General features: G+C 31.2%; 6 protein-coding genes and 7 pseudogenes across 11 annotated transcripts; 6 read left to right on the top strand and 7 right to left on the bottom strand.

Annotated features, from left to right (window-relative positions):
* The first annotated feature begins 44,012 nt into the window (after window positions 1-44,012).
* On the top strand, window positions 44,013-45,105 carry LOC111276514 (hevamine-A-like; annotated as a pseudogene).
* A 1,488-nt stretch (window positions 45,106-46,593) lies between these two features.
* Window positions 46,594-51,943, top strand: LOC111276224 (disease resistance protein RPV1-like; annotated as a pseudogene).
* Window positions 51,936-67,972, top strand: LOC149511675 (TMV resistance protein N-like; annotated as a pseudogene).
* Window positions 67,973-68,751: 779 nt separating this feature from the next.
* LOC149511674 (pectate lyase pseudogene) lies at window positions 68,752-70,227 on the bottom strand (annotated as a pseudogene). The gene has a single exon (XR_016333816.1). The product of XR_016333816.1 is annotated as a pectate lyase pseudogene (transcript).
* Window positions 70,228-73,747: 3,520 nt separating this feature from the next.
* On the bottom strand, window positions 73,748-77,283 carry LOC111276226 (uncharacterized; annotated as a pseudogene).
* Window positions 77,284-78,077: 794 nt separating this feature from the next.
* On the bottom strand, window positions 78,078-81,339 carry LOC111276227 (uncharacterized). The gene has a single exon (XM_022862003.2). The coding sequence runs from the start codon at window positions 81,182-81,184 to the stop codon at window positions 78,332-78,334; it is 2,853 nt and encodes a 950-aa protein (XP_022717738.2). The 5' UTR covers window positions 81,185-81,339; the 3' UTR covers window positions 78,078-78,331.
* A 1,111-nt stretch (window positions 81,340-82,450) lies between these two features.
* On the bottom strand, window positions 82,451-84,740 carry LOC111276228 (uncharacterized). The gene is made up of 4 exons (XM_089754376.1): window positions 84,615-84,740; window positions 84,380-84,500; window positions 83,973-84,170; window positions 82,451-83,835 (listed from the first exon to the last, which is right to left on the bottom strand). Exons 1-4 carry the CDS (start codon window positions 84,738-84,740, stop codon window positions 82,451-82,453), a joined length of 1,830 nt encoding a protein of 609 aa, XP_089610502.1.
* A 307-nt stretch (window positions 84,741-85,047) lies between these two features.
* Window positions 85,048-89,700, top strand: LOC149511673 (uncharacterized). The gene is made up of 3 exons (XM_089754375.1): window positions 85,048-85,865; window positions 86,005-86,174; window positions 89,063-89,700. The coding sequence occupies exons 1-3, from the start codon at window positions 85,048-85,050 to the stop codon at window positions 89,698-89,700; spliced, it is 1,626 nt and encodes a 541-aa protein (XP_089610501.1).
* Window positions 89,701-93,221: 3,521 nt separating this feature from the next.
* LOC111276229 (uncharacterized) lies at window positions 93,222-96,029 on the bottom strand. Its single transcript, XM_089754373.1, has one exon. The coding sequence runs from the start codon at window positions 96,027-96,029 to the stop codon at window positions 93,222-93,224; it is 2,808 nt and encodes a 935-aa protein (XP_089610499.1).
* An 8,660-nt stretch (window positions 96,030-104,689) lies between these two features.
* On the bottom strand, window positions 104,690-110,018 carry LOC111275836 (putative ubiquitin-conjugating enzyme E2 26). Of its 3 annotated transcripts, XM_022861381.2 has the most exons (9): window positions 109,848-110,018; window positions 109,583-109,685; window positions 107,730-107,870; window positions 107,085-107,612; window positions 106,650-106,979; window positions 106,482-106,545; window positions 106,105-106,244; window positions 105,687-105,998; window positions 104,690-105,507 (listed from the first exon to the last, which is right to left on the bottom strand). In XM_022861381.2, exons 1-9 carry the CDS (start codon window positions 109,928-109,930, stop codon window positions 105,214-105,216), a joined length of 1,995 nt encoding a protein of 664 aa, XP_022717116.1. In that variant the 5' UTR covers window positions 109,931-110,018; the 3' UTR covers window positions 104,690-105,213. The 3 variants fall into 3 exon arrangements, with proteins under 3 accessions (XP_022717116.1, XP_022717115.2, XP_022717117.2); XM_022861380.2 differs by having other exon boundaries at window positions 106,650-107,612; XM_022861382.2 differs by lacking the exon at window positions 109,848-110,018 and adding an exon at window positions 109,762-109,809 and having other exon boundaries at window positions 106,650-107,612.
* Window positions 110,019-134,332: 24,314 nt separating this feature from the next.
* Window positions 134,333-135,469, top strand: LOC111275838 (metallothionein-like protein type 3; annotated as a pseudogene). The gene is made up of 3 exons (XR_002688405.2): window positions 134,333-134,592; window positions 134,870-134,908; window positions 135,195-135,469. The product of XR_002688405.2 is annotated as a metallothionein-like protein type 3 (transcript).
* A 4,441-nt stretch (window positions 135,470-139,910) lies between these two features.
* On the top strand, window positions 139,911-141,090 carry LOC149511672 (uncharacterized). The gene is made up of 3 exons (XM_089754127.1): window positions 139,911-140,202; window positions 140,480-140,518; window positions 140,805-141,090. The coding sequence occupies exons 1-3, from the start codon at window positions 140,039-140,041 to the stop codon at window positions 140,905-140,907; spliced, it is 306 nt and encodes a 101-aa protein (XP_089610253.1). The 5' UTR covers window positions 139,911-140,038; the 3' UTR covers window positions 140,908-141,090.
* A 117-nt stretch (window positions 141,091-141,207) lies between these two features.
* LOC149511671 (cytochrome c oxidase copper chaperone 1 pseudogene) lies at window positions 141,208-142,286 on the bottom strand (annotated as a pseudogene). The gene is made up of 2 exons (XR_016333502.1): window positions 141,770-142,286; window positions 141,208-141,634 (listed from the first exon to the last, which is right to left on the bottom strand). The product of XR_016333502.1 is annotated as a cytochrome c oxidase copper chaperone 1 pseudogene (transcript).
* Window positions 142,287-144,179: the final 1,893 nt, after the last annotated feature.

Below are 144,179 nucleotides of genomic sequence, written 5' to 3'. Positions count from 1 at the left end.
TAAAATTAGAAAGGATGCATTTTCATTCATTTCCTTTAATACTTTCATTTTATTTCCCATTTTTTCTACACATTTTGCCAACATATCCTATTTCATTCAATTTCAGGTCCTTAAATGAATAGGAAAATAATCATGATAATGATCAAGGCGTTAATTTTAAAAAATCAATTAATACTGATGCACTTGATAATGAAGATGATTCTGAAGAATATGCTATTCCTCCAGACCTAATGAGATTAATTGAGAAAGAAAGTAGACCAATTGAGCCTCATCAAGAGATAATCGAATTGGTGAATTTGAGAGATGAAGAGAATAAGAAAGAGGTTAAAATTGACACATCACTCTCGTTGACAGATAAATAATGATTGAAAAATCTACTTCAAGAATTTGTAGATGTGTTTACTTGGTCTTATCAGGATATACCTGGGCTCAGTACAAAAATAGTAGAGCATAAACTGCTTTTAAAGATAGAATGTAAACCAATCTAATAGAAATTGAGGCGTATGAAATCTGAAATATTATTAAAGATCAAAATGAGGTGATGAAGTAGTTTGATGTAGGTTTCTTACAAGTAACCAAATATCCAGAATGGGTAGCCAACATTGTACCAGTTCCTAAGAAAGAAGAAAATGTGTGAATGTGCATAGATTATCGTGATGTAAATAAGGCTAGCCCAAAAGATAACTTTTTTTTTACCTCATATTGACATACTGGTGGATAATACGATCAAGCATTTGGTGTTCTCTTTTATGGATGGGTTTTCGGGATATAACCAGATAAAGATGGCTAAAGATGACATGGAAAAGACCACTTTCATGACCATGTGGGGAACCTTTTGCTATGAAGTCATGCCCTTTAGGTTAAAAAATACTTGGCCAACATACCAAAGAGTCATGGTAACACTTTTTTATGACATGATACACAAAAAGATTGAGGTGTATGTAGATGATATGATTGCAAAATCTCGAGAAGGTGAAGATCATATCACCAATCTCAGAAAGCTATTTGAGAGATTAAGAAAATTTTAACTCAAGCTAAACCCAGCCAAATACACCTATAAGATAAGGTCAGAAAAGTTGCTAGGCTTCATACTCAATGAAAAAAGGATTGAAGTTGATTCAGATAAGATATAAGGCATTCAAAATTTGTCACCTCCGAGTACACCAAAAGAAGTTTAAGGTTTTTTAAGAAGATTGAATTACATTTCTCGGTTCATTTTTCAGCTTACCTACAAATGTGATCCCATATTTAAGCTTCTTCGTAAGAATAATCCTGGAGAATGAAATGAGAAATGCCAAGTGGCTTTTGATAAAATTAAGCAATACTCATCAAATCCTTCAGTGTTGGTGCCATCTGTTCCAAGAATATCCTTAATTTTATACTTAACAGTGTATAAGAATTCAATGGGACATGTGCTAGGGCAGTAAGATAGTCTAGCCGAAAGGAGAGAACTATTTACTATCTGAGTAAAAAGTTCACAAAATATGAATCAAAGTATTTTTCATTAGAGAAGATGTGTTGTGCATTAACATGGACTGCCAAAAGACTCAAACAGTATATGCTCCATCATACCACATGGCTCATAGCAAAACTAGATCCAATTAAATACATCTTCGATAAGCTTTTTTTAATTTGAAAGAATTGCTAGATGACAAGTAATGCTCTCGGAATATGATATTATATATATAAACCAAAAGGTAATAAAAAAGAGTGTTATAGCTGAGTTCCTTGCAGATCGTGCTACTGAAGAATATGAACCAATGAGATTGAAGTTTCTCGATGAAAATTTGATGATTGTTTCCTAATTAGAGAATGGAGAGCATGAAAAAATATGCTAGAAGATGTATTTTGATGAAGCTGCCAATGCCTTAGGATATGGAATTGGGGCAATTTTAATTTCTCCTAAAGAACAATATCATCCCATAACAGCGAGGTTAAATTTCAATTGCACAAATAACATCGCTAAATATGAGGCATGTGTCATGGGTTTACAAGATGCTATAGACAGAAGAGTTAGAGTATTAAAGCTATTTGGAGACTCAGCTCTAGTTATTTATCAACTAAAAGGGGAATGGGAGACGAGAGACTAAAAACTCATTCCATATCATAAGTATATTTTAGAGTTGATAAAGTAATTTGAAGATATCTAATTTGATCATTTATCTCGAGAGAAGAATTTAATTACTGATGCCTTGGCTACTCTGGTTGTAATGATTTGAATTAGTGATAATACTAATATTCAGCCTATCATGTTAGATGTCAAAGATATGCCAACTCACTGCTCTAATGTAAAAGAGGAAGAGGATGAAAAACCTTGGTATTATGATATCTTACAGGATATTAAGGATCAACAATACCCAGTTCAAGCAACGAAGAATAATAAAAGAGTCATCTGAAGATTAGTTATGAGCTTTTTCCTGGATGGAGATATTCTGTACAAAAAAAGCCATGATCAAGTATTGTTGAGGTGTGTAAGTAAGGCAGAGGCAAAAAAAATTATTGAAGAGGTGTATGATGGAATATATAGGGCACATGCTAATAGACATATGATGGTAAAATAGATTATAAGAGTAGGGTATTATTGGTTAACAATGGAGAATGATTGCATTGACTATGCTCGTAAATGTCACAAATGCTAGATCTACGCTGATAAGATCTATGCTCTGCCATCTGCTTTACATGTTTTGGCACCACCTTGGCCATTCTCAATGTAGGGCATGGATGTCATTGGTCCTATTACCCTAGAGGCTTCTAATGGTCATAGGTTTATTTTTGTAATGATAGATTACTTCACAAAATAAGTAGAGGCAGCATCATATGCAAATGTAACATGATCTATGGTTTACAAGTTCATAAAGAGAGAGATCATCTGTAGATATTAACTTCTAGAGAGAATCATTTCAGACAATGCTAAGAATATAAATAGTAAGATGATGCAAGAAATATGTGTCCAATACAAGATCAAGCATCATAACTCAGCACCATATCGTCCGAAAATGAATAGGGCAATTAAGACAGCTAACAAGAATATCAAAAGAATTTTTGAGAAGATGACTGAGACTTATAAAGATTAGCATGAAAAGTTACCATTTGCACTATATGCATATCGAACATCAGTGCGCACCTTTACTGAGGTAACCTCATTTTTTTTGGTTTATGGGATGGAAGTTATACTGCTAGTGAAAGTGGAGATCTCGTCTTTGAGAGTTCTAAAAGAAGTTGAATTAGAAGAGGCTGAATGGATTCGAAAGCACTATGAACAGTTAAATTTCATTGAAGAAAAGAGATTGACAGTGTTATGCCATGATCAGCTATATCAAAGTCGAATTATGAGGGCTCATGAAAAAAAAGGTCAGACCTCATTATTTCCAAGAGGAAGAGTTGGTCTTAAAAGGAATTCTTTAAAACCAGCATGATAATAAAGGAAAATGGACTTCGAATTAAGAAAGGCCATATGTGGTGAAACAGGCTTTCTCGGGTAGAGCATTGATACTGGCTGAGATGGATGGAAATGATTTACCCCATCTTGTAAATTATGATACTGTGAAAAAATATTATGCTTGAAAAAAAAGAAAAAAAATTGAAAAAGAAAAAAAAAGAAAAATGTGAAAAAAAATGCTGATGACTTAAGGCGAAAACCCCAAAAGAGCGGTTTGAGTCAAAAGGGGGTTTATCTAAGTTGAAAACCTGAAAAAGTAGCTTAGATAAGGAGCATACATCATCAAATTTAAAAATTCATTAGCATGGAAGCTAGTATATTCTGAGGAGCTCTAAGTTGTTTAGTGCATCAGATGATTGAGTTTTTAGAAGAACTTTAAGATGTGTTATCATGATTGTTCGATTATTCATTTTTTTGGGCATTGTCTCCCCATACCTATCTTTGTATTTCCTTTTTGGCCAAAGTTTGCTAACTTTTTTGTTAATAAAAGACATTCTTTTTCATTTTTCATGTGCCTCTTCTATTGATTATTTCCTAACCATTCTTATTCTTTTCTTATTAATACCTTGCAATGGAAGAAATGTGTGAATACATTCTTACTTTTTGATATTGGAATAATGATTGATAAATAAATAATAAACATGAAAGATTTTTACATTACATTGAAAAGGTCAGGAGTGATAAAGGCAAATTCAAGATGTTCAGTTCTTATTAAGGACATTGAATTCGGGAAGGGGATTTCTTACAGAAAGAATGTAAAAATTAAATGCAAAAGATGATTAAGAGTTATGTTGATTTGGTCTTTGAAGGACAAAGGGTTTGAGGCCTAAGAAAAGAGCTTGAGAAATTTGAGTATCGTAACTAAATGAGAATTAATTAGCTAGCATTTGCATACCATGCATTGAATTTTGCACTCATGGCATTTCACATAGCATATACTACATTCAAGAAAGCATAGTACATAAGAAGCAAAGGTATTCTCAGATCCCATATAGAGAAGGCAGATAAGAAGACTTTTTAATTTTCCAATTCTCGTTCGAGAAAAAGATTGTGAGGTAAGTCCCTAATCCTTAGAAAAGGATATCTCTTGGCATGAGGATTGATTTGAAAGACCTTTGGGCATAATCTCTTGAAATTTCTTCAAACATAATCTGAGTTTTGACTCCTTTGGACATGATTGTCGATGAGCCATTTTATTTTCTCAAAGTTCGTTGCCTCTATTTAGAGGAGCTATTTATTTTCAAAGTTCGTTGCTTCTATTCAAAGGAGCCATTTATTTTCTCAAAGTTTGTTGCCTCTATTCAGAGGAACCATTTGGTTTCTCAAAGTTCGTTGCCTCTTCTCAAAGTTCGTTGCCTCTATTTAGAGGAGCCATTTATTTTCTCAAAGTTTTGTTGCCTCTATTTAGAGGAGCTTTGCTTATTTTCTTTTCAAAAAAAAAGTGTTGAGTTGAGTATGGAGGGGGTGCCTATGTTTTTGCACAATTCTTGTTTTACAGAAAATGTGCAAAGAAGGGCAGCTGTAAACACCCTAATTTGTCCGGGCCCAGGCCTAGGCCTATCGAGCCTGGTTTAACAAAGGCTAGGCCTAAGCCTATTGGGCTTAGCTCAAATCTGTTTTAGTAAGAATAGACTGGCCTAGTTTTATTTTATTTTATTTTGTTTAACCTTTTTTTAATTAAATTATTATTTTTAGTTGATTTTATTTTATTTTATTATTTTTTTTGTTTCCTTGTTCAAAATGGAGTCTTAATTTTATATATGATTTTTTTATTTTATTCTTTTTCGCTTCCTTTTAGAATAAGGGCTGGTAGAGTTGAACTGGGATTCAAGGATTGAATCCCAATCAAATAGGGAATAGGAATTGATCAAAAATTGTTTTTGATCGATGCCTATAAATATAGGCTTACACAGAAACAATAGACACGAATCAGAAGGGAAACACAGGCGTAACTGAGAGAAAAGGTGTTAGGCAAATTTTAGAAAATTTAAGATTTTTTTTATTTTTGGGCATTTTTTTTCTAGAAAAATTTTTGGAATTTCTAGATTCCAGTTAAATTTTTTCGACAAAATTTGCATTTTTCGATGATATTTTTTAGTTTTCGGTGTCTTTTTCCAAAATTCGATGAAAATTCAATCGGATTCTGGGTTCTATTCTAGAAAGAGGCGAAAGAAAAAGAGAGACGAGAAAGAAGGAAGAAGGGAAATTTGAAGGAAAAAATCGGGTTATTGGCTTTTATATTAGGGTAAAACGACATCGTTTTCGCTTTAGTAACCACCTAGGATCCGCGCGTTTTTGCTTGGTTCAACCCGACCTGATTGCAACCCGATTCGTTGACCCACGTTTTAGCTGATCTATTCCAGCGTAGCCGAGCTAAGCCGAATTTTCGAGCCACCTTTTTTTATCCTAAACCGAGCCATTTTCTAGCCTAAGCCAAGCCAATTTTAATTTTTTTTGTATTTTCTTATTTATTTATTTATTTCTCAATTTTTTTATATAAAAATAAAAATAATATAAAATATAAAATTTTAGAATTAAATACAAATTATCCATTGATGGAATTTATAAAAATTTTAAATGGTAAATTTTTATAAAATTCTTAGGTGAGAAATTTTATCTAGATTTGTCCCAAATGGTGGAATAATTTAGATGAAATTTCAATACAAAAAAAAATTGTATTCTTTTCCAAATAAAAATTTGGATTGAAAATATTTGATAATTACCCAAGGATGAGATTCTTAGAAATTTTAAATGGCAAATTTCTAAGAAATCTTTAGGTGAGAAATTTTCTCTAAATTTAGCCCACATTGTGGAATAATTTAGATGAAAATTTTCAATAAAACTAATTGTCATATTATTTTCTTTTCAAAGAAAAATAAAAAGAATTTCTAAACAGGCCCAAATGGTGAAAAATTTTAGAAATTCAAAAAAAATTTGTAATTTGGCCCAAATGGTGGAATAATTAGATATATTTTTTGAAAATAAATAAATAAATAATTAAACATTTTTCCAACAACGAAGCCTCTTCAGGAAATCAAATTGGATTCTTGAATACTCTTGAGGTGAGAAAATATTTTTTTAAGAATTCTACCAGATTGATAGAGGAATCTTATAAATTATTTCTAATATTTCAACATAAAATTTGAAGCCATTAGACTCAAGACTTTAGGATAAATTCGAAATAATATGGTACCATCATTCGAAAGGGCATGTAGGGGTGCTATAACCTTTTCCATATGTAATCGACTCTTGAACTCTGTTCTAGTTAGTAAACTTAAACCTATTCTTTTAGGGACCCTTAGCCAAGCTTAAAAGTTCCTTGAGAGGATAGATTTACCATTTTTTTTATTGAATAAGTTCATGGTAAGTTTATCCTAGCCTTCAAAATGAAAGTTTTGACTTCATTTCTATTAGTAACCAAGATTCAATCATAGGCAACTTCTAGTATAAAAAAATTATCAATGATTGACAATTAATTTATCATTTATTTACTACTAAGTTATCAAAGATTTACTATTAAATTATCAATGATATTTACTTCTAATTTATGAATGATTTACCATTAAGTTATAAAATATTTATCATTAAGTTGTGAATGATTTCTATTAAATTATTGGTGATTTACCACTAAATTATTGACTTTATTATAAAGTTATAATTAATTTACTATTAATTTACCAATAATTCACTAAAAAGTTATCAATGATTAATTGATATACTGTTAAATTATCATTGATTTACAATTAAATTATTAGTAATTTACTATTATATTATTAGTGATTTATTGCTAAGTTATTAATTTACTATTAAATTATCAATAATTTATTATTACATTTTTATATATCTACTATTAGGGTATCATTGATTTACTACTTAATTTTTTATTATTTACTATAGAATTATCACTAATTTACAACTAAATTATCTATGATTCATGATCAAGTTATTATTGATATATATTAAATTATATGTAATTTTTATTAAGTTATTACTAATTAACTATTATGTCATAAATTATTTACTTCTAAGTTATACTAATTTACTTTTAAGTTTTCAATGGTTAACTACTAAATTATCAATTATTTACTATTAATTTATCATTGATTTACTATCAATTAATTATATTAAATTGAAATTGATTTACTATTAAATTATTACTAATTTACTATTAAATTATCATTGATTTATTACTAAATAATTAATAATCAACTACTAAATTATCAGTTATTTTTTGTTAAGTTATTCTTAATTTAGTATTATGTTATTATACATTGACAACTATATTATAATTGATTTACCATTAAGTTATTATCATATATTATTATATTATTATTGATTTACTAAAAAGTTATCAATTATTTATTACTAAACTATCGTTCATTTATTATTAAGTTATCATTAATTTCCTATTAAATTATTGATGATTATTATTATATTATACTGATTAATTACTAAGTTATTAATTATCTACTACTATGATATCATTGATTTATGTATATCCAAAACAAAAATAATGACAATATATACTAAATGATGTAATTTGTAAGATAGAGAAAAGAAAGAATAAAAAGTTCAAGTTTAAATGATTTGAATAGTATGAGTAAATGCTCGTAATTTACTCCATAGCTTAACATATAATAATAAGTTAAATCATAACTTTTTATACTAATATAAGTATTAAAACTAAATTAAATATATATATATATACAATATATATTAGGTCAATACTTTAAAGATTTTCTTCAAATTTTTTAGTTCATGGAAAATAATAGGTATTAGGATAAGCATTATTAATGATTTGATTAAATTATTAGTGTATATATTCTCATACTTGTTAGCGAAATAAATTTATATAAAAGATTGAAAGTTTTGAAGTGTTCTATAATCAATAGAAGTAATAAGTTTTAGCTTATGTTTCTATTTTTAAGTATACAATTTTAAGTAAAAATTTTGTTATATATATGATAAAAGTAATATGAACTTATTTATTAAATAAAATTTATAAAAATTAAATAGACAATAATTTAAAAAAATATTAGATTCATAATAATTACTTTCGCATACTTCATAATTTTTTTTTTTACTAAACGAAAACATGATATATTTTTAATTGTTGCTTCATTCTAACTACCACCATTCAAAATAACTTTTTTGATATTTTGATGCCAATCAACTTCTCTATTTAAAAAGACTAAAGGATATTTCATATTCTTCATAAAAATTTTCTTCTACAAAATGAAAAGATAGTATATTTTTAATTGTTACTTCACTCTTATTACCATCATTCAAATGGCTTTTTTGATATTTTGATATCAATTAACTTTTTCATTTGGAAAGAGTAAAAATATTATAAAGGATCATAACAACCAAAATAATATTTAACTCTATGCTATCTTCATGAATGAGTTTGAACTATGATATGATCTATTTCAAATGAAATGTTTGAATTGTCTTCTTTAACCTATATAGCGGTAACTTGATTAATCAATGAACAGTTATAAACTCATTAATTTAAATTAACATTGTTATAATACGAATTTCAAAATCCTCAAAAAAAGAAATTTCCTTTAATCTCTGTGAAACTTGGGCACAAAGATTTTTTTTCTAAAATTATCATCTATAATAACTCTATCACTTTTGTACTTAAAATTTTATTACGTTGTGTTCTTATTTTATTTTGAAATTTATTATAGGTGTCATAAAAGTATAGTTAAAATGGCATGGATTAATAAACTCAAACTTAAAATAATTCAAAATTCAAATTAAATATAAATAAAATTTTTACTTATTTTAAAATTTAATTTAATTAAAAAAAATATAATACACATTATTATAAAAATAAACTAACTTAACTCAATTTCAATTGATTTTAAAACATTAACAACTTAATAATTATTTAAAATCCAAAATGATTGAATATAATCAAAGTCTGAATTGAGATAATAACCCCATTAAAATCCAATATTAATGATTCATCTTCTGTAACAATTTTAAATTTTTTTTATTTAAGCTTCTTTTCCCTTCATCTTTAATGTTTTATTTTTATTATCCTTATGGTTGAATTAGTTAATTAATTTTAAAAGAATTTCTAAAGTGAAATTGATATTATAAGTAATTCAATATACTTATTTTTTATTTAAATTAGGACGATCTAAATTCACCTTTTTAAATAAAGATAAGCATGCACTAATTATTGAGTTAAATGGACTCGGATGTATAAATGAATTATTGAACACACTATGAATAGAAGTAGATGATAAAACTTAATTTAACTTAATTGGTAGTTGATCCTAAGTCTAAAATCTAACTTGAAATTATAAAAAGTCAAAATTAAAAATAATTGAAATACTAAATACACAATTAAATAAAGATTTATCAAATAAATTTTGAAAATGAATTCCTTTAAATCACTTTTAAATTTAGTTAAATTATAATTTATAATAATTTTTTATTTTAGATGTAAAGTGATAATTAATTTCATAAATTTCATTTCTTTTGAATAAATATTACCTAATATGATAACCTAAAATTTTTTTATATAATAGTTAATATTCCTCAACTAATATAAAAGAGATAATGAGCATATATGTTTCATCAAATAGAAAAAGTTTCATATTAATCATAAAAAAGTTTTATATTAATCGTAAAAAAAATTTTGAAATAAATGTATTTGTATATTTTTTATTGAAACATCATATAACACTAACATTTTTTGTCATATAAAGATGATAGAGTTATACATAATTAATTAATTTTTCATTTTATTTTTTGGCTTAAAATAACCTTCTATTGGTGCTTTTATTAATTGAATATAATTGTATGTTCTATCAACTAAAAGCTTAATTTTTCTTTTATTTTAAAATTTTTATTATACATAAATTTTTATTATATAAAATATTAAAATACATAATTTTAAAAAATAAAATAAAATAAAATCTTATGTTGAAAGAATTCATAAAAAACAATAAATTTTATTTTCATTTGATAATTTTTTACTAGGAATAATTTACGTTAAATCATTCAACCACTTGGATTATTTGATGTGAAAAATAATTTTACCTATAAATAATAAAAAAAGGTCATTTAAATTAAATTTTCTAAAAAATTTACTAATGACATTTTGATCAATTACTTTTAAGATTTTTTAAATTAAAATTTTATTAAGAGTATTTTAATCAATCACTTTTAGTTTTTTTTTTAGTATAATTATAAAAAGAAAGAGTCTAATAATTAAAAAATTTATAAAAAAATTTAATAAGGATATTTTAGGCAATCACTTTTAATACTTTTAGAATTAAAATTTTAAATAATTTAATTTTACATAAACTCTATTTTTAATTTTAGTTGATTTAAATTAAATTTAAATAAATTAATAAAAATTATATATATTTAAGGATAAATTTGTTAATTTAAAAATTTATAGAGATATTTAGGTCGTTCATTGTTAATAGTTTTGGAGTTCACACTTTTATATACAGATAGATAGATGATATATAAATGATCATGTTGATTAACAATAAACAAACTATAACTAAACAAATTTAAATAAATAAATATTAAATAAATATAACGAATTCAAACAAATATAAATACATATTAAAATAAGATTAAAATAAAGAATAAAAATATAATTTTGTTATTATTATAAACGAAAAATAAATGAACAAGTTTTAAATAAATCTTAATTGAGCTTGTTCATGAATTTTAACAAACCAAACGGATCTTTGTTCATATTTGATTTATTTAATAAATGAACATAAAATATTAATCAAGATTTTTTATTAAGTTTAATAAATGAATATAAATAAACAAAAATCAAATATGTTTATAACCGATTTATTGAAAACTCAATTCTTTTACTATCTTACCTAATGTGGTTTACAGGCTTTTAAATTGTAAATAAAAATAGCATTTTAAACTGTGTTGCTACTTTATAAATTTCAATTCTTTTGATTTTGAGTTTTGAATCTGTTACTCATGTTCGGTACTTGTGCTGCATTAATTTAAACAGTATTAACAATATTTACAATTTCTAATTAGTTAAAGTTAATTTTAAAAAATGGCAAGTTCATATATAGTATGTAGTTCTTGTCAGGATTGTTTCATTTACCAAAAAAATTAAGCAGGCAAACAACTCGTAAAATATCCTGCCTGTTAGTGATGTATCAAGATAGGAGATAAAAGTTAAACAAAGAAATAAATTAACAAAATCAATGCTATATGTTTGGAAAAATGAATTTGAGAAAGTGCATTTGGATTTTATTTGTTATATAAATTGTGAAAATGAAATATACATAATATTTATAAATTAGTTAAGATTCAATAAGGTTATATATTTAAAAAGTATATATAAGTGAACTTCAAATTCACGAATATTATTTCAAATTCACCAACAAATAGGCATTCACCAAATATTGTATATATTGCCAAAATGAATGTTTTGTAAAGTGTTTTTCTTTAAAAAAAAAAAAAATGTTTAAATTATGACAATTGCTGGATTGTCACCGCAAAAACACCATCGCTGGATTGTGCATTGGCATTATATACAAAAAAGTTAGCACAAAGCCAAAATACTCAACTTCACACCATTGATAGAACGCTTGGATTCATCTCAATTTGAAGCAAATTTTCAACTCCAAATCGGAAACTCACTACCACTGAATGCCTAAAAACTTTTGGCTCAGCAGTTCAACTATTTTACTATAATTAGTTTTGTTTCAATTCCACATACTAAATGTCTTCAACTGAACATTTCCCCTTTTCCTAATTAATAACTGGATGTTGTTGTAGTTTGTAACAAAAAACAAGAAAACCCTTACACAATTTACATTTGTTAGAACTCTAATTTGCCACCTTGTCAAAAAATAAATCCTTAATAAATGTTAGTTATTTTTTGAGGAAGAAGGGAAAAAAAGAAAAAAAAAAAAAAAAAACAAGGGACACCAACAACGTAACTTGTTAGTTGAGTATTAAACTCTTAATTTTAATAATCAAGTATTGTTATTTATTAAAACCAAGTTATATCACTACAAAATAGAGATTTTTAGTGAGGATTACAACTCTTACTAAAAGTCTATATAATCCTCAATTTTTTTAGCGAGAGTCAATGTGACTGTCACATGTTTTTGCCGTAAATTTTTTTTGTTAATTATATATGTTGAGAGATAAAATTAAACTCTCACTATATCTATCATTTAGTGAAGATTAAAAAACCCTCACTAAATATAAATAGTTAGTGAAAGTTAATTTCCGTTGTCACTAAAATTAAAACTTATAATGAATATTAATTTTGATTCTCATTATATCTTTTGTATTTAATGAATGCTTTTATTAACCTTCACTTAAAGTTTTTACCTTTAGTAAAGGCTTGCATTGATCCTCATTTAAAATTACTTTTATTGAGAGTTGTGACCTTCACTATAGCACTTTATATCATTTAATGAAAAAATTTAAGATTTTCACGAAAAATATTTATTTATGTATTTTTTTCATTTTTTAATGGACACACGTATATATAGTTTATATTTGTAATGCTTACTCCAAACAAAACATAAATAAATAATATCTGTCCAAAAAATTATTGCATAAAACCAAATAAGCATCGCACGTTCAAATTCCAAATAATATACAAATATATCCTGAATATATCAATTCTTTTTAATTACTCTATAGTTTTTTATCTAAAAAACTTCGACATTTTAGCAAAACAATCAAGCAATACAAAGTCAAAATCAACAGAAATCCCTTCCTGTCCCAAATGTTCCACTGCCACCTGCAGTGCTAGCCTCACTTTGCAGCATGTGAAGGCCTGTGCTTCCACCTGAGCTCATGCCAAGCTGACTGTGCAAACCTTCTTGTTGTTTTTGCTGCAGGAATGAAAATAGTTGCTGAGCATACAACATGGAAGGATCGTGTAGCCATAAGTGATTGTGGCGTCATCTGTTGAGCTTGTTGGTGCTGTATGTAGTGTCCTCCTGGCTAGACAGGTTAGCAAGACAACACCTTAACCTACAAAATGGAATGTTACTTTCTTTAACAAAGGAACTTGATGCAATTAGAGGAATAGAGAAGACCGTCGAGGCAAACCTTGTCAGAAGTTGAAATGCAACTGTTATTTTTCATAATGATTTGAATGATAACCATTGCCATGGCTTTATTTGTTCCAACATCAAGGTGGTCCATCACAAGTGGATAATTACAAAATTTCAGAGTTGTAATTTTATCATTGTGTTTCTCCAATGCAGCACTCAAAAGTGCAACCACTTGTTTTATCATCTGGCTACCTTTAAGCTTTGGTATAATAAAGAGCTTCTTAACACAGGCTCCCTGTTATAAAAGATGAATGATAAGGGACAATCAATATTACTGTGATACATTCTCCAATGCCATAATAGCATGGCCAAAGTTACAGCAATAAAGGAGATTTTCTAGATAGAGTCCCCAGATTAAACATACCAGTACTTGATCCACATAACCAAGCCGATTAGGAAGAACACGAAGAGTAAAGACATACAAAGTTATAGCTCCAACAGCAGGCATGTCAACCTGCGCTTCTATGATCTGCCATGAATCATATCCAATCAGCTAGCAGAAATCGTCTCATGATTCCAAACTAAACTCATAAAGAATGGAGAAATTTGTTTACTGGAAGGGAAAACGAAAAAAGAGGTAAGATAGGGGTCATTATCTACAACACTGGAGGTTGTAGAGTAAGGTGCCATCTCAAAGCATTCACTTACATCTGCACTTGAAGCAGCATAATTTGATAGTAAGTCCATTAATTGAAACAAAACTGTCCTGATGTCAACTATTGGCTGTGATAAAAGAAGAAAAATGGATTTGTTGAGCATCGTGACCAAAACATAGAAAGGCCGTAACCTTTGATAAGCCATTTACATCCTTTTTATGGTCAAATACTATATACAATTTAAAGTGGCATTTTGACTTTTAGCAAAAGCACACCCACCATTTGTTTTTTTTTTTAAATTAGTCCAATCAAAAAATGAACTTTCCAAAGTTGTTACATATTCGTGCAAGGTCTTTAATTGTCTAGCAAAATCATAGATAGCAAGTGGGTAATAAGACATGACTTATCATTAATCTCCAAAAGAACTTCAGTAATAACCAAATTACTAAGTTACACTCATAGCTACAAATTCTACTTGCTGAGATGTAAAATCTTAGTGTTTCAAGCTGTAGACACCCTAATTGGTCCGGGCCCAAGCTATTGAGCTTGATTCAATAGGGTGTGGACCTAGCCCATTGGGCCTAGCTCAATGGGATATAAAATTCAGGCCCAATTGTTAATTTTTTATGGGCTTTATTTTATTTTATTTTTATTTTTCTTTTCGTTTTAGGAGATAATGATTAAAAAAATGAAAAAAAAAAAAGGTTCTACTGTGGATGGGACTAGTGGCAGAATCATGGTTGAACTAAATTTCTAAGGGATAAGGTAGAAATCCAATCAAATGGGGACTTAGAGTTAATTAGGAACTCTCCTAATTCATTCTATAAATAGTCGTACTGATTAGTGGCAGAGGACACGAAAAATACAAATAAATAGAAGCAAAAAATCAAAAACAGGAAGCAATCAGAAGGTTTTTTGAAGATTTTTGGGTTTAAGAGAAAAAAAGGAATTTTTTGAAGAAGTCTGGAAAATCCCTAAATTCTAACTAAAATTCCCAGTTTTCGGTGAATTTTCTGGTGATTTTTTTTGTATTGGTTGAATTTCTCGACGAGGGTTTCCAGAATAATGAATATTCCAACACTGGTTGAATTTCCTGGTGACTGTCCAATGAACCAATCCAAATTTTGATGACCTTTTCCAAAATCCGATGGAGATTCAACTAGAGTTCATCCAGTTCTAGAAAGAGAGAGAGAAAAATAAAGGGAAGAAAGAGAAGGGGAAGGGGAGATATAAGGCAGAAAGCTTAAACTTGGGCTTTTATAGCCTTACTAAAATGACGTCATTTTTTCTTTCAAAAAAACCCAGGATCTATATGTTTTCCATTCAGGCCAACCCAACCCAATCACAACCTGCTTAGCTGACCCTTGATCCAGCCAACACTTCAGCTGAGCTGAGTTGAGCTGTGTTCCCTGAGCTGCGTTCCCCGAGCCCTCGTTTGTGCCTATAGCTGAGCCGATTTAGTTGCTCCAACCGAGTCGTTTCTATTTTTTTATATTTTTTATTTAGTATTTTATTTATTGTTTTTTTAGTATTTTTGCATGATTAAATTTAGAAGAAAATAAGAAAAAAATAAAAAAAAAATTTGGGAATAAATATTAATTATCCAATGATGGAATTTATAGAAATTTCAAATGATAAATCTCTATAAAATTCCTAGGTGAGAAATTTTATCTAAATTTATCCCACGTAGTGGAGTGATTTAGATAAAATTTTAATATAATTAATATTTATTTTCAAACAAAAATAAAATAAAATTCTGGTTGAAAATATTTGATAATTATCCAATGATGAGATTTTTAGAAATTTTAAATGGTAAATTTCTAAGAATCTCTAGGTGTGAAATTTTTTTAAATTTATCCCAAATTATGGAATAATTTAAATAAAATTTCAATAAAAATAATTATCATATTATTTTTTTTCCAAAAGAAAAGAAATAAAGAGAATTTCTAAATAGGCCCAAATGGTGGAAAATTTAAAAATTAAAAGAAGAAAAAATATTTCTTATTTGGCCCAAATGGTGAAATAATTAGATATATTTTCAAAACAAAAAAAAATAATATTTCCTACAATAGAGCCTTTTCAAGAAATCAAATGGGATTCTTGAATACTATTAAGATGAGGTAGCCAATCACACCTAGATAAAAAAAAATTGGTGGTGACTTTATTTGTTAAATCTAGCTATAGATTTATGATCTATATGTTATGGTAGTTTGACGACTCCATTAGGGATCACCGTAGAGAGTCAAGCCATAATTTTGGAATTGATCCTATTCTTTGGTCTAATGATTTTAAATTATGATGATTTGTGTTATTTGTTCACTAACATTTTTTTGTCTTGTATTTTATTTTTAGGGTAAGAAACCTATATGTTCCTTCACACACACTATCACATGCATTTGCATTACATAAGCTCTATACCTAGACTCTGTCCCTCTTAGGAGGGAGTAAAGTACCTACACCATCATGAGATGATAATCTCTATAATGACTAGCGAAATACTCCCAGTTAAATTGAATCTTTTCTGTTGGTAACTTGTGATAGGTAAGGATTGGAATACCTTATTAGTCTGTGATAGATGATGATGTAAGGAACAATTTGAGAACCTTTAGTGGTCAAAATGGCCTAACCATGCATATAGTTCACTCCTAAGAGGTCAGCTCTAAGATAGAGCTCTTCCTACCCGGTGATAGATGTAACCTGAAATTAGGACACAATAAGGAACAGTTTGTGATCTAACCATTTTGTTTGTTTGATTTTGTGCACCTGCATCATTTTCATATCATTTCATTCTATACATCATTTTCCTATTATCATATCATTTCATTTTATGCATCATTATCATTTCATTCTATGCATCATTTTCATGCTCATGATTTAACAATATTTGTCACATCTCATACTTATATCTATGAAAATGCACATTTTATCCATGCATCAACATACCATGCATAAAGCATAGCATAGCATAGCATTTCTTATCATAATTATGGTACTCAAGGTTCAAAGATAGCTCCACCAAGCAACCTCACTCATCAATACAACACAAGGGCTCGAGCCTGACAAATAGAGCAAGAAAATTCTAATTGTCTCGAGAGGATAGAGAAAGCCCAAGAGAAGCTTGAAAGGGAATTAAATAGGATTCTAAAGGCCTTGAATAAGTTAAACAAGGAAAAGGAAATAGAAAAAAGTATTAGCCAACAAGACCATCCAACATAAGAGGTGGATGACCCACTGTACCTTCTTAGTTTTAGGCATATCAAGCCTAACCCGTACAAGGTCCACCATCCTAGCAGTTCACATATCCTATAAGGTACACATACCCTAGAATGCCATCAATTTCAAACCACCATAATACCAGAGCTACATAAATCCTATCTTTACTGAGATGGTAGTAGAACTAATATTAGTCCCTAATTTAGATGATCCAAAAAAGAAAAGAAAAGCTAAGGCCTAAAGAGAAAGGGACTTTAAAAACCTCAAAAGTCAAATAGAAGATAAATTTGTTAGAGGAAAAGTTATGAGCAGTGGAATGAGTTAGATTTTATGGTTCAGTGAATGCTATTGGGCTTTGTTTAGTCTCAGATATGATTATTTCTTCAAAGTTCAAGGTGCTAAAGTTCGAAAAGTATGATGGTACAAAGTGCCTAAAGACCCATATTACCATGTACAGTCAAAAAATGGCTACCCATGCTCATATGAGAAATTGTTGAAGCATGTGTTCTAAGACAGCCTTATTGGCTCTATTGCTAGGTGGTATGTCCAGATAGATAGGACTCGTATTCGTTCTTAGGGTGATATAGCCTATGACTTTATCAGTCAATACCGACATATCATAGACTTAGCCACTAATCGCCTTTCCTTGCAGAATACAGAAAAAAAAGTGATTGAATCATTTAAAAAATACACCCAGAGGTGGAGAGACATGGCTACTCAGGTGTAACCTCTTTTGACTTAGAAAGAAACTACAATGTTGTTTGTTAGCACCCTGAAATCTCCTTATTATAAAAAGATGATAGGAAATGCAACAAAGAATTCGCTGACATGGTAATCTCAGGTGAAATCATTGAGAAGCCATTAAAAATGGTAAGTTGAAATGAGGGAAAACTAAGAAAGTGTCAGAAAAGAAAGAGATCGAAGCTTAAGCTATGAGCTTTGATAGACATTCAAAGCATATCAACCTTATCCACAAGGTTACTCTACATACTATCTTACTGTGAATAATACTTTATCCTACCCAGACCAGCCCATACCACAACCATCTTATTCATCCACATACCAACCTATTTTTAATCCTCAAGCTCTCATATACATCTTAACATTCAACCTCTCACAAGACCTCAAATTCATTCTATTAGCCCAGCAAGTGGTTCATGAAAGTAGTGAATTACTCGAGAAAAACTCGTATTTGATGCAATCCCCATAACTTATAAGAAGTTATACTGAGAACTCTATAATAGCCACTTGATTACCCCTAGCCTTGTGGAGCCATTCAAGCCACCCTATCCTAGGTAGTATAATCCTACAGCTCACTGTGACAACCACTATAGAATTGTTGGCCATTCTACTAAAAATTACATTGCTCTAAAGCATAAAGTGCAAGATTGATCAAGGATGAAATGATAACTTTTGATCAAAGAGGAGCAACAACACCTAATGTTAGTGGCAATCCATTGGCTAGTCATAATTTCAATGCTCTGAGTGAGAATCAAGAACACATTAATCCGAAAAGGCTTGGAGAGTTACAATGAATCAGGAAGCAAGATATCAATAAAACTCTTCCACCTGATTGTACAAGGACATAATTTTGGAGAAGGATGTTAAGGCTTAGTGGAAGTTTATTATTTTAGGATTTCTTTCATAGTAATGTTAGGATTTCATTTATTATCATTTTAATAAAAGGTAAGTTAATGTATTTCATTACATTTTCTCTTTTATTCAACCATGGTTTCATGCTTTGTTACCTTTTATAACTTTTCATTCCCATTTTAAATGATGAATGTTTAGACAATAATAACAATAAGTCTGAGAGTTAACTTTGAGAACTTATTCACATTGATCTGAAGATACTATTTGAACAAAAAAAAACCAGCTTCTAGCAGATATGGAGTAGATATATCTTAAAAATGTGCAAAGATCCATGAGTTTATTTTTGTTCAATAAATGATGTTCAAGGAAAGCATTCGTATTTGAGGTAAAAATGCCCATATTTCTTTTACTGATCGAAAAACCATTCATTGCTACTCCTTTGAGCCTATTATGATTTCTTTTTCTACAAGAACCCTGACCAAAGATCACCTCCTACATTGGAAGGCAATTTTTGAAAAAAAAAAAAGAGCCCAAAGATCACAAAAGGGTCTCAAGTAAAAAGAAAAAAGAAAGAAAAACAAAACAAAAGAAAAAAAAAGAGAACAAAAAAATGAATACCACACATGATTTAGGGCAAAGTAATGAAAGTTCTTTTGTGAGGAATAAGATGAAAAAAAGAAAAATGGTGAGATGATGTGGAATAGGGCAATACACTAAATTGTATCAAATGACGAATGATCCTTTAGTTTTGAACTCTTTAAACACATATTTTGAGCCTATTGTATCCATTTCTTTCATGACCCCTCACCATGGCTTACATTACAACCTTTAAAAGTCCATTTTGATCAAATTGTAAATGCTCGAATTGAATGATCATATGTTGGGCAAGGGCATGCTTATGATGAAACGATAGAATCATGCTTTGCTCGAATTGAATGATTATATGTTGGGCAAAAGTATGTTTATGATGAAATGATAGAATCATGCTTTGCTCGAATTGAATGATTATATGTTGGGCTAAGGCATGCTTATGATGGAACGACAGAATCATGCTATGTCGCTTTAAAAATTGATATGAAAGATGGGTGAAAGAATGAAGGAAAAAAAATAAAAAATGGAAAAAAAAGAAAAAATAGTGAAAAAGAGAAAGAAAAAGAAAAAAATAAAAGAAAAAAAAGAAAAAAAAAGAAAGAAAAATAGGAAAAAATGGAAAGGAGAGAAAAAGAATACTCAAATCGAAAACCCAAAAGGATGATTTTGGTAGGCAAATCTCAGAGCTGAGAGTTGATAAACGGTTTATATGGATGAGAGATCAAAGACATCTAAAGATCTTTCAAAGCTAGGGCAAAGTTTGATGAGCTCAAAATGATTTCAACAATCGATCGAATGAGCTTTTGAAAAAGAATCATAGATTAATGTTTAGAATTATTTGAATATTCATTGTTTGGATATTACTATTCCATTTGTTCCATTCATCCCAATGACATGCATCCAACTTATTTTTTTCCATTTGTCCTCATTGATTACCTTTTTTCCAATTCACCTTGTGCTTCCTTATTGTTGCATCCCCAGAACAAATCGAAGAAAAGTATGATTGCATTGTATTTATCATGATTTGAAATGATAATGAATGAATGACAATATGCTTAAAAGATTCTTACATTCCTTTGAAAAGAAATCCAATATGATAGAAAAAAATTGATAGTGCAAAAACCTAAAAAAGGATGATTTGAGAAGACACATGGTGTGACCAAATGATGAATATAGTGATGGATTAATCAACAAAAAGAAGAGAGGGAAAAATTTGAAAAAAATGGTATAACCAAGTGATAAATATAGGGATGAATTGATCGACATAACCTGTGAGTTGTGATTAAGTGATAAAGATAATATGGATCAGAGGGTAGAATTCATTCTGAAATGGTTAGGGCTAAGAAACCTATGAGTGGTAACCCAGTGATAGAGGACGAAGCTTGTTTTGGAATTGTTAGTACTGAAAAGTCTATGAATGGTGATCAAGTTATGAAAATAATGAGGACCAGTTGATGAAACTTATTCTAAAGTGTTGAAAAGCTAAACAAGGAGAAAACATAAGATGGTGGAGTCATGAAGACCATATCACCACATTTAATTGGAATTTCATAACATTGACATTCGCATTACATACATTACATCAGCATGGTTGTTTGGAGAATATTTGAACCTTTGGTTTGGCTATGCATTTGCATTATGCAGTAAACATTTAAATCATGGTTGAGAATATGGTATTATGAGAATCTAGATTGTTGTATTTGCATCATTGATCATGACATTCATTCCATACAAAATTTTGAGTCACCTGAAAGAGAAATTATGAATCTTTAAATGAGAATTTTTGAATTTCAAATGAGAATCTTTGAATTTCAAAAAAAAATCTTTAAGTTTTAGGTTTCAAATGAGAATCTTTGAGATGTAACACTCTAAGATTTATTGAATGAGAACCTTTGAAACCAAATGGGAAGCTCTGAACTTTTGGATGAGAATCTCCAAAATTCGAACAATAAAACTTTAAGTTTTTTTTATGTGAACCTCAAATTTGTCAAATGTGAATCTTTGAACTCAAATGAAAAGCTTTGAACTTTTGGATGTTAATCTCTAAAATTCAAATGAGAATCTTTAAATGTTGGATGTGAGTCTTGCAATTTGCAAATAAAAATCTTGAAATCTTGCAAATTTGAATTCTTATGAAACTAAAATTTTAAGAATCAAATTTCAATAAATTCTTGTGAAACTGAAAGGTTCTTATGAATATGAACCTTTGAATTTTGAACTCAAATTGTAAATCTTTGAGTTTTCATTACAAATTTCAACAAATTTCATCAAACACAATCTATGATTCATCTGGACATGAATGTCGAGGAGCATTTATTTTTCAAAGTTATGGTGCTTCTATTTAGATAAGCATTTATGCCTCTGTTTAAAGGAGCAATTTATTTTTCAAAGTTGTAGTGCTTCTGTTTAGAGGAGCATTTATTTTTCTAAAGTCATTGAACCTCTGTTTAGAGGAGTTTCATTTATTTTTTCCAAAAAAAAAAAACCCAAAAAAAAATGAAAAAGGATGAATTTGTTGGGATAATCATAACCCACGTTCTAGCTAACACCTCTACCGAGCCGAGCCAAGTCACATTCCCTAAGCCACGTTCCCCAAGCCATCATTTGTGCTTGTAGCAAAGCCTATTTAGTCACTCTAGCTAAACCGTTTCTATTTTTTTGATATTTTTAATTTAGTATTTTATTTATGTGTTTTTTTAAATATTTTTACATGATTAAATTTATAGAAAAATAAGAAAACAAATAAAAAATAAAAAAATTTTGGAATAAATATTAATTATCCAATGATGAAATTTATAAAAATTTCAAATGGTAAATCTCTATAAAATTCATAGGTGAGAAATTTTATTTAAATTTGTCTAAAGTTTTAATAACAATAATTAATATTTATTTCAAACAAAAATAAATAAATAAAATTTTGGTTGAAAATATTTGATAATTATCCAAGGATGAGATTTTTAGAAATTTCAAATGGTAAATTTCTAAGAAATCTCTAGGTAAGAAATTTCTTTAAATTTGCTTCAAATGATGGAATAATTTAAATGAAATTTTAATAAAAATAATTGTCATATTATTTTCTTTAAAAAAAATAAAGAGAATTTCTAAATAAGCCCAAATAGTGAAAAATTTAGAAATTCAAAAAAGGAAAAATATTTCTAATTTGGCCTAAATGGTGGAATAATTAGATATATTTTCAAAACTAAAAAAAAAAAAAATCTTTCTAACAACAGAGCCTCTTCAAGAAATCAAATGAGATTCTTAAATACTCTTAAAGTGAGAAAGTATTTTTAAGAGTTCTATCAGATTGATGGAAGAATCTTATAAATTAATTTCAATATTTAACATAAAAACTTGAAACCATTAAAACGAAAAACATTAGGATAAATTTAAAATAATATGGTACCATCCTTTGGATGGGCATTTGGGGGTGCTATAACTTTCCCCATATGTAATCAAACTCTCAAACTCCGTTCTAGTTTATAGACCTAAACCTATACTTTTAAGGACCTTTAGTCAAGCTTAGGAGTTTCTTAAAAGAATAGATTCCTTAGATGGCCAATCACACCTAGATAAAAAAGATTGGGACGACTCCATTTGTTAAGTTTAGCTATAAATTTATAGATCTATATGTTATGATACAAGCCGATCTATTGAAAAAGCTTCACTGCAGCCAAGCCTTTGAAATAACATTTTTCCACTTGAGAAGTGACATCAGTAACTCCATTAGGCAACCTAGTTCTTTTCATTAATGATTAGTGCTCTGCTTCGTACAAGGATTGAAGGAATAACCAAAATGTTCAGAGCCAACATGCAATAAGTTTTAGAAAAAAAAACTAGAATATGTAAATACTCAATGTTTCATAGAATATAATTTAAGTAAAATACTCAATGTTTTATAGTATATAATTCAAATAAAATAGGCAGTGATTCTAAGAATTGTACACAAAAGGATGATATCAATAAGGTTTCAAATAACAGTTGTATAACGAAATAGAGACCGTAAAATTATGGTAGTGTCACCACCCACCACCGTTATTGGGAAAAATACAGCTAAGAAATTGAATCACACTTAAAATGGTGCGTAACGGCCACTAGAAAATGATGTAACAAAAAATAGTAGCAATAACGGACCATTATTGCCACTATACCCATTTTCTTTGTCACTGGTTCAAATTAAACAAAAAAAAACTTCAATCAACAATAATCCTAACTCAATCCACAAATTACTCAAATTCAAATCAACCTCAAGTTTTGAATCAACAATCAAAATCAAGTAAGGTAAGAAAAAGTTAAACTACTTTTTGTTTTTTTTTTGCAAAATTTTTGTAAAATAATGTTGATCTTTGCGATAATCTAAGAGAGATGAGATCGAGATACTTCGTAGGTAATGACATTAATAAGGGTATGTGAGAGAGAGTGATAAATGTAGAAAAAAAAAGGCAGAGAAGAAGAAAACACAAAGAAGAGTTGAAGATCAGACGAGGGTTTCTGCTTTGGGGGATATTTTGGGGGAAAGGGCTGTCTACACTAAAGGGACGCATAGGTGGGGTGGGTTTTTATTTATTTAAGTTTGTAATTAATTTTATTAAAATATAAGTTTAAAATTTTGTAATTTTTGAAATTATATATATATGGATTTTAGATGAAAATTTTTAATAAATTTTTTTGTATAAGTTAGATAAAAATAATTAAAATTAAATATTATAATTTGATTTTGTTATTTATTAATTTATAATTTTGTATTTGAAATTTAATAATTTTTTTATTATTTGGGCATTTATATTGTTGTCAATTATTTTATTATAAGGTTAATTCTTATTAATTTATAACTATAGTTGATGGAATTTGAAATTATTATATTTTTCAAGTTTGTAATTTTATTAAATATGGATTGTAGATACCCAATTTGGTCCAAGCCCGGATTAATTAGCCTTGGTCCAAATGGGTAAGCCCATTTGAATTTTTATTTTTATTTATTTATTATTATTATATATTATTTTTATTATTTATCTATTAATATATTTATTTATTTATTAATTATCTATTAGTATATATATATTTTTATCTATTTTTTTTACTTTATCTTTTTCTTGATCAATTTTCGGTTGAGATTAGGATAAAAAAAATTAGAATGTATTCTGCCGTGAATTTGGGGGCTGACAGAGTTTGGATTAGATCTAAAGATTGAATCCAAATCCTAAAGGGAATTTGGATTAATCAGAAACTATTCTGATCAATTCCTATAAATAAATCCATAAATTACATAAAAAAAAACAAACAGAAAGAAAACTGAGAGAAAATAGAAGCAAAAGTTTGAAGGCAACTCTAGAATTTTTAGGAAAATTTTTTAAGATTTTGGCATTTTTTTTCTAGAAAATTTTTGGAAATATTCCAGAATTCGGTGAATTTTTCGGTGGCATTTGAATTTTTTGATGAGTTTTTTGGCCAACTTTGAAGTTTTCGGTAGAACATTCAACCAAAATATGGTTTCTTTTAGAGAGAAGGAGGAGAAAAAAGAAGAGGAGAAAGAGAGGGAAGGAAGCCATATGCGAAAAAGTAGAAGTTGGAGCCTTTTATACCCTTAGAAAACGACGTCGTTTTGGCCTTACTATTCCTAGAAGATCCATGCGTTTTGCCATTGGGTGACTCGACCCTAGCACCAACCCGCATTTGACCCAAGTGCCAACTAACCCCTGGAGCCGAGCCGCCTACTCCCAAGCCGTGTTTTCGAGTCGTTTTTCTTCCTTAAGCCAAGCCGATTCTAGCAGCTCAAGCTGAGCCACGTTAAGGTTTTATTTATATTATTTATTTATTATATTATTATTATTTATTTATTTATTTATTATTATTATTACTATTATTATTATTCCTTAATTTTTATTTTTATTTTATTATTATGTTTCTTTTTTATGATTTTCCTAAAATAAAAATAAAAATATCTATATTTTTAGGGAGAAGTTGAAACTATCAATTTTCCTTAAAAATAAAATTTTTTTTTATTTTTAAGGGAAAGTTGAAAGTATCAATTTTCCTTGAAAATAATTTTTTTAAAAAATATTTCTAAGGGAAAGTTGAAAGTACCAATTTCCCTGAAAATAAAAAATATTTTAAAAAATTATTTTTAGGGAAAGTTGAAAGTATCAATTTTTCTTAAAATTAAAATTTCAAAAAAAATATTTTTAGGAAAAGTTGAAAGTGTCAATTTTCCTTGAAATTAAAAATTAAAAAAATATTTTTGAGGAAAAGTTGGAAGTACTAATATTCCTTAAAAATAAAAATTATCAAGAAAAAAAATTTAAGGAAAAGTTGAAAGTATCAATTTTTCTCAAAATAAAAAATTTCTAAATGCTTTAAGAAAAAGTTGAAAGTAGCAATTTTCCTTGTACAAAAGCAAATGAGTTTTTTTGAAAAGAAAAAAATTTATATCTAAAATTGAGTTTTCTTTTTCTTTTTCCTTTCTTTTCTTGAAATTTTTTTAATGTTAAATAATCTGACGATAAAGGCTCTGTAAATGAAACAGTAGTTTTCTTGCATACTCTTCAGGTAAGAGGATTTTCTTAATTTTTTGTCAAAAGTATTGGAGTTAATCAAGAATAATTTTCAATAATTAATTACTTGGTAAAAATTTTAAGGCTTATTGGATAACACGAATTTAAGCTAGTACCATCTTTCAATAGGCATTGTGAAGGTGCTATAACCTTAATCACACATAGCCGAACTCCCAAACCTTATTTTGATTAGTAGACCTAAACTTATTCTTTTAGGGACCCTTAGTCAAGCTTAGGTGTTCCTTAAAAGGATAGATTCCTTAGGTGGCCAATCGCACCTAAACAAAAAAGATTGGTGGCTACTCCTTAAGCTAATGTCTAGCAATAGATCCCCAGATCTAAACATTATGACAGCTTGGTGACCCCACTGGTTACAAACCGAGAGTCAGGCCAGCAAATAAATTTGTGTTATCCAAAAGCCTAATAAAATTAAACCTTTTGTATAAATTTTTTTTTATCCATGAAAATTTATTTACTTAGCATAACATGAGCTCTATACTCAAGCTCTATCCCTCTAGGAGGGAGTAAAGTATCTATTGCTTTCGTGAGGTTTTAATGCCTCCGTAGTGGCTAGCAAAATACTCTCACTCAAATTGAACCGTTTTCGCTTGTAACTTGTAATTGGTGAGGATTGGGGTGCCTTACTAGTCTGTAATAAATGATGATATAAGGAGCAATTTGGGAACCTTTAAACTTTAAACCTTGAACCATATATAATGGAGCTTAGAAGTGCCTAACCTATAGATAGAGCCATCTCCTTCCCTTTAGAATTGACCAAAAGTATATGATTCATTTTTATTGTGTGTGACGTTTTAATTTATTTAGTTATTTATTTGTTTATTTCTCTTTATGTGATATACTGACCTCTTCTCTTATTCATGTTTGCATGATTCATACTCATATCATAAATTTGCATAAAAAACATTTGCCTAAAAGACGATCTTCAACAAGTTTTTCATGGACTCCATAAAATGACTAGTTTGCTCTTCGTCTGTATTAGCTCCTTGTGAGTCACCTAATGAAGTAAAGGTCCAGTTAGAAAAGACTCAACTAAAAAACGAGGATTGTCTACTGATTAGCTATGATTCCACTTTGACTCAAGAAACATCTATCCTTCTCAAACAAAATACTCTATAAAATTTGGTTGACATATGGAAGAAGATGAACCCAGTTAGATAAAAGGAGTTTTGTCAGAGGCATGGAAATATAGCACACCTCTTTACAGTAAATGTCGACAATCAACTAATTAGAGCTGCAATACAATGCTGGGATCTTGCATACAAGTGTTTCATCTTCAATGAAGTTGATATGACATCCACCATTAAAGAATATTCGACTTTGTTAGGTTTGCACCTCAAAGCTCCTGACAAGATATTTGTCAAAAAACACAAATCAAGATTTTGTAAGAATTTAGCCCATCTCATGGGGATAGACAAAGAGATTATGGATTCTCATATCAAGAAGAAACAAAAATAGGTTTACTTACCTTGGAGGTTCTTTCATAATTTTTTAGTGCAATATGCCGATGAAGAAAGGGGGTTAGACATATTTACCTTAGCCATATACGGAATGACGATATTTCCAAAGGTTCTAGGTTATATTGAAATAGCAATGGTTGATTTCTTTGAAAGTATGATCAATGGCTGCAATCATTCAACAGTAATATTAGCAGAGACTATTAGATCTCTGAGCTACTGTCGTCAGAATGGAAGGCGTTTTATAGGCTGCATATAGTTATTATACCTATGGATGAAAAGCCATTTCGAATGGAAAAAATGTGCTTTCTCAAAGCTTTATGTCTGTAACTGAGCTTCGATCAAGGAATTCTGCGAAAGTGGATGGTAAAAAAAAAGTCTAAAAAAGAATGGGTAGCTTTCTTACAAAAACTAACAAGTGCCAAAGTAAGATGGTTAGTCCTATGGATGAATCATGAACCTGTGCTATATCAATGTGGAGATAACATTGTGGTCCCACTTTTAGGTTTATGGGAAGCAACAAGTTATGCGCTGCTTCTAGTGAGAAGGTAGTTTGGGGCAGAATAGTTCATTCTCATGTGCATGAGCTTCATTAATTAGATTTTTCTTACTGTGAGCCAAAAGAATTTCAAAGGATGAATGAGATGATTAAGGCATGGAAAAACCCTTGTATAATGAGTCCTGGACCGTTCACTGATAAAGTCACTCAGGGGTACTTAGTATAGAGAGTAAGATAAAGATAAAAAATGGTATTCACTTATGAAAGCTTTTAACCACCAATAGGAGAAATGCTCAAAGAAACACTATTAGAATTAGAACTTGCAAAGAAAGAATTTGAGGTCGAAAAGGATAGGTTAAAGCAAGAGATTCAAAAGCTTCGAGAGGAAAAGGATCAATGGAAAGATAGAACTAAAAAGCATGAAGTCAAAGTTTGCAAGATTGCTAGAAAACGTGACACAGCTATCCAAGACTTATCAGAATTACACCATGAACATAAGAGGTTATGTGTAAGGGTACAAGCCAAAGAGATAACAATTGTTGAGCTGACTAAAGAAAATGTGCAATTGAGCCAGAATATGCTGAATTGGAAGAAGAAAGTACCTAAATATAGACAGAGAATAACATGTTGAATAGCTACTTAAGCAGGTTGAGACAGAAGTTAAATGAACAAGAAGACCATATTGTCATATTGGTTAGAGAGCATAGAGAGTTATCATACCAAGTCTAGTGTGGTAAAAGAGAAAACTTAGGAAGACAGAAGTACATTGAACACCTAACAACGTAAATTTGCAAAAGGGTATGCAACGCAAAAAAGATGGTAAAAGAGGCAAAGGCATTAAAATAAGTGGTGGCCCCAGTAGAAGAACATGGGCAACACCTGTTGAACTTCATTGAGAAAGCAAGAGACCAGTATGAGCAAATCAAATGATTTTATGGTTATAACTCTAGGATGATAAATTCTATGTAAACGAAAGTTCTTGAAAATAAATGAAATCTTTTGGTTGAATACTGTCTTAAGGCAAATATAGTTTTCATATATGCATTTTCATCCATTGCATTCACATTCAATACATTTAACAAAGTAACCATAAGATAATCATATAAACTTGCTAATTTTAAGATATGGTATTCAAGGTTCAAAGATAGCTCCACCCAGCAGAAACCCCACTCATCAATACAACACAAGAGCCAAAGCTAGACAAATGGAGCAAGAAAACTCTTATCAACTTGAAAAGATAGAAAAAGTCCAAGAAAAGCTTGAAATTGAGTTGAGTAAGATTCTGGATGCTCTTAACAAATTAAATAAAGGAAAAAAGGTTGAAAAAAATACAAGTCAACAGGGTCCACCATCATAAGAAGTGGCTGACCCTCTATATCCTCCAGGTTTTGTTCCATAACAAGCCCAGCCCATATAGGATATACAACCACGCAATTCACATATCTTGTATACCCTAAAATGCATCAGCTTTAAACCCTGGGCATTACCATAGTTATGTGAATCCTATCTTTACTGAAAAGGCAGTAGAGCCAATCCAAGTTCCTGATCTTGATGACTTGAAAGAAAAAGAGAAAGAAAAGGTAAAGGTGGTGGAATATCAAGAAGATTCAAAGATTAGTATGCTTGAGCTATAAAAGGAATTGGGTTTTATGATTCTGTTAATGCTACTGGGCTATGTTTAGTCCTAGATGTGGTTATTCCACCCAAGTTCAAAGTACCAAAATTTAAGAAACATGATGGTACAAAGTGTCCAAAAACTCATATCACTATGTACTGTCGAAAGATGGTAGCCCATGCCCATAATGAAAAACTATTAATGCATATTTTTTAAGATAGTCATATAGGCTCTGCTGCTAAGTGGTATGTCCAGCTAGATAGAACTCGCATCCATTCTTAAAGCGACATGGCCCATGACTTCATCAATCAATACCGACATATCATGGATTTAGCTTATAATCATTTGTCTTTACAAAATATGGAGAAAAAGACAAAATGAGTCCTTTAAGGAATATGCCCAGAGGTGGAGGGATGTAGCTTCTCAAGTACAACCACCTTTAACTAAAAAGGAAACTACAGTGTTATTTGTCAGCACTATGAAATCTCCTTTTATGAAAAAATGATAAGGAATGCAACCAAGAATTTCAACCTCATGATGATTTTAGGAGAAATTATTGAGAATGCCATCAAGAATGGCAACATAGAAGGAAGGGAAACATTCACTAAAAGAGCCCCGAGGAAAAAAAAGACTGAAGTTCACGATGTGAGCTTTGATAGGCAACAATTCAATGATTACCAACCCTACCCACCACAAAGATACCCTTCATATTATCTTACTATGAATAACATTTTCCTTTACCTATATCAACCATTCCCACAGTCATCTAATCCTCAAACCTATAAACTCTTTTTTAGGCCCCAAAATACCACATACAGTCCTAACACTCAACCTACCTTAAGACCTCAGACTCGTCCAACTAGCCCAATGAGTGGATCACAGGAGCAACGAACTACTCATGAAAAACTTGTATTTGATCCAATCCCTATGACCTATACAGAGTTATATCGTGAGCTCTACAATAGTCATTTAATAGTTTCTAGCAAACTAGAGCCACTCAATTCACCTTACCTTAAGTGGTATGTCCTACAGCCCATTATGACTATCATTATGGGATTGCTGGTCATTCCACTGAAAATTACACTACCTTGAAACACAAAGTGCAATGGCTAATTAAAGATAGAATGATTAGCTTCGATACAGGAGGGGTAACTGCACCAAATGTTAGTGGCAACCCTTGACCTAATCATAATGTGAGTGCTCTGAGTGAAGAATAGGAGTGTCATTTGAAGAGAAAAATGACAGATATTAAGACACCTCTTATTCAGCTGTTTGATTCTTTATGGAGAGCTAACATGATACAACCAGTGAGTTTGCACAGTTATCATAGAGCATATATAGCAGTCACTAGTTGTAAATATCATAGTAAGGTAATTGGTCAATCTGTTAAAACTTGTGAGCAGTTTCACCAAGAGATAAAAAAGCTCTTGGATTCACACCAGATGAAAGTCTATGAAGAGGGAGAAGACTCAAAAAGTGTGAAAGTATCCATGACTGATAAGCTTGTAAAGTTTTTTCCAAAGCCAGAGACGATTCACTGTGGGAACAAGCCAAAGTCAGTCATAGATAAACTTATTCCCAAGTCGATAAGTTTTAAAGTTCTGACGCCATTCCCATATAAGGATGATAAAGCTGTACCTTGAAAATATGGCTATGATATAGTAGTTCAGGGGTAAGAAGAGAATGCCTTTAAAACTGATGACTCTAATATAATTAGTATAGGAGTTATTACCTGAAGTGAAAGATGCTACACCCCAAAAATATTAGAGAAGGCTAAAAAGAAGAAAGCTAAGGTGGGTGAAGAGTGGAATAACCCCGAAATGAACCTGAAAAGGATTGTCCGAAGTCAGTGTCAGAAAAAAAGGCATGTGAATGTTTAAAGCTTGTAAAACATAGTGAATATTCAATTGTTGAACAGTTGAACAAAATACCAACAAGAATCTTATTACTATCATTGCTGTTAAACTTAGAAGCACATCGAAATACCTTGTTAAAAGTATTAAACTAGGCATATATGGCACATAATGTATCTATTGAATATGTGAACCACCTGACTAGAAATTTAATCATGCCAAATTATATTTCATTCAGTGATGATGAGATTCCCCCAAATGGAATGAGAGGTGCGAAGGCTTTGCATATCATAGTCAAATGCAAGAGCCATATCATAGCCAAGGTTCTTATTGATAATGGCTCTGCTATCAATGTCATGCCTATATCAACTTTGGTAAGGCTACCTATCGATTGCTCCCATATGAAGGATAGTTAAATGGTCATGCGAGCTTTTGATGGGACTAGAAAAAAAGTCTTAGAAGATATCGAAATGCCTTTACAAATTGGGTCATGCACTTTTAATGTGAAGTTTCAAATGATGAATATCTCTTCATCTTACAACTATATGTTAGGAAGGTCATAGATTCACATGGTAGGTGCCATGCCCTCCTTTTACCCTACACTAAAAAATCAAGTTTAATGTAGAAGGTCGATTGGTAATGGTATTTGGAGAGGAAGATATGCTAGTGACTCAGCTATTGAATGCTCCATATGTAAAAATTATTGAGGACGCAATGGAATGCACTTATCAGTCTTTCAAGTTAGTCAACTCTGTAGGTAAAAGTTAACCTTTTCAAAGATAGTGATATGCCAAGTTATCAATAAGGGCTGGTATCCAGGAGTAGGGCTAGGTAAGAACTTATAGGGAATAAGAAAACCTCCAACAATGGTGGACAATAGTAAAAGGCTAGGCATAGGTTATAAAGTAGAATGATGAGAGATCAGGAGGAGACCAACAGGAAAAACAACAAGACTAATGATCATTCCACACTTGTACGAGACTTTTAGGCCTAGAAGATTCATATACTCAAATGCAGAAGAAATTTGTGAACAAAATATGAAAGAGGTGTTCACTTAGTTAACCATCAATGCTATTAAAGATGAAAAGGGGTTTGAACAAGAAAAGTGGGTCCGCTCTTATCTGTCAAATTATGAGCTGAATAATTGGAGTAACATTAAGATGCCCGATACCTTTGAGACTAATGCAATGTAATTATACATCCCAATAGCTATTGCCCAATGCATTGGGGTGATTTTTCTTATTTGGGCCATTTATCTTTTATTATTTTAATAAAGATTAAGAATGATGCATTTTCATTCATTTCTTCTTATGCCGTCATTATTGCCATTTTTTTATTTTCCAAACACATCTTACCAACATATCCCATTTCATTCAATTTCAGGTCTTTAAATGAATGAGAAGATAATCATGATAATGATTAAGAGGTTAATTTTGAGAATTCAATTAACACTGATGAATTTGACAATGAAGATGATTCTAAAGAGTATATTATACCTCCAGACCTAATGAGATTGACTGAGTAAGAAAGTAAGCCAATTGAGCCTCATCAAGAGATAATTGACTTGGTGATTAGGAGATGAAGAGAATAAGAAAGAGGTCAGAATTGACACTTCACTTTTGTCAGAGGATAGGCAATGTTTGAAATATCTACTTCAAAAATTCATAAATGTGTTTGCTTGGTCTTACCAGGATATGTCAGGGCTAAATACAGAGATAGTAAAGCATAGATTGCCTTTGAAGTCAAAATGTAAGCCAGTTTAACAGAAACTGAGGTGAATGAAGCCTGAAATGCTACTAAAGATTAAAGAAGAGGTGAAAAAGTAATTTGATGTAAGTTTCTTGCTAGTGGTTAAGTATCCAGAGTGGGTAGCCAATATAGTACCAGTTTTTAAGAAAGATGAAAATGTGTGAATATGTATAAACTATCATGATTTGGATAGAGCTAGCCCAAAAGATAACTTTTCTTTACCTCATATCGACACACTGGTAGATAACACGGTAAAGCATTCAATGTTCTCTTTTCTGGATGGGTTCTTAGGGTATAATCAGATAAAAATTACTACAGATGATATAAAAAAGACCACTTTCATGACCATGTAAGGAACCTTTCATTATAAGGTCATGCCCTTTGGGTTAAAGAATGCTGGAGTAACATACCAGAGAGCTATGGTGATGTTATTTCATGACATGATGCACAAGGAGATTGAGGTCTATATAAATGATATGATTGCAAAACCTCGAGAGGACGAAGATCATGTCACAAATCTCAGAAAACCATTTAAGAGATTGAAAAAATTCCAACTCAAGTTGAATCTAGCTAAATGCACCTTTGAAACAAAAGTCAGGAAAGTTGCTAGGCTTTGTGGTTAGTGAAAAAGAATTGAAGTTGATCCAGATAAAATATGAACCATTCAAAGTTTATCACCTCCGAGTACACCAAAAGAAGTTTGAGGTTTTCTGAAAAGGTTAAACTACATTTCGCGGTTCATATCTCAGCTTACATATAAATACGATCTCATTTTTAAGCTTCTCTGTAAGAATAATCTTGGAGAATAAAACGAAGAATGCCAAGTGACTTTTGATAAAATTAAGCAATACTTGTCAAATCCTCCAGTGTTGGTACCACCTGTTCCATGAAAACCCTTAATTTTATACCTGACAGTGTATAAAAATTTAATGGGATGTGTGCTGGGGCAGCAAAATGAATATGATCGAAAAAAGAGAGCTATTTATTATTTGGATAAAAAATTCACAGAATATGAGTTCAAGTATTCTTTTTTGAAAAAAATGTGTTGTGGATTAGCTTGGACTGCTAAAAGACTTAGACAATATATGCTTTGTCATACCACTTGGTTTATAGCAGAACTGGATCTAATTAAATACATTTTCGAGAAGCTTTCTTTGCCTGGGAGAATTGTTAAGTGGTAAGTGATGCTCTTAGAATATGATATCATATATGTAAGCCAAAAAGAAATAAAAGAGAGTAATATAGCTAAATTTCTTGTAGATCGTGCTGCTAAAAAATATGAACTAATGAGATTGGAGTTCTCCGATGAAGATTTGATGACTGTTTTCCAATTAAAAAAGGGGGAGCATAAAAGAAAGTGTTGGAAGATGTATTTTGATGGAGCTACCAATGCCTTGAGACATGAGATTAGGGCAATTTTGATTTCTCCAGAAGAACAATACTACCTTATAACAGCGAGGTTAAATTTCAATTGCACAAATAACGTCACTGAATATGAGACATGTGTTATAGGTTTACAAGCTGCTATAGATAGAAAAGTTAAAGGATTAAAAGTGTTTGGAGACTCGATTCTAGTTATATATCAATTGAAAGGAGAATATGAAATGAGAGATTCAAAACTCATTCCATATCATAAGTATATTTTAGAGTTAATAAAATAGTTTGAAGATGTACAGTTTGATCATTTACCTCGAAAGAAGAATTTAATAGCTGATGCCTTGACAACTCTAGCTATAATGATCCGAATTAATGATAATACTAACATTCAGCCTATCAAGTTAGATGTCAAAGATATGCCAGCTCACTACTCTAATGTAAGAGAAGAGAAAAATGAGAATCCCTGGTATAATGATATCTTATAGTACATTAAAAACTAGCAATACCCAGTCCAAGCAACGGAGAATGATAAAAGGGTCATCCGAAGATTAGCTATAAATTTTTTTCTTGGATGGGGATGTTCTGTACATAAAAAGCCATGATCAGGTATTGTTAAGATGCGTAAGTAAAGCTGAGGCAAGAAAAATCATTAAAGAAGTGCATGATAGAATATGTGGGCCCATGCCAATGGACATATGATGGCAAAACAAATCATAAGAGCATAGTACTATTGGTTGACAATGGAAAGTGATTGCATTGACTATACTCACAAATGTCATAAATGCCAGATCTATGCTGACAAGATCCATACTCTACCATCTACTTTACATGTTTTGGCACCACCCTGGCAATTCTTGATGTGAAGCATGGATGCATTGGTCCTATTACCCCAAAGGCATCTAATGGGCATAGATTTATTTTCGTGATGATAAATTACTTCACGAAATGGGTTGAGGCAGTATCATATGCAAATGTAACACGATCTGTGGTTTGTAAGTTCATAAAAAAAGATATTATTTACAGATATAGACTTTCAAAAAGAATTATTTTAGATAATGCCAAGAATCTGAATAGCAAGATAATGCAAGAAATATGTGCTCAATATAAGATCAAGTATCATAACTCAACATCATACCGTCCAAAAATGAATGGGGCAATTGAGGCAGCTAATAAAAATATAAAAAGAATTCTTGAGAAGATGATCGAAACCTATAAAGATTGGCATGAGAAGTTACCATTTGCATTGTATGCATATCGAATGTTAGTGCGCACCTCTACTGGGGTAACTCCATTTTCTTTAGTTTATGGGATGGAAACTATATTGCCAATAGAAGTAGAGATCTCATCCTTAAGGGTTTTGAAAGAAGTTGAATTGAAAGATGCTGAATGGGTTCGAGAGTGCTATGAACAGCTGAATTTAATTGAAGAAAAGAGATTGACTACATTGTGTCATAGTCAGCTATATCAAAGAAGAATGATGAGGGCTCATGATAAAAAAGTTTGACCCCATTGCTTTCAAGAATGAAAGTTGGTCTTAAAAAAAATTCTCTCAAATCAATATGATAATAGAGAAAAATGGACTCCAAATTGGGAAGGGTCATATGTGGTGAAATGAGCTTTCTCAGGTGGAGCGTTGATATTGACTGAGATGGATGGAAATGATTTATCCCATCTTATAAATTCTGATGTTGTGAAGAAGTGCTAAGCTTGAAAAAAATAAAAAAAATTTAAAAAAAGATGACCCAAGGCGAAAACCCCAAAATGGCGGTTTGAGTCATAGGGGATTTATCTAAGTTGAAATCCTGAAAAGGTAGCTTAGATAAGGGGAACACAGCATCAATTCTAAAAATTCATTGGCATGAAGGCTAGCAAATTTTGAAAAGCTCTAAGTTATTAAGTACATTGGGTGGTTGAGTTTTTCAAAAAGGACTTCGAGATATGTTATCATGATTATCCAATTGTTCATTTTTAGGCATTGTCTCCCTATACCCATTTTTGTAATTCTTTCTTGGCCAGAGTTTGCCTTCATTTTCGTTAATAAAAAATATTTTACTTCATTCTCTATATTTTTCTTTATCCCTTCTATTGATTATTTCCTAATCATTTGATTATTTCCTAATCATTCTTATTCTTTTCTCCTTCATACCTTGCAATGGAAGAGATGTGTGAATGCATTCTTACTTTTTAAGATTGAAATAATGATTGATAAATAAATAATAACATGAAAGATTTCTACATTACATTGGAAAGGTCAAGAGTGATAAGGGAAAATTTGAGATGTTCAGTTCCTAATAAGGACATTTAATTTGGAAACGGATTTCTTGTAGAAAGAATGTGAGAATTAAATGAAAGAGATGATTAAAAGTTATGCTGACTTGGTCTTTGAAGAACAAAGGGTTCGAGGCCCAAGAAAAAGCTTGAAAAACTTGAGTACCACAATTGAATAAGAATTAATTAGCCAGCATTTGCATAGCATGCATCGAATTTCACATGCATTACATTTTGCATAGCATACACTCCATTCAAAAAAGTATAGTGCATAAATTCAAGGAGTAAGGGTATACTAGGATCCCACATGAAGAAGACAGATGTGAAGACTTTTTGATTTTCCAATTCTCATTTGAGAAAAAGCTTATGAGGTAAGTTTCTAACCCTTAGAAAAAGATATCTCTTGGTATCAGGATCGATTTATAAGACCTTTAGGCATGATCTCTTGAAATTCCTTTAAACACGATCTTCGACTCCTCTAGACATGATTGTCAAGGAGCAATTTGCCTTCAAAGGTTGTGGTGCCTCTTTGTAGAGGAGTAATTTATTTTCCTTAAAGTTCAGTTGCCTCTATTTAAAGGAGCCATTTATTTTCTCAAAAGTTCTATTGCATCTGCTTAGAAGAGCAACTTATTTTAAAAGTTGTTGAGCCTCTATTTAAAGGAGTTTTATTTATTTTAAAGTCGTTGAGCCTCTGTTTAGAAAAGCTTTATTTATTTTTTTCAAAGTCGTTGAGTCTTTAATTAGAGGAGCTTTGTTTATTTTTTCAAAGTCGTTGAGCCTCTATTTAGAAGAACTTTGTTCATGTTTCTCAAAGGCATTAAGCCTCTACTTAAAAGAGCTTTCATCAAAATTTTAACACAAAAAAAACAAAAAAAAGAAAAAAGGGTCAAGTGGAGTCTTGAATGGTTGTCTACGTCTTTGCACAATTCTTGTTTCACAAAAAATGTGCAAAGAAGGGCAGCTTTAGACACCTAATTTGGTCCAAGCCCAAATTAATCGGGCCTGATCCAAATGGCTAAGCCCATTTACATTTTTATTTTTATTTATTATTATTATTATTATATATTGTTTTTATTATTTATCTATTAATATATTTATTTATTTATTTATTATCTATTAGTATATATATTTTTATCTTTTTTTTTACTTTATCTTTTTTTTATTAATTTTTGGTTGGGATTAGGAACAGAAAAAATTGGAATGCATTCTGTCGTGAATTTAGAGGTTGGTAGAGTTGGGATTAGATCCAAAGATTGAATCTAAATCCCAGAGGGAATTGGGATTAATCAGAAACTCTTCTGATCAATCTCTATAAATAGGTCCATAGATTACACAGAAAAAAGCACACAGAAAGAAAACGGAGAGAAAACAGAAGCAAAAGTTCGAAGGCAGCTCTAGAATTTAGAAAATTTTTTTAAGATTTCGGCATTTTTTTCTGGAAAATTTCTAGAAATTTTCCAAAATTCGGTGAATTTTTGGTGGCATTTGAATTTTTCGACAAGTTTTTCGGCCAACTTTGAAGTTTCCAACATCTTTTTTTAGATTTCAGTAGAACATTCAATTGGAATTTGGGTTCTTTTAAAGAGAAGGAAGAGAAAAAAGAAAAGGAAAGAGAGAGGGAAGGAAGCCATCTATGAAAAAATAGAAGTTGGAACCTTTTATACCCTCAGAAAATGACATCGTTTTGATCTTATTATTCCCAAAGGATCTGTACATTTTGTCATCGGGTGACCTGACCCGAGCGCCAACCAGCTTTTGACCCACGTTTGGCCTGAGTGCCAGCTGACCCCTAGAGCCGAGCCGAGCAGAGCCACGCACTCCCAAGTTACATTTTCGAGCCATTTTTCTTTCCCAAGCCGAGCCGCGTTAAGGTTTTTATTTATTTATTTATTTTATTATTATTATTTATTATTATTCTTTAATTTTATTTTATTTTATTATTTTATTATTTTTATGATTTTCCTAAAAAAAATAAAAATATATATATTTAGGGAGAAGTTGAAAGTATCAATTTTCCTTGAAAATAAAAAGGTTTAAAAAATATTTTGGGGAAAAAGTTGAAAGTATCAATTTTCCTTGAAATTAAAAATTTCAGAAAAAATAGTTTTGAGGAAAAGTTGAAAGTACCAATTTTCCTTAAAAATAAAAATTATCAAGAAAAAAACATTTTAAGAAAAAGTTGAAAATATCAATTTTTCTTCTACAAAAGCAAATGAGTTTTTTTGAAAAGAAAATGATTTATATCTAAAATTGAGTTTTCATTTTCTTTTTCCTTTCTTTTCTTGAAATTTTTTTAAAGTTAAATAATCTGACGATGAAGCCTCTGTAAGTGAAACAATAGTTTTCTTGCATACTCTTGAGGTAAGGGGATTTTCTTAATTTTTTATCAAAAGTATTGGAGTTAATTAAGAATAATTTTCAATTGGTAAAATTTTTAAGGCTTATTGGATAACACGAATTTAAGCTAGTACCATCTTTCGATGGGTATTGTAAGGGTGCTATTGTCACGGACCTAAGAAAGAGTCCTGAATCCCACATCGAACATAATAGGAGGGTCACTGGGGTATAAAAGGGTTCACACCACCTTCGCCTTGTGAGGCGCCTTTTGTAGGACAAAACCGTGAGGCTAGGGGGGCCAGAACGGACAATACTTCACAAGGGTGTGAACCGTGACAGGTAGGCTGATCTAGGACGCCGGAAGGGTAAATGCCCGGGTCTCAAAGCCATGCGGGTTCGGAGCTTAAGTCTCGACCCATGACAAGTGGTATCAGAGCCAGCCCTAAACCGTTCGATCCACGCCGAGCGCCTCGAGGGAGGTAGGCAGGGTGGCCAGCCTTCGTGACAAGGGCATCACAAGGTTGGGTGCGGGAGAATGTCACGAACCTAAGGAAGAGTCCTAAATCCCACATCAAACATAATAGGAGGGTCACTAGGGTATAAAAGGGTTCACACCACCTCCGCCTTGTGAGGCGTCTTTTGTAGGACAAAACCGTGAGGCCAGGGGGGCCAGAGCGAACAATACCTCACAAGGGTGTGAATCGTGGCAGGTAGGCTGATCTGGGACACCGAAAGGGTGAATGCCCGGGTCCCGGAGCCACGCAGATTCGGAGCTTAAATCTCGACCCGTGACACTATAACCTTTCTTACACGTAGCCGAACTCCCGAACCATGTTTTGGTTAGTAGACTTGAACCTATTCTTTTAGGGACCCTTAGTCAAACTTAGGTGTTCCTTGAAATGATAGATTCCTTAGGTGGCTAATCGCACCTAAACAAAAAATATTGGTCGCGACTCCTTAAACTAATGTCTACCGATAGATCCCCAGATCTAAACGTTATGACATGGATGCTTGGTATTTAATGTATTATGTTTAGTTAATATTTTGATTCGTTTAGAATTAATTTTGAATATGAACTTGACTTAAGTAAAAATTCTGTTGCTAAACCAAATGTAAATGCTTTATTATAATCTAAATAAAATTGTGAATAATTTTTTTTAAAAATAAAGAACATAAAGTGTCATAAATTGTTTTAAAAAAATAAAATAAGAGTTTTTATAATTATAATTATAATTATTACAATTTATAACAAATTGTGCAAAATTAAAAAAAATGACGATCATGATAACTACAATGATCACAATGATCTCTGTTATATCCGAAAACGCGATAACGCGATGTGACCGAAAATGTAATCGCGACCGCTATTTAAATCCCTAGATATCAATGCAAAAGTTGCAAAAAAATACACAATTAAACAAAATCAAAATACATAGTAGAAATTAGGGAAGTTATAGAAAGAAGCTTCCATCCAAAATCAAGTTATAAAAGATAATCCAATTTACCTAGTTAACAGTATCCTTAAGTCTCACATTTGTGTTTTTCAAATCCAAGGTTGCTTTATCTACCTAGAAAATATCAAAACAGTGTCAATATTCATTTTTTAATATGCAGAAACTTTTAAATAAAAAAAAGAGAATGTTTCAATCTTTTCTTTTTACCTTACATAGACCGAACATCAATAACTACTTAGTAATTTTCGAATTAAAAAAAGTAGACAATGCAACTAATAGATAGAAAGTGTTTTTCCTATGTAAATTGCCGGGTTGCTTGCAATTGATATAATTTATTGTGAATTTACTAGTCCCTTCTCTTTTTTTTTTTTTCTCAAAGATTATATGGTTAACCATTAAAAAGCTTCATATATGATTAACAATTTTCAAAATGTTATAAGCAAACTAATAGAAAAATTGTCCATGTCCATGACCAGCAAAAAAGTATAACAAGATGTAGATAAAGTAGAAAATCACCTTCTCATCTATTTCATCCATTAGTGGCATCTATCTTGGATCAAATTAAATATAGTTTTCCTTATAGCAAAACAAAATGCAAGAAAATACAATATGAATGTTCCTTGTCATGAATTGTGCTGATCTAAGCATTGTTTGTAAATAGAAGAATATATGGATAAGGCATGATATATATGTAAAGATCTAAATCCAAATTTGTGAGGTGTCTTTTATGGGACAAAATTATAAGATTTTTGAGTCAAAGTAGATAATACATCACGGGTTAGGTGCGGGTCTCCACAAATGGTATCAGAGTTATCACCAGTTGGCAGGAACTAATGTTACATCATAGAAGTCACTAAGTGTTACACGGTGGGGAGTCGCCTCTAAAATCCTAATGTTTTGTGTAATCTTGATTCTGTGGTTGGACTTGGTGGCAAGTTTTAAACTTGTAAGGGACCTTTTGAGGAACAAAATCATAAGATCTTTAGGTCAAAGCAAACAATACTTCGTAGGTTAAGTGCGAGTCTCCACATTGCTAAGGGCTAAAAAATTGTAATGTATGGCAATATACCAGGAAAAAGAGCTAGAAAACTTACATTTTTTAGGACAAAGTGATCATACCAGTTTGAACAAAGGCTATATATTTTCTGGCCCGAAATCAAATGTCTGAGCTATATGCTCCAAATGCTCAACAGCTATTTGCTTGAAAGTAATGAAACTTAAAACTCAACTGCTAAAAACTAACTAGAAATAAGTACACAATACGGATAACCATGGTGTGGCCCTAACAAATAAAATCACTTTAACATATATTACAAGAATAAGAGATTATTAATGGTGTTCAAGAATTTAAATGTGGGTGATTGGCATGATGACTAATTATGAGATGGAAAATTCATTGCCTTTTGCCATCCTGGAGCATGAAATTCATTGCCGGAAAGCCCTTTTGTTGCATATGTGAGAGGGGAAACCCAAAATGCCCACCTCAACCAGCTTGGCATGGATGCTTCAACCAATTGAATATGATTAAATCATCCTTTTTTCTTACTAAGGAATCCTGGAAAGAAAATGAAGTGGAAATGAGAAGAACATTACATTATGGGATGATGAAGCCGCAAAAAATCAATTCTAAGAAAAGTACAAGAGTACCAACTGCTACAGAACAATCCATAGTTTGGAAGACGGAGGCCAAGAAACGAAACATGGATGCCGATGTTATTTGCGCAGCAAAATACATAAGGCACTGGGGGAAGGACCTGAAGAAAAAAAGGACAAGAAAAGAAACCCAACATAAATTCTTTCAGGTATACTATATTAGATAAAACTAAATGCCTTTGAAACTCATCTCCAAACTTCAGGGCTGTATCCCATGACATAATAGGTAATAGATGTCCAAACCAGTGATTGAATAAATGAAATAGGAATCCTTAAAACAATAGCTGGAATTGCATAAGCCCAAGTTGGGTAAAAGCACAACATTTTCTGTTTAGAAAATTGAGAGTTTTGAAACAGTTGTATGCACCTCAGGAAATTCATCAACTATAAGTGTCAAAAGTGCGTAAAACATTGCTCCCAAGTAGTAATTTGCATGAAAGACATCAATATTCATCTCACTCCTAAGAAACATTGTCATTGTCAACAATGCAATGATGACAAGCTGCCAAGAAAAAAGAAAAGAATGGATATTATGTTTCTTTTTAACTAGTATGTTCAGTGTCTCCAATTCATGTTTCCAAAGCAAAGCAGATATCATGAAACAATAAAAGATAAAGTGCAAGTCCTAACCTGAATTAATTTCAATATGTACAAAAATGAGTTCCTGCTCATGAGCATGCTCTAAAGATCTCCGATTTGGAAACAAAATACTCATTAAAGGAAATAGCATTCTTATGGCATTGAGATTTATTATAAGGTTGTAGGAGATGCTTGTCTACCTTTTTACCCTAAGAAGATGCTCTAAATTTCATGAAGAACATATCAGCAGAAATACTATATATAGTATTTATTTAGTTCCTGTTGCTTATAGGCCTCATATATATATGATCGGTTTTGCATTTAATTTCGTCAAATTATGTCATGGGTCCATATATTTGTGAAAATTTGGAATTCCGTCCCTATATTGTCACTCATAAAAATTTAGTTATTATACTATTTTAATTTGATAATTTTAGTTCAATTACTAATTCAGTTAATTTTTGTCATTAAAAACATTAACATGTTAGATGAATAACATTAATTATTAAATTATATAAATGATTTCTATACTGATACGAAATTTAAAATTTAGTCATTATACTCACCTGAAACTTAAAATTTACTCTTTATACTTGTACAAAATTTAAAATTTAGTCACTTTAATATAAAAAATATTTTGAATTTTTTGAGAATTTTTTTAAAAAATATTAGATTTTAAAACATTTTAGTCCCTCTAATATAAAAATAATTTTGAAATGTATTAGTTTTTATAATAGACAATTAATTATTATTAATATCATATTAATAATATTATTATTATCATTTATATTAATCAATTATAATATTAATAATTTAAATTAATATTATCAGAGTTAACCTAATGTGTAATGTGTTAGGAATTACATATGCTTAGGCTATTGTGCTTCTAGCTTTTGTCCTCTTTCCTTAATGAGTCATGTATAATGGTCGTCACTCATAAGAAACAAGCATTCCAAGGAAAAGAAACAATAATAAGCTACCAAAGTAGCAAACAATGCTTAAAAAACAAATCATTTCATGCATATTTGAGCATTCACTCAAAGATTTGAAAATATATTTAGTTTCTGATAAACCATCTGCGTTAATCTACATCCATCAAATTTAGTCCAGACACTATTGGAACCAAGCAACGGCATCTATTCTCCAGGAAGACAGAACCTACCGTTATCACCTATAAAAGGGATGCTTTTGTGAATACTAAGCACCATAAACAATTCAAACACTAGCAAACGAGAAAAGAAAGATGGCAATTAAGTCCGCAATCTCACTTACATTCACAAGCTTGGTGATAATGATGCTAGTTGCGGGTACGGATACCGGTGGCATTGCAATCTACTGGGGTCAGAATGGAAATGAGGGCACATTGGCAGAGACGTGTGACACAGGCAACTATGACTCTGAGATCATAGCTTTGCTTCCAACATTCGGCAAGGGTCAGACACCCATGATCAACCTTGCTGGTCATTGCGATCCTTATAGCAATGGATGTTCTAGTTTAAGCTCTGACATTAAATCATGTCAAGCAAAAAGAATTAAAGTAATGCTTTCGCTTGGAGGAGGAGCAGGGAGCTATTAACTTGCCTCATCCAAGGATGCTAGACAGGTTGCGACCTATTTGTGGAACAATTACTTGGAGGGACGATCCTCCTCTCGTCCTCTAGGTGACGCTGTCTTGGATGGAATTGATTTTGACATTGAAGGAGGAACAAACCAACATTGTGATGATCTTGCAAGGTACCTTTCCAGGTACAGCAAACGCGCCAAGAAAGTATACTTGACAGCGGCTCCTCGGTGTCCATTCCCTGATTTTTGGGTTGGGTGTGCTCTTAAGACTGGCCTTTTTGACTATGTTTGGGTATAATTTGACAACAACCCTCAATGCCAATACACAGCCGGGGATATTACAAACCTAGAAGATGCATGGAAATAATGGACAACTGATGTTCCTGCTACCAAAATTTTCTTAGGACTTCCGGCATCACCTGAGGCAGTTGCCGGTAGCTTTATCCCTGTATCCGATCTTACTTCTCAAGTACTTCCTGCCATCAAAGGTTCTGCCGAGTATGGAGGCGTGATGCTGTGGTCTAAGAACTATGATGATCAAAGTGGATACAGTTCTGCCATTAAAAATGATGTCTAGAAGAGTTTGTCTCTCTGTTCTATTTGTATTAATGACTTTTGTTTAACCATGTTTTAGTGCAATGGAAGTATCTGTTGCATATGTTTAAACTTTATACTCTCTTATTATCTCACTTTTAAGATTTTATCTATAAGACCTCATATCAGAGTGGTGAATTTCTCATATAATTAAACTCTACACAATAATACGAACATGGGTACAAAATAATTAAAACATCACAGCTTACAGCTTACAAAAGAAAAGAAGAAATGACATTATATATGTGAAGTATAAATCCCACATTAACCAAAGAAATATTTATTACTATATTTATAAAAACTTACATTGAACGTCCATATTGCCCTCCAAGTCTAGACGCATCGCTTGTGATCAAAGGGGGCATGAATGGCTTAATTACATTGAAAAATGTGATCCTTAACCCCAGCATGTTGCTCAGCCTTGGGCCAGTAGAGCACCCCATTCTCCACGAATGGGTAGCCGATCTAAAAAATTCGGAGAATTCACTCTCAACAAGCTGGCGTGGATCTATCCTAGCCTCCATGGTTAGGTAGCAAACCTTTTTTTTCCCGGCTTTTTTGTTTTACATTACAATCAAAGCTTGTATAAGTTACAGACCTGGATCTTAGCATTCATGCTGGCTGCAGATATTTTAAATAGTGATATTCAGCAAGTTGCGGTTTAAATTTTTTGTATTTCTTTTTTTTATTCTGTTTGCGATACCAAAAAACATAAAAAAAACTGCCCTGTCATGTTATGTTTCCAGAACATTATTAACTATTTGCTTAGGATTGCGTTATCTTGGATGAACTTGGGTACTCATTAAGCAGGTAGATTTTTGTTTGCCAAGCAGTAATAGATTTCAGATCAGAACATTCGATCTGGCTGCGCCTTCAGTTCCGCTACAACAAAAAGATCTATGTCACCAATCACCACAATTTCATGTGAAACTCAACTACTATTCCTTCAAGTTTGACTGGAAGTTGTGTCGCTGAAGTCACCAAATGTTCATGAAAACACTAGATAACCGTTTGGATTCCATCACACTTTGATACGTTGTGGCATACCATTAATTGAATCAAATATTAATTTTAATAAAACTAAATTAGTGTAAATATTTTATTAAATTTTTTTAATTACAATTACAATAATTTTTTAATCACAATTATAATAAATTTTATTATTATTTTTAATATTATCATAATTAATCATATCATTTATCCAAATGTAACTTAATATTGCTGTAACGTTGAGTTTCAGTTGCAATATAATAAAAATAAAAGCAAAACAACAATATTAGAAAACATAAAATCTGAAATAAAATCAAGTTGACAGTACACACGATTTGTATGGTCAGTTGGGCCGGTGGATGAGAAAAAGATTTTAGATAACGACATGACATGACGGTAGAAATCTCTTTCCACTGGTCATGAGGCGTTAATTTCTTTGGAGAACGCCCTACTCCCCACTCTTTTTTTTCACTCTTTCTATTATTTTTATTATTTTGTTAAACAGTAGTCAACGCGGCCGAAACTCCTTCAGCTTCTCGGATCTTCCTGGATTTATAGCCAATCTATGACTCAAAATTACACCACTACACGCTTTTAAAAAAAAAGTTGAGAAATGTCGAGAAAAATTGTTGTGAAATATTTATTTCGTTCCTTGGAAATTGATCTGCTGTTCTCTTACTTAATATTTCTTTACTATTTCCAGTTTCTCTGTGGGTATTGGGCTATTTTCTGATAGAAGAAAAAAGAACTATTTCAAACACCAGATTGAGATATCTTCCTCTTCCTCCTCCTCCTTATGTTGTCGTTATCATCTTCATCATCTTCTTCTATTTCTCGACATAAATATGATGTTTTCTTAAGCTTTAGAGGTAAAGATACCTGCAAAAACTTCACTGATCCTCTATATGCTGCTTTAAAAAGAAATGGAATCGTCACTTTCAGGGATGATCCAAAGCTTGAGGCTGGACAGGAGATCGCACCCGAACTGTTTAAAGTGATTCAAGAATCATGGTGTTCAGTAATTGTTTTTTCAGAAACGTATGCCTTTTCAGGTTGGTGCTTGGAAGAGCTCGCTGAGATTGTCAAATAGAAAAACGAGAAGGGACATAAAATTTTCCCAATTTTCTATGATGTGGATCCATCTGATTAGAGAAAACAGACAGGGAAAGTTGAAGAACCCTTTGTCAAACATGAAGAGAGATACAAGGAAAACAAAGACAAGACCCAAAGGCGGAGAATTGCTTTAACTGAAGTGGCTAATGACAAAGGATGGCATTTAAATAACAGGTAACTCATTCTTTTCTTCTCTACTTTCTATGAATACAAGCCCTGTTATATTTTTGCCCTGTGTTTGCTCCCAATTTCTATTATAAAAAAACAAAAGGAGCTTAAAAATATGTTAGGATCATCCTAAGAGTGAGTTCTTAGGGGCTCACTAAAACAATGCTGTCTCATAATTTAATCAAGGTTTTAGTTAATGAGAATGGATTTGGATGATTTTAATATATTTTAAGAAAAAATATTTAATCAATGTTGAGTTTTTAGAAGTTAATTAAGAGACACAACAACTTTAATGTATATTAAAAAAAATTACTTAAAAAATAAAATATGTTGTCGTTTTTAACCTATTTGTACAATGGACAAAACTTATATAAAGTTTTATACGTGAAGTTTGTAAAATTCTTTGTTAGAAATGATTAAATAAAAATTTTAATAAAAAATTTAAATCGATAAATTAATAAAATTTAATTTGAAGATCAATAATGTATAAAAAATTATTAAAAATATTTTTTATAATTTAAATTTGATTGATATTATTTAACTATAAAAATTTTATCAATATTTTTACAAAAAATATCTATTTAATAAATATATCAAAATTTATTCAAATTTTGCATGGTTGATTTATGTGATCAAATTTATCGATTTTGATTTTTTATTTTTGATTTTAATTTTTATTTATTCATCTTTAATAAAAAATTTCATTAACTTCACTTATAGAACTTCGTATGAGTCTTTTCCTTTTTAGAGTTTAAAAAACAACTTATAATTTAAACTCTAAAATAAAATCATAAATACTTGTAACCTGAAAGACATTAGTATTGTATTTCGACTACTAATAAATAAGTGCAGTGATAAACGTAAAATCTTTAACGTTATCATAAATTTGTTGGATAAAAGATTATGCCTTTATATTTTGACGCCTTAGTTTCTTTGCTCATTTAACATCGCAGTAATTTTCATTAGCTGTTAATTTCTCAATTAGCAAACTATTTGTCTTTTTTTTTTTTTTTGTGGTTATAGGCATGAATCAGAATTTATTGGAGACATTGTTAAAAAGATATTAGCAAAATTTTGTCAAACATATTCAATTTTTTTGATGAATTGATTGGAGTTAATTCACGTTTGAAAGAGTTACATTCGAAGATGGACATTAGGGAAGACAATGTTCGCATCATAGGGATCTGTGGCAAGGGTGGCATTGGTAAAACGACTCTAGCAAGAGTTGCTTATACCCAAATGTTACCTCATTTTGAAAGTAAAAGCTTTCTTGCCGACGTTCGAGAAGTTTCAGAGAAATGTGGACTAGTTTCTTTATAGAAACAACTTCTTTCTCAGAACTTATTGGAAGAAGGTTTCAATTTATTCAATGTTCATGAAGAGTTGCCATGATTAGTCATAGGCTATGTCACAAAAAGGTTCTTGTTGTAGTTGACGATGTTGATAACATACAATACTTAAAATGCTTGGTTGGAAGGCGTAATTGGCTCAGATTAGAGAGCAGAATCATTATAACAACTAGAGATGAACATTTACTGCGATCCTATGGAATTGATGATTTGTATAAGCTGACAGCATTGAATGCCAATGAAGCACTTCGTCTCTTAAGTTTGAAAGCTTTCAATAGTAATACAATGTCAAAAAATGATGATTTCGTTGAGCTTTCTAGACATGTTATAAAATATGCTGACGGCCTTCCATTAGCTCTTGAAGTTTTGGGTTCTTTTTTGTGTGGAAGAGATACAGCTCAATGGAGAAGTGCAATTGAAAGACTTAAAAGAGATTCTTATAAAGAAATTCTCTACAAGCTTCAAATAAGCTTTGATGGATTAGATGAAATGGAAAAGAATATATTTCTAGATATAGCATGCATCTTCAATAAGGAGGAGAAAGATTTTGTCATAAAAGTATTGGATGGTTGTGAGTTATTCCTGGATACTGGAATAGATGTTCTCATTAAGAAGTCTCTTGTAACAGTTGATAAAGATAACAAATTGTGGATGCATGACTTGCTACAGGAGATGGGAAGAAAAATTGTTAGGTAAAAATCTCTGGATGAACCTGGAAAACGTTGTAGATTGTGGGTGGAAAGAGATGTCTATCATGTGCTAACAAAAAACACTTTTCATTCCATAACAATTTGCGTAATATTTTTTTATTTATTTAGATATTATGCTCAACATGTTCAGTTACTATTATGACATTAATCCTAAATTTCATATATTAATTAGGTAAATCCACGAATTAACCATTAACTTATTTTAAGTCACTATACTTTTGTTTTATGAAATCACCCCCACATTACTCTTTGTGTTGAATTATCTTATAAGGTTTATACATTTTGTTTAGTTAAGAAATAGAAATGATACGAAAGGCAAATGGCTGTTAAAAACAATGATCTGCCTAAACAATGAGAAATATATAAATAAATATATATATCAAGAAAACTCTTCCCAACCATTAGATTTAATTAAAGTTTTATTTTAAAAGTTTCAAGTTAGAATCTAAAGAGAGAATAAGCAGCATTTGTAAGATATAACATGATCATATCATTTATAACAAAAACTGAAGAAAAAACTATTGACATGGCAATTAAATTTTTGTGACACGGCATTAGAAAAGGGAAAATAAAAATACTAGTAAAAAATGACATGATTGGTTCTATTTATATTTCTCAAAACAAGATATAATAATAATTTATATTTTTAATATATATAATATATTATATTTATAAAGTGTCATTTTAAATATTTTGAGTAAGACCAGCATTTTTGTTCACTATATTTTTTAAGTGTTTCATTTAAAATATATCTTTTTGTTGATTACAAATATTAATAAGACTTATAGGATGTGTATAAATAAGCATTTAGTTTCATGGAATCACTTTCATTTAAAATTTTTTTATTCATTATCTTTCAACCAACGGACTATAATAATGTTAAACCTAAGAATGATAATCATAAATGTAAGGTTTCACAAATTTTATCATATACGTAAATGTAAGGTTTCACAAATTTTATCATATAATTTACACCATTCAATATTTTGTGTCCTCTAATCCTTTTTTTTTTACCTTTTTTTATTTTTTGTATCTATGGAAACGAGTTTTATCATATAACTTATAACATTTATTTTGTGTCCTCTTATGTTCTTTTTTTATTTTTAGGCTATGGAAATGATTGAAGGCATGTTCATCGACAATAAAAGGTGAAAAAACATACAAACACATGTATCTATGTATATTTATATTGTTGTTGTTATTATTGACTCGTGATAGCTAGAACATAATATTTTGGCACAGGTTACACTCTTTTGCTCTTTTCTTTTTTTAACATGGGAAAATCCATCGGATGTGAAATAAATATAATAGTTCTCTCTCCTTTCATGTATGTCATCCTCTCATTCCAACTATTAGAACCAAACTAGTCAAATTGAAGAGGAGTCATATGTAATCATTAAATAACTAATGAAATTTAAAGCATAACCATTAAAAAATTAAAATCAGGTGGTTGAAAAATTGATTGTATTAATTTTTTAAAAAAAGTTACTTGATGTTTTTGTTATTTACTTTTTGTTATTTGCCTTTTGTTTCTTGTTTGTTATTTATTTTTTGTTTTTTTTATCTTTTTATTATTTAGACTTAAATATAAAAAGGTCCTTTAACAAAAATTAAATAATAATCCAAACTCTTATTGTTTTATTTCAATCAATAGAGCCTTTAAACATTTATTTTCATCCAACTGAGCTCTTAAACATCTATTCTGATTGAATCCTTAAATATCTATTTTTCACCCAAGTGAGCTTTTAATTGGATGGAAATTGTTATTGGCAGTTAACCAATTTTCATCTAATAAAAGTTGAATTGGTGAAATAAATGTTTGAAGATTTAATTGATTGTAATAAAAAGATAGGGGCTTTGATGATTATTTAATTTTAGTTCAAGAGCTTTTTTATACTTATGCCTATTATTTTATTGTGAAAAAACAACAAATGCTTTCATGTTTATTTTTTCAATGTTGCATGTGTGCAATTTATCAATAAAACACATTAGTCTTTCAAAAAATGATGGATAGATATATGTGTTGGTGACTATTAATTCCAGTTTTTTCGGTGTTGAATGCTTTGTATATTTGGAAGCTCATTTTTGTTTTACCCTTGGTTGGAAAGGAACCAAAATCACTGACATTAAGTGCTAATGCCTTCTTGAAGATGAAAAAGTTGAGATTGCTGAAAGTCTTCTATCTCCCGAATTCTTATGATCTCAAGTACCTTTCCAATGAGTTACGGCTTTTTGAGTGGCATGGATATCTTTTAAAATCCTTGCCTTCAAGCTTCCAACCGGACAGCCTGGTTGCACTTCTTGTACCATATAGCCGCATTCTACAACTATGGAAGGGAAAAATAGTAAGAATTACTTTATTTGATGTTTTTCTTTTTTCTTATTTTGAGATGAATTATCAATAATCTGAATAAGATATGACTTGTCTTGTGTTTCCTGTTTTCTCTCTGTAATTTATTATTGTTTTCATGTGCCATTATATAAGTTGAAATTGGTCAACCTCAAAGGCTCCCAAAACCTGATCAAGACACGGGACTTAACAATGGCCCCAAATCTCGAACGTTTGATTTTGGAAGGTTGTACCAGAATTATAGATGTTCATCCATCCATAGGAGTTCTAAAGAAGCTTAAACTTTTGACTTTAAGAGACTGCAAAAGTCTTAGAAGTCTTCCAACCAAAATTGGAATGAAATCTCTTGAATCATTAATTCTTTCAGGCTACTCAAATCTTCAAAGGTTCCTAGAAATTGATGGGGAAATGGAATGTTTGAAGGAACTTTATTTAGATGGAACAGGAATTGAAGAACTTCCCTCTTCAATTGGACAATTGACACTACAGGGATTTTGGTTTTTAACGATGTTTTTTTTCTCGTTTAGCGGCGTTTATTAACGTCACTATAAGGTTGCAACATTTGCGAAAAAACACCTCAATATTAGCATCGTTTATATAAAAAGCACCATCATTTTAACGGCGTTTTATCTTTGAGACGCCGTTACTTTAGAGGCATTTGAATCTGAAAATGGCTCAATATTAACGGCGTTTGTATCTTTTAGTCGTCGCTATTTCAGTTACATTTTTATGAGAAAAATGTTGTTTCATTAACGGCATTTATAACAGAAAACGCCTTTACTTTAGAGGTGTTTAAATCTGAAAATGCCTCAATATTTACGACGTTCGTATCTTTTGGGCGCCGTTAATTCAGTTGCATTGTTATGAGAAAAACGCCGTTGCTTTAGTGGCTTTTCTATAAAAAAAATGCCACCTAACTAGTGGCGTTTGCTAGAAATAACACCGCTACTTATAGTGGCATTTTATGTTACAAACATCACTAAATTATTCATTTAGCGGCATTGCCTAATGCAAACACCGCCATTATGTAAAAATGTTTTTTTTTTAGTTTCTTATAATAAATTTTATTTTCAGTAAAGAGCTTAAATTCAAAAACTGAAATTAATATTAACTTCATTCACATTTAAATATACATCTAATTAATACAAAGTTTAATAATTAGTATAATAACATTCAAATATGATAAATACATTAACTAAATAAAAAATTAAAATGTATGAAATGGATTATTACATACATTTTGCTAGCTACCAATTGATGAAGAAAATTTTTCACCTTGGTTACTAGCGTGCTCAGCAACCTACTAAATAATACCATACAATTTTTAACACTTCATTGTATGCTTATTTTTTATTTAAAAATTTTAATATTTACTAAATATAATACATGAGTTGATGGAGCAGCAAGATCATTTCCTGAAATTGTTGTTGCACAAAATTCATAAGATGATCGAATCAATCATGCAGCTGTTGAAATTTTGCACGCTCTACCTCCATTCTAGCACGTTCTTCTTTAATTTTGGCAAGCTCATGTTCTCTTTCTTCTGTCATTTGTTGAAAACGTTATTGCATAGTTTGCAACTCCCCTCTTAATATTGAAATGTCTCGCGAAGACTGACTTGCTGAGAGTGTAAATTACGGAGAGTTATGTCTATAATAGGCAGATGGCCTCAGACCCAATCCAAGGCCTCGGACCCGTTCATACCTTTCTTTTCCAGCAACTTCTATGAATATTCGATTTTCATTTCTTGCATGTTGAAAGAACCTTCAGATGCTACTTTCTCCTGTGAATTTGTCATATACAACTATCAAGTTTAATGATTAATTATTATATGTTAAAAAGAGTTAATTTTTACTTTATGTTAAAATAGATGATACAAATTATCACAATTTCTTGTGTTCGACATTCATGTAAGATTCATCTTTTTTTTGTGTGTGTTATGCGAAAAAGTTTCACACGTCTAATTGTACCGCCTATCTCATTCTCCTATACAAAAATATATGTTATTTGATAAGATACATATCAATCGTAACTTATTTATGCATATTAATCCTGTCAATCAAGTATCAAAATTTTGAATAACTTTAATCTCCTTTTATTTATATTTTGGCCCTGTAACAACACAATAGTCTTAAATATACGCAAAGGATAAAAGCATTTTGGGCTTTTACATATATCGATCATGGAAACCAAATTCAATTATTTTCTCTCAGTTTAATATGAAGGATTGAAGCCATTCAATATGTTGAAAGGCATCCAAAATTTTATTTGTATATTTGCCTTTTATATGCAAAAATATTCCCAAACATCCATAACTGACAACTTTTTTTCCCATATCAACCATAGAAACCAATCAATCGGACAAGCTTAATATCAAGTATTGAAGTTATCAAAAGTGTTAAAATACAACAATAACAACAACTAGATAATAAAGGCGTAAATATACGTAAATAGTAACTTTTCATACATATCATCTGTGTAACTAAGTTTAAAATTTTCGATAAGTTTAATATCATGTATCGAAACAATCAAATCTATTAAAACATAACAATAAATGTTAATTTCCATATTTACCTTTTAATGGCAGAAAAAGTTCATTTATTGGAATAAGTTAATTATCATAAACTTACGATTTCTTTTTGCTTTCTTGCAAAACTTTTTGATCCACTTGTGTGGCTATATTTTTGTTGCTTTCTGCTACCAATCTCAATCTGTTCTCTTTCCTGTCATAAAAAATAATTACGTATATGATAAAAATACAAATATTACCAACTGAAACCATCAAACACTTTCATCATTTAATTTTATTATACAAAGTTATAAACTAGTACCTCTCCTTTTCTTTAGAACTAAAATCTAACCAGTTGTTCATAGTACCATCTAATCACATTACAAGGTAGATTTTGCATCATCGCCTCTACAGTAGTATTTCGATCGAAATATTTATTCTTCAAACTATGCTTATAATCTTTCATTTCTTTCCCAATGACTTAAGCACAAATGAAGTTGGTATTTGAAGTACAAATCTTGACTGTAATAATACAATAAAAAAGTTTCAATAAGTAAACAAAATGTAAAATAAAAATTTTGAATATATCTAATTAATTATACTAATATTTCAATAAAGTCTAACCATCGGCCTTAACTTCTTTTGGAATATTATGCCATGTTTCATAATGAATAGGCAATTTCATTCCATTACGGGCTAGCATGCCTAGAAATCTAGCCAATAGTTGGGCTTCTTCACCAATTGGTTGCCTATCAGAGTTTATAGACACTACAATACGTTAGTTAGGAGATAGAGCAAACAATTCCTTCAAAGTTGTCCGACCTCTGGTCCTCCATTAACCATTATTATCAACTGCAACAAATATAAAATATATTTGTAAAATCATAATACTTTTATCATTATACTCGAATTATAAAATTGGAGTATATCATACTTGCATTCAAATTTAAAGCATAATCAATTTATGGGGTACTATCTAAACCTAGACATCCTGTATTGCCAGATCCAATATCAATTGAAGGGTTAGAAGTGACAGAGTTAGATCCAATAGTACGTTCATTTACCTCTAAAAGATTCAGTCCATAGCCAATATCTACAGGTGTCACAGACGGTTCTAAACTAATATCTCTGATATGTTTTCTTTTCAACCTACTTCTCCGTATTGTAGCTTACTTACATCATAAAAGCGAATGTAGAAAAAATGTTAGTTTAGAAGATATATAAAGACATAAACAATTTAAGAAATCAAAACCTATGACATATAAAAAACATTTCGATTTAATTAAATCAAAATATAATGTATGATTTAAAAGAAAATAATTATACAATAGCGAATGTGACATTATTTACATACTATTATTTACTACATTATATCTTAAACACTCGAATTATAGGTGCATGGAATCATAGTTCGTAAATGTCTTTAGTAACATCTTCGCAGACCCACTGAGCATAAGTACTGGAGATATTCTATCCAAGTTTTGTTCAGCAAAAAGATAACATTCAGTTCCATGTTCAACATCATTTTTGGTATCTAACCCCATATCAAATAAGTCTCTAGGTGTGTTTCGCAAAAGAACAAACCAACCCAATTCTTTTATATCTTCAGAGTAAAATATTTTTTTGACTTGAGATAAAAATACATAAAGTTCATCGATGAGTTGTTGTCCAGTGTGAATTAATCGAGAAAAATTCACAAGTGTAAATCTGTACTGATCTTTCTTAAGACCCCTCACACTATTCACATCTGCCTAATCACACCGAAATAAGATAACTTTTCACTTGCCACAATAATCCAACTCAATGATGTCATTAATCATGCCATAATAGTCAATGTTTCCCTCTAAAGGGTTTGTGTCCCTAGCACTAGCATAGCTAGTAGTTGATAAAGTTACAACAACTTCTGAATTTTTTGTACTTCTAAATCTCTCACAGAATTTTGTGTGAAATCTAAATCCATTGATGATGAAACCTTTGTATCATTTCACAATCCAGTTCAGATCGTATGAAAGACACTTCACCTCTTCACTAACAAGCCTTCCACTCTAAACCTATAAAATTGAAATAAATATATATATGTTATTAATGTTATAATCACCATAAGCATTCTATGTAGATAAAAAATAATAGGAAGTATGGCATTACTTACAGTTGCTCCTAACCATTCATGAAAGTTTTCAGCGAACAACTTATCAACCTCTCGAAGGTTTGATTGTCGATAACGTGCAAGATCTCTCAAACTATTTCTATACTCACTATAAAGCATCATGATAAAGTATTAACACTAAAAAAAAAACACAATAAATTATGCCTAATGTAATGAATAATTTCCTTGCTAAACAACTTACATACGAAACGATTCAATTGAGTCATGATGAATAAGAACATATCGATGTGCATGTGCCCAATATTTATCATCTAACTCCACCAATTCAGCTTTGCCTATGGGTTATCCAAAACTTTAAAAAAGATAATTGTAGGTCGAGTATGTATGCTGCATACCAACATTTCTCGAAGGTCTATTAAATCTCATTTCAACATCTTCCAAATAATGAGAACAAAATGTCATACACTCTTCTGCTAAATATCCTTTAGCAATAGAACCTTCTGAATAGCGTTTGTTATAACAATAAGACTTTAACCTCCCCAAAAACCTATAGCATAAAACATTAGTCATATGTTATTTTAAGTAGATTGGCTTGATAATTAATAAAATCGTAATTAATCTATTAACAAATAATACATTTCAATAGGATACATCAATCGATAATAAATCGACCCTCCGATCTTTGCTTCATATGAAAGGTGGATAACCAAATGCATCATAATAGTGAAAAAGTTTGAAGGAAAGATCTTCTCTAAATGGCATAAAGTAATCGTGGCTCAATCTTGAACTTTGTCAAGCTCTTCCACATTCATACATTTTTGACATAGAGATTTAAATATGTTACTTAATTCAATTACCACAGAAGTCACTTGCTTTGACATTGATGAGCGTAAAGCAATTGAAAGTAATTCTTACATCAAAATGTGATAATCATGTGACTTCAATGAAGAAAGTTTTCGCTCTTTCATATTCACACATCTTTATATATTTGACGCATAGCCATCTGAAACTTTGACATTTTTCAAAACCTTACAAAACACATCTTTTTCGACTTTAGAAATCTCAAAACAAGCAGCAGGCAATCGATATTTGTCATTAGGAAGCAATATCGGATGAAAGTTTAGGTGAATCCTCATATCAGCTAGGTCAAACCTACTCTTTAAGTCATCTTTGGATCTTCTATTCATATTGAGAATTGTCCCGATAAAATTTTTACAAACATTCTTCTCTATGTGCATCAAATCAAGGTTATGGCGTAATAAATTATATTCTTAACAAGGTAACTCACAAAATGTACTTTTTTTTCCACAACTCATACTTATTAGGGTCATCTACTTTATCATCCTCTTCATTACTTTGAACATCAAGAAAACCAACTTTTGTATGGCTATCACCAACTTACGTAATATAAGGCCAGATACCTTCAAAGATGTCCCTCACTTTTTTTCTTGATGGAGTCATTTTTTCATATGTGAAATTAATATCTTTTCACTTTAACAAGATATTAGACCCACTAATGGGTAAAGGCGATCTCTTTAACTTTTTAATTCCATTAAAGAGATATTTTTTTAATCTAAATCGATGATTATCATCTAACCATCGATGATGTCCTATATAACAGAACTTCCTATCATTATGTAACCACATCGAACATGTCTATGCAACACAACATGGATAAGCAAAATGAACCTTTGTACTCAAACCAGATAAATTTGCATATGCAAAAAAATCGTTGATAGTCCATAATAAAGCAGCATGCAATTGAAGTTCTTTATTTTTGATGCATCATAGGTCTCAACTCTTTCCCATGATTGCTTTAACTCTTTAATAAAAGGTTATAAGTAGATGTCTATATCATTACTCGAACTTTTTTCTTCAAAAATTATCATAGACAATATAAATTATTATTGCTTCATAGCAATCCATGGTGGCAAATTGTAAAGAATCAATACAACTGGCCAAGTACTATAAAAAGTACTCATTATTTGAAACAGGTTGAATCCATCAAATGCCAGTCCAAGCATAACATTTCAAGGATCAGATGAAAAGTTTGAAAACCTAGAATGAAATGACTTTCATGCCAAAGAATATGTAGAATGCCTCAATGATCCATTATCCGTCTGCTTCTCATGATGCCACATCATTGAATCTGTAGTTTTGGAAAACATGTAGAGCTATTAAAGTCTTGGTATTAATGAAAAATAGTGTAAAACCTTAATAGGCTTCTTTTTGACACATACCTCATCACCATCATCATTCAACCTTTCATCGAGATTTTTGTCGACCCAACGAGAAATACCACACAAATGATAAGATTTTTTATTTTTTTTATCCTTCCAATACAACATGCAATCATTAGGACAACTATGAATTTTCTCATATCCGAGACCTAAATCCTTGATCATCTTCTTTGATTCCTTACAAGATTCAAGGATTTTTGCAAAAAGAAACATTTTTTTCATAAAATGTAATAATAAAGTCAGAGAGTTTTCCGTCCATCCACATAAGCATTTCAAGTACAAAAGACAAACACAGAAAAACAACCTTGAATGCTTTGATCCCTCAAAAAGTTCTTCATTCATCTCTTCAAGCAACCTATAAAACTTATATGCTTCTCCTTTAGGTTGTTGGTCATGTACACCAATCCCAGGTTCACCAAATTCATGCATTTCAACATTAAACTGATTAAATCCTTTATTTTGGGGAGAAAGATTATGAAAATTTTGGTTATGAATGTTAAAAGCATCTCGTAACATGCCTTCAATGTCATCTGCTATAAAGGGATCATATTGGTGATGGAGAGCCTTTGATGTTGAAGAAACTGTAGTGAAAGACCTTGAAGGTATACACTCTCCAAGAAAATATCAATTAACATATCTCGATAGAAATCCAATATAAATTTAATGCTCATAAACAACGACTCTCCAAGAAAATACCAATTAACATATCCCGATAGAAATCCAATACAAATTAAATGCTTATAAACAACTTTACACATTTGCCACTCAATATTAGCACATTTTACACATGAGCATAATATCATATTACCTTTACTTGTATTCTCAAATGCAAAATTAAGAAAATTTTCCACTCCATCTCTGTACTCTTGACTTAATCTTGACTTTTGCATCCAACTCTTATCCATTTATTACTTGCTACATTATCAGACCAAATGTATATAAAAAATTAATATGAAAATGAACATGTAGAATTGCATAGTTTACTATGTTTTAAACAAAAGATAATAACAAAACCAATACTTATACAAATGAAAACTTCTTGTTGTGAAGTAATTTATCAGCTACCAGATATTATGATTGTTAAAACTCTGCTACTAACGTAGACAGTACCCAAGAGTATTTGTACTTGGGGTTGATATAAGGTGAAATAATGTGGGTTTTGTAGAAATTTTTTTCACCAAAAAGAAAATCGTGAATTACAAAAGCTGAAGGAATAGTCGAATGAAGTAAAAGCTAAAGTCAATAAGTTATGAATAGTTAAAATAAAGTTCGAAAAGATAATACTCGAGTACTAAAAGCGAAAGGAAAGGGAAAGTAAATTGTACTTGGTTTGAAAAGAGAAGTAGTATAATAATAAAGATGAAGCTTGAAGTTGGTGATTGGATGCGCTAAGTTTGGAAAGATTTTTATTAGACAGGATTATGGAAGGCATTTACTAACAAAAAATGCTAACAATAATTACCTCCTATATATTTTTTAAATATATTATAAGCGCCTTGAACATATTACCACACAAATTCTAACACTGTTATTGAAGGCGTATATCCAACAAAGACGCCTTTAATAATTTATATCACAGTTTGTAGTTAATTACTAAAGGCGGTTACAGAAAACAGCTCCTTCAATAATTTCTCTCAAAAAAAAATTTTGGATTATTAAATGAGTCTTTTATTATGACATGCCTTCAATATATCACGATGGTAATGGAAGGCATTTATTAGAAAAGGCACTTTCAATATACCTTTAAACTTAGTAATCCATTAGTGAAGGCATTTGTTAATAACAGACGCCTTCAAAATTTTTTTGCTAAATATTTTGGGAATTATTAAAGACGTCTTCTACTATCAAATGCCTTCTATATACCGCCACATAAATTCTAACACTGTTATTAAAGGCATATATTTAAGATAGATGCCTTTAATAATTCCTATCACAGTTTGTAGCTAATAACTGAAGGCGGTTGTAAAAAATAATGCCTTTAATAATTTTTCTCAAAAAATTTTAGCAGATTTTTAAAGGCGTCTTTTATTATAAACCGCATTCAATATACCAAAATGGTAATGGAAAACGTTTATTAGAAAATGTGCCTTCAATATACCTTTAAACTTAGTAATCCATTAGTGAAGGCGTTTATTAATAACATACGCCTTCAAAATTTTCTCACTAAATATTTTGAAAATTATTAAAGGCGTCTTCTACTGTCAAATACCTTTTATATACTGTCACACAAATTCTAACATTGTTATTGAAGGTATATATTTAAGATAGATGCTTTTAATAATTCCTATCACAGTTTGTAAATAATAACTGAAGGCGGTTGTAGAAAACAACGCCTTCAATAATTTTTTTCAAAAAATTTTCACGGATTTTTAAAGGCATCTTTTATTATAAACTGCCTTCAATATACCAAGATGGTAATGGAAGGCATTTATTAGAAAAGGCACCTTCAATATACCTTTAAACTTAGTAATCCATTAGTGAAGGTGTTTGTTAATAACAGACGTCTTCAAAATTTTCCCACTAAATATTTTAAGAATTATTAAAGGCATCTTCTACTGTCAAATGCCTTATATATATCATCATACAAATTTTAACACTATTATTGAAGGCGTATATTTAAGATAGATGCCTTTAATAATTCTTATCACAATTTGTAGATAATAACTGAAGGCAATTGCAGAAAACAATGCCTTCAATAATTTTTCTCAAAAAATTTTCGTGAATTTTTAAAGGCGTCTTTTATTATAAATCGCCTTCAATATACCACGATGGTAATGGAAGGCGTTTATTAGAAAAGGCACATTCAATATACCTTTAAACTTAGTAATCTATTAGTGAAGGCATTTTTTAATAACAGACGCCTTCAAAATTTATTCTTTTAATATTTTGAGAATTATTAAAGGCATTTTCTACTGTAAAATACCTTCTATATACCGCCACATAAATTCTAACACTGTTATTGAGGCGTACATCCAAGAAAGATGCCTTTAATAATTACTATCATAGTTTGTAGATAATAACTAAAGGCGGTAGCAAAAAATAATGCCTTCAATAATTTTCCTCAAAAAATTTTTACGGATTAATAAAGGCATCTTTTATTATAAACCGCCTTTAATAAATTGTTATAAGCTTTGAAAATCCATAATTATTGAAGGCGATTTTTTACTGAAAATACCTTTTATAATTTTTAAGAATTATAAAAGGTATTTTTTTTATAAAAAAATACCTTTAATAAGTTGATTGGACAATTTTAAAGGCTTATAATTAAAGGTATCTTTTTTGTAAAAAATACCTTCAATAATCTCTAATAAAATTTTCAAATAATTATTGAAGGTGTTATTCCATGGAAATACCTTCAATAATTAATTTTATATTCATTTCCCTGCCTTGAACATAGGAATTTGCAAAGGCCTGGTACACAGGATGACTAAAAGCTGCGTTATTCAACCAAATAAACCAAACCCTTAAACACATTTCTAGAAGACCATTGCTTTCTTTCTCCCATTCCTCGCCACTGACTTTCCACAAATCACCCAGTGAACCTTTGTTTTAACCGATAAGTCTTTTTTTTTTTTAGTTTACTGTATTATTTACGCCTTCAATAGTCAAATTTTAGTTTTTTTAGTTCCTTATTATTGACATATGCGCTTATATATTTTCATTAACATCACCATCAGCATAGTCATCCAAGATTTTATTCATATTGCAAGTATGCTATTTTTATGTAGTACGCATTAAATATTGTGGTTTGCTGAACCTTATTGACTGTTATTGTATTATTGAATGGTATTGTATGATATTAGAGATCTGAATAATATTTCATGCTGAATGATTTGTTGAACCTTATTGTCTGATATTATTTTGCTGAATGGGTTTGAATGGGGACTGAATGATGTTTCTGAATGGTTTGTCGAAGGGTGTGTATGAGTACATTGCTGAATGGTGTGCTAAATGCTGTTTCTATACATAGTATGGTATTGGTTGTATTAAATTAAGTACAATGATCAATTTATAGGGTCATATTGTGTAATTCGTATACTTATGATCAATATTGCAGGTAATATGGACTCCAAACAACATCATTCTCCTTCTAATGAACATGCAGAAGAAAGAAGTGTAGGTTAAAAAAGAAAGGGAAGAGGCCCAAATAAATAAATCAAAGTGACTGACATAAAAATTCATATTGACTTCAATCAAAGTGGGCAGTCTATGTCGGAAAGAGCTGCCAAGATGGTTACTTATATTGGAGCCATCATCCGTCAGAGGATTTCAATTATGTACATCGATTGACGACAAGTTTTTGATGATCTAAAGGATGAGATATGATAGTCCGTTGTGGTATGTTTATTTAACTATTTCGTAAAATTTGTTATATGATCATTTAATTAAAATTCAATGTGTTGATACTATTTGTGTTAACTTATTTAATAACAGTTCGATGTCCCAATTGAGTGTAAAAAGATTGTGTTACAATCTACTGGAAAAGCTTTCAGAGACTTTAAAAGCATATTGACAACCTAATATATTTTACTGCTGACTGGTGAAGGTGATGTTTTGCCTGTTTCACCAACGGTATATGCAGATGTCATAAGTGTTTAAGATTGGATAAATTTTGTTCAACATCAACTGTCAGAATATTTCTCGGTATGTAAATCCATTACCAAATTAGTCTAAGTTTATAAGTCTTTATGCAATATCGCCTTTGATCTTCATATGTGATTGACGTAATTTCTTGATTTTGTAAAAAATCAAAGAACAACATCTGGACATTCAAGCCAAACAACAATATCACCATCAGACAGCAAGAAAAGGATATGCAACTACAAAGTATGAGCTTGTATGTATTCGCACAATTATTTTATACTCATTAATGAATATTTATGAACATTAATTTCATACATTTTGATTCTTTTTTTACAGTAATTTAGTAAAAATCGGTGAGATCAAACACAAAAGTTTTTAGATGGGATGTCTAGAAACAAGGACATCTACGGAAGGATGGATCCTTCGCGGATGAAGCAACCGAGGAAATGGCAAAAAAGATTGTATGTATAACTATTTTTTTGCTATAATGTATGATTGGCATTGTGATTGTATGCATGAGTGTATACTAGCTTGTGTAGATTTGTTCTAACAGCCCCTTTTATTATTGTCTTTCAAGATAATTATGCTATCAAAGTAAAATCCAGTAAATTGGCAACCCAGTATGATGAAGATCTTTTGTCTTTAGCATTAGGTGCTAAAGAAAAGCCTGGTCGGGTTTGTGGGGTTGGTAAATTTGTCTTACCACCAACGTATTTTGGTAAACAACCAAAAACTCCACGAATAAGAAATGCACAATATGAAGTAATAATTGAGTAACAACAGCAATAAATTAATGACTAGGAGCAATGCCACAATGACCAACAACAAAGACTCGCTATTTTGGAGTCCATGTTGGCAGCAATGCAGCAGGTTATGCCAATACCCTAACCTGATAGCATTGTCCCCGTATGAGAAGCTTTCGTTGCAAGTAAGGAAGCCATCCCACCATCCGATATCACTCAAGAAGTATGATATTATTTATAATTTGAATATTAATTTGTTTGTTATATTGATTGATTTGGTTTTAATACTTATACTTCATTAAATATTGTAGAAGGATGTACAGACTCAAAGTCTAAACCTTGCCCAAGCTTCCATGGATGAGTTAACAAAATATTCGTTGGAGATTTATACCAACGAAAACTTCATATCCATTAAGTCTGAAGAAGACTTATTTGATAAACAATCATTTTCTTTCATTGGTGTGGATGAGGTGAAAGAATTTTGTGAAATTGATGAATTATCAGCTGTTGAAATCATTACTTATAAGATATTAGCTTATAAATACAAATATGTATATTCAATATGTAGTAAGTTAGTATTAGGGTGTAATACCAACCAGTAGTGTTGATTGTTATCGTGTAACTTCTTATATAGAGAGTTGAAGGGGAGAAGTTGACGAACAGATTTTGATTCATTGACCCCAACTTCATTAGTGAGCAGAGTGGCACAGTCGTGTATCGTGCTAATCATGTGATCTTATGCATGAAAAGATCGGTTGATTATTATTTATTCATGTATAATGTACAGTAAGCTATATTCCAACCTTACTTACTCCAACCTACTCCATTCTATGATCTATTACGTATTCTGAGTATATTATTGTTATTATTTTACAGTCGTCATTGGGTGCATATTGTGATTGACACCAAATCCTTAATGCCATACTTTCTTAATTCAGTTAATCCAACGACGATGCCTAACCCCGATATTTAAACTTTTATAAAGAGGTATTACAATACTTTATTATATTATATATGTTTTATTTCTTCATAAGAAATTTTATTTATGTTCCCACTAATTTGTTTTCTTTTCAATTTATGGTAATATCTGCATTCAATAAGAAGATAAAGAAATCGAAATAGGTGTCAGTATTAGTAAATGTCAAATTTATTCTTTTAATGCTGAGTTTGTGTAAATAAATATTTTCTAAACTGACTCAATTTAACTTTCAGGTACCTCGTTAACCTGGTAATACTGAATATGCATATTATGTCATTTATTTTATGTGAGAGATAGTGTTACATGATTTTATGACCACACCATTCAAGGTTAGTATAAATTTCATAAACTCGTTATATATTCAAAAAATAAAATGATACATTATGTTCTCATTTCTTACCATTTACTTATGATATATTTTTTTGAGTGGGAGGATAAAGAAAGCTTCACGGAAGAGGAGCTAGATGAAGTCTGTAAAGAATGGTGTGATAATGTATTGCCATTTATCAATGTTGATAAACTTTCAGGTTAGACATTGTTGGCTGAATGTAAATATATATGGAACAAATTGTTATAATGTTTTTAACATGCCATGTTGAATGGAAACTTTAAGTTTGTACATTGGGAGTATTGGTTTAATATTATTGTTATACTTAATATGAATTCACTATGTGTACTTATTAAATTACTGAGTACGATTATTTCATAAAAGTATATTAATATGGCAACGTTATCAGTTTTAATTTCAGATGTGTGGTCAATTTTTTGAAACACAACAATGTTCATTATGCAAATTCCAAAATATAATTCATAGTATCAGATATATAAACCAAATGTTTTCTACGTATAAATATGCAATTGACAGCAAACGTTTTTTTGGGCATAAACCTACAAGTGACTTCACATATAAAGTATCAATTATGTTTTTTTGATGCAATTAAGGCATTTTTAGCAAGAAAACGCCTTTAATCACTCCTAACAGAAAACATTGAAGGTATTTTTTACCAAAATCGCCTTCAATAATCCCCCCAAGAAATTATTGTCTAGAATATTAAAGGCATTTTGGGCAAAAAACATATTCAATAATACCAAGTAAAAATTAATCAAATGGATTATGAATGGCATTTTCTTACAAGTAACGCCTTCAATATCCCAACAAAATGTTTATGAAGGCATTTTTGGATATAGCCACCTTCAATAATCCGACAATTAAAATTTATCGTTAGGAATATTAAAGACGTTTGGAGCCTAAAACGCCTTCAACATCCCATCCAAGTTTTGTCTATGAAATATTGAAGGCATTTCTTATAAAACCGCCTTTAAAAATCCAAAAAAAAAATAATTTACTGATTGGATTATAGAATGTGAGTTCGGCCAAAAACACCTTCAAGAATCGAGTCCATATTTTTGTTATCGATTATTAAGGGCGTCTTTCCACGAAAAACGCCTTCAATATTCTATGAAAATTTTTTTAAACCAATTGATGAAGGCGTTTTTGCCAAGAAAATGCCTAGACTAATCAATAACAAATAATCTATGCCTAAACCTAAAAAAAAGATAAATGACGGATCGAACCAATAATCTTATGGTAAACATCCGTACGATCCAACAATTTGATAACCTTGATATTGAATGAATTTTTACAAAAAAATAAAAAAAAAATTAATAAGCCTGAGAAATTTTTAGTCTAAATATTAAAGGTGTTTCTTGTAGACAACGCCTTCATTAATCTCATACAATTTTTTATGACGTGATTATTGAATGCGTTGTCTGCCAAAAATACACCTTCACTATTCATCGAAACTTTTAATAAAAAATATTCAAGGCATTTTAGTCGAGAAATGCCTCTAATATCAAGTCTTGGGTGGTGTTTATAAGTAACAACGCCGTTATTTGAATATTTAGTGGCGTTTGGATAATAAACGCTCGAAGTTTTATAAAAACACGAAAGCTAGCGACATTTGTAAGTGAAAAGCCGCTACAAAGCTGTCGTTAAAACACCATTTTGCTATAGTGTGAGCAATCTAGTTTTGTTAAATCTCAAAAATTACAGAAAGCTTTCCAGTCTCCCAAGCAGCATAGATGGGTGTAAATGTCTAAAAACTTTTAATCTCTTAGGCTGTTCTAGAGTAGACAATTTGCCAGAGAATTTGTAGCATGTAGAATTATAGGAGGAGCTTGATTTAAGTAAAACTGCCATAAGAAAACCACCATCCTTCATTTTTCAATTTAAAAATCTTAAAGTCTTGTCGTTCAAAGGGTTGCAAAAGACCACCATCTAAATTACGACCAAATCTGCCTTCTCTTTTCAAGGTATTGCAAAGCGAAAGTATGGATTCCATGGCTCTAACGTTGCCTCGTTTGTCAGGTCTGAGATCTTTAAAAGTGTTGAATCTAAGTGATTGCAATCTTTGGGAAGGGGCTGTTCCTAGTGATATTTGCTGTTTATCTTTTTTGGAAAGTCTAGATCATAGTAGTAATAATTTCATGAGCCAACCTGTAATACTTAATCAACTTTCCAAGCTTCGTTTTCTAGTCTTGTCAGATTGTAAGTGGCTTAAATCAGTGCCTGAGCTTGTAACAAGCATGGAAGGTGTGTGCATAGATGGTTGCACTTCATTGGAAGTATTTGCAAATCCAACAATAGTAAGCAATTCATCAATAGATTAGGCATATTTTTTTTTGTATTAATTGCTACAGATTATCCAAGAATAGCAATGCATTAACAATGCTAACAAATTTTGTTAAGGTTGGTATCTCTGACTCGCACTAAATCTCACACTCAAAGAGTTTATGCTATTAAGATAAGTTGCCAAACAATGGGAGTTTTTTTTTTCAAGTATTTGCGAATGCAAGACCATTAGACATTCTTGTACCTAGAAGTTTAATCCTAGAGTGCTTCAGTCATCAAAAGGATGAACCTTCAATAAAGATAGTACTGCCTCCAAATATCCACAATGATAGTCAATGGATGAGAGTTGTTTTATGCTTCGTTGTCATAATGTATAGATCCGTAGACCTAGCGCTAGACATAAATTAGAGGAATCGACACCAATTTTTTTTGTTTTGGTATAATTAGTCAACTGATCAAATCTGATTTACGAAATTATAGTTTAAATTCAGGAGTACGATTACATGCGAAGAAAGTTATAATACCCCTACAACGTTGTCCAAAGGATAATATTAATTAGATTTCAGATTATCTAAGCCTTGATCATATTTATGATTTATCAGATAATTTAATATTAAAAATATATCTTAAAATTATCCTAATAGTTTGGTAATAATTTAAAATAATTCTTTGACCTCAAAAGTATTCATGGAGACTAATGTCCCATTATGAAGAGATTCCGTCGTCGGATTTATTAATATATTTTATTTAAAAAAATTAGTAAAATCTTCTAATAGTTTGATATGACTTATTTTGAAGTAGATCTCTCAATATTTTGATGAAATTTTATTGTAAAAATATTTATATAAAAAATTTGAGAATTTTATTAAGTCTCTCAATAATATGACTTAATTTAAAAAGTAAATTCTTTAATAGTTTAGTAGGATAAAAATAGTTTCTTTGAAAATTGATTTATGAAATTTTTCAATAATTTAATAGATTTTATAAAATTTAAATCCATGAAAATTCTTCAATAATTTAATAGGATTCATGAATTTATTTGAAAAAAAATTTTTTTATTATTTTTACTTTTTTTTTAAATTTCTTTTCACCTCAATTAGCATTTGAAATAACAAATAAGAAAATAAATATAAATAAATAAATTAGGGAAAAAATCAGGACAAAAAAAAAAGTTTTTTTACCAAACAATCGGGTCGGTCACTGGGTTGGCGTTCTTCTGTTCCAGCAGTTTCTCGCTGCCCACATTTCCTGTAGAAGTCTCTTGCTAAAAAATAGGATGATCAGCCCCAATATTGCCTCCAGGCATAATTCCAGTGGCCCCAGCAATACCGGCTGCGATATTTGCAACTCCAATTCCATTTTCTCCACTCATTCTCTGGCGCATCCTCATGCTTCGTCACCTCTTTCTTAGATTTATCATCTGGTGCAAGAAATCTGTTCCCTTGGCTGTTGATGGTAGGATTACACTTCCACCAATTGCATACATTTCCCAGTGAGTGTAATCATTGTTCACCATATGAAAATATCCATGTCTACACCTTGGCATCCTTTGAACTAGCCCTTCCCCAAAATGGTTAAGGCAGCAGTGACTTGCAGTTTTTGTCTTGTGTGTAGGAATCACTGGGGCCCAAGAGCATGACTTTGTCATGATGGGTCATGTAGTTGTTGGAGATAGTCACGGCTGTGGATCCATGGATAACATCAATGAGTCCATCATGGCAATTAGACGGTGAACAAGGTCAACCCAGATGTTCCTGCTTGCAAAGATGGAGACACCATCACCGTCCGATGGAGTCCAATGCCCGGCATGATGAGGAGAGTCTCTTATAATGGCACTACCCCCAGGCTTACAATCATGTACGTGGATGCCATGGATGCCATGGATGATGATGTTTGATAATAATGGATGGTGATGCATGGTCCTCCCGAAATGTGAACACTTGCACCTCTACCATCAATTGTTTTGAAAGCGTTCATCACTAGCTCTTGCTTCAATGTAATCACCGTATCTCTCTTAAAAATGATCCACAATGGCTCATCTTGAATCACAGCATGCCTCAAAGTACCTGGCCTAGGGTTCACAGCATCATCATCATCAGCATCCGTAACAGCATAGATTCGACCTTTTTTTCCTCCCATGGCATTCTTGCCGAACTCAATTGCACAATCAGCTAACCTTTGACGGTTACTCGCCCAATTCGGGTTACACCTCCAGTAGTCTTCAATGGAGTTCCCACTTCCACAGGACAAGTAACCCAAGTTCCTCCTCGACTCATTGATACTCTTGCGAATTTGGTCTACAACTAATTCAGGGTCTTGAACTGCCAAGGAAGAAACAAGATTCAGCACCAGGAGGGAGATGAACAAAATGTGAAAGAATGAAAATGTTGACGATTCCATTTTCTTTGGATAGTGTGATCAAGTGGAAGCCAAAGGAGGTGGTAGGTGGTGACGGAGAGTGATCTCGGTGATTAAAGATGGTAATCGGTCGATGTGTGGGAATTTTAGAGTTTGGTTGATGGGAGGTTGTAACGGTGGATTCGGTGCTGTCTTTATAGGATTCAATCACTTTTTATTAGGTTGTAATGGTGGATTCGGTGCTGTCTTTATAGGATTCAATCGCTTTTTATTATGAATCAATTTCAGTAACGTAATTGCATAAATCACACATCAAAATTTTTTGTAAACGTAATTGCATAAATCAAGCATCAAAATTTCCTGTAACGTTTTTTTAAACTTTTCCCTTTTTTTTTTTACAAGTAAAATTAAACAAAAATAAATAAATCAAATTAAAATTAAAATTTTTTTTATTGGGTTAAAGCTTCCCAATCGGATCCAATTAATAATTGAGAGTTCATTTTCGTCCCAAAAAAGTCGTCCCGATAAAATAAGGTGTTTACATGCGTTTTTGTCTCTGCCTTCAATAATGATGCTTGGGAGGAGGAGGGAATCATGTGTAAAGCTATTATCAATGGTAGAAATTCTTAACAAGGCCATTGGAGTGGCTTTAATTTAGACAGAAAATATAGGCGGCAGAGGGTCGGGAACGGCCACCTTTGGCTACGTTATTTATCTCGTGACGTGATATTTCCCTTTTTCTCCAAGGACAAATATGATGAAATTGAATTGTTAATCGAACCCACTCTAACCCGCGTGTCCCAAGGTGAAGAAATGTGGGGTTCGAATAGTGTACAACAAAGATTTGGAAGAGATGGAAGAAATTCAAGACCAGCACAGCAGTCCAACAACTTCTGCAAATCTTGACGATATCCATCAAGATGCCGGTGATCATGGATCAACAGGGAATTGTGATGTCCTTGTAAAGCGAAAATATTATTGGAAATAATGACTCAAATTTCATAAGAGATTTATTTAAGATTTGTTAAATATTACTTGATGGACAAAAAGACTTGTAAAAAAAGAATTTTAAGAGAAAGAAGATTTTTAATAGGTAAGTTTGACTTGCAGGAAAAGAATTCTAAGAGGAGATAGATTCTTAATAGACAAGTTTGTATGGTTATAAATAAGTGAAGTCTCTACAGGATTAGGCATGCGAAAAAGATGTAAGAGAGTTGTAGGGTTTTGTGGGATAGACACCCCATAAGAGTATTGGGGCTTTACGTTTTATGGGTGTGTATGTTTGTTTGTGAGTGGACTAGAAGATACTGAAAGGGTCTACATAGGTATGAGGTATGAGAACATATGGGTATGTGTTTGGTTATGTTGAAAGGGTGTACAAGGGTTTGGTTTGTATTTGTTAGGGTTGAGAATATTCCATAAGACTAGAGGAGATTGAGAATGTCTTATGAATATTGATTGTTGAGTGAGGTTGATAATTTGATATATGTTTGTAATTTTTTACAACTAGTGGATTTTGTTTCTCATCCGTGGACGTAGGTTAATTGGACTGAACCACATTAAATTATTGTCTTTTGTGTGTTTGATTTATTATTTGATTTCGTTTTCGTTTATGTAATTATATTGAAGGTTTTTAGCCCAACAAACATAATATCTACGAGGAGGCAGGACCAAGTGATCAAGTGACAGCCGGGAAGAGAGACCACAACCAAAACGGCTGCAAAAAATTTTAAATTTTATAATGGAAAAGAAACATTTTGGTAAACTACTAAATACAAATCACTACTCTTTCTAGTAATTCATTTTTGCCAAACCTTTACATTGTTTGATTTTATTTAATTAATTGAATTTTTTTACTACTGAAAACTTGGACATCAATGCATTCTTTTATTTATTTATTTGCATGGTATTGATAAAAAAAAAGAAAAAAAAAAGGATCTAAGCTTTTGTCTAATTCGCATTATAATCTTTATTTTAACAAAGAATTTGCATTATATTTACGTGCTTTGTCTTCAGGTTGAATTATCAGGTGAAATAAATAGTTGGGACAAATTCCATTAAAAGGCAAGGCAAGAGGGTGAACACCTTTGATGTCATTTGGCACATAATCATCTTATCTTTGTCATAATTAGAGTGTTTTAGTAAGTAAAATGCCAAATTTTGACTCAAGATTTTTTTTATAAAATTGGAGAAAAGGATATTCGAATCCTACATTTAATTTATGCAAAGGGATTCATATTGTTAGAATTATTAAAACTAAATTATACAGTATTTGTTTCCGTTCCTGTTGCTTATAGGCCTCATATATATGATTGGTTTTGCATTTAATATTGTTGTTTTGGTGTGATTGAGTGCTTGCTTTAATAGCATTTAAGTTGTGTGTGGTTTACAGGCCTCTAATAGCATTTAAATAGCTTTAATCCTGTGAATAAAAAAATCATCAAAATTGTTTTTGACACTATAAATTTTAGTTCTTTCGATTTTCAGTTTTGAGTTTGTTATTTATATTTTGTTCTTGTGCTTCAATAGTTTTTTGGATATTGTTGCCAATTTACAATACTTAACGCTATCCCATGTGATTGAGTGCTTTCCTCTAGTGCATTGATGGTAACATTTGCAAATGTAAGGTTTTTGCACCCCTAAAAGGTTAATGTGAAACTGTTTGCTGTTCAAAGAGGCTATATATCTAATGACTCCATTGCTGATGAAGTTGATTCTTATGTTCTGTCAAATTTTGAACCAGCAATTTTGTTATAATTGTAGAAGTAAAATACAAAAAAAAAAAAAAAAAAGAAGGCTATGATCTTTCAATGGGAAGTTTGATGCATTAGTCATTTTCTTTGCAATCATTTTGTGCCCAAGCAGTCTTTCCTGCTTGGCCATCAAAGGTTACAGAACCAGATAATATGAACTGATCGTTATGTTGGAAAGTAACCCTACTAGGCCTCATCATCGAATGTGTCTGAATCTGCTGGAGCCTTCAAAATTTTCTGTCAAACATGTTATCTGCTGCAGATGCAGCTTTCATTCCATTTTATACAAAAAAAAATACATTAGTTTCAACCACTTTAAGTACCACATAACATTTATCTGCCTTACTTTTCATAACATTAAGGATCAGCACAGCAATCAAAACTTTCTAATAGATCTGCTAGAGTTTAACTAAACTTATACAGAACATTACAAAATTCATTTTCACAAAATGACAGAAAAAAGACCATATCAGTACTTAACAAAGGTCTTAGAGGTTCACTTGGCTTATCTGATATGCCCCATTCAGAATCACAATTTTCCTTGGATTTGCCAATGCACAGGCTTCTTTCCAAACACTCAGCAATGCCTGACAAGACAATAAATAAAACTCTATTTTTCCAGAAATTATCCGTAGTAAATGTTTCATCAAGGTTATCCGTGGTATAAGCTTATACCTGGTTGATATCAGATGGGCCATCCACCTTTGCGCCATAGTTTGTCACCTCAAAAACGCCAATGCTGGACTGCGCATTAGCATTAGATGAAAACGAAAAAGCAAGCAGAGAGCTAAAATACTCAACTTCACAGCCATCTGTTTTCTTTCTTTCTTTATTGTTTTCTAAATAGGCTTTGATGGAATGTTGGGATTCCATTTTAGTTTGAAGCAAAATTTATACTGCAAAAACTCACTTCCACTGAATGCCTCAAAACTTTTGGCTCAGCAGTTCAATTTTTTTTACTGTAATTAGTTTCGTTTCAATGCTAAATACTAAATGCCTTCTCTGTCTGTCAATATTCCATCCTGGAATTTTTTCTGGGGGAGAGGGTTAATCTGCCAAAGATAGAGAGAGGTTCATAATACATAGTTGTTTATATTACATAAGGCTCTGAAACCTTACATAATACATAACTGTTTATATTAGTTAGGCTCAGAAATCTTACATAACAACAGACCAATTTACAGAATTATTCCAGAACAGAAATAGAAACATCTCCATATTACGCAGAAGCAGTAGTAACAGCAGCAGGCACTAAGTGCTAGATTTCAGTGGGAATTCCTCTTCTGAAGCCACGGGAAGCTCCTCATATGCCACTGATTCTTGGAATCTCTTTGGAAGGACACAACGACCACCAAAGCGCTGTTGCAAGTATATGATTGCAGCAAAGAACAGGCCCAACACAGGAATAATGAAGTCCCAAGCAGTTGAGTAATAATCTGCAGAAGGATCCGCATATATGTATGAGTCTTCTACATCAACATAATTGTGTGCCCTGTATAGATCATAACCGTGAGGTACAAGGCGAACAAGGGTAATTCCAATGTAAAAGAAGCGAGAAAGAGCCTGTTCCCTTGAGTTCTGGAAAATGTTGAAGAGGATTTGGGGGAAAAGAAAGGCATCAAGGATCAAACCAGCATAAGCCCTTGAACCAACCAAAAAGATCTGCTCTCTGTCGTATGAAGAATACCTTCCGGTGTCAACTAGATTCTTCCTCCACTTCAAGAAGAAAGCGATTAAACCCCCGGCTATGTACACTGGAAAACACACGTAGAGCCCCCTCTTCTCTGCAATCCACAAGGCCTTTTTCTTTTCATCAGAGCATCTGGCAGTCCATGAGAACATCAGAAGACGGATATTAAGCAGAAATGCCACCATTGTGACAACCCTAATGATCACCTCGTTCATTTCTAGCCAAGTTCTTCCTCTAATCCAGACAGATCTTTCACTATCTTGATCGAACATTGCTTCAAGATTTAGAACTAAAGGGATTAAGTGTCCCAGGGCTAGAATAACAAGCATGAGAAATGAAATGAAAGAACAAACGCCAGGGTGCTTCCGCCCATGAATGATTTGTAGTACTACAAAGACAATTGCAAGCGTGTTGGATATGACAGACATGATGATCTCGACATCCATTCTCCAAATTGATTCCATTGCCCATCTGCCAAAATAAGCTCTTCCTGTAAAGTGCAAAGGTCCAAAGCGAAAGTGGTCAGTGTTTTGGCGCATGCTCTTAATGCTTCCCTCGATCTTACTTCTTTTCCTGTCTGAGTTCAATGGAGGAAAATGAATATTCAGAAGAATATCGCAGTCCACTGAATGATTTAAAGATGCATTGTTTTCTGCCCTCAGGTCTCTGCAGCCAACCATGCACAGATTACCTGTTTCAGCATCATAAACTCCTTCTGCAGATATTTGGATTTCTAGACATCCATTCAAAGATTGGTTAAATGGATTGAGGCCAGCATCCAATTCCAAACTACATAGCGTGATGCTCATTGTATAGCTGATATTAAGCAAGCTACCGTTATAATTTTTAGGCCTTGAGCTTGAGGATGGTATTAGAAAGGGAAATCTCTGATAAGGCTGATCGCCCACTGCAAGAGGATTTGATGAACCCCATCCAATTCCTCCTTTGGAACCTTTGATGATTGACATACTAAAACCCATGTCTCCAGAATAGCCGTCTGGGTACTGTCCCCCGCTGTTCCTTGTAGTTTTCTTCTTTGGGCATAACTTACTCACTTTGTTAGTTTCCATGTACTCATACTTCAAACCTTGAAGCTGAATTCCCCCACTACTATGGTCAGTTTTTCGGATCACGATTCTATCAAAGAAACCGGATTCATTCCCATGCTTCTCACTCCAAATTTCACCAACAACAGTACTTGTGTTTCTGATAGACAAGACTGCTGGGAATCTCAAGCTCAACCTTGTTGTGCAGTCTCCAACGTGAGACTTCTCCAAGGAGCTTGATGCATCATAGATTCGGCAAGCAACAATACAAAGCCGATTCTTCTTTGCATCCCAAGATCCTTCCCCAACTAATGATGTGCTGAAATTGAAAGAGCTATAATACCCTCCATAGCTACTGTTTGGAAATTCTATCAGAAACCTCAACTTTAGCTTCATATCCCGATCCGAGCACTGAATCATTCTCAAAGACATGACCTGAGGCGAATATCCAATACCATTACCAAATGGACTGCAACTCTTTGAAGAATCACAACCACTTGCATACTCCAGTTCAAAAGCATTGCCTCCAGCTAAAATTATATCACAAATAGTTGTAGTCCGCGATAAGCTGAGGGATGAATCCTCTGGAACATCAGTCCCCCCCGGACAACCTTGACTAAATTGTAACCATGGTGTAGTTGTAATTTACTTGAGGAAACATCAGCAGAGAAATTTGGTCAAAGTAATTTGGTTCATCAGCAGGATACAAGCTATCCATGGTTCCAGTGACTAAAGTATTGATAGTACTTGAATTCTTAAGATTATTAAGCTTAAGAACAGCTGCAAGATGAAGCAGTTTACCTTCTTTTGAGTAAGTATAGCTTGATCCCACCATGCAAAGCTTTCCGGTAGTTCTAGACCAGAAGCCTTGAAAATCAAAGTCCAGAGCTCCACGATCACTTGAATGTGAATAGAATGACCAACCATGGGAGAAACTCCGTTCGTAGTAATACGAGCTTTGGAAGATCAGGTTTCCTTTCACCTTGAAGACATCCTCAACATCAGTTGTATATACGTGGTGAGTTTCGAAAACTAGAACTTTCGATACAGGTGGATAATACTGATTTGAGCTGAGATTCAGGAATTTATCCCCACCACTATAATATCCGTCCTGACGGTCAGCGAATGGGATGATATTGAACTCCTCTTCAGCTGGTTTTGATTCATGAACTACTGAATCACAGTGATGCCTATAACTAAATTGAGTTTCAGTCCCAGAGATCATGTTCAGATAGAAGAAAAAGGAGATGAAAAACAGGAAGAAAGCAAGAAAAAAAGGAAGTTTTGATGAAGCAGAGAATATGGAAGAATCCATAACTATAGGCTTGAATTTCTTCAGACAACAATATTGTGAGGTATAACTTATAGCAAACTTGGCAGTGAGGTGGACAGAAATAGCTCTACATCTCTCACCGGGCCCTGAGGACCAAACTAGGAAGTTTCCTAGTTTAAGAGCTTTGGAAAAAATTGCCACTTTGACTTGACTGAAAATGAGCAATGGATAAGTCTTTTAACAAAATTATGTCACTGTAGTAAGCCGTTTTTTCTACCTTGCAGTTAATACAAAAGAAGTGATTGATCAGATCACATACAAAATGAACACAAGAAAGATGATATTCATTTTGGTTTTATCGAGACAAGCCTTAGGATATATGTGGGATCCTGATGTATTGAAAAGACACAATTAACTCACCATTTCAGCAGGTTGATTATGATTTTTGAGTACCCTTTTCAATTTTGGTTAACCGAATCTGGTAAATTGTTTTCAGATGAAAATGATTTTGGGACGTTATATTAATCATCTTGATCAAGATTTTATTAAGAGCTTGCTCTTCCTAATCTTGGTTGGGACCAATGAACTGACAGCAACATGGTTAACTCATTAAATATCTTTGAAAATTGATGTTGTTTGTGGATCTTGTAAAGATTGTCAAAGGTATAAACAATAATGACGACCAAAAAAATGGAACCAATCCTATCAGTTCAAATATGGTTAAGGAACGTCTGGAGTCTTCCTTCGTGGTGTGCTTTTTCCATACGTTTTGTGGAAATTTATTCAATGTTTTAATCCAATAATGATGTTTGTTTTATGCATACGAGTCTATGTCAATCAGAATACAGTCTCTTTTTTCATGTTTGGGGTCCAACAAGTGGAAGTGAAGAACACGGCAAAGAAGATGCAAAATAAACTTTGGCCCGGTCTTGGGTTTGAAGACTTTTCTATGGGGGTCCTACGGTTGACTTGAACTAGAGATGATGGAAATTTCTGCTAACCAGTAAGACTTTGAGTATATTACCAAATCATTGATTTTTAGATAGCTGAATCATGTCCACAATGCTTTCACTGTGTGGAAACCACAATTTACTCTTAACTTCATTCAGGGACATTAACATTTTTGGTCCCTCATTCCCCACATATATGAAGGAAGGGAAAAGGTCAAATTACAACTGTCAGAGAAGACATTCTTGAGAAGCGAATGCTTGAAGTTTTCAGTTATCATTTTAGTTCAAGAAAATCATTAAGAAAAAAGCTATAGGAAAAAGTTGCAAAAATTTTCATTCAATCTTTCATGGTTTATTTCTTTTTTTAGGTAGATACCGCCAGAAGTGGAGGAAAATTTTTTTTATCAATGAAACTTGAATTAAGATACATCAAGTATGTAAAATCAAGCAAAACAACAATTCTGCAATTAATTTTGTTGCAAAAGCTGTGCTGATATAGCCCTTAAGGCCTTGGTTCCATGGATCCACAAGTGGCTAAAATTAAAGGAGGTACATGGATAAGAGAGACAAATAAATTGCCTTTTTGTTCCATTTATTAACTTATTTTTATCAGCTAAATCCTCTAATTTAGTTAGATGGATTCCATTCCACATCCAGGGAAACAAACAGCATATTAAGAACTAAAATTCTAAAGGAATTATGACTCACTGACCACTGGGATTTTTTCATAGCCTTCTAGCCCTCTAAATCTCCTCGGAAGAATGCAACGACCACCAAATCGCTGCTGCAAGTACATGATAGCAGTAAAAAGCAGAACACCAAGGGAGATAATAACATCCCAAGCAGTGGAGAAAAAATCCTCAGCAGGATTCTCATAAATGTATGTTCCTTCATATTGAACATAGCCGTGATCACAATAAAGATCATACACATGTGGCAGCAACCGAACAAGACTCATGCCAATATAGAATGAGGGGCTAAGTGCATTTTTTCTTGAGTTTGAGAACATATTAAGCAGTATCTGAGGCAGAAGAAAACTATCTGAGATTAAACCGGCATAAGATTTCAAGTCATCCCAAGTGGAACGCTGCCAGTAGTCAACAGGACGAGTAGGAAGCAACACAACCTCACGTCTGTAGTTTCCCCTATCGACAAGCATAACAATGAATGCCCCAGAAGCATACAACGATGCTGTCACAAGCAAGGTCATTTTCTCAGCAAACCATAGGCCCTTTTGGTTTCCATCATTTGATCTACCTGAAAATGCTAGCTGGAGAATACGTAATAGCAACAAGAGAGCTACCATTGAAATTATCCTTACAATTACCTCATTCACTTCAATCCATCCTCCAGTTTGAAACAAGACAGTATCCTGATCATGTTTTTGTGAGAACAAGGCTTCATAGTTAAGCACAAGAGGAATCATTTGGCCCATGGTAAGGAACACAAGCATAACAATGGAAATAAAAGGGAGTGTTTCCATATGCCTCTTCACATGATAAAGCTGATATCTCACAAATAGACATTTAAGTGTTTGAGATATCAGAACCATGGCAATCTCAAGATCCATGGTCCAAATGGAATGTCTTGCTTGCTCCCCGATGTAAGCAACTGAAGTAACATCTAGATGATCAAAGTAAAGAGGATCATATGTCTTCCGTGTGCTTTCAATTCTTCCCCTAATATACCCTCCATTTTCAAACTGTTTCACCGGAACAAGTTTGAAGTTCAGAAGAATTTCACAGTCCAGAGAAGCATTTTCTGGCACTTGATTGATTGATGCAAGCTTTCTGCAGCCTACCATACACAAGCCTCCGGTGTCTGCATCATAAATCCCTTCAGCAGTAATCTCCACTTTCTCATCATGTAGCATAGATAAATAACCTCCAGCAGTCAACTTTGGAGGAGTGTACAGTCTGATGTCTATCTCGTAGCTAATATTGGTTTGGCCCTGAGATTCCCACCTTGTAGGCCTTATAGATGAAAATTCTAAGACATTAATAGCAACTACTTGGCTACTCTGCTTGTAAAACTGATTACCAACAGTTAGAGCAACCGCAGAACCCCATCCAGTTTTCCCTTCAGAATTTCTAACTGACATGTCAAACTTCATATCGGAAGAGTCGGGACTAGGGTATCTTTGTCTCTTGTTTCTGTCAAGTTTCTTTACCGGGCATAAATTCCTTACTCTGTCAGTTTCAGTGTATTCATACTTCAAACCATGTAAGGCCTCCACACTATTCTTGGTACTTCGTAACACAATTCTATCAAAGTAACCTGAATCATTCACAGTTTTGTTGGTCCAAATTTTCCCCATTATGCTGCTAGTCTCTTTGATTGACCAGATTGCAGGGAACCTCAAGCTTAACCTTGTTGTGCAATCTCCAACATGAGCATTAGACCAAGAGTCTGTTATGTCCAAAAATCGGCAAAGAAAAACACACAGCTGATTCTTCTTATCATCCCACATTCCTTCTCCAATCAATGTTGTGTTAGGATTGAAAGGCTGGTAGAACCTGAAATTGCTATTATCTTGAAATTTTAGGATAATGCGAACTCTCTTTGGAACATCTGTACAATTAATGATATCTAAATACCCAGAACCAGGCAAATTCCTGACCACCCCATCAAAAGGGAGGCAGTTCTTCTTAGAGCTGCAGCCTGTGTACTGCAAATGAAATACTTTTGCAAGGCTTGAGAATTGAGAACAAAAAGCGCTTCCTCGCAGTACATTGAATATTGGCAAATTCTTTTTAGCATCACTTTCACCAGAAAATTCACCCATAGAATCTCCAGACACAAAGCTCAACTTGTAATTCAAATGTGGAAGCATGAACACGGAAATTGGTTCAAAATAACTCTTGTCACTGCTAGGACTCAAACTCTCTAAAGTTCCAGTAATCAAAGTAGTGATGCTACTCGAATTCTTAATATTTTGAAGCTTAAGGACAGCAGCAGGGCTAAGCAGATTACCTTCTTTTAAGTAAGCAGAACCTGTTCCAACCATACAAAGTTTCCCGGATGATTCTGACCAGAAACCATGCAGTTTCAAATAGAATGGATTTCTAAAATCAGCAGCTACTGGCCTGCGAGATGTGAGGATTGAATTTTTTGATGTTCCACTTCCATTTGAGATGCTTCCCACATGAAATGGACTTTGGAACTCCAAGCTTCCTTCAACCATGAACACGCCGTCTTTATCAGTTTTGCTCACCACGCTGGTGTAAAATGAGAATGAATTTGTGTACCTGGTTATGTTTGCACTGACAATTCTAATTCCATCAGAGTTGTAAAAACCAGATTGGTAGTGACCAAATGGACCAAACTCATACGAGGGAGACTCAGAGTTGGGGACCGATGCAGGGACAATTAAAGAACAATGATCAGAATAAGAGTCTATTGCAGATGAGACAGGTTTTACTGAAAAACAAATGCACAGCAAGAAAATTTTGAGAGTAAATAGCCATAGCATCATTGAAGGTTTCATTGCCCTCGTAATTTCAAAGAAGGAACAATCAGTTTTTGATGTGTAAATGAAGTTGTGATACATATCGGAAATGAATTTTCTGAATTGTTCACTTTTCAAGTTTTCAATTTTATTCTAGAATGGATAAAGACAGCATCAAAAGTCAAGAAAGTCATTGAAATTTCCCCAAGTGGGATGGCTTTTTCTCCTTGTATGCTTTTTCTTTACAGGCCGGCATTGTCACTTTGCTGAAAACACTATTTTATTTTTGCTGGAAACTGCTATACTATGCCAAGGAGGCTTTGGTGGAATTGGATAGAAAGCAATTATTAAGAAGTTTAAAAAAATTTTATGATTCAGATAAATCATGAAAAAACCAATTAACAGATGACTAAAACATGGAAAGATGTTCAACATTATTATTCATAGTCTTTCTTTAATTACTTCTGTTTAAGAACTTTGTTTACCTTTTTACCAGGTCAAAGCTTGGAAAGTTATAAAGTAAATACCAAGGTGCAACAAATGGATAATAGAACAAAACAAAATTGCCTAGTCAAATGCTATTTGGCATCAACTACATGGATTTTAATATTTAATTCTTAAAAAACAAGGTTTCTTTGGAAAGAATAAGATGAGATTAAGCTTCCTATGCAAATAATATTTCTCATTTCTTTAGGTTTCAAGCATGCATTTTTTACTTACCAACTGGAGAAAAAAAAAAAAAAAAAAAAAAAAAAAAAAAAACCTCTTTTAACTGCCTAGCAGTGCCCTCTTTAGTGTTCAATGAATAATTTGTGAATGAATATCTGACTTGACTAGGGCCATCCTTTCAATCTAGTTATTAAAACTACCCCATATTTGCTCCATACTCCATAAATACCATTATTGAGAGGTTGGTACTTAACAACAGTCATTCTAGGAATTGAGTACACTTGAGACTATTGGTGATCCGAACTCTGCATCTGATATCATTTAGCTGTAACTGTTATTTTACGTGGAATTATCTTGTGAATATGGTGAAAATCCATTATTTGTATCATCTTGTAAAAGCATTGTGTTTCAATATTAAGTTTATACTTACTATTAGCCAATGTGTTTTATTCACTATCACAAGAAAAGTTACAAGCCAAAAACCAAAGAGAGAAACTAGATTTTTCTGTGCATTCAGAAGTGTCAAAATCACCAGTGGTTTATAAAAGAAACTATTGAATTGCTACCAGTTAAGTACTAAAGTTACATCTTGATCCCACTTATGCTTTTTCTTGTACAAATATATCAGATTGACCGTACAACTTTCCTTTTTTCAGCTCAAAATAATTTGAAAAACGGTAGCAACGAAGAAATACTGAATCAGGCACTCATTTTCTTTGGTCTTGATGATTCACTTACAAATGGGACCTCCTCCGGATATGTTTCCAACTCTCTAAGTCTAGAGGGAAGAATGCAATGACCACCAAACTTCTGCTGAAAGTAAATGATTGCAGCAAGCAGCAGGAGCTCCAGAAGCATAATGACATCCCAAGCAGCAGAGAGAAAATCTTCGTCATGATTCACAGAAAAGTGTAATATGTTATAGAGAACATAACTGTGGCCACGATAAAGATCATATGCTCGTGGCAGCAAGCGAACAAAAGTGGTTCCAACATAGAATGAACAACTGAGAGCATTCTGTTTTGAGTTTGAGGACATATTGAGGAGTATCTGAGGCAAAAGAAAACTGTCTAAGAGTAAATCTGCAAATGATTTTAAGTCATTGCAAATGGGACGATGCTGGTACTCTATAGAAGAAGAGAGGAGTAACGTATCCTCTGGTCTGTACTTCTCCGAGGCGACAAGCAGAGTAATTTTGGCACCAGCAGCACATAGATACGCAATCACAACTAGGGTCATTTCCTCAGCAAACCACAAGCACTTTTGGTTGCTATCATGTGATCTAGCTGAAATTGTTAACTGGAAAAGGCGTAGTAGCAATAAGAAAGCAACAACCATAACTACTGTCACAATCACTTCATTTAATTCAAACCATCCATCACCATGAGACAAAACCTTGTCTTGATCTTGCTTATTTGAGCACAAGGTTTCAAAGTCTAACACAAGAGGAATCATGTAGCCCAAGGTAAGGATCACAAGCATAACAAGTGAAATCAAAGAGAGCACTTTTGGGTTTTTCTTCACATGATAAAGCTGCAATCCTACGAAGAAGCATACTAGTAAGTTAGATATTAAAACCATTTTAGTCTCAAGATCCATCGTCGGAACTGATCTTCTTCCCTGATCGGTTTTGTAGGCAGCTGAAAACACATCGAGACGATCAAAGTAAAGAGGATCAGATTCTTTTCTTGTACTTTCAATGCTTCCCGTGATATCTCCTCCATTTTTATTTGGCTCTAATGGAGCAAGCTGAAAGTTCAAAAGAATTTCACAGTCCACAGAAGCATTTTCGAACACTTGATTGTTAGACCCCAACTTTCTGCAACCAACCATACACAACTTTCCAGTTTCAGAATCATAAACCCCTTCAGCAGTAATCTCCACTTTCTCTTCATTTAGATAAGAAAAATAAACTCCATCAATTGCATTGGTAGGAGTTTGCAATGTGATGCTCGCCACATAGCTAACATTGATAGGCCTACTTTCTATCCAGCTTGCAGGCACCGCTCTTTCAAACATGAAGCTAGGAGGAGCATTTGGATACAAATACTGCTTGTATAACTGGTCACCAATGGCGAGAGGAACTGCCATACACCATCCATATTTTCTTTCAGAATTTTTAAGTAACACGCCAAATTTCATATCAGTGGAATGGCCACTTGGATATCTTTCTCCCATAAATTCTTTACTCTGTCAAATTCAGTGTATTCTTACTTCTTACCTGGAACCCCCTTCAAATGATTCTCAGTACTTCGGAATAATATCCTATCAAAGTAACCAGAATCATTTGCAGCTTTTGTGGTCCAAATTTTCCCCATTGCCCTGCTAGTCTCTCTTATAGACAAGATTGCAGGGAACGTAAAGCTCAACCTTGTAGTGCAATCACCAACACGAGCATCAGACCAAGATTCTCTGATGTCTAAAATTTGGCAAACAGAAACGAACAGCCGATTCTTCTTATCATCCCATTTTCCTTCTCCAATCCATGTTGTGTTGGGATTGAAAGGTAGGTAGTTTCCAACATGCTATTATTTCTAAATTCTACCAAAGCCTGAATTCTCTTTTGAGCCTCTGAACACCTAATGCTCGTAAAAGACAGAAAACGAGGTAAATAGCCAATCAGCTAACCAAAAGGAAGGCAATTCTTCTTTCCTGAGCTGCAGTCACTCGAGTATTGCAACTTAAATACAGTTACAGAGCTTAATATTGAGCAAAAACTTCTACTTGGAAGCACATTGAAAGGCAAATTCTGGTCAGTATCACTTTAAGCAGAAAACTCATCCACAGACTCTCTGGAATCAAAAGTGCACTCATAATTCAATCGAGGAAACATGATTATGGAAACTGGTTCAAAGTAGTTCACCTCATCACTAGAACTTAGACTCTCTAAAGTTCCAGTAATTAAAGTAGTGATATCTGTTAGTGTGTTAGTGGTTGAAGCAACTAGGTATGGCATTTCTACTGGCACTTTTGTAATAGGCTCTGCCATCTGATCAGTTTAGGTAACATAATGGATCTGTGCATGGCGATCCATACTATTAGGCAAACAACTCTTGTAGTAGTTAAACAAACTTTTGTATATTAAAGCCTATATATTAATGAAATGAAGCTCATGATCTGCAGAGCCAATTTACTTCAAGTGACAGATTAGTTTCTTCTGTTTTTTTGTTCTTCCTCTGCTCTAAATCCTTCAATTGGTATCAGAGCATTCTTTAAGGTCTTAGAGGATCTGTGAGTTCCAAAAAATTGAGTGAAAAGCCATCAAACACTTACCAACCAGCTTTTGTCAACCTTAAATGGCCTCAAGCAATTGCTCCATACCTCTACCTCCTATTTTTTCTGGTGAGAACTACCAGATATGGGCTGTCAAAATGAAGACTTATTTGAGTGCTTTTGATTTGTGGGAAATGGTGGAAAATGAGAAGGAACCACCACAACTTCCTGCAAATCCAACAGTAACTCAAATAAAAAATTATAGTGAAGAAAAAGCAAAGAGGTACAAAGCTAAAAGTTGTATAGAGTCTTCAGTTTCTGATGACATATTCATTAGAATCATGACTTGTGAAACTGCAAAACAAGCTTGGGATGTGCTTATGGAAGAGTTTCAAGGCAGTGACAAGACAAGACAAATGCAAGTGTTGAATCTTAGAAGAGAGTTTGAAGTCTTAAAGATGAAGGAGTCTGAAAATTTAAAGCAGTACAATGACAGACTCATGAAGATAGTAAACAAGATTAGATTACTTGGTGAGGCGCTGTTAGACAAAAGAATTGTAGAGAAGGTTCTTGTCAGCTTACCAGAGAGGTTTGAGTTAAAAATCTCATCCCTTGAAGACTCCAAGGACTTGACCAAGATAACTCCAGCAGAATTGTTCAATGCTTTACAAGCTCAAGAGCAAAGAAGGGCTATCAGACAAGAGGATTCAATAGAAGGTGCTTTTACAGCCAAGGAGAAAGGCAAGATGCAAACAGAAAGCAAAGGTAGAAAACAAGGAGATCAAAGAAACAAAGGTTCTAGAAACAGTGAAAAGAAAAGAAAGTTCCCACCTTGCTCTCACTGCAAAAAGACCACTCACTTGGAGAAATATTATTGGTACAGACCTGACATACAATGTAGGTACTGTAAGTAGCTTGGTCACATAGAGAAGGTATGTAAAAACAAAAAACAGCAGCAGCCAGATCAACAAGCCAGAGTTGCTGACAATCAACAACAGCTAGAAGAGCAAGTTTTTTGTTGTAACTTGCTATGAAACCAGAACCTCCTCAAGTGCATGGCTCATTGACAGTGGCTGCACACACCATATGGCATTTGATATCAATATGTTCAAAGAACTAGACAAGACCTGCACCTCTAAAGTCAGAATAGGTAATGGTGATTTCATAGAAGTCAAAAGAAAAGGAGTAGTGACAGTTGAGACACCAACAGGTACCAAACTCATTTCAGATGTGTTATTTGTGCCTAAAATAGATCAAAACCTGTTAAGTGTAAGACAGTTGCTAGAAAATAACTACTCTTTAGTTTTCAAAGACAAGGCATGCATAATTCATGATCCCACTACCATGAACTCTTTACTGTTAATATGAAAGGAAAATATTTTTCCTTGAATTGGCATGAAGCAAACTCCTCTGCATATGCTACTTCACATGATGAATCTTCTTTATGGCACAAAAGGATGGGATATTTCAACTACAATGCATTGAATTTCATACATAAAAATGATCTTGTATTAAACATGCATACTGTTGAAGTCAGTGCTAGAGTGTGTGAAGTCTGTCAGCTAAGAAAGCAAAGTAAGTTGCCATTTACAATTAACAAAGCATGGAGGGCAACTGAAAAACTACAACTTGTTCATACTGATGTTTGTGATCCTATGAGAACCTTGTCCTTGAATGACAGTAGATATTTTATTGCTTTTATAGATGATTTTACCAGAATGTCACGCCCCGAATCAAGACATAACACGGCCATATTACCTTAAAGTAAAACCCCAAAGCAATATGAAGCCTAATCCATAACCATTGAACAACTCTCAAATATAAAATGTTCTCATTAAGTAACATAGCTAGATAACAAGTCTCCAAAGGTTCAAAGTAGAGTATTACAACTAAAATAAATAATACTTCATAAAATCCTATATTTCTAAGTAGTTCTCCAATGCTCGATTCTTCTAGCTTTTTTCAAGCTAATCATACTTATCATTCATAACATTTGTAAAAGAAAAGAAAATAGGGAATGAGCAAACCACAGCTCAGTAAGTGAAGGCTCACACATCTTACCGGATCAAACATCGTTTCATACATGTCATATAGATCATTCAAAACATTCATCAAATCATAATGTCAAAACATCTCAATATCATTGTTCTGTCAAACATTTCGTAAATTCATAAATCATTGTAAAATATGTTATCATTCAAATATCAAAGGCAAACCAAATCATGGATCAATCATTAAAAATCATCGTAAATCATCATTATCATAAATCATCATTATCAATCAAATCGTTATCATTCAAATCGTTAACTACGGTCACTGCTATAACCCGTGACATTGGCCGTATCGATAATTTCATTCTCATGATCATTGCTAACTATTATAACCCGTTAGCCAGGGCTTACGCTAACTACTATTACCCGTTAGCCAGGGTCATATGATCATGTCTTTGCTAACTACTATTACCCGTTAGCCAGGGTCGTAGAACTAAGTTTTGGTGTCGATGATCTCACTTTTCAGGGATATAAAAACGTAGCCATCACAAAATCGCTCTTTAAACATGAATCATTTTCTCATTTCATTCATAAGCATGATCCATCGTTTATATAGAGAAACACAAAATAATAATATGCTTGATCCTATTTTCATACATCAAAAATAAAGAAATAAAACATTCTTTCATTTAGAAACATATATATATACATAGATTCGAAAACAAGCAAAGTGTGTGAGATTCTACTTACCTTCTTCTGATTCCACCACCTAATTTTTCTCCCTCAAAATTTAATGGCCTATTCAAGATAATTCCAACATAACAATAATTAATCAACCCATTTGAGGCCACTTATACCAAAACAATTAAGTTAAACAAGTAATAACTCGAGTAATTAATTCTGGCAGTCTCGCTACTTTCACTAAAACGATCATAACTCAAGATATTCAATTGGGAATTAAAATATTATTAATGCGTTAGAAACTAGACTTGACAAGCTTTCTAACCATATATGGCTCATCTCGTGATTCTTTGTGGATTAATTATAACAATTTTTGAAATCCACGTTATATACTGCTGCCAGACAGCCTGTATACCTTTTCATAAAAATTACGTATTTATTCATAAGTAACTCCAAATTCAATTTCACTTATTTCATTGGAAAGTAGACTCGATAAGTATGGCTTAAACTGTAAATCCTTGTATAAAAATTTAGGAAAATTTCGAAATTCCCCCTTACTGCTGCTACTAGGCAGCCTGCACCTCCTTAGGTAAAAATTGGATAACTCTTCATAGAGAACTCGAATTCGACTCCCGTTTATTTTATTAGAAAGTAGATTCAACATGCTTTCCAACCATATATAGTAATCATAGTAGTATTTAACCCTTTAATACAGAATATGACCTTAATTCATCACTACAAACACATGATTCATATCAAGATTTATACGAAACAAAGATTTTCCTTTCTATTCCTATCAAATTTCTGTTTCAGCAATAAATTCACATTACCAACTTTCTCAACACTTAACTTGACTCTAATTAAAGTCTAAATCATCTGCCCAAAGAGGGATAATGGAAACCCTAAAATTTTAGGGTTTCTCGATTATAATTTACACCTTAAGACTTAACCATCAATACTCCAAAAATTGAAAAAGATTATTTACTCACCTCTAACAGATAATTTCTCATTGTAGATTTGTTCTTCCCTTCACTTGGAATCCTTCAATTGATCTTTTCTGTATAAGAAATATATGAGAAATAAGTTTCTGTTTTTATTACGACTAATCGTCGACTGAAACTGAAAAGTTAACTCTATTAATAAAAAAAAAATTAGGTTATTTATCAATAAGTCCTCTGTACTTCTCATTCTTTATTAAAGAGTCCCCCCACTTATAAAAATACTTAAAATAGTCCCTTTTTTTTTCGGGTATTACACAGAATGTGTTGGATTTACTTCATGAAACAAAAGTTTGAAGTTGCAAATGTATTTTGAAAGTTCAAGGCTTGGATTGAGAATCAAAGTGGCTGCAAAATCAAGATCATAAGGTCAGACAATGGTACTGAATACACATCTGACAGATTTAATAAGTTTTATGAAGTTGCAGGAATTGAACACCAACTGACAGCAACTTACACTCCACAACAAAATGGAGTCAATGAAAGGAAGAATAGAATAATCATGGAGATGGCAAGATGCATGCTGTTTGAGAAAAATCTTTCAAAAAAATTTTGGGCAGAGGCAGTCAATACCTCTGTCTACTTGTTCAACAGGCTGCCCACAAAAGCTTTGAAGGGAAACACTCCTTTCGAAGCCTGGTATGGAAGCAAACCATCAGTGCACCACCTCAGAGTTTTTGGCAGCATATGTTATGTGTTTGTTCCTAATATCAAAAGGGACAAGCTTGATCAAAAAGCAGAAATATGTATTTTTCTGGGCTATAGCAACATCACCAAAGGCTATAGGACTTACAATCCACTTACAGGCAAGATGATTGTAAGTATAAATATGAGATTTAATGAGCAAGCTACCTGGAATTGGGAAAAGTCAAAGGGAGAATCAGTCAAGCAAACTGCTGCAGACATGATAAGCTTTCAAGATCAAGAAGATTATATGTTTGAAAATGAAATCATTGATCATGAACCAGTGAGAGGAATCAGACCACTCATAGATATTTATCAAAGATCAAATGTTGCCATTCTTGAACCTGCAAGCTTTGAAGAAGCTGTCAAATTTTCAGAGTGAAGGAATGCCATGAAGGAGGAGATTCAAATGATTGAGAAAAATCAAACATGGATGCTGGTTGACAGACCAAGCAACAAAAACATCATTGGTGTTAAATGGATTTTCAGAACAAAGTTGAATGCTGATGGTTCCATCAACAAACTTAAAGCTAGATTGGTAGCTAAAGGCTATTCCCAGCAACTTGGTGTTGATTTTTCATAGACATTTGCTCCAGTTGCAAGGTTGGACACCATAAGGTTACTATTAGCCTTAACAACTCAGCAAAGTTGGAAAATATACCAACTTGATGTCAAATCTGCCTTCTTGAATGGTTATCTTGAGAAAGAGATTTACATTGAACAACCTGATGGTTTTGTTGCCAAGGGACATGAAGGCAAAGTCTATCTACTCAAGAAGGCTTTGTATGGATTAAAACAAGCTGTAAGAGTGTGGAATTCCAGAATTGATGATCATTTACTGAAGTTAGGATTCAAGAAAAGCCTTAGTGAAGCAACATTGTACATTAAAGTTTTTAACAGTAATGATCTATTGATTGTTTCTTTGTATGTTGATGATCTTTTGGTGACAGGTAGCAAATTTGTTCTTGTGGAGGATTTTAAGCTCCAAATGCAGGAAATTTTTGAGATGACAGATATGGGAGAAATGACTTACTTTCTTGGAATAGAGATTCATCAAGACCAGTAAGGAATCTTCATTTATCAAAGAAAATATGCAAATGAAATCTTGAATAAGTTTGGGATGGAAAATTGCAAACCAGTCAACACTCCTTTGGCTCAAAATGAGAAACTTATTAAAAAAGATGGAGCTAACAAAGTTGATGGTTCTATTTATAAAAGCTTGGTTGGTTGTTTATTGTATTTGACAGCAACAAGGCCAGACATCATGTATGCTGCAAATTTACTCTCTAAGTTCATGCAAAATCCTAGTGAGTTACATTTTAAGGCTGCAAAAAGAGTGTTGAGATATGTCAAAGGAACTAGTGAACTTGGAATTTAGTTCAAGAAGAATGAAAGTTCAAGATTGGTTGGATTCACAGACAGTGACTGGGCTGGCTCTCATGAAGACATGAAAAGCACTTCAGGCTATGTGTTTTTCATTGGATTAAATGTGTTCAGCTGGAATTCAAAGAAACAAGGAACTGTGGCTCAATCAACAGCAGAAGCAGAGTATATAGCTGCTGCAGCTGCTGTTAATCAAGCAATTTGGCTAAAAAAAATTCTAATGGATTTGAGTCAAAAGCAAGATGATCCAACAGAAATTTTTTGTGATAATCAGTCAGCAGTTGCAATAGTTAAGAACCCTGTGTTTCATGGAAGAACTAAGCATATTAAGATCAAGTATCACTTTATTAGAGAAGTTGAAGCTGAGAATGAAGTGAAACTGGTGCATTGCAAGTCAGAAGATCAAATTGCAGATATTCTGACCAAAGCCTTACCAAAGGCAAGGTTTGAAACATTGAGGAAAAGTCTTGGTGTTTCCAGCAGAAATGCCAAGGAGGAGTGTTAGTGTGTTAGTGGTTGAAGCAACTAGGTATGGCATTTCTACTGACACTTTTGTAATAAGTTCTACCATCTGATCAGTTTAGGTAACATGATGGATCTGTGCATGGTGATCCATACTGTTAGGCAAACAACTCTTGTAGTAGTTAAACAAACTTTTGTATGTTAAAGCCTATATATTAATGAAATGAAGCTCATGATCTGCAGAGCCAATTTACTTCAAGTGACAGATTAGTTTCTTCTATTTTTTTGTTCTTCCTCTGCTCTAAATCCTTCAATATCACTTGAATTCTTGAGATTGCTAAGCTTGAAAACTGCTGAAGGAGTAACCAGATTACCCTCTTTCGAGTCAGCAGACCCCATTCCAACCATGCAAAGCTTCCCAGAAGATTCTGACCAGAATCCATGCAGCTTCAAATAAAATGGACTTCGCGGATCATATGGTCTGTAAAATGTTAAGCTTCCCTTAATCTTGGACACACCATCTACATCAGTTTTAGACACATATCTGGTTTCAAATGACAATGAATTTGAGATTCTTGTGATCTTTGGGTTGGGAATTCTATTTCCACCAGTGTAATAACCTGTCATGTACCCATCAAATGTCCCAAAACTCTCAGTGTAAGTTTTAGAATTGGAGATTGCCTCAGGACGATTGAAGAGCAATAATCAGAATAAGAGACTTCAGTCTCACTCTCACTTGACACATCCACTTCAGTTAGAGCAGATTGGACTGCTTTACGAGAATAAGAGATTTTACTTTCATTCCCAGTGGATCCTTCAAATGGAATCTCAGCAGATGAGACAGTGTCTGCTGAAAAACTAACGAGCAGAAAGAAAAATGTGAGTGAACAAATCTGTAGCATTATTGAAGGTTTCATTGACATTGTAACATCAAAGAAGAAGAAACAATCAGCTATGTAAAGCTCTAATATACATCTCAAATTTAGTTTTTGAATTTGTCATTATCTAAATGTATCTGTTTTGATTCCACAAATAAAATCATTTCTAATCTGTCTTATTGAACATTTTACCGGCACAACTGAAATGATGCATATGGCAAACCGCCCAATGTTGCATTCACAAGACTCTTTTACGGTCATTGTAGTGTAATCAAGACAGTATCAAAGTCAAGGAAGGCTTGGAACTTTCTGCAAAGTCAAACTAAGCTACAAGGAGCGACAAGAAAGTTCAGATAGCTCTTACTCCTCGTTTGTCTTGTTCCTAGTAGGCCTGCTTTGCAACTTAGGTATATACTCCATTTCACTTTCATTGCTACAGAAACCTGCTAAAAATATGCCATGAAGGTATCGACGTGAGAGCATTTATCAAAGAGCAACTTATAAAATGCTAATAAAAATGTCTGATGTGATGATACAGATAAGTCATGAAAAATTATATAAAATTATAAATGGAAAATGAAAGCATGGAAGCATATTTCATATGGTTATTTATAGTGTTTTTTAATTCATGTCTCTATCTGTTAGAACACTGTATTTCTTGACCGGATTAAAGGGATCTCTTCATCAAGAAAAACTTATTATCAGCTTGGAATTTGGGAAGGCTATACGAAAGTCCCAGCTTTATGCGCATAAAACACCCTTTGAGATTAAAATCTTCTTGAAATATTTTTGCTAATCTAAATCCCATTCCCAAATTTTCAAAAGAATTTTAACTGTTATATTTCACAACAAAAAGAAAATTTGGAGAAGGCTAAGTGTAATTAGGAAATTTTAAATTTTTTTACAAGAGAAAAGGCAAAATGATTTTCAAATTACAGTTTACATGAGCAAAAGCTTTGAATTCCAATAAAGAAACTACAAATTATCTCCAGCACCAGCGCATCTTTTCTTTTTTTCATAGTTGAAACAAGGAAGAATTCTATATGAAACCTACCATAAAGAGGGGTGACATATCGCTTCCAGTTAAGCTACTACTATTTTCTTTGCTGTGTTAAATATCATAGGAGAAACAGTAACAACTGCAAATAGTACTTGACATGCTGGAATTTTTCTGGAGTCATTATTCACCAATTACTGGTACCTTTTCATATGCTTTCAATTCTCTAAATCTACCAGGAATAATGCAAAGACCACCAAACTGCTGCTGCAAGTAAATAATTGCAGCAAAGAGCAGAAGTCCCAGAGGAATACAGACATCCCAAGCAGTGGAGAAAAAATCTTGACCAGGATTCACAAAAATGTATGTTCCCTTAAGTTGAATGTAGTTATGATTGCTGTAAAGATCATACACATGTGGCAGCAACCGAATGAAGGTGGTTCCAATATAGAATGAACAGCTGAGAGTATATTCTCTTGAGTTTGAGAAAATGTTGAGCAGTATCTGAGGTAGAAGAAAACCATCCGAGATTAAACCTGCAAAAGATTTTAGGTCTTTCCAGGTGGAATACTGGCGGTATTCTGCCGCATGGGAGGAAAGCAACACAACCTGAGGGCTATGCATACGTTGGTTGACAACCTCTGGGCTATGCTTCCCCCAGTTGACAACCATAGTAATGAAGGCCCCAACCACATATATTGATACAGTCACAAGCAGGGTCATTTGCTCAGCAAACCACAGGCCCCTATGGTTTTCATCATCTGATCTAGCTGACAACGCTAGCTGGAGAATGCGGAAGTGAAAAAAGAAAGCTACCATTGTAAGTATCCGTACAATTACCTCGTTCACTTCAAGCCATCCAGCGCTATGAACCAAAATACTGTTCTGACCTTGTTTTTCAGAGAACATGGCTTCAAAGTTCAGCACAAGAGGAATCATGTAGCCCAAGGTAAGAATCACAAGCATAACAAGTGAAATGAAGGAGAGAACTTCCGGATTCTTCTTCACATGGTAGAGCTGCAACCCCACAAAGACGCATACAAGAGTCTTAGATACCAAAACCATTATGATCCCCAGGTCCATAGTCCGAATGGTTTGTTTTGCTTGCTCAACACTGTAGGCAGCTGAAGACACAGTCAAAGGATTGAAGTAAAGAGGATCAGACCTTTTTCGTGTACTTTCAATGCTTCCCTTTATATAACCCCCATTCTTATTTGGTTTTAATGGAGGAAGTAGGAAATTCAGAAGAATTTCACAGTCCACAGATGCATTTTGGGAAACCTGATTTTTTAACCCAATCTTTCTGCAACCCAACATGCACAAGGCTCCTGTATCAGCATCATAAATCCCTTCAGCAGTAATCTCAACTTTCTCTCTGGTTACGTTATATAGAACAACTCCGCCATCTACCTTTGGAGCAGGTCGAAGTGTAATGCCTATCTCATAGCTGATATTGACAGGACCACTTAGCGCTGTTCTTACAGGCCTTGAGCTAGGAGGAGCACCCGTCAGATGCACATACTGCTTGCAAAGCCGATCGCCCACAGAGATAGGAACTGCAAAGCCCCACCCAGTTTTGCCTTCAGAACTTTTAAGTGACATGTCAAATTTCATATCAATGAAATTATCACCAGTTGGATGTCTTTCTCCCTTGCTTCTGGCAGGCTTCTTTCTTGGGCATGACTTATTTACTCTCTCAATTTCTGTGTATTCATACTTTAAGCCTGGAACCCCATCCACACGATTCTCAGTACTTTGAAACACAATTTTATTGAAGTAACCTGAATCATTCACAGTTGTGTTGGTCCAAATTTGACCCACCATGCTACTGGTTTTTCTCAGCGACAAGACGCCAGGAAACCATAAAGTCAACCTTGTTGTGCAATCCCCAACTCGAGCATTAGACCAAGATTCTGCAAAGTCCAATATTCGACAGACAAAAACACATAGCTGATTCTTCTTGTCATCCCAGAATCCTTCGCCAATCAATGTTGAGTTGGGATTAAAGGGGCGGTAGCACCCAACATAGTTAGCATTGTAAAATTCTATCAAGAGACGAACTTTCCTTTTGAACTCTGAACAATACTCAAGTCTTGTGAAAGACATAGCAGAAGGCAAATACCCATCACCACCAAAAGGAAGACAGTTCTTTCCAGGGCTGCAACTAGTTGTATACTGCAAATTAAAGACATTTTCGGCGGTTGAAATTATTGAGCAAAAACTTCTTCTTGGCTGTACATAGTAGGGCAAACCCTGCACATTATCACTTTCACCAGAAAATCCATCCACAAATTCCTTAGAAACAAACGTGTAGTTATAACCCGATTGTGGAATCATCAACATTGAGACTGGCTCAAAGTAATCCTTATCATTACTTAAACTCACGCTCACTAAAGTTCCAGTAATCAAAGAAGTGATGTTATTAAAATTCTTGAGATTATTAAGCTTAAGAACAGCAGCAGGAGTCAGCAGCTTACCTTCTTTGGAGTAAGCAGAGCCTCTCCCTACCATACAAAGCTTCCCAGAACGTTCTGACCAGAACCCTTGTAACTTCAAACTCAAAGAACTTCTTGACGAAATATCTGATGTGTATGGCATGTTTTCAACATAGAATGGATTTTGAAACATCAAGCTGCTTTCAATCTTGATCACCCCGTCTCTATCAGTTCTATATCCCGACCTGGTATGAAACACGAATGAATTCAAGAACCTGGTTATGTTTGAATTGAGAATTTTGTTTCCACTACCAGAGTAGTAATAACCAGTCTCATACTCGCGGAAAGGGCCGAAAGACTTGTAAGTGGGATAATAATGATAATCTGGGATTGATTCAGGGACAATTGAAGAGCAATAATCAGAATAAAATGCTGCAGTATCAGTAGATAATGCTTCAGTTTCAATGCATGAGACATGTTCTAAAAAGAAACTAAAGAACAAAATGCAAAATGTGAGATTACGAATCCATAGCATCAGTGAAGATTTAATTGCCATTGTAATATCAAAGAAGATGAACCAGTTTAAGTCATGATGAGTAAAGGTCCCGTATTTATCTAAAATGGTTTCCTTTGAGTTTGTCATTTTCTCCGTATTTTACTAGTAAGAACATTTGGATGGTACTTTCTGTCCATAACTGGATTATACCATCCATTGTAGTCTAGCATTGATAAAGACAGAATCAAGGAAACGTTGGAAATTCCCGGGAATAAAGTAAAAGAAAACTCTCGAAATTTAGCATTTTATTTAGATAAACTTCTTCACTTTTATTATACTTAAATAAGTCTTGAATATTGTAAAATAACGCTTAAATCCCGAATAAACTATATTGATAAGTGAAAAATAAAATAGCAATAAGAATAAAATAATGAATACAAAGATTTACGCTATGTCCACAGGCCAAGATGATCAAAAAGTGTTACACTATGAAAATAAAGAAATTTACAAATGACAACAAGAGAGACGACACTCTATCCAAAACCTAACCTCACCATGAGCACTTTTTATTTTCTGCTCACTCACTCTCTGATTTTTCTCTCAAGCTTTTTCACTAGCTCTTGGGATGGCATTCATCTGATTGCAAATACCTCTGCAGCACAAAGCTTTATATAGGTGTTGGGATCCTGAAAATCTGCTTCCTAACACACCATATTTAATGCGTTACATGCAGATTTTCTTCCTATGCAGCACCGTTTGTTGCTGTGTCCTTTCTTCTTCTTCTTATTTCTTCCATCTTTTGTTTTGTTTCAACTAAGCATTGATTCGCTCATATTTGTCAATTGTTTCGGCTTGACTTATCAAGCCCGCAACCAACGCTAACATTTACTTTCCACCTAAATAAATTATTAAATTTTAATTTATATCTAAATAAATCATTATCTTTTAATTTATATTTTAAAAAAAATTTCATCATAAATTAATTTTTTATTTAAAATAAGAAAATACTTAAATACAAATCAAAAAATAAAATTTATTTAGATATAATAAAAATGTAAAAATTTATCTAAATAAAATGATAAAATTTAAAAACTATTTTAATATTTTAATCAATTTCTGCAAACTCAAGACATGCGGCTAGAAAACTTCTGGGATTGGATTTTCCATATAACCCTGCAGTACTTGTTGAAAACAACTTTCTTCAATAAGTTTAGCTAGGTCAAAGTTATCTTCTTTATCACAAAAGACATTTTTGGCCTGCGAAGTGCAAAGCTTTTTCATTTGAAAAAGAAAGAAAAAAATAGAAAGAGAAAACCTTTATTAACAGTCGAATCGGAGACAAATTTCTTCGTTCTTTTTCTTCATCGATAGCACGCTTTTGTCACTCTAAATGTTATGATGATTCCTAATACCACCATGATAATAATTTAGATGTTATTATTCACAATCAACTACGAGAAATTTGGACCTCTTCCAAGAGAAACAATGTTTTGAGTTTACACAAGCATATAAAAGCTTTAAAAAATAAATTAGAGAATGGGTAGCTTCGAACATAGCACCCAAACCAACAAGAAAACCCCCCAGAATACTAGTAACATTTCTCAAATACAACTACTCAAGAAACATGAAATCCAATGTAGCCACCAATTTTGTCTTATTTTAACATAAATATAATTTTTTTTTATTATTATTATTATTAATCTAAAAAAATAAGTCAAAAGAAAAATTGATTTCAACTTTGGCGAAATAAAGCTGTGGTGCTTTGTTTTAATTTATATATAAATAAGTCATTATCCTTAGGTAGTATGAAATTCGATGACCAAAAGTTATAAGATAGAATCTAAAACTTTTTACACAAAAATTTCAAGAGATTTAAGATTTGAATCATAGAAGCTCTATAAATAAAACTAATTTCTATAAAATATATATAAAAAAAAAAAAGAAATACAATAAACCAAGGGAGAGAGAATAGAGAGAAAAAACCAAGACGAAGTTTAGGGGTTCTGTAAAACAAAAACAATTACAATCCTCTTTAACAGAGGAACCAACAACAAACACTAAAAAAATTTAAAAAAATTCCTTGAGAATGAAATTCTCGATCTAAGAGATTTGAAATTTTTTTTTTAAAAATTTTGGTTTGAAAAGAGTATTTAGAAAACAAAAAGAAACAATTTGAGATTTTTTAAAAATTTTATTGGGTTATCAAAAATTGAAAAAGTTTGAATTTTTTAGCGATTATTAAATTTTTTGACATCAAAAACTAAAAAATTAGCCAGAATCTAGGAATATTTTTTTTAGGTCAATTAAAGTTTTCGACCATTGGTGCACAATGGCAGCCAGCCAAAAATTGGGCTCAACGACCGCCAAGAGCTGGGTTTTTTATAGAGAGAGGCTTTGGGGTAAAGAGAAAGAAGGGAAAGAAAAAATGAAAAAAAAAACGAAAATAAACTTTTTATAAGCACTTCAAAATAACATCGTTTAGAACATCTTATCCGCGTCTGACTCCCGTAAGATCCACTCATCAACCCCCACACCAACCTGACCCATTTGACAAGTTTTTTATTTTTTTAATATTTTTTGTTTTTTCTTTTTATTTTATTTTAAAGTTATTTTATGTTATTTATTTATTTATTTTTTCTTTTTTGTTGTTTATTTATTTATTTTATTGATATTATTGTTGTTATTATTATTATTACTAATAATGATTCTTTTGGAAATAAATAAAAGAAATGAAAAATAAAATTAACTATTTAAGAAAAATAAAATTTTATCACAAACAAAAATATTATTTAAATTTCACCAAAGTGTTTGGATAATTTAAAAGATAAATTTTGCTAAAAGAAATAATAATAATAAAATTATAAAAAAATAAAATAAAAAGAAATGATTAATTGTTTAATGAATCTTTTAAATATAATTTTTAAAGAAGACTAAAAGAGTTTGATTTTCTTTAATTATTGCAAGTAAAAATAATTTTTTGGATTTCATGATAGAGTCGGAATAATCCAAAATTATTTTTCCTAGAATAAAGGTTTATTTAAACAATATAAAAAATAATAAAAATAAAAATAAAATAATAATAATTGATATTTTGAATAAATTTCTTTTTTAAAATGTAATTTTTTCAAGAAAAATTGAAAGAGTTCGATTTTCTTTAATATAAGTAAAAAATTAATATGTTAGATTTTGTAGGTGAGTAAGGATAATCAAAATTTTTTTAAATAATAATAATAATAATAATAATAATAATAATAATCACAATAATTAATTAATTAATTAATTAAATCCCTTAATTATCATAAAAATTATTTTTATTTAGGATTTCGTCAAAAAGTTGAGATGATTTTAAAATTTATTCAAAATTTTTAGGATTTCATCAAAAAGTTGGGATAATTTTAAAATTTATTAAATAAATTTTGAAAACTCACCAAAAAGTTGGATGTTTTTAAAATCATCTTATTTTACAAAATATATATCTTATGATGAGATTTTGATAATTCTGTAAATGATCAATTTTTTTGAAATATTTTTTAAATAATGATTTTTTATAAATTCTGTCAAAATGTTGAAGAATTTGTAGAATACAAAATAATAATAATAATATTATTAATTTCATAACAAAGAAATGTTTTTTATATAAGTTTAAAAAAATTAAATTTAAATATAAAAAAGATCGCATCGTTAAAATTTAAAGATTACAAATGTTTAATTGGTATCATTCTTTGAACGAGCGACATGAGGATACTAATATCTTCCTTACTCGTAACCGTAATTTCAAACTCAACTCTTATTTCATAGACCTAAATTTATTTTAGTAAATCTTAATTAATTTTAAGATTTTTATTAAAATATAATGTTTTGGGTGGCAAATCACACTTTACAAAAAGATTGGTGGCAACTTCAAAAATTTTCACCAAGTCTAGTGATTGAGTCCTCCTGAACAAAAAATCATTATGACATCATATATTTCCAACAATAGTTTTAAACCACCTCAGATCATCATCACAAACGATCCAACCACCTGTATAGTCATAACAGTATATTCCCATTAAGTATATGAATTAAATTGTACAATGTCAAAACTATTTGTAAGCATCATAAGAATGAAAACATGTGACACTCTAATTATGGAGACTTAAACTCAATTTGTAAGATATTATTCACTTTGATTTGTGATATCCTAATTTTATATCGAGATATTATAAAAACCTATTATGGTATATATAGGTAAAATTCTAAACTCATACTTGTGAAACACTTTTTTAAGATAAAACCATAAAATCTTTAGGTGAAAATGAACAATATCTAACATGATGAATGTGGATCTTCACAAATGGTATTAGAGTAATCACTAGCTAGAAGAGTTAAATGCTACACAATGAGAGTCACCTCTAAAATCCTAGTTCTATATGTTCTATATTGGGCTTGCCAAAAATGCCAAGTAGAGGAAGTCTGAGACATTCCAATCCAAATATTCTGAGAATTTATTATGGTATATATGTAAATATCTAAATTCATACTTATAAGACACTTTTTATGAGATAAAACCATAAAATTTTTAGGTTAAAGTGAATAATAATTCACAAGTTGAGTATGGATATTTATAATTACTATGCATATTTATAAGTAAAACATTTCTAGTCAAATTTCAAAATTTTAATTTCTAATAGCTCATATTGCAATCTTGGGAATATCATCAACTCGATTATTTTGACATTTGGAGGTAGTAAAGACTTTTTATAGGCAACCCATTTAAGGGTTTGAAACTTTAAAGCTAGATTATTTCAAACCTAAATAATATAAAAGTTTAGTCCAACTTAACTAATGTTTTTGAAGTTAGAGTAGATAAATCATTTTCCAAATCCTAGTCTTAGGGTTATCTATATAATTTTGTCCCACAAAATAAGTCTTATAGATTTAGGTTTAAATCCTCACATATATATCATAGTAAAACTTTAAATTATCCTAAAGTATTCTATATGGAATTGGAATATTACAAACTCCCATTATTAAAGCTTGACATTCCCATCAAGCTCAACATAAAGTACACAGATTAGATCTTTACATATATATCATAACAAAACCTCATATTATTTCGATGTGGGATTGGGGTTCTCATCAAGCTCAACACAAAGCATACAGATCCAATCTTTTACATATATATCATAACAAGATCTCATATTATCCTAGATTATCCCTATATGGGATTGGGGTGTTACAAACTTCCTCATTAAAGCTTAACATTCGTCATGTAGTACTTAGTTCTCGTCCAACTAATTATCGCTCTGATACTATTTTGTAGAAACTCACACCCAACTTGCGAGGTATTGTCCACTTTGACCTAAATGTCTCATGATTTTATTCCATAAAAAGTACCTCACATATTCGAGTTTAAATCTCTACATATATATTATAGCAGAATCTTAGATTATCCCAATATAGAATTAGGGTGTTACAAAAAAAAATCATAGTGAAGCACGTTCATTGGATTTAATGAACGACATACTATGTCTATTATCAATAAAGAGCCTATTGCATTTCAACTATGCATCCAGATGATGGTGTTTCCTAATAAACAATCAAATTTTCTTTAAACTCTATCTCAAACGATCCACCCAAGCCTACAATTATGGCAGCCTTATAATTGTTGAAGCTAGTAAACTTAGTTTAATGGATTTGAGTTCAGTGCATCTTGTAGAGGAAGTCAATGATTCTTTAAAGTAATTATTCAAAGTTGCATTATTCAATTGCAGAGCATATGCAAAGGCTTGCTCTTGTCTTGTTCATATTATAATTGTATTATGGATTTGAGTTCGTTACATATCGTAAAGGAAGTCAATAATGCTATACTGTTACAATGTTCAAATTGTTTAGATTTGTTTCAACCCCATCAACGATGATTATAAGGTGATTTATGAGCTCTTGAATTTGTAGCCTTCCAGTTAGAGGAGTTTGTGCAAGAGGTGCTTTATGTTAAGGATGTGGGGTCTAGTCCCATTCCTTTAGACCAATCAAAGACCATGCGCCTTTTTATTTTTATTTTTAATCAAAAAAGAAAGCCCTACATATTATAAAATATGGGCAATTTGGCATGAATGTGGCATCAAAGAGAGAAAAAGAAAAGCCAGAAAAGATAAAGAGAAGAGAGTTGATTGATTATAAGTTGATCTGTGGTATGATTGAGCTAAAATTTTATCAACAGGTTTATGATTCAGAATTCTACATTCTGAACAGTGAAGATCGAATTTAAAACACTCTAAAAACAAATTTAGGTCATATTTGTTAAATCACTTATTTGATGATATTTCTTCAATAAGTGAAATAAATGTTTAAAGAGATTCAAAATAAAAAATTCAGAGCTTGATTAATATGTCAAAGACTTAAATGATTGTTAAAGTTTTATTTGAGAGTCTTTTTATCTTTTTGCCCTACTTTACTTCTTCTTACATTAACCTTTTCTTGTTTAAATTTCATAGGACGTAAGATAGATTTTTTTCATGATTAACTCATTCCTCGACAAACTATGTTAAAGACTATGTTTGAATAGTTAATTTTTTCATAGGTATTTGTAATATCCTATATGTAGGGATTTCAATTTATAGAAGACAAAAAAAAAAAAAAACAAAAAAGAGGGATGACATGTCAATTATTCATTTGTTTGATAGTGAATGATCATGTATAAAAGAATATATCCCATTCTAGGAGAAATCATTTAAAACAATCATATATTTTGATCGAATAATAGGTTGGTATTCGAATGCCTTTCATGGATATTCGAATACCCTAGTGATTTTCTATCTAATATCCTGAAACAATGAGTGGGAATCGAATGCCTATGAGAGTATTCAAATACCCTGAAACAAAAAGCTGATATTTGAATACCTTATGGGGGCATCCAAATACCCTTAGCTAAAACTTCACTTTTTCGGTTCATAAATGTTTCCAAAACATGTTTTATGCTTAACTCTGATTTCTCAAATTCATGATGAAATTTTATACTTAAATCAACTTTCTTTTATTATTCTAAAAATATTTCCAATAATACGTACAAGACTATGTTTCGGATGGTTGATTTTTTTAAAAGTATTTATAATGTTTTATATTTAGGGATTTCAATTTACAGAAGACAAAAAAAAAAAAAAGTGAGACATCAATCTGCTTGATGTTTTTCAAAATTTTTAACATTTTCTTTATGAATATTTTACTACTATCCTTAGGACCTCAATGTGCTCATTGATATTTAATGTTCCTTGGCCAAAAAAATATATTAAAAAAAAAAATCAGTGAGAAGAAACCAATGCCAAAAAAAAAAATATTAGAGAAAAATTAAGTTAAATACTACTATAAATTTAAATACTTAAGAATGTAAAATCTTATGCTATCATTACATATATATCATCACATATGAAATTGATGTGATGTATTTTTTTTATATATACATTTAGATGCATTTAAGGGATATTTTAGTATCATATATCGTAGTTTAAAGACTTAAATAAAAATTTTATATTTTGTCATTGACTTGAAACATATAATTTTATCATTTATTTGTAAATTGTAAGTTGTAACGTAATTATATTATTTATTATTTTAGTGAAGAGTTCATAATGTATTGATTTTAAGACTTAAATTGTTGATGTTATTTTTTAAAAAACTAATTGAATTTAAGTGCAACACAAAAATTGTTTGTTAATAAATCAATTTTATATATGATAATAATTTTATTTTTCAAACGTATTATTACAACTAATATTAAAATTAACGTGTATTAATATCCATATAAAAATATAAAAACTAAAAAAATATATTTTTATTTATATCAATTTAAAAAAAGAATTCATTTCATTCCCTATCGAGCTTTTACATTTAGCATATCAAATTGAAAAGGTGATATATAATTTTTAAAGTATATTTAAAAAAAATACAAAAAATTAATTAAAAATAAGACATGTATCAATCTCTTAATTTAAAATTAAAATTTTACATTACCAATATATCAAATATTAACTCTTAGACCTCCGCAACACTATACGAGCCCGTGTTTCAAAACTCGTAAACATCAACAACTTTGAGCTATTAGGTATCTTCCTTGATTAAAAATTTAAAATTTAAATCATCAAGTGGTTAAGCCCCGATGAATAAAGGTTGGGTATATGTCTAAAATGGTTTCATTCGAGTTTGTTAGTTTTTCCATATTATTTTAGTGTAGTTTCACTTTCACCCGTAAGAACATTTGGATGGTACTTTGTCCTCTTCAGGATTATATCATCCATTGTAGTTTAGCATTGATAAAGACGGAATCAAGGAAAACTAGGAAATTTCCGCATACCCAATCCACACGGCAAGAAAACATCTGGGATTGGATTTGATTTTCCATACAGGCCTGTATTACAACGTTGAAAACAACATTTTTGTAGTATGTTTTATTTTTAATCTTTATCCAGATGATTTATGTATGCAAATGCAGAAAGTTCATTGTTTACATTTGTGATCTCTTGATAAAATATTGATAAAAGGTAAAACTCTTAAGAAATGATCAAATCTGAACCGGCTCAAATATTAAAAAAAAAAAACCATTCATTAACAGCCATGGTGGCTACCATTTTTTTTTTTTTTTCCCTTTCTTTACTGGTAAAACGATTTTGTCACTCTAAATGGAATGATGATTCCTAACATCACCCTGATAATAATTTCAGGTGTTATTATTCACATCAAGAAGATTTGAAAAATGCTGAATCAACTACGAGAAATTTAGACCTCCTCCAGGAGCAAAGGCAAAATTTCCAGTTTACATGAACATATAAAAGCTCTAAAAACAAAAGAGAATGGGTAATTTCCTCTTTGCACCCAAACCAACAGGAAATCCACCAGAACACCAGTTCAGATTTCTCAAATGCAATTACTCAAGAAATATAACACCCATCGATTTCCAGCAATAGATCCGAGCCATCTCAGGTCCTCATTGATAAATGCTAAGAACAACTGCATACAGTATATCCCCTCCTTGTGCTAAGCATGAGTTAAGTTGTACAGCTCTTATGAAAAAGAACTGATAACCTGGACCCCAATCTTATATACATCCATGTACAATGTCAATTATAGCTAAGCGTCCTATGAATGAAAGCATGTGACACTCCTCAACTCAATTCTAAACTACTTGACAAGAAATCAATTAAACTACTTTGCATATTTATAAATAAAACCATTCTGGTCAAGTTTCAAAATTTTAATTTCAAAAAGTAGTTCATATTGCAGCCTTGGGAATATGATCAGCTTGATTAATCTGACATTTGGGGGAAGTAAGAAATTTCTCACAATCGTTGACTCCAAGTACTGTAAATTCTTTCACGAGCATATTTACACATCCAGCCACAGAGTCCTTAAACTTCTGTGAGCAGCTCTTGTCACCTTCATCGACATCTTGAACACCACCTCTTACCAGGCAACCTACCTGAGCGCCATCCATATATGCTTTACACGCCACAAGAATATCATTAGCACGCCTGTAGAAATGGCCCACAACAAAATCCTCAAAATGCTGCACCCAAACATGACTTTATTAGAATTTTAAGCCAAAGAGTAGCAATGGTAATTAGACATTCTAACTCGCATTGTGGAACAAAATTTCCCTATATTATCATCAATATCTTAATGCAAGTGACTAGTCCAACACTCCAGGCTAATGGAAATATCAAAAATATAATCTTTTCAACTTACCTTTGGTGGCCTCCTCATTGAGTAGATCATTGTCTTCAGTGACAAGATAAATGTATCCTCATTGTATTGCCGAGACAATAATTCACCTTTTGGCGTGCCACTATGATGTGCCCAACCTGGCTCATTAAAGTAAGGCTTCTGATTCAAGATTAGAGCCTGAATAGATACCAGAACTTGGAGCATGGTTGACATACTAGGTATCCACTTCTCATTCTTATTACCAGACCAGGTGTTAAGAAGACTAAGGCATACTTTCCCACAACTATACAAATTTGGATTGAGTCGAAGGCCACCAGAATGGTAGTAAACATGCTGCAAAAGGCAATAGATAGTCATCAGACCAAACATGTACACCAGAAGATATGTTCATACAAGATGCAAGATAGTTTTTTCAAATTCATGAACTACAATTACATACTGGTGGTACTTTAGGATAGCTAGCAGGGAAGAAAACATCAAAGAAGAAGAGACCATCATGGTAGGGAGTGCCCTCTGCTCCTATAATTACAGCCCTTAAGAGATCCATCCTTGATTCATAAACCCTAACAAAAATAGTATCTGTTGAAACAATAAAAATGAGATAAAGTAAGAAACAATATTATTTATACATTTCATCAACAAATGAGTAAATTGTTGCCAGCACAGTAGAAGATCTCAGCTCTTAATATTGCATCCAAAACCCAATGTGCATTTTCAGTCACAATTCAAGTATGCAGTTATTTAAAAGGGATGATAAAAGAAAGAACAAGTCATCAAATAAAAATTATTTCGGAGTATATAATGCTTAAAACTCACCTGGCAAATCCTTCTCAAGTATTTTCCACTCCTCCTGAATCTTCTTTGCCCAATTTTTCGGTGGCTGCCACAAATAAAATTAAGAAAGACCAAGTTTATTGGTTGAAAAATTAAGAACATAACAACAAAGAAAAGGTAAACCTTGATATATCTTGAAAAACTAGTCACCTGCTTTGTTGAAGCACCACTGGAAGCATAGTGATGGTCGGAAAAGTCTTCAACAGTATCAAACTGTTTAAAAAGTTGGAGCTTATTGAGGATATCTTCTTCATTCACATTTCTCTTCTTTCTGATCTCTGCCACTTCTTGAGAAGTAATATAAACACCATCAAATGGGTCAGGAAAACTGGAATAGATATCATGCTTATTGAAACTATATTTTGGTTTCATAGGTGGTGGCCACCAAGGCATCGATGGCTCCACAACCACATTGTGATTTAATGCATCTACAGGTGTAGGAGAATTTGAATGCAACAAACTACTACCACCAATTTGCTTCTGTATGGCAGAATTAAAATGATCCCAATAAGCTGGATTTACTGTATCAGGGAGCTTCATTGCATCAGAGTGACTCACATTACTACCATTAGTTGAACCACCAACCTGGGAAGACTGCAACGAATGCCCAAGTGGAAGATTTTGACTATTCCATCTATGTCGCGAAGTAGCTGACTTCTTACTTTGAGAACCTTGTGGAAATAACACAGGTGAAGGCAGACTGGCTCCTCCAGGAGAATGACTCAAAAGATCACCTGGGGTCTGGAAACTTGTGCTACTAACTGAAGCTGCCTTCTTGTTTGCATGAGCAGGCTCTAATAACCATGATGAATGATATTGATCATTTGTATCAACACTCGATGAAATGTTCCCTAGAGAAGTTTTCTTTTTACTCCCTGAATAATCTGCAAACCAAGGGATGGCTGCCTCTACTCCAGCAGGAATATCAACATTATCAAAATGTGCTTGCAAATACTCATCAATATCCATAAATTCATTAAGGTAATTGTTATCAAAAAACTCATCATCGTAGGCCAAATCACAATCAAAGTTATATATATTTTGTGATCCTTGAGTTGAAAGCTTAGAAGGTTCAACCTTGTTTATTGAACCAAGAGAATTAGCCACAAAGTCCTGCATAGAAAAAGGGGAAAAAGTAACAACAAAATCACAGGTCCAAATGTGCATTAAATATTATGCTAGACACCATAAACAGTAACTACTGCAAGAAGACTCCAATCTCTCAGATACCTCAGCTTGAATGGTATTATAAACAGCAGAGCTACTTTTCACTGCCTTCCCTTTGTTCCTTACATCAGCTCTCTCATCAAGGATCACTACATCACTTGAATCTTCATCTTTATCAACATCAATTATTTCATGAATAACAACCTGCCAAGATAAGAAACAGAAAGTTTCTAGTAACCCATGAGATAAGATAAGGAAGATTTTTCCCAGAGCAAAAAGATTGATGAAAAAAAATGAGTTAAGAACACATAACTTGATAAAGAATCATTTAAAGAATGTGAGGCTTTGGTAAATTTGTGTTTTATCTCTATTTCTAACAAGGAAGGTTGTATAATATAATAGATGTTTCTTTGATATGAATAGCTAGATTTGGAGTTTGTTTATCTAAAATACTCAATTTATATAAAGTCAACCTTAACCTCAAAATAGTAGAATTAGCCACAAGAATGCTTTTCCAACATCCTACCCAATCTATGGCTACTCTCCATGAAAAATAAGATTATCTGGTGTGCTCTCTTTTCCACATTAATTAATACACAGATCATGTTCAACATCAAGTTCATTAGACTATTACATAAGACCCTTACTGACCAAATCCATATTTTAGAAATTATGGGACATTTTCAGTCTCAGACATGGAAAATGAGACTTAATTTGCACCTAAACCTTTGTGCTGAGCAATTACAGAATTTGATCCCTATTAGTTTAAATGCTCAATACTATCTTCAGAATTGTATAAATGTAGGATATTGCCCTTCCATCACGATTGATCTCAGTTAGCTCAAACTAACAAATGAGAAAAGTCCTTAGAAACTTCCTGATAATTAACCAAACCACATTGAGCATTGAAAAATGAGCTTGAAGCCAATTATATTCATTTCAAGCATCTATTCTAATTATATATACATGCATCAATTATTGTCATCTAGTTACTAAAAGAACATAAACACTACTACATTCCCCTAAGGAATATGCAAAAGCAAACACATGTTGACAAAAAACCTATATGCAATCAAAATTTAAAAGCAAAGCATCATCTTTTATTTTATACCCCACAAACAAAAAGTAACTAGTCTATAATAAATTAAATAAAAAGGCTCAAAAACAATTCCACACCAAAAGGAAATTGAATCTTCAAAGCTCCGCATTTCAAAAAAAACAAAAAAGTTACTTTGTGATAAACAAGTATCTGAGAGTGGTTTTGGTGCATGGATAAATATGAGTTCAGGTAAGAACACACGCTAATTAATCACCGACTCCTTTACCAAGCATGCTTATCATATGGAAAATGGTCAGGTTTATGGTAAAACCCTACAACAGGGGCCAAAGGAAGGACCCATTGTCGCAAACTGCTCATTTGGGGCCCCTACAAGCAATGGTTCCTTAACAAATAAGGGCAGAGAGCAGTTAACAGTCACCACAGTTGCCACAATAACTACTCCCTTCTATTATTAGCTCAAAGACCAAAGTCCTACACCAACCAAATTTTACATTAAAAAGAAATCTAAATATGGAATAAATTTGTTAACTTTAAACCACCATGATTGTAAGAACCATAGTCACAAGTCCCAACAAACAGTGAAGAGTGAACACATAAGTTTTCACTGTAAAAATCCAAAATTTAATTACCTTAAACCCTAATAAAACAATATCCAAACAAAAATAAAATCAATAAAAATTCCTAAATAAACCGATTAATCAAAATTCTAACAACAAAAGCAACAACAGAAGCGATCACTGTATTTATTCGAATCCAAAATTCAAAGAAATGATAATTTTCATATAAATGAAGTTAAACGAACAAAAAATATGAGAGAGAAAAATTTTAAATAAAAAAGAGGTTTCTCGGAGGAGACCTGTTTTTGTTTAGACTTAAAAGAGCGAGGCATCGGAGGAGGAATCTCGATCACTTCAGGGTCCATGAAGGAACTGGAATTTGACGAAGAAAACAGTCGTTTCCTGTTTGGAGAGTAAGAAAGTGAGGAGAGAAAGAGAGATAAACTGAAAGAACAAGAAAAGTCATCAAAGAAAAAACCCAAAAGACGCTGAAATCTTTTTCTTTTTTTTTTTTTTCCCTTTAATTAAGCAAGCAATTAAAAAAAAAGGATTTTAAAGAAAAACTTGGAATTCCGCGTATTGTAATTGGCTAGCCGAGTCGACTGCGGCGGCGATGGTGGCAACGGCTTCTTTGACGACCTGGTCATGAGGGAAACGATGCCGCTTCAATGATTTTACAAACGGGAAAATTGTTTTTTAATTCTTTTTTTCTCCAAAAGAGACCTTTCTGGCTATGGCTTCGCGCCTAGTCATGAGTGATATATAATCAGCTCCTTCCTCCCCAAATTACCCCTATTGGTTTAACTGTGGTCCCACTATGCTTACGTGTCAAGCATTAGTAACGACTGCTGGGAAGTTTGCATGGATTCAGCTGTAGAAAATCAAGGCCCAGGCTTCTCAGATAAGCCATGGTAAGGTGATTGAATTAAGATTGGAAAACCTACCAACGGATAAGATCGAGGCAAGTGCATTGGACATTTTTCAGCAGGGAGACACTGCAGTTTATTTTAAGGGTAAGAAGAAGCTGATGACGTCCACGTGTGCATCAAAGTTCTCTTGTCGAGTGGGACCCAGGCAAGCTTGGGGACGAAGCCGGGAGATTCGGATAAAATATTTGCTAACGTGGAAAATGAATCATAATTGGTTTTTCTAAAAAAAAAAAGAAAGAATAAATCATAATTAATGTCCACTGCTTTTTAGTTTTTTTTCTTGCTTAAACTTAAGTCATTTTCAAAAACTATTTAGATTTGGCAAAACAAATTTCCAAAATCTTTGATAAAGATTTCTTTCTTTCATTTTTTTCTATCAAGTGAATGAAAAATAATTATATCAACATCGACTCGATCTTATGATAAAAAAAATAGATTTAACTTTTGATAATTTTAAGTATTATTTTTATTTAAAAAAATTTTAATAAATCTAATTTTAATGAAATTTAAAATTATTTAATAACTTTTGATATTTAATACTTATATTCCAAAAAATTTATTAAAAGTTTATGAGAAATGAATTTTGAATATAAAGGAGTGAAAGATTGTTTTTTTTAATTGATATTTTATTTATTTGTTTATTGTCTTGTAATTAAGTTTTTATTTACTTGAATTTACCTTATTACCTAATAAAAAGTTCATATTTTGAAATAAGGACGTTTATTCGATTAATTTGATTAATTTAAAATTTAATTACTTAAAATCCAATTAAACAAATTATTTTATTTTATTTTAATTAATTAGAATAAAATTTTTTAATTTTGAAAACTAACCAATTGAAATTAATTTAATGGATCGATTTTTTTTATTAATTGAATATTAAAATATATTAAATTATATTATATTTTAAATTTGTATTTTTCTCATACATGAAACAAATTAAATAAAATCATCTAACAAAAATATTTAAACACTAAAATATTAAATTAAAAACTCTAATAATTTGAAATGAAATAGATAATTTCATTTTTTTATTTTTGTTTTATAATATTTTGGTTAAAATTTTGGTTAATTCAATTAATTCAGTTTTCAAACTAAATTAATCAAAAATTAAAATTTTTTTAAAATCATTTTTAATAATTAATTAAAATTAATTCAATGACCAATTAACTAAATAATTTAAATCAATCCAATCATTAATTCAATTAAAATTGAATTATGAAGGTATAAATAAGAATGAAAAAAAAAAAACTTTAAACAATGGTAGGCCTGTGGAAATGGCAGACTTTGGGCCTATTAAAAGAATAGTAGACTTAGACTGAATATCTTTTAAACTAAAATTTCCCAAGAAAAAAGGGCCGAGACTAGATTTTGGCCCAACAAATGGACTAATGCATTCGATAATCCAAATTTTTTTTTATGTAAAAAAATAGACAAATCATAATTTTTAGTTTCTAATTCATATATAGTTTAAATTAAATTTCACTTCATTCACATAATTGATTTTATGTATACTAATCTAAATTTTTTTTATTTTCCAACATAATATCATTATTTGGTTCTATAATTATTTTTTATTTTTAAAAGTATTCATGTATGTGTATATATATAATAAATTTTTATTTTTTACCAAAAAAAAACATAAACCAATACTTCTTTCATCAAATTTTCAAAATGGGTTTGATTGTTTTATGTAATAATCCTAAAAAACTTGATATGGATAAGTAAAGAAGAGAAAAAAAAAAAAAAAGGTGATAATGAAAAGGACAACCAAGATTTTTCTTTGCTATTAATGAGGATAAAAAGACTGAAAACATATATGTTAAGGCTATACTTTGTTCTTATAAAATCTTCCAAGGTTGAGATCGAACTCTTCAATTAGACCATCCCTCAACACACAATCCTAAACCATATAGCAACTTTGGAAACCTCAATTCCTTTTCGACATCGAAGTTGAACCTTTTTAATATTTGGTTTGTCATGGCCCGATGAAGCAAAACATGATCAAGTACTCTAGTCGAATAATCATCGATTGACTCATTGTCGTCAAAGGATACATAGGCTTTTGCTGTAAAATCCATAAATCTCTCCACTTCCTTGACGAAACAAGGGTTCATACAACATATTTTGTTGGAACGAAATGGAGAATGTTTTCACAAAGAAGATGTAGCAGACCAATTATTCACTAGCTTTCCCTTTCATTTGATGATAAATAAGCAAACTTACTGTGAGTTCTCATAGTAAAAAAAAAAAGGGAAAAAATATTAAATGAACTAAAATATTGAACCAAAATGTTGGATTGCTACAACAAAATGGAAGAGAAAATATTTACATTCCAAAGAGAAGTAGGTGCATCCTATTTTCTTTAATTGCCATGAACAACAATCACATGCAACAATAAGCAGCAAGAATTCTCGTAATCCACAACCGTTTTTAATATCACTAAGGGAAAAACTTTGAACCTTGACATCTTTTTATCCTATAAAATTTGTCCATGTTCATACTAATGGTCGAAAATTGTGTTTATATAGGCAGTGAAAAATATATACAAGTTGATATTTAGGAATAAAAATATAGTTATTTCAAAGATTTTCTTTAAATAACTTATGATGTATGGATATTTTTACAAAATTACTTACAAAATATAACAATTAGCTTGAAGATTTTTGCAATGGTCATAATTTTAAAAAATTTTGTCAAATAGCTTACAAAATATATGAATATGTCATGCATTTTTTTATATTTTTTAAATATAAATTATTAAAATTTTAAATCAAAAAATTCCATAAGATGCCATTTTGTATTTTTTTATGTTAAATCATGTTGTTTGTGCCTAATCAACAGACTTTATTTTTTGCTTCGTTTGATATAAAAATTTGTAGTGTTGTTTTCTAAAGGTTAAAAACTCAAGCTTCTAAAGTTTTATTTACCATTATTTCATGGAGAACATTTGCTTACTTTAACATATAATTATTGGATAAAGATAATAAAACATTACAGTAAAAAAATTAAAACCACACCAAATAATGGTTCAAAGGATGACAAATATGTCACCTTCATAATATAGAAATGCACAAAAATATGGGCTTACTCGTATATAAGAAGATGCCTTCAAGTAACAAATTCTAAAAAATTTTGATCGATTTTCACTACAAGAGTTTAGGTTTTTAGTAGGGTTTTTTTTTTTTTAATGTTTAGCGGCGTTTATAAACGCCACTCAAAAATTTATGGTGTTTGCGAAAAACATCACTCAGAGTGCTTGTTATACACTCGTAGCGAAAAATAGCAGCATTTTCAAAAAAATATCTCAATATTAGCACCGTTTATATCTAATATGCCGCCATTTTAGCAACATTTCTATCTTTGAGACGCCGCTAAATTAGTGACGTTTTTATGAGAAAAATGACATTGCTTTGATGGTGTTTGTAACTGAAAATGCCTCTATATTAATGACATTTGTATCTTTGAGATGCCGCTAATTTAGTGACATTTTTTTAGAAAAACGTCATTGATTTGATGGCATTTGTAACTGAAAAAACCGTTATTTTAGAGGCATTTGTATATGAAAACACCTATATATTAGCAATGTTTGTATCTTTGAGACTGTTAATTTAGTGACATTTTTATGAGAAAAATACCGTTGCTTTAGTGGTGTTTGCTGGTAAAAGCAAATTTAGTGGCATTTTTTATGAGAAAAATGACATTACTTTGGTGGCATTTGTAACTGAAATGCCCCTATATTAACAGCATTTGTATCTTTGAGACACCGCTAATTAGTGACATTTTTATGAGAAAAACGTTGTTGATTTGGTGACATTTGTAACTGAAAAAGCCATTATTTTAGAGGTATTTGTATATGAAAACGCCTCTTATTAGCGGCGTTTGTATCTTTGAGACACCACTAATTTAATGGCATTTTTATGAGAAAAATACTGTTGCTTTCATGGTATTTACTGGTAAGAGCGTCACTACTTTTAGTAGCATTGTATAATACAAACGTCACTAAATTATTTATTTAGCGACATTGTTGAACTCAAACGCCGTCATTATGTAAAAATATTTTTTTTTAATTTCTGTTAATAAATTTTATTTTCATTAAAGAACTTAAATTCAGAAACTGAAATTAATATAAACTTAATTCATGTTTAAATATATATATAATTAATACAAAGCTTAATAATTAGTATAATAACATTCAAATATTTTTAATACATTAACAAAATAAAAATTAAAATATGTGAAATGAATGACTGCATATATTTTGCTGGCTACTAATTGATGAAGAAAATTTTTCACCTTGGTGACTAGCGTACTTAAGAACCTACGGAATAATACCATACAATTTTTAACACTTCATTGTAAGCTTTTTTATATTTAAAAATTTAAATATTTACTAAATATAATACCCGAGTTGGTGGAGCATCAAGATCATTTTCTGAAAATTATTGTTGCACAAAATTCATAAGATGATCGAATCAATCATGCAATTGCTAAAATTTTACACGCTTTTGCTCCATTCTATTTCTCAATTTTGGCATGCTCCTGTTCTCTTTCTGCTTCCATTTGCTGAAAACATTATTGCATAGTTTGCAATTCCTCTCTCAATATTGAAATGTCTTACGAAGATTAACTTGCTGAGAATGTAAATTGCTGAGAGCTATATCCATAATAGGCAGATGGTGTTAGATCCAATCAAAGCCTCGGACTTGTCCATGCCTTTTTTTTTCAGCAACTTCTATGAATATTCGATTTTCTATTTCTTGCATGTTAAGAGAACCATTAGATGATACTTCAATCTCAGCAGTCATTTTCTCTTTCACTTTCTCCTGTAAATTTGTTATATACAACTATCAAGTTTAATGATTAATTGATAATATGTTAAAAAAAGTAAATATTTACTTTTCATTAAAATAGATGATACAAATTACCACAATTTCTTATGTTTTGACATTCATGTAAAATCCATCTTTTTTTGTGTTATACGAAAAAGTTTCACACGTCTAATCGTACCATCCATCTCATTTTCCTATACAAAAACATATGTTATTTGATAAGATATATATCAACCGTAACTTATTCATACATATCAAGCTTGTCAATCAAGTATTAAAATTTCAAATAATTTTAATCTCATGTATTTATATTTTGACCCTGTAACAACATAAAAGTCTTAAACATACGCAAACAATAAAAGCATTTTGAGCTTTCACACATATCGATCATGAAAACCAAATTCAATTATCTTCTATCGGTTTAATATCAAGGATTGAAGCCATTTAATATGCTGAAAGCCATCCAAAAGTTTAATTTGTATATTTGCCTTTTATATTCAAAAATAGTCCCAAATAGACATAAACGATAACTTTTTCTCTCATATTAACCATAGGAACCAAGTTCCATCAATCAAACAAGTTTAATATCAAGTATTAAAGCTATCCAAATTGTTAAAATACAACAATAACAACAAATTTGTATTTTACCTAAATATATGTAAACAATAACTTTTTCATACATATCATCCATGTCAACTAAGTTCAAAACTTTTAATAAGTTTAACATCATGTATTAAAACTATCAAAACTATTCAAATAGAACAATAATTGTTAATTTGCATATTTACCTTTTAACGGTAGAAAAAATTCATTCATTGGAATAAGTTCATTATCATAAACTTACTATCTCTTTTTGCTTTCTTGCAAAACTTTTTGATCTACTTGTATGGCTATATTTCTGTTATTTTTTGCTACCAATCCTAATCTGTTCTTTTTCCTGTTATAAAAAATAATTGCGTATATAATAGAAATACAAATATTACCAACTTAAACTATAAAACACTTTCATCATTTCATTTTACTATATAAAGTTATAAACTAGTACATCTCATTTTCTTGAAAACCAAAATCTAACTAACTGTTCATATTGCCATTTAATCATATTACGGGGTAGATTTTTTATCTTCACCTTTACAGTATACTTATTCTTCAAACTATACTTATAATCTTTCCATTTCTTTTCCAATGATTTAAGCACAAATAAAATTGGTATTTCAAGTACAAATCTTAACTGTAATAATACAATAAGAAAAGTTTGAATAAGTAAACAAAATGTAAAATAAAAAACTTTTTATGTCTAATTAATTATACTAATATCTCAATAAAGTTTAAAGCATCAGCCTTAACTTCTCTTAGAACTTTATGCCATGTTTCATAATGAATAGGCAATTTCATTCCATTACGGGCTAGCATGCCTAGAAATCCAGCCAATAGTTGAGCCTTTTTATCAATTGGCAGCCAATAGTTGAGCCTTTTTATCAATTGGTTGCCTATCAGAGTTTGCAGACACTGCAATATGCTCATTATGAGGTTGTGCAAATAATTCCTTCAAAGTTATCTGACCTCTGGTCCTCTGTTGACCATTGTTATCAACTACAATAAATAAAAAATAAATTTGTAAAATCATAATACTTTTATCATTATACTTGAATTCTAAAATTAGAGTATATCATACCTACATTCAAATTTAAAGCATAATCAATTGATGGGGTACTATCTAAACTTGGACCTTCCGTATTGTCAGATCCAATATCAGTTGAAGGGTTAGAAGTGACGGAGTTAGATTCGACAGTACATTCATTTCCTTCCAAAAGATTCAATCCATAGCTAATATTTACAGGTGCCATGACAGTTCTGAACTAATATCTTTGATAGTTTTTCTATCACCGTATTCCTCCATATTCTAGCTTATCTACATCATAAAAGCAAATATAGAAAATATACTAGTTTAAAACATATATAAAAACATTGAAAAGTTAAGAAATCAAAACCTACAATATATAAAGAACATATCGATTTAAGGGAATCAAAAGATAATGTATGATTTAGAATACAATAATTATATAATAACGAATGTGACATTAATTACATACAATCATTTACTACATTATGTCTTAGACACTCAAATAACAAATTATAGATGCACCGTTTCATGGTTCATAAATGTCTTCGTAACATCTTCGTAGACCAACTGAGCGTATGTACTGGAGATATTTTCATTCAAGTTTTGTTCAGCAAAAGGATAACATTTAGTTTCATGTTCAACATCATCTCTAGTATCTAACCACATATCAAATAATTCTCTAGGTATGTTTCGAATAACAAAAACAAACCTAATTCTTTGGGATCTTCAAAGTAAAATACTTGTTTGACTTGAAATGAAAAAACATAAGGTTCATCGATAAGTTGTTGTCCATTATGAATTAATCGAGAAAAATTCACAAGTGTAAATCCATACTGATCTTTCTTAATACCCCCATACTATTCACATAAGCCCAATCACACTGAAATAAGATAACTTTTTACTTTTCATAATACTGAAATAAGATAACTTTTCACTTTTCATAATAATCCAACTCAATGATGCCATTAATCATGCCATAATAGTCAACATTTTTCTCTAAAGGGTTTGTTTCCTTAGCACTAACATAGCTAGTAGTTGACGAAGTCACAACAACGGCTAAATTTTTGTACTTCTAAATTTTTCACGGGATTTAGTATGAAATCTAAATCTATTAATGATAAAACTTTTGTATCATTTCACAATCTGGTTTGAATCTTGTGAAAGACACTTCACCTCTTCACTAATAAGCCTTCCACTTCAAACCTATAAAAGTCAAATAAATATATATATGTTATTAATGTCATTTACACCGTAAGCATTCTATGTAGATTTCTCATAATGAGAAATATGGCATTACTTACAATTGCTCTTAACCATTCATGAAAGTTTTCAGCGAATAACTTATCAAGTTCTTAAGAGTTTGATCGTCAATAATGTGTAGGATCTCTCAAATTATTTCTATACTCACTATAAAGCATCATGATAAAATATTAAGAATAAAAAAACTTTGATGCTAAATTATGCTTAATGTAATAAATAATTTCCTGGCTAAAAAACTTACGTGCGAAATGATTCAATTAAGTCATGTTGAAAAAGAACATATCGATGTGCTTGTACCTAAGATTTATCATCTAACTCTACTAATTTAGCTTTGTCTATGGGTTGTCCAAAACTTTAAAAAAGATAATTGTAGGTAGAGTCTATATGTTGTATACCAACATTTCTCGATGGTCTATTAAATCTTGTTTCAACATCTTCCAAATAATGAGAACAAAATGTCATACACTCTTTTGCTAAATATCTTTCAATAATAGAACCTTTTGGATAACGTTTATTGTAAAATAAGACTTTAACCTCCCCAAAAACCTATAGCATAAAACATTAGTTATATGTTATTTTAAGTAGAGTGGCTTGATCATTAAGAAAAACGTAATCCATCTATTAGCAAATAATACCTTTCGATAAGATATATCCATCGATAATAAATCGACCCACAAACTTTTGCTTCATATAAAAGGTGAATAATCAAATGCATCATAATAGTAAAAAATTTTAAGGAAAGATCTTCTTTAAATGACATAAAGTAATTGTGGCTCGATCTTAAAGTTTGTCAAGCTCTTCCACATTCATACATTTTTTACATAAAGATTTAAATATGTTACTCAATTCAATTACCATAGAAGTGACTTGTTTTAATATTGATGAACGTAAAGCAATTGAAAGTAAGTCTTGCATCAAAATGTGATAATCATGTGACTTCAATGAAGAAAATTTTTGCCCCTTCAAATTCACACATCTCGATATATTTGATGCATAGCCATTCAAAACTTAGATAATTTTTAAAACCTTGCAAAACACATCTTTTTTAGCTTTAAAAATCCCAAAACAAGCAGCAAGCAATCGATATTTGCCATTAAGAAGCAATTTTAGATGAAAGTCTGGATGAATCCCCATATCTACTAGGTCAAGCTGACTCTTTAAGTCATCTTTGGATCTTTTATTGACCTCGAGAATTGTCTCGATAAAATTTTCGTAAACATTCTTCTCTATGTGCATCAAATCAGGGTTATGACATAATAAATTATATTTTCAATAAGGCAACTCAAAAAAGATTTTTTTTTTCACAACTCAGACTCATTAAGGTTATCTACTTCATCATCCTCTTTATTACTTTGAACATCAAGATCATCAACTTTAGTATGAGTATCACCAACTTATATAATATGAGGTCAGACACTTTCAAAGATGTCCTTCACGTTTTCTTTTAATGAAGTTATTTTTTCATAAGTGAAATTGATATCTTTTAACTTTGATAAGATATCAGACCCACTAATGGGTAAAGACGATCTCTTCAACTCTTTAGTTCTATCAAAGAGATATTTTTGGAATCTAAATTGATGATTATGATCAACCATTGATGATGTCTCATATAACAAAACTTTCTACCATTAGGTAACCACATCGAACATATCTGTATAGCATAACATGGACAAGCATAATGACCTTTTTACTCTAACCAAATAAATCCGCATAAGCTAAAAAATCATTGATAGTCCACAATAAAGCAGCACGCATATTGAAGTTCTCTTCTTTTGATGTATCATAGGTCTCAACTTCTTCCCATAATTACTTTAACTCTTTAATAAGATGTTGTAAATAGATGTCTATATCATTACCCAAACCTTTTTTCTCTAGGAATTATCATAAACAATATAAATGACGGTTGCTTCATAGCAATCCATGGTAGCAAATTGTAATAAATTAATACAACTAGCCAAATACTATAAGAAGTACTCATCATTTTAAACGAGTTGAATCCATCAAATGCTAGTTCAACCATAACATTTCAAGGATCAAATGCAAAGTCTGAAAACCTAGAATGAAATGATTTTTATGTCAAAAAATCTATAGGATGCCTCAATAATCTATCAACCGTTCATTTTTTATGTGCTATCTCATTGAATCTGCAGTTTTGAAAGATATGAAGAGTCGTTGAAGTCTTAGTATTAATGAAATATAGCGTAAAATCTTAACATGCTTCTTTTTTACACATACCTTATCACTATCCTTATAATCTTTCATTGGGATTTTTATCCACCCAACGTGAAATACCACACAAATGACAAGATTTTTTATTTTTTCTATCCCCCCAATATAACATACAATCATTAGGATAACTATGAATTTTCTCATATTCGAGACATAAATCATTTATCATCTTCTTTGATTCCTTATGAGATTTAGTAATTTTTACAAAAAAAAAAAACATTTCTTTCATAAACTCTAACAATAAAGTTAGAGAGTTTTTCGTCAATCCACATAAGCATTTCAAGTGAAAAAGACGAACACAAAAAGATAACCTTGAATGTTTTAATCCTTCAAAAAGTTTTTCATCATATCCTCAAGCAACTTATAAAACTTTGATGCTTCTTCTTTAGGTGATTGGTCACGTACACCTATCTCAAGTTCACCAAATTCATGCATTTCTATATAAGACTGATTAAATCTTTTACTTTAGGGAGAAAGATTATGAAAATATTGGCTATGAATATTAAAAGCATATCACAATATGCCTTCAATATCATCTATTATAAAATGATCGTGTTGGTGTTAGGGAGTCCTTGAAGTTGAAGAAACTCTAGTGGAAGACCTTGACGGTACAGACTCTCCATGAAAACATCAATTAACATATCCCAAAAGAAATCCAATACAAATTAAATGTTCAAAAATAACTTAATGCATTTGTCACTCAATATTAGCACACTTCATACATGGGCATAATATCATATTATCTTTACTTGTATTCTCAAATGCAAAATTAAGAAAAATTTTCACTCCATCTCTGTACTCTTGACTTAATCTTGACTTTTGTATCCAACTCTTATCCATTTAGTACTTGATACATTATCATATCAAATGTATATAAATAATTTATATGCAAACGAACATGTACAATATTTAAGTTTACTATGTACAACACCAAAGATAATAACAAGACCAATACTTACACAAAATAAGAACTCCTTGTTGTGAAGTAATTTATTAGCTACCAGATATTAAGAATTTTAAAACTCTACTGCTAACGTAGATAGTGCCCAAAAGTATTTGTAGTTGAGGTTGAAATAAGGTGAAATAAGGTAGATTTTGGAGAAAATTGTTTACACCAAAAAGAATATCACGAATTGCAAAAGCTAAAGGAATAGTCGAATGAAGTAAAACCTAAAGTAAGTAATAAATAGTCAAAATAGGGTTCTAAAAGATAATGCTAGAATACTAAAAGCTGAAGGAAAGTGAAAGTAAATTGTACTTAGTCTGAAAAAAATAGTATAATATTGAAGATGAAACTTAAAGTTGGTAATTAGATATGCTAAGTTTGGAAAGATTTTTATTGGACCAGATTATAGAAGGCGTTTACTTAGAAAGACGCCTACAATAATTTCATCCTAAATATTTTTTGAATATATTATAGGCCTCTTCAACAAAGTCATAGTAGAATTATTTGGTAATATTTATAAAAATTCAGGTAATATCAACAAAGTCATACCAGTGTATTGGAGTATTTATAAAAAAAAATTTTAATACAATAAAAATTTTCTTTTTTTCTTATAAAATAATAAATAAAAATTAATCAATATATTAAAAAAATAATAATATAAATAAAGAAAAAGAAAATTTTATCCAATGATGAGATTCTAAAAGTATTTCGAGTAATGATACTTTACGAAATTCCTAGGTGAAAAGATTTTCTTTAAAATATTACCAGTGTATTGAAATATTTATAGAAAATCTTCAATATAATAAAATTCTTTTTTTTTCAAAATTTCAATTAAAAATAAAAAAATCAAATAAATTAATTAAAAAAATTTCTAAACAAAAATAAAATGTGTGCATTAACTTATTATCATTTGCATTACATGCATGGTATAATTTTTTATGAAAAGTAAATATGAGCCTCCAAGGATGGGATTCTAAGGTATTCCGAAAAGTGATACCTAAGAAATCTTTAGGTGAGAAAAAGTTCTTTTAATGTTACTAACGTACTGGAACATTTTAAGAATTATTTCGATAAAAAAAGTTTTAATTTATTTTTCTCGAATAAAAAGGAAACAATAATAAATAAATAAATAAATAATTTCTAATAAATAAAAAATCAAAAAAATTATTTTTCAAACACAAAAAATGGGACTATTTCTATTAAAATCAAAGGATAATGCATAGTTAATTGGCACCATTTTTAAACGGGCGCTATGAAGGTGCTAATCATTCCCCACTCGTAACCGACTCTCAAACCAAGACTGTTAAGCAGACCTTAAAATTATCCTTTTAATAAATTTTAATTAATTTTAAGATTTCATTAAAAGGATATGTTTTAATAGGTGGCCAATCATACCTAGCCAAAAAAAGATTGGTGGTGACTCTGTTCTCCGTTATTTTTATTTCATTTTCAAATTCATCAGGCAGACACAAAACTTTTATGACAGCTTGACGACTCCATTGGAGATGTCCTTTTGTTTTCAAGAGTCAGACCAAAATTAACTATGTGTTATCCTCAAATTTTGATTTAAATAGTCCTAATCGGTTTCTTAGATTTTTATTTTTCACTTTTAACAAAAAAGGCAAAAAAAAATTGAAAACAAAAAGAAAAAAATTTCCCTCACGTTTTTTTTTACTATGCCTCTTATGCTTTATTGTTGTACATATTACTCTTAATAAATTAGGATATATTTGCACTCACAATGACACGATGCATCTCATGCATGAGCTCTATACTCGGGCTCTATCCTTTATAAGAGAAAGTAAAGTACCTATGCCATCGTGAGGTGATAACTTTCGCAATAGCAAGTGAAATACTTTCACTTAAATTGAACCATTTTCGTTCGTAGCCTATAATGGGTGAAGATTGGGGTATCTTACTAGTCTAACATGGACTACAATGAGGAGCAATTTGAGAACCTTTAGACCGTGTCAATCTAAACTCAGCACGTAATAAGCTTAAGAAACCAACCTTAGATAGAGTCTCGTCCACCTTCTTGTAAGAAATACCTAAGAATAAAAGTTGTGTATAATACAAAACAAAATAAAACTAAAAAATAAAAAATATTTTTTCTCAAATCACATCCTCACACTAACTCAATTTTGTTTTTTTTTTTTTTTGCATTAATCATATCATATAGTTCTGCATCGAGATATTTGCTCTAGGATATATTTCTCTCAATAAGTTTTCATGGATCCTATAGAACTACAAATTTACTTATCCTCAATTAGTATCTCATGTGAGCCATGTAATGAAGTACATGTTTAGTCAAAAGAAGCCTAACAAAAGAGTGAAGATTATTTGCCTATCAGTTATGTGTATGAATTACCTGAAAAAATACATTTAGATCTCACACAGAATGATTTAGAAGACTTAGCCACCATCTGGGGTCAATTAAATGAAGAAAGAAGAGAAAGCTTTTGTAAGAAGTACAGGTAGATTGTACTTCTCATTTCGATAGTGATTGATGAATAGTTGATCAGAGTAGCTATATAATTTTGAGATCCATCTTATAGATGCTTCACTATCAAGAGGATTTAGTGCCAACTATCGAAGAGTATTCAATTTTGCTTATGATAGAACTATAGTGTCCAAATAAAATATTCACTCGAAAGCTAAAATCAAGTTATCGTAAAAAGTTGACCAAGCTTATAAGGGTTAAAGTGGAAATCATTGATTCTTTCGTGAAGTCTAAAGATGAACATATCAACATTTGTTGAGACTTTCTCTAAAACTTCATTCATGAGCATTTAAATGATGATCAAGGTATGGTTGTGTTTGCTCTAACATTGTATGACATGGTAATCTGTCCGAAAACTTTGGGTTACATTGAGATAACTATGGTAGACTTTTTCGAGCAAATTGAAATCCAAGCAATTAATCCCACTCCAGCAGTCCTAGCTGAAACTATAAGGTCATTGAATTTCTATCAATGAAATGAAAAATGATGGTTCATAAGATGTGCATTGCTGTTATATGTGTGGATCAGAAGTCATTTTAAGTGTGAGAATAGTATTTTCTCGAAGTCGTATCTACGAAATAAAGCATCAATTAAAGAGTTTTACAAAAGTCACTGGCCAACATTGAAGACTAAGAAAAAGTGAGTCATTTTCCTATGAAGGCTTATCGGATATGAAATTGAATGGATGGCACCTTGGATGCCTCGGGTGCCCTCGTTGTATCGTGAAGGAAATGAGCCATGGATACTGTTATTAGGGCTATGGGATGTTGCAAGTTATGCTCTATTAATGGTGCTTAAGCAATTTGGTGCAAAGTAGTTTGTTCCTGTCACTCATGGCCTGGTCTATGTAGAATTCATTTATGGGAAACCAAATCCATCAAGAACCTTGGAACAGTTGATCTAAGCATGAAAAAGAACATGAAGAATGAGGTTAGGGCCTCTCATTAATAAAATCACCTCTGATTATCAAATTTGAAAGGCAAAATGGCTTAGAAACGTAATACTCTGTCCTGATGACAACCCATATCAATTGATTAATCTTTTGAAAGAGGTACAATTATCAGAAGTTGAGCTTGTCAAGAAAGAATTAGAAGCTGAAAAAGAAGAAATAAGAAGAAAAAATTTGAGACTTCGTGAGAAAGTAAGATAATTGAAATATGAAGTAGAGATACAAGAAAGTAGATTATAAAAAGTCATAAAAGAATGAGATGTGACCAATAGTGATTTGAAAGATCTATACTAGAAAAATAAGAGATTACGAGTTTAATTCAAAATTGAAAAAGTCACCAAGTCTTACCTTAGTCGACAACGTGAAATAGATGAGCTCCGAGAGGAAATGAACCAATGGAAAGGCAAAGCTTAAAAAAAGCAAGAGGAGACCACCAGAATTTCTCAAGAATGTCAAAATTGGAAAGGGTTATACTCTACAACCTCAGCAAGATTGGTGGAATGCCAAAAAGAAAAAGAAAGGTTGAAAGTTATGCTCACAAAAAAGAGAAGAAAGCATTTTAAAGTACTAAATGAAAAAGAATCACTTCACCAAGTGATCCAAAGATTAGACACGCAACTGCAAGACCATAAAAGTCATATTTCAATAATAATAGATGAGTGGCATAGAAGAGAAAAGGATTAGATCTTCACATGCGATTTAGAAAGGGATGTTCGCATAAGGTGGAAAGCTGAAAGCTTAGGAAGGCAACAGTATATAGAACACCTAACTAATCAAGTATACAATGTAGTGAAAAAAGCATGAGAGATGGTTGAAAAGGTAGAAGCATTAAAAAGAGAAGTTAATCCCATATAAGAACATGGATAGCCCCTAGTGAACTTTTTAGATGAGGCGAACGACCATTATGAACAAGTCAAACGCTTCTATGGATATAATTCTAGGATGGTAAATCTTATGTAATAAAAGTTGTATGGAATCAATAAAAATTTTTAGTGTTGAAATTCGTCCAAGAGCAAATATCTCCCAGTTGCATTCATACATCATGTACATCATATTTCATAAAATAAGTGAAAAATAAAATTTTCAATAATAGTATTCTGATTTTTTTTCTTTTTTAAAAAAAAAATTTATGGTAATAAAGGTTCAAAAATTGCTCATCCCTCAAAAATTTTGACCCAACCTACTCATCATTCATACAATACTAAGACTCAAACAAAAATTATGAAGCAAGAATAGGTCAGTCAATTTGAGAGAATCGAAAAAGTTCAAGAAGAACTAAGAGGAGCTCTCAGTACAATAATGGATATGTTCAAAAAACTTGACAAGAAAAAAATAATGGAAAAAAATCCTAGCTTTCAAAAGCAATCGCCAGATATGGTAGATCCTATCTACCCTCCAGGGTTTGAGCCACGATCGACCTAACCTTCTCAAAGAACTAGAGTGCCAATTCCTACTCCTGGTGGATATCCCAATCCTTATCCAGGAATGACATCTACACCTGCTTCAAGATAATTTTAGAATTTTATTAATCTCGTTATGATGGAAAAATCATCTGAGCCAATCTTAGTTCCTGATTTAGATGATCCTAAGGAAAGAGAAAGGCTAAGGATACAAACACTTGAAAAAGTGAAAAATACCAGTGCTTGGGAAAATATGAAGTTATTAGAAAACAGGCTTAAGGCTATAAAGGAAATGAATTTTTATGGCTTCATAAATGCGACTAACCTTTGTTTAGTCTTAGATGTAGTCATTCTACCAAAATTTAAGGACCCTAAATTTAAAAAATATGATGGCACGAAATGTCTGATGACTCATATCACTATGTATTATCATAAGATGACAGCACATACTCGTGATAAAAAGTTGTTGATGCACATATTTTAAGATAATCTTATGATATCTGTAGTTAGATGATATGTCCAACTAGACAGGATTCGTATTCATTTTTAGCAAGAGCTCACAAGGCCATTTCTTACACAATATCAGCATGTCAGAGATTTAGCTCCAAATCGTCTATCTTTACAAGGTATGGAAAAGAAAACAACTAAGAGCTTCAAAAAATATGCACAAAGATGGAGAGACATGGCTGCACAAGTTCAACCTCTTCTCACTGAGAAAGAAATAACTGTTTTATTTGTGAATATCCTGAAAGCATCGTACTATGAGAGATTGATAGGCAATGTAACCAAAAACTTTACAGATATGGTGATATCAGGTGAGATCAATGAAAATGCTATAAAAAATGGTAAGCTCGATACAGGAGAGACAAGTGGAACAAAGAAAGACAGAGCTTCTAAAAAGAAAGATAATAAAGCTCAAGTAGTGAACTATATGGGGCAACAGTTCAGAGATTTCACACCCTATTCTACACCAGTCTACTAGATCCATTACTCTTTCGTAAACCATGTTACATCTATTCCTCATCCATATCAATCATACCAGTCATTACCACAACTAACTTATCTACCCCATTTTCAGTCATCCTTTCGGACACCCACCTACAATCATCCTACTATATCTACAAGACCAGAATGGAGACCTAGTCCTAATATTGATCTGAGAGTTTCAAGAAATACCCAAGAAAAACCTATCTTTGATCACATTCCTATGACATATACAGATTTGTATTCCCAATTTGTTGAGAAACATTTACTTGCTCCTATTATTGTTAAACCTTTGAAACTTCCATTTCTCAAATGGTATGACCCCAATGCGTATTGTGATTATCATTATGAAAATCCAAGTCATATCACTAAGAACTGCTACTTTGAAGCATAAAGTGCATGGGTTAATTAATGAAGGGGTATTAAACTTTGATACCAACAAATAAGGGACTCTAAATGTTAATGAAAACCCTCTATCGAACCATACCAAACCATCAATAAATACCTTAATTGATGGGTAAAAAAGCCACGTAAAAGAAAGAATATATGAAGTTAAGACTTCGATGGCTAAAGTGTTTGAAGTCTTGGTCAAAGCTGACATGTTGAAGTCAATAGAACCTCAAAATTACTCTGAAGTGATTAACTCAATTGAGAGCTGTAAATATCACAGAGGTGCTTTGGGGTATCCTATCAAGAATTATCGTCAATATCATCAAGAGGTGTAAAAATTGATGGATATGGGTTGGATAGAGTTTTACGAAGAAAGTGAAGAGTTGGTAAAAGCTAAAGTGTCTATCATTGATTTAAAAAATAAGTTTATGCATAGACCGATAACTATCTATTATGATGAACAGTAGACATTGAACCTAGAAAAGCTCGTCTCTCGACCAGTGGTGATAATTAAAGTTTTTACCCATTTTTCATACCAAAATGACAAAATAGTATCGTGAAAGTATGATTGTGATATCGTAGTCAATCTAGATACTGCGAACATAACAGGCATAGAAGGTATAACTCGAAGTGAAAGATGTTATACTTTAGAAGCTTTAGAGAAGGCTAGAAAAGAGAAAGCAAAGGTAGAAAGAGAAGTGGAAAGTCAAAATAATCCTATCATCACCTCAAAAAAAGAATGTCAGAAGTCGATCTCTAAGAATGAAGCTTACGAATTTCTAAAGTTAATAAAACATAGCGAATATAGTGTGGTAGAACATCTTAACAAGATGCCAGCTAAAATTTTACTATTATCATTATTGCTAAGCTTAGAGTTACACCGTAATGCTCTACTGAAAGTGCTCAATCAAGCATATATGTCTCATAATATCTCTATTGAGTACATAGAATAGCTTGTTGGTAATCTGATAATTTTAAACTATATCTCATTAAGTGATGAAAAGATTTCTCTTGAAAGTCAAGAAAGTATCAAGGCTCTTCACATTACTATAAAGTGTAAGAGTCATATAATGGCTAAGATTTTGATCGATAATGGTTTATCCATCAATGTTATGCCTATGACTACTCTGGTAAAACTCTCTGTTGATGAATCTTATACGAAGCCCAGTCATATGATAGTTCGAACCTTCGATGGGACTCAAAGAAATGTGATAAGAGATATAAAAATACCATTACAGATTGGCCCATGCACTTTCAATATGAAATTTTAAGTTATGGATATCTCTTCTTCATATAGTTGTTTATTGGGTAGGTCATGGATTCATATGACAGGTGTTGTTCCATCATCATTGCATAAAAAAGTTAAATTTATTGTTGAAAAAAAGCTAACATGTATGGTAGGAGAAGAAGATTTATTGGTAATTCAACGGATAAATACTCTTTATGTGAAATCAATAGATTAAGCACTAGAATACTTTTACAGATCCTTCGAGATAGCTAATGCAACATATATGACTGAAGGATCTAAACAATATTTACTACACCTATCTACAACTACTAAAATGATCATTAAGCAGCTTACTAAGATGGGATGGCAACCTGGAACTGAACTAGGAAAGAACTTACAAGGAATTATAAAGCCACTGGCAGTATATAACAAGAAAGATAGATTCGACTTAGGGTATAAACCAACAAGAAGGGATATAATGAGAATGGTGAATGAAAAAAAATAAAAGATGGTTAATCTTGAAGGATATGAACCGAAGTCAGAGTTTATGGTCATTTCATATCTCTATGATTCTTTTTATTCAAGAAGATATATTTATCCAGATTTACCTGAAGCCCTAAGTGTAAGATTTGTAGAAGAATTTTTAGAGCTGGTCATTTAAATAGTGGATGATGAAAAAAAGAATAGTCAAGATAAAAGAGCTGTTCATGCACCATTGTCTTTCAGATTTTGAGTTAGACAATTGGAAAGTCGTAGAACTGTCTGTTGTCTTTAAAACTTTTGAAAAGTAATGTATTGTGAAACTTTAAATCCCTAATTGCTTTTATGAGCATTGAATGATCTTTGGTGGTGTCTTTATGTTTGTCGTTTTAATAAAAGACTTAAAAGATGTATCCACATTTCTTATATTATTTTCATCTGTATTTTACTTTCTATTCCCTTTTTTCATCATTTTTTTGCCTTTCCATTTTTGTGTGCCAATATTCTCTTCTTCTTACCTTTTTGTATGGTCTTAAATAATAAACACGAAGATAATCATAGTAATAATCTTGGATTTCATTTCGAAAACTTAATTCATGTTGATGAACTTGATAATGAGAAAGATTTAGATAACTACACATTGCCTCCTAATTTGTTAAAATTAATAAAACATAAAAATAAGTCAATTGAACCCCACCAGAAAATTATCGAATTAGTGAATTTGGGAGACGGTGAAAACAAAAGAGAGATCAAAGTTGATACATCTCTTTTCCCAGTTGAAAGACAGAAACTAAAAGAGTTGCTTCGAGAATATGTGGATATGTTTGTGTGAACTTATCAGGATATGTCAGGACTCAATACTGATATTGTAGAGCATAAGTTACATTTAAAACTAGAATGCAAGTTGGTACAGCAAAATTTAAGACGCATGAAGTCGAAGATGTGGTTAAAAATTAAAGATAAAGTGAAGAAGTAATTTGATGCTGGATTTTTTGAGGTGGCAAAATATCCTGAATGGGTAGCCAACATAGTGCCAGTTCTTAAGAAGGATGAAAAAGTGAGAATGTGTGTCGATTATCAAAATTTGAATAGAGCAAGCCCTAAGGATAACTTTCCTCTACCTCACATCGATACTTTAGTGGATAATACTACTAGGCATTCCACGTTTTCCTTTATAGATGACTTCTCAAGCTATAATCCGATCAAGATGGCTCGAGATGATATGGAAAAAACTACATTTGTGATCATGTAGGGGACATTCTGTTACAAAGTCATATCTTTTGGTTGAAAAATGCTAGTGCTACTTATCAAAGAGCAATGGTGACTATTTTTCATGACATGATGCATAAAGAAATAGAGGTATATGTGGATGATATGATCGTAAAATCTTGTGAGGGAGAAGATCATATAGTTAACCTCAAAAAACTGTTTGATAGATTGAGAAGATTTCAACTGAAGTTGAATCCTGCTAAATATACATTTGGTGTCAAATCAAAAAAACTATTGGGCTTTGTGGTCAGTGAAAGAGGAATCGAGATAGACCCGGATAAGATACAAGCCATCCATAACTTATTTCCCTCTCATACCCCAAAAAAAGTGTGAGGTTTCTTTACACTTTATTATATTATATTTCTTCTATTTCTTCATAAAAAATTTTATTTATGTATTAAGTATTTTTTTCTTTTCAATTTAGGGTAATATCTACATTCGTTAAGAAGATAAAAAAATCGAAAAGGGTGTTATTACTGGTAAATGTGAAATATATTCTTTTATGCTGAGTTTGTGTAGATAAATATTTTCTAAATCAACTCAATTTAATTTTCAGGTACTTCATCAACTCGGTAATACTGAATGTAGATATTATGTCTTTCGTTTTATGCAAGAGATAATGTTACATGATTTTATGACCACACCATTCAAGATTAGTATAAATTTCATAAACTCATTATATCTTCAAAAAAAATAAAAATGTACATTATGTTCTCATTTGTTAACATTTACTTTTGATTTTTTTTTTAGTGGGAGAGTAAAGAAAGCTTCACAGAAAAGGAACTAGATGAAGCCAGTAAAGAATGGTGTGATTATGTATTATCATTTATCAATGTTGATAAACCTTCAAGTTAGACATTATTGGTTGAATGTAAATATATAAGGAACAAATTGTTATAACGTTTTTAACATGCCATGTTGAATGGAAACTTTAAGTTTGTACATTGGGGTATTGGTTTAATATTATTGTTATACTTAATATGAATACACTATGTGTACTTAATAAATTATTGAGTATGATTATTTCATAAAAGTTTATTAATATGGCAACGTTATCAGTTTTAATTTTGGATGTGTGGTCAATTTATTGAAATACAACAATATTCATTATGTAAATTTCAAAATGTAATTCATAGTATCAGATATATAAACCAAATGTTTTCTAGGCATAAATATATAACTGACAGCAAACGTTTTCTAGGCATAAACCTACAACTAACTTCACATATATAATATCAAATATATTTTTTTGATGGGATAAATAAAGGCATTTTTAGCAAGAAAATGCCTTGAATCATCCCTAACAAAAAAATTTAAAGGCATTTTTTACCAAAATTACCGTCAATAATCCCCTCCAAAAATTTATTGTGTGGAATATTAAAGGCATTTTAGGCAAAAAAACACCTTCAATAATCCATCTTGATTTTTTTGTATGGAAACGCCTTCAATAATACCAATTAAAAATTAATCGAATGGATTATGAAAGGCGTTTTTCTATTGGTACTGCCTTGAATAGTCCCTAACAAAATGTTATTGAAGGCGTTTTTTAGTATAACCACCCTCAATAATCCGACAATTAAAATTTATCGTCTAGAATATTAAAGGCATTTTGAGCTAAAAACGCCTTCAAGCATCCGTTTCAATTTTTGTCTAGGGATTATTGATGGCCTTTTTGGCAAAAATCACCATTAATAATAACAACAAAAATTTAATGATTGGATTATAAAAGGCAAGTTCAGTCAAAAACGCCTTCAAGAATCAGCTCCATATTTTTCTTATGGATTATTAAGGGCGTCTCTCTAAGAAAAACGCCTTCAATATTCCTGCAAAATTTTTTAAAGCAATTGGTGAAAGCGTTTTTGTCAAAAAAATACCTAGAATAATCAATTACAAATAATCCATGCAAAAACCCAAAAAAAAGGCTAAAGAGAGAGATCGAACCTACAACCTTATGATTAATATCCGTACGATCCAAATATTTTGATATGAGATTTATTGAACTCATTTATTGAAGGCGTTTTTGAACAAAAACGACTTCAATAAGCTTGAGAATTTTTTTTGTCTAATTATTAAAGGCGTTTCTTGTAAAAAATAACTTTAATAATCTCATACAATTTTTTATGAGGTGATTATTGAAGGCGTTGTCTACCAAAAACATGTCTTTAGTATTCACTGAAATTTTTTAGGCAAGATAATTCAAGGTGTTTTAGTCGAGAAACGTCATTGATATTAAGTCTTGGGTGACGTTTATAAGTAACAACGTCACTATTTGAATATTTAATGGCATTTGGATAATAAACGCCTTAAGTTTTATAAAAATAATGAAGCTAGTGACGTTTACAAGTGAAAGGCCGCTACAAAATTACTGCTAATATGTATTTTCTTATAGTATTTTTAAATAAATCCATGCATGTGTGTAATAACCTATTTTCTTAAAAAAAAGTTTTTTTCTTTATTTTTTTAATTTTTTTGCTATCCAACTTTCTTTCAATTTTTTAGATTAAACCTAGCTTTTCAAGAATAAGGAATTTATACATAATTCTTTTAGTAATGAGCAGAGAAAAATTCTCTATCAATCTTATCGAAGGAAAATGCCTAACATTTTGATGGTCCATATATAAGGATGTTTGTGCCTAATATAAACGTGTTGGAATACTAGTGAGCTATATTTTTAAAAGCAAATAAAAACTGAAAAAAAAAATGCATGATCTCAATGGGATTTTTGAGATAATGTTATAATTAATCATTATAAGCTTTAAACTCCATTTATTTATATATTTATTATTTAAAAAAAAATTAAGTTGATACGAAAAGACTTGAAAGAATATATATATATATATATATATATATATATATATATATACACACATTGCTATATGAAGAAAGATTAATTTATATTAGTGTAAAATAAAAATATTTTATATTTTTTAATTATTGATTTCTATAAATTAAAATAATTAAATTAAATTATTTTTTTTATTTTTACTTATCTTTCTCATCAATAGTAAAAAAATTGTATAAAATTTTTATAATTTTATACTGTGTAAATTAACACCTTCTCTTAATATAGGATGTAATTATGTGAAAGATGTAACTTTTGTCTACAAGATTGATATTTTTACTATATGATATGATCCTAATACCATATTTGTAAATTAAGACCAAGATAAGTGCTAGGAATGTCAATGCTCAAAATCAATTACAATTAATTTCACAAAGTAAAACTCCTTTTTACCATTTTTTCCCTTGTTTTGGTTTATCAAGTGTTTCAAAACATCAAGAAATTTCCTATCAACAATTTGGAAAAGAAATTCTCTTAGGAGAATCTAAAATAGATCTCTCCATATTCTTTTATCAATGATTAGTTGTGACTAGACTCGACGATTCGTATATTTTTATCGTATATAATATTAAAATTCATATATTTTTATCATTTTTTATACAAATATTACGTGTTATAATTTATATCGATATAAAAATATAAAATATAATTTTTTTTATTTTGTTAAATCCATATATAGTTATTGTTACAATTTTAAATCATATCATATTTGTGTCTTATTTTCGTATCGTATTTGTATCATATCATTGTATCGCATTTTAGATAATCAGTTGTTAAGCTACTATCTTTTTTCAACCTATTGATTGAAAAAAATATTAAAATTTAATAACTTTAAATATGATAATTTTTAAATACGATATAACAATATTATACAAAAATAATATAAAAAATTATGTAAAAATAATATAATCTAAAATTGCTAAATCATATATAAATTTGATAAAAATTAAAAAATATATTTTATATTTAACATAATAATATAAATTATAATATAATAATTTTTATATTTTATATATATTTAAAAAAATATGATACAAATATATTAATGTCTAAATTTAGCAAAGATACGTTGGTAGATATCTGTACTTGTATATATGCCGTCTCTCTTTAAAGACCGAGAAATGAAGCACCGACATGAGAGAGGAGTATAGCAAGCCAAGCCCCTCCTTTACCAAGATTCCTTCTGACTTTTCGTCGAGAAGCGTGTACTTCTTTCATGCCTACTCAGGCCCTCCATACACAAAACCATAGCCTCACCCTTCTTACCTCCATCTATAAATATAGAGTCATGTAAAGCTTCGGAGATATAGCAATCCATTGCAATCTATAACAACTTTGCAAACTTAAAAAAACCTTCAGTTCTCAGTTCTCACGTTCAAAAATTTTCCTAGTTCACCATGTCTGACAAGTGCGGCAACTGCGACAGCGCTGACAAGAGCCAGTGCGTGTAAGTAATCGATAATCCATCCATGATAAACTTCCTTCTAGTGTTGTGTGTGGTTTGAGATTACGTTATTGTTTTAAATTGTTACGTTCATTTCTGCCATGTCACCGTCAGGCTGAACAAAAACTTTTCAATAGCATCCATTTTATCTTTATCTACCATGTTTCCTTGGGGACAACCTGGGGAAAATCGAACTAATTGCTATCTTTAAGCTCTTTGTGAGTTGGAAACCAAGTATCATTGAAACTAAAGGCTTTTTTCTGCATTTCTATGCTTACAGGAAGAAGGGAAACACCTTCGTCATTCAGAATGAGAAGAGGTATACTTTCTGCACTTCACTTTGATATCTGCAAAGAAACAAACCAATAATAAACATAAAATTTCATATATGCTACTAAGATCTGAATCATTCCTTAGATTTTCGAGCAAGCAATGAAAAACTTCTTAATTTGATGCATGATTTTCTACATATATAACCTCCTAATTACTTAACTAGAGAAGCAAAAAGAACTACGTTTTTCACAGTCGATGAATCGAGAATTAAGAAACTTAATTTGAAGTATACAAATGCTAATTATAATCTGTGTCGTGTTCTTTCTAAACAGCTACATCAACATTATTGTCGTTGAGGTTCCAGCGCTGAGAATGATGGCAAGTGCAAGTGCGGAGCTAGCCGCAGCTGCACAAACTGCACGCGTTGGTCATTAAGCAAACATAAAATAATAATGTTGTACTTTATGGCAATATTATGACCTAAAATATAATGAAATTTGGGTTGAATGATTTGTCTTTTGTTATCTATTTGTCATATGTTTGTATTTTTAGAATTTCAAATCAAATTACCTAAAATTGAATTAATCAAATTATTTTATTTTATTTTTATTAGTCGAATAAATTTTTTTAATTTTAAAAATAAACCAATTAAAATTAATTTAGTTGATTCGATTAATTTTTTCAATTAATCAAATAATAAAATATATTAAGTTAAATTATATTTAAAAATTTTATTTTCTCATATGTAAAACAAATTAAATAAAATCATCTTATAAAAATATTCAAACACCAAAATATTAAATTAAAAACCCTAATAACTTAAAGTGAAATTGATTATTTCATATATTTTTAGTTTTATCTATAGGTTTTATAAGATTTCGGTTAAAATTTTGGTTAATTTAGTTTTCAAATTGAATTAACCAAAAATTAAAATTTTTATAAAATCAATTTCGATAATCAATCACAATTAATTCAGTGACCAACCAACTAACCAAATTAAATCAATTCAGTCAATTAATTTAGTTATGAACACCCATAGTTTGAGATGTTATTGGGAAAATTTTTTCTCTTATTTAAATGGGTATAAATAAGAATGAAAAAGAAAAGACTTTAAGCAATGGCAGGCCTGTGGATGTAGCAGACTTTGGGCCTATGAAAGGGATAGTAGACTTAGACTGAATATCTTTTGGGCTGAATTCACGAACAAAGAAAAAGGTCAATACTAGATTTTGGCCCAACAAATGGACTAACAATTAAAAGCCCAATTTATCTGAATTTTATTTTTTGTAAAAAGAGTAAACAACTCATAATTTTTAATTTCTAATTCATATATTATTTAAATTTAATTCCACTTCATTCACCTAATTGATTTTATGTATACTAATCTAAATCTTTTTTTATTTCCCAACATAATATCATTATTTGGTTCGATAATTGATTTTTTATTTTTTAAAAGCGTTCATGTATGCATGTATAAATAAATAAATTTTTATTTTTTACCAAAACAACATAAACCAATACTTCATTTATCAAATTGTCGAAAAGGGTTTGGTATTTTATGTAATAATCCTAAAAAACTTGATATGAACATGTGAAGGAAAAAAAAAAAAAAAGGGGGTTAGTGAAGAGGACAACCATGATTTTTCTTTGCTATACAAGGATAAAAAGATTAAAAACTTATATGTAAGGCTATTCTTTGTTCTTATAAAATCTTCCAAGGTTGAGATTGAACTCTTCAATTAAATTCTCTCAACACACAGCCCAAATCATATAGCAAATTCGAAAGCCACAATTCATCCTCGACATGGAAATTGAAGCTTCTTAATTTTTGGTTTGTCATGGGCCGATAAGGCAGAACATGATTAAGTACTCCAGTTGTATGATCGTCCATTGACTCGTTGTCATCAAAAGATACGTATGCTTGTGCTTTGAAATCGATAAATCTTTCCACTTCCTTGATGAAATTTGTACTGCATATTTTGTTATGGGAAAGTTGAGAATGTTTTCACAAAGTGGATATGCAGATTGTTTATTAACCAGTTTTCCCTTTCATCCGATGTGAAATAAGCAAACTTACTATAAGTTCTTACAGTAAAAAAAACAAAGGGAAAAAATATGAAATAAACTAAAACATTAACAAAAAATGTTGGATTGCTACAACAAAATGGAAGAGCCAATATTTACCTTCCAAGAGAAGTAGGTGCATATATTTCCTATCTTCTTGAATTGCCATGAACAACAATTAAATGCAACAATGAGCAGACAAGAATTCTTGTAATCCACAACCATTTTAAGATCGCTAAGAGAAACACTTTGAACTCTAGCGTCTTCTCATCCTATAAAATTTGTCCACGTTCATACTAATGTCTGAAAATTGTGTTTATATAGACAGTGAAAAATAAATACACGTGAATTTTTAGGACTAAAAATATAATTATTCCAAATATTTTCTTTAAATAACTTATGATATTTGAAGATTTTTATAAGATTACTTAGGAAATATAACAATTAGCTTGAAGATTTTTACAATTATCATAATTTTAGAAGATTTTTACAATGATAATAATTTTAGAAGATTTTGTTAAATTACTTATGAAATGTTCCTTTTATGTATTTTTATATTTTTTAAAAATAAATTTAAAAAAATTTTAAATCAAAAAATTCTATAATTAAGATGTCATTTTATATCTTTTTTTATACCTAATTAGAGATGTTCATGAGTCAAGCCAAGTTGGGCTTGAACCGAGCTTATGTTTGGTATTAATAATTTATATGCTTGTTTAAACTTAACTTGAAATTTTTATTTCAAAATTTTTTCAAGTTCGACCTAAATTAAAAAAATAATCACAAACTTACACACTAAACTTAATTTAAATAATAAAAAATTAAAGAAATGTGATTAAATTAAGTTTAATAGAATTATATTTAATTCACATATATATAAATTAAAAATAAAAATTATATATGTAAAAATTTAAAATTAATAAAATATATATTTTTAATTTTTAATTTTTACTTAAATGTGAATTAATTTATATATAATTCACATATACATATATATAAAAATAAAAAATTTATATATATGTAAATTCAAGTTGGGCCAAACTTGATTTTTAAATCTTTTATCCAAATTTGAAATTTAAATGGACTTAAAAATTATGCTCAAACTTGTTTAACGAATTTTAATTTTTTATTCAAAACCTCTTAAAATTTAAACGAACTTTTAAACTTAGACAAATAGCCTAGCTCTTGAGCAGATCTATGCCTAATAATGTTGTTTGTGCCTAATCAACTGACTTTCTCCTTAAGTTTTTTCTTTTTCTTCATTTGATATGAAATTTTGTAGTGTTTTTTTTCTTAAGGTTAAAAACCCAAGCTTCTAAAGTTCTATTTACCATCATTTCATGGAGAACATTTGCTTACTTTAACATGTAATTATTGGATAAAGATAATAAAACATTATAGCAAAAAATTAATACCACACCAAACGATGGTTGACAATATGTCACCTTTCATAATATAGAAATGCACAAATATATGGGCTTACTCTTATATAAGGAGATGCCTTTGGATAACAAATTTTAAAAAATTTTGATATAAAAACATTTTAAAATACATCAATTCACAATATTAATCGAGACTAGAGATCTTGATGCATGTATGTAACAACCTATTTTCTAAATAAAGCTTTCTTTTTCTTTATTTTTTTTTCCTATCCAATTCTTCTTTCATTTTTTAAAATTGATTTCACCGCACCTTTCAAGAATAAGAAATTTAGTCAAAGGGAAATTCTCCATTAGTCTTTTCCAAGGAAAATGCCTAACATTCGGACGATCAATATATAAAGATATTTATGCCTCCTATATGCGTGTTGGAATACTAGTGAGCTACATTTTTAAAAGCAAATAGAAACTGAAAAAAAAAAATGCATGATCTCAATGGGGTTTTTTAGATAATATCATAATTAATCCTGATAAGCTTTAAGCTCCGTTTATTTATATATTTATTATCTAAAAAATGAAGTTGATATGATGAGAGAATATATATATGTGTGTATTTATTTATTTATTTATTTATTTTTGAGGAAGAATCAATTTGTATAGTATAATTCTTTTTTAACTTTACATGTTGTTTTAATTATTAATTTCAATATATCTATAAAAGATGAGATTAAATTATTTTTTTATTGTTACTTGTCTCCATTATTTTTTAAGTCTATTAAAATCAATAATTTAAAAATAAGTAAAACTAATAAAAAAACTTATACTGTGTAAGTAAGTCAGATCCCTTTTATATATATATATATATATATATATAACTAAAAAAAATTTATATTGTATAATTAAATCAGATTCTTACACACACACACGCATATATATATATAAAGAATGTAGTCATGTGAAGTTGTAACTTTTTGTCTACAATATTTATATTTGTACCATATGATATGATGATCATGATACCATATTTGTAAATTAAGACCAAGATAAGTGCTAGGAATCAATTACATTTAATTTCATAAAGTAAAACCCCTTTATACCATCTTTTGCCGTAGTTTTGGTTTATCAAGTGTTTCAAAGCATCAAGAAATTTCCTACCAACAATCTTAAAATGAAATTCTGCTAAAAGAATCTGAAATAGATTTATCTATATTCTTCTACCACAGATTTGTTGTGGAGCTATTATCTTCTTTCAACTTGTTAGTTAAGGGAAAAATTGAATTTGATAATTTTAGATACAATAATTTTTAAACATTATATAATAATATAATACAAAAAAAAGCAACATAATTTAAAATTGACAAATCATATATAAATTTAATAAAAATTAAAAAAATACATTTCATTTTTTATATATTAATATAAATTATAATATAATATTTTTATATTTTATATATATTTAATAAAATATGATACAAATATTTAAATTATTAAATTTAATAAAGATATATAGATAGATATCTTATATATATATATATATATATATATATATGCCATCTCTCTTTAAAAAATGAGGAATGACATTGACATGAGAGGAGGATGGCATGCCAAGCCCCTCCATTATCAAGATTCCTTCTGACTCTTTCTCGAGAGGAGTGTGCTTCTCGCATGCCTACCTGGCCCCCCATATACGAAACAGCACCCTCTCCCTTCTTGCCTCCTCCACCTATAAATAAATGATCATGCAAAGCTTTGGAGATATCTCAACCATTGCAAGCTATACCAACTTTAGAAACTCAAAAAACCTTCATCTCTCAGCTCTCACGTTCAAAAACTTTCCAAGTTCACCATGTCTGACAAGTGCAGCAACTGTGACTGTGCTGACAAGAGCCAGTGCGTTGTAAGTAATCGATAATCCATCCATGATAAACTTCCTTCTAAGGTTGTGTGTGGTTCGAGATTATGTTATTATTTTAAGTTGTTGTGTTCATTTCTGCCATGTTACCGTCAGACTGAACAAAAACTTTTCCATAGCGGCTATTTTATCTTTTCCTACCATGTTTCCTCAGGGACCACTTGTCGAAACTCGAACTAATTGCTGTCTTTAAGCTCTTTGTGAGTTTGAAATCAAGTATCATTGCAACTAAAGACTTTTTTCTGCTTTTCTATGCTTACAGGAAGAAAGGAAACTGCTTGATCATTGAGACTGAGAAGAGGTATACTTTCTGCACTTCACTCTGATATCTGCAAAGAAACAAACCAATAATAAACATAAAATTTCATATATGCTGCTAAGATCTGAACCATTCCATAGATTTTCCAACAAGCAATCAAAAACTTCTTGATCTGATGCATGATTTTCTACCTATATATTCTCCCAAGTACTTATCAAGAAAGGCAAAAAGAAATATGTTTTTCACAGTCGATGACTCGAGAATAAAGAAACTTAATTTGAAGTATACATATGCTAATTATAATCTGTATTTTGTTCTTTCTGTGCAGCTACATCAACACTGTTGTAGTTGAGACTCCAGCTGAGAATGATGGCCAGTGCAAGTGCGGAGCTAGCTGCAGCTGCACAAACTGCACATGTAGTTGTCATTAAGCAAACAAAAAATAATAATGTTGTAGTTCATGGCGACATCATGACCTAAAAAATAATGAAATTTGGGTTGAATGTTTTGTCTTTTGTTGTCTGTCTGTCATATGTTTGTGTCTTCTTACATACTGTGATCATGTAATGGCCATGTCCATGGACTTGTCTGTTAATGAATTACTATTAGTATAACTCTTCTCTGCTTTGCTCTATCTTTTACACCGGCTACGTGTACAAGGTAAAGGTAAAGTTGCAGTTTGATTATATTGTGGGACTTGAACTGGAATTTATTCTCCTGAACTAGAACCAGCTAAACTAAGGGTTAAGAGAATAGCTAATCCTGAAAAATTATTTTCATTATTTTTGAGCTCTGATCAACCAGTGATCAATATATTCTACAAAGGGATACAGTCCAGACATAAAGACAAAAAGAAACTGAGAATCACAATAATCTGTTCACCATTTGGCTTCCATTATTAATTAAATTGTCATCAAGTTGCCATCTTTCCACTAACTGTATACAATTTTCTTTGCTCAAAATTTTGACCAATATAAGTTACACAACAACACACAATTAATAAGAGAGAAAATTGACATGGAGAGTCAGCAGCTAAAAGATAAAAAAGGGCAAAATGTTTACTCAAGGAACCAAGACATACCGAGTTCTGTCTCTGTCCATATCCTGACTCATGAAAGTATTCTGGCAGTTCCAATTCATTCCACAGAGGTAAACAACCTCATAAAAGCAAAGAATATGAAAGAAATGAATAGTTGGGATGCTCCAACACCAATTTTCAGAAAAAGATATCTTTCCTTTATTCCTAAATTTTTCAAATCATATCTGTGTAACCCTCTAATAAATAGTTTGTACCTCAAATTCTTTTCATTCTATAAACTTTGAATACCAATCTCAAACATTGAAGGCCTCTGCACGAAGTAAAATACGATGAGCCTCCATCCATTTTGCACAAGCTTTTTCACCATGCTCAACGATGCATTCGTCTCTGAGCTTCTTCGTCTCAGGGCAAGCACAGCAAATTTTCTTCTTTGGGTTCGATCTGCACCAGATGTTTTTTTGCTGACCCCTGATTTTGTTGCGAGCCAGGCAAAGCTAAGGCAAAGGCATTTTGCGCAGGCAACCGACCCATTCTCTGAGGTAGAAAGTGATCTAAGATAATGTGAGAGAAATAGAGAGAAGAGATGCCAGAAAATGGATCAGCAAAAACAGAACCAAAACTTATCCAATTAAGCACAATGAAGAAATTCATCATAAAGGCAAAGAAAATAAAGATAGGCTTTGATATCAGTAATCATATGACAACAATAACCTGCAGCTAATGTCTATTACTTTTCCTTTTTATGTCCTACTAATACTAATGAAAAGTTGTTAGTTTATTATAGATATTGATTCGTCAGTTCGGTTAATGTTAAATTAAATTATTTAATATTAAATTAATTGAATTATGTGATTTTATTTTTATTAATTGAATTAAATTTTTTAAATTTTAAAAATTAACTGATCAAAATTAATTCAATTGATTTTGTTAATTTTTTTTTGTTAACTAAATAATCAAATGCATTAAGTTTAACTATATCTAAATTTTTATTTTCTCATACGTAAAACAAATTAAATAAAGTTATCCAACGAAAATATTTAAATATTACATTAAAAACTCTAATAACTTAAAATAAAATAAACAATTTCATATATTTTTAGTTTTATATATAAGTTTTATAATATTTCAGTTAATTTGATTTTTTATCCAAATTAATCAAAAACTGAAATTTTTTTTAAACTATTTTTGAAAACCAATTGAAATTAATTCAATAATAACCAAATTAAATAAGTTTAATTGATTAATTCAATTAAAACTAAATTATAAACGCTCTTAATTTGATATGCTATTGGGAAGAAATTTTGTTTTATTTGAATGGGTATAAAAAAGAACGAAAAAGAAAATAACTTAATTGGGCCTATTAAAGGGATAGTAGACTTAGACTAAACATTTTTTGGGCTGAACTCCTAATAAAGAAAAAGGGCAAGTCTAGATTTTGGCCCAACAAATGGACTAACAATTAAATACCCAATGAATCTGAATTTTATTTTATGTAAAAAGAGTAGACAACTCATAATTTTTAATTTCTACTTTACATATAGTTTAAATTAAATTTCACTTTATTCAAACAATTGATTTTATGTATGCTAAATTAAAATTTTTGTAATTCCCAACATAATATCACTATTTGATCCGATAATTGTTTTTTTTTTTTTTAATTTTTAAAAGCAATCATGTATGTGTGTATATATAAATAAATTTTTTTTCTTTACAAAAAAAAAAAAAACCAAAACTTCATTTATCAAATTGTCAAAATGGGTTTATGTAATAATCCTAAAAAAGTTGATATGGACATGTAAAGGAGAAAAAAAAAACGTGGTAGTGAAGAGGACAATCATGATTTTCTTTGCTATACATGAAGATAAAAAGATTGAAAACATATATATAAGGCTATACTTTGTTCTCATAAAATATTCTAAAGGTTGAGATCAAACTCTTAATTGAAGCATCCCTCAACTCACAACCCCAAACCATATAGCAAATTTGGAAGCCCCAATTCCTTCTCGGCATGGAAGTCAAAGCTTCTTAATATTTGGTTTGTCATGGCCCAATGAAGCCGAACATGATCAAGTACTCTAGTTGTATGGTCATCGATTGACTCGTTGTCGTCAAAGGATACATAGGCTCATGCTGTGAAATCCATAAATCTTTCCACTTCTTTGATGAAACAAGTGTTCGTACTACATATTTTGTTGGGGGAGAGTTAAGAATCTTTTCATGAAGTGGATCATGCAGTTCGCTTATTCACCAGCTTTCTCTTTCATCTAATGTGAAATAAGCAAACTTACTGTAAGTTCTTATGGTAAAAAAACCAAAGGAAAAAAAAATGAAATGAACTAAACATTAAGAGAAAATGTTGGATTGCTACAACAAAATGGATGAGAAAACATTTACCTTCCAAGAGAATTAGGTGCATATATTTCCTATCTTCTTGAATTGCCATGAACAACAATCAAATTCAACAATGAGCAGACAAGAAGTTTTGTAATCCACAACCATTTTAAGATCGCTAAGAGAAAAACTTTGAACTCTAGCATCTTCTCATCCTACAAATTTTGTCTATGTTCATACTAATGGTCGGAAATTGTGTTTATATAGACAGTGAAAAATAAATACACATGGATTTTTAGGACTAAAAGTATAATTATCCTAAAGATTTTTTTT

Source organism: Durio zibethinus, chromosome 25, assembly GCF_047325235.1.
Source record: "Durio zibethinus cultivar Kanyao isolate XHJ-2024 chromosome 25, ASM4732523v1, whole genome shotgun sequence".
Taxonomy (NCBI): domain Eukaryota; kingdom Viridiplantae; phylum Streptophyta; class Magnoliopsida; order Malvales; family Malvaceae; genus Durio; species Durio zibethinus.
Note: the sequence above shows the minus strand (reverse complement) of the source record. Positions and strands in the feature narration are given on the sequence as shown.

Bases quoted from the DNA above. Each gene is read 5' to 3' on its own strand.
- LOC111276227 (XM_022862003.2), bottom strand. From the start codon at position 81,184: ATGTATCACAACTTCATTTACACATCAAAAACTGATTGTTCCTTCTTT.
- LOC111276228 (XM_089754376.1), bottom strand. From the start codon at position 84,740: ATGGCAGAGCCTATTACAAAAGTGCCAGTAGAAATGCCATACCTAGTT. The intron at 84,171-84,379 runs GTTAGCTGATTG...GCCAAATTTTAG, and splicing joins GAAGAATTGCCTTCCTTTTG to ACATCAGAGAATCTTGGTCT. The intron at 83,836-83,972 runs GTAAGAAGTAAG...GGTGTATGGCAG, and splicing joins TCATTTGAAGGGGGTTCCAG to TTCCTCTCGCCATTGGTGAC.
- LOC149511673 (XM_089754375.1), top strand. From the start codon at position 85,048: ATGGCCTCAAGCAATTGCTCCATACCTCTACCTCCTATTTTTTCTGGT. The intron at 85,866-86,004 runs GTACTGTAAGTA...CTATGAAACCAG, and splicing joins AGACCTGACATACAATGTAG to AACCTCCTCAAGTGCATGGC. The intron at 86,175-89,062 runs GTACCAAACTCA...ATGAAGTTGCAG, and splicing joins GACAGTTGAGACACCAACAG to GAATTGAACACCAACTGACA.
- LOC111276229 (XM_089754373.1), bottom strand. From the start codon at position 96,029: ATGGCAATTAAATCTTCACTGATGCTATGGATTCGTAATCTCACATTT.
- LOC111275836 (XM_022861380.2), bottom strand. From the start codon at position 109,930: ATGACCAGGTCGTCAAAGAAGCCGTTGCCACCATCGCCGCCGCAGTCG. The intron at 107,613-107,729 runs GTATCTGAGAGA...TTTTCTATGCAG, and splicing joins ATAATACCATTCAAGCTGAG to GACTTTGTGGCTAATTCTCT. The intron at 105,508-105,686 runs GTAAGTTGAAAA...GTTTGGGTGCAG, and splicing joins CAATGAGGAGGCCACCAAAG to CATTTTGAGGATTTTGTTGT.
- LOC149511672 (XM_089754127.1), top strand. From the start codon at position 140,039: ATGATCATGCAAAGCTTTGGAGATATCTCAACCATTGCAAGCTATACC. The intron at 140,203-140,479 runs GTAAGTAATCGA...CTATGCTTACAG, and splicing joins CTGACAAGAGCCAGTGCGTT to GAAGAAAGGAAACTGCTTGA. The intron at 140,519-140,804 runs GTATACTTTCTG...CTTTCTGTGCAG, and splicing joins ATCATTGAGACTGAGAAGAG to CTACATCAACACTGTTGTAG.